This window comes from Schistocerca piceifrons, chromosome 10 (assembly GCF_021461385.2).
Source record: "Schistocerca piceifrons isolate TAMUIC-IGC-003096 chromosome 10, iqSchPice1.1, whole genome shotgun sequence".
Classification (NCBI taxonomy): Eukaryota; Metazoa; Arthropoda; class Insecta; order Orthoptera; family Acrididae; genus Schistocerca; species Schistocerca piceifrons.
The window spans coordinates 113,235,079-113,366,054 of record NC_060147.1 but is presented as its reverse complement, the minus strand read 5'-3'; the positions used below and the strand labels follow the sequence as shown (position 1 = coordinate 113,366,054).

Sequence of the window (130,976 nt, the reverse complement as noted above, 5' to 3'; positions counted from 1 at the left end):
ATGGAAAATACCAATAGGTTTCCTCCAGTGATATCTAGGCCTATTAATCTTTCATATTGTTTACAGTGTCTGGAATCCATTACTTCAGCTGAAAAACTGGCAACTTTTCAGAACAGTTATGCAGTGAGAAACTGAGATGTGGACAAAACAGGCACCCCCACTTTTCCTTATGTGGAGCAAACTGTTCAACAAAAACTGAAAAACCAGAAGCATTGAAGAAACTGAATGTCTGTTACATGGAGTCTGTGGTAAAATTAAAGAGAAGAAATCCCAGCCCAATCATATTAGAGCACCCCTCAAAGTTACAACAACAAACTGACTAATTTCATTGACCTCAGCCTTCTCAAAAATACATTTGCTAGTTCTCCAAAGTACCCGGGACAGACTAGTGTGGCTAGTTTAGAGTCTGGGCCACTGATACTGAAAAATGCTCTTCAGACAGAAATACCTTCACATTTCAAAAAAGGCTGTCTTGTGGCCCAAAACAACCACCAAACCAAGAAAACACACAAAAAATTCCATCAGTAGTAACTTCTGAGGCATGGTAAGCAAACTATACAAAAAAAGATGAAGAGAAAAAAGGAGAACAATGGAGAAAGAATAAAGAGCCAAGAAAAGAATGAAGAAAAACCATTAAGAAAGACAAGATGTGAATATAAAAGCTCTGTAAGTTCAGAAGATTGGGAGGACTGGAGACAAACTGGATGCTGTTGAATTAAATGAAAAATCAGAGGAAGAAATGTGTGAAATCACAAACTGTGAAACATTTATTGTTAAGGACTTTGTGCTGGTGATGCGTTTTGGCTGAAAGTGGAATTATGCTTTGTTTGCAAATGGATGTGTATCATAGCAACCATTTTCTGAGGTGGAAGTAATATCAATGAAATTTGTTATTGATGATGAGAACATCTTTAAAATGGATGAGGAAGACATTAGTGGAGCGAAAAGAGACTCAACTATTGTGGAGTTATTAGCACCTGTTCACTTTTTTTTGTTCAAGGTTATTTCTTAAGCCATCCAAACTACTTTATATTACACTAGTGAACCCAGCAATGCTTTCCAATTGCTAAATATGTAAGGGAATCTTGGGTATCTGTGGTAAATGTGCCAGGATGCAAATTTGGGGTACTTGTTTTGACTTCATCCAATTTGAAGGTATGGAACTCAAAATTGTAATAGATCATGCAGAATATGAATGAAAAATATCTCAAAAAGATGTTCACTGTTTTACTTCAAATTTTTACACGATACTCTAATAAACATTCAGACAGACATAAGCTACATATTTTTTCATAAACAATAATATATAGTTTTTGTTTTGAAACCAACAGAGAGAAAGAAAATGCTGTGCTGTGAAAATGTGCAGTTTACTTTCTTCTCATAGTTGATTTTAACTATGATAGCTGGGCATTTGAACTGTTAGCCAAATTATTTCTCCCATATACAGGGTGGGGCAAATAAAAGTGACCTGGAGAACAGAGTTCCAGGGTACAAAGAAACATAGCAGAGGAAAGGAAGTGCAGTAGTAACCTGACTATAGCGCATGTTAAAAGTGGCCACCATTCATCTCTCGGCACTTTTGGGCCCTGGTCAGCAAGTTGCTGAAGGCAGATCGAAGCAGGGCTGCTGGAATTGCTGCAATCTTGTCCAAAATTTTTTGCTGCAGTTCTTGAAGACTATGAGGATTGTTGTGATACACCTTAGACTTGAGGGCTCCCCACCGACAGATCAGGTGACCTGGGTGGCCAGCTAGGGCTGCAAGCAGATTGACCTCTGCTAACAACACTGTTAGGCATGAAGATTGTGTATATGTGCTCCAAGGTTTGGCTGGCTCTATGGGCAGTTGCTACATGCTGTTGGAGCTAACTGTAGGTCTTTTCCTTCTCCATTAATTCTGCCATAAATCATTTCAAAATGTTGGCAATGTAATGTGCCGAAGCCAGCATCTGATGAGAAAAGATAGGACCAATAACACAGCATGTAGGCACTGCACACCAAACCCCAACTTTCTGATGGTGCAATGGTGTTTTGTGGAAGTTAAGCAGATTCTCCACTGTCCAGAACATGTGATACTGTGAGTTGACATAAAGACTCAGGTGAAACCAGGCTTCATTAGACATAAAGAACATATCCATGTCCAAGCTGTTTGTTGTTATCTCAGTGAACAGCCACTCACAAAACTGGAGGCATTGAGGAGCATCTGATTTTAACGCATGAACAACAGACATTTTGTAGGGATGCAAGTGCAGGTCCAAGTGGACTATTTGTCTGCACGATACATGTGATGTGATGGTCTCTTGTGACAGGTGTCAGGTTGATTTGGTAGGACTCTGAAGCATTTTCTGGTGAACTACAGCAACATTGTCTTGTGGGGGCGTGTTTCAGAATATTTTTTGACTTGTTAAAAATGGATCCTGTCTGATGCTGTTTTCGGGCGAAGTATTGCATGTACTCTTTGCTGGCACTTTGACTCCGTTAGACTTCTCAGCAAACAACTGACCACACTATTTCCACGACTTTTGTCACATAGCTTTCCATAACGAACACCTGCTGCTCCACTGTGAGTACCATCATCCTCTTTGTATTGCTCCACTCACAGGGACACAGCCCCAAATATGCTCTGAACTGATGTGGATCATGTGGCGGGCATACACGGGATGTGGTTACAGGGCATACATTCACATTCAATCATATCCACTGGACAAATTGTATTTGCCCCACCCTTTATATTGTTTACATATAATTTTAGACAAAAATTGTATAAATAACAATGTGCCGTTTTGTCCTATTCCTCGCACTGGTTAACAGAAAACTTGTATATATGGGAAGGTTGTATTTATAGCTTATCTTTATATGATTATAACAATACTACACAATTTGAATAGTCTGAAACTTTGTAATGATACCCGTTTGCAGACTGAAACTATGTGAAATAATGATGTTGAAGCAACTACTGCAAGAAAGAAAAGGAAAGCACACATTTTCACAGTAAATCAGAGATAGTATTTTCTTTCTCGCTTCCAGTTATAAGAGAAAAACCTGTACATTCTTGTTTAAAACAATATATAACCTATCCCTGTCGGGATGTTTATTAGAGTATTATGTAAAAATGTGAAGTAAATTGGTCAAGAAATATTCGAGATTTTTGGAAACAACATTAAATAACTTCTTGTCTTTATATAGTGATCTAGATTAATAAAATAGTAGTTTTACTGTAAATTTCTGTGTTATACAATTTAATGAACGCTAATTAGGATTTAAAGGTTTCTATATCATTCTATGTTCAACTAACTGTCAATCTACATCTACATCTACATGGATACTCCACAAGCCACCGTAAGGTGCATGGTGGATGGTACCCTGTACCACTACTTGTCATTTCCACTCCTATTCCACTCCCAAACAGAGGGTGGGAAAAATGACTGACTGTACACATCCGCATGAGCCCTAATTCCTCATACCTTATCTTCTTGGTCCTTACCTGTGATGTATGTTGGTGGGAGCAGAATCATTCGGTAATCAGCTTCAAATGCCGGTCCTCTAAATTTTCTCAATGGTGTTTCCCAAAGAGAACGCCGTCTTCCCTCCACGGATTCCAATTTGAGTTCCCGAAGCATCTCTGTAGCACTTAAGTTTTGTTCGAACCTACTGGTAACAAGTCTAGGAGCCCTCCTCTGAATTGCTTCAATGTCTTCCTTCAATCCGACCTTCTACGGATCCCAAACACTGAAGCAGTACTCAAGAATAGATTGCACCAGTGTCCATATGCGGTCGCCATTACAGGTGAACCACTCTTTCCTAAAACTCTCCCAATAAACCGAAGTCAACCATTTGCCTTCCCTACCACACTTTTCACATGCTCATTCTACCTCGTATCACTTTGCAGTATTACAACCAGTTATGTAAATGACTTGACTGTGTTAAGTTGGACACTAGCAATACTGCATCTGAACGTTACAGGCTTGTTCTTTCAATTCATCCACATTAACTTACATTTTCCCTCATTTAGGGCTAGCTGCCATTCATCACACCAACTGGAAATTTTGTCTAATTTGTCTTGCATCTTCCGACCGTCACTCAACTTCGACACCTTACCATACACCAGGCCATCATCAGTAAACAACTGCAGACTGCTGTCCACCCTGTCTGCCAAATAATTTATGTATATAAAGAACAACAGTGGTCCTATCACACTTTTCTGGGGCACTCCTGGCGATACCCTTGTCTCTGATGAACACTCGCCATCAAGGACAACATACTGGGTTTTATTATTTAAGAAGACTTTGAGCCACTCACGTATCTGTGAACTTATTCCATACGCTCGTACCTTCGTTAACAGCCTGCAATTGGGAACCGTGTCAAATGCTTTGTGGATATCTAGAAATATGGAATCTGTGTGCTGCCCTTCTTCCACAGTTCTCAGTATATCATGTGAGAAAAGGGAAAGCTAAGTTTTGTAAGAGCAATGCTTTCTAATATTGTGATGATTTGTTGACATAAGCTTGTTATCCTTAAGAAAGTTTGTTATATTTGAACTGAGAATGTGTTCAAGGATTCTGCAGCAAACAGAAGTTAGGGATATTTGTCTGTAATTTTGCAGGTCTGTTCTTTTACCATTCTTATATATTGGAGTCACCTGCGCTTTCTTCCAGCCACTTAGAACTTTGTGCTGTGTGAGGGATTCATGATAAATGCAAGTCAGGTAAGGAGCCAATGTCATAGAGTATTCTTTGTCAACTCGAACTGGGATTCCATCCGCACCTCATGATTTATTTGTTTCCAAATCTTTACGCTGCTTCTCTACACCAAGAATGCTTATTTCTATGTTGTTCATAAGGGCGTCCCTCCAACAGTATGTTTGTACAGTTCTTCTTGTGAATGATTTTTGAAACATGAAATTTAAAACTTCAACTTTTGTTTTGCTATCTTCAACTGCCACACCAGACTGGCCAACAAGGGACCGAATGGTAGCCTTAGACCCATTAAACGATTTTACGTACGGCCAGAATTTTCTCGCGTTCTCTGCCGTATCTTTTGCTAAGGTGTGTCAGTGGTAGTTGTATACTTCGCATATAGATCTTTCCACACATGCACGTGTCACCACTAAGCTTCGCTCATTGTTGTTTGTGTGTCCCCATTTGAGCCTGGAGTGCAATAGCCCCTGCTTCCTCAGTACCTTACAAAATTCCTTATTAAACCATGGTGGGTTTTTTCCATCCTTTATCCACTTACTAGGCATGTAACTCTCCAGATGATGATTTACAATCTGCTTAAACTTTGCCCATAATTCCTCTACATCTTACTGATACCAAGTGATGCCATTTCACTGTCTAAGAAAGATGTTAATAACTGGTTATCTGCTCTGTCTAGCAGAAACACTCTCTTAGCCTTCTTGACTGATTTATTAATTTGCACAATCATAGTTGCTATAATGACATCATGATTGCTAATCCCCATTTGTATACTGACATTGTTGATAAGGTCCAGCCTAGTTGTAGCTACAAAGTCTAAGATATTTCCATTGAATGTGGGCTGCCGAGCTAGCTGCTCAAGGTAATTTTCAGGAAACGTGCTCAAAAGTATTTCGATGACTGTCTGTCTGTATCCCCCACAATGAATCCATAGACATCCCAGTCTATAGTTGGCAGGTTAAAGTCACCTCCAACTAAGGTGACTGGTACACATCAAAATCCTGAATGACAGAAACTGGTGCTACTGACTTGACTTACATGTAACATTTAATAGTCACAAACAATTTCATGAGAAAAGTTACTCAGGGTATTCAGTAAAGGGAGTCCTAGATTGTAAAACATATTTTTAAACAGTGGGTTGAGAACCATACCAAAATACATAATTCTATTTTCTATACCGACAAAGACTGTGTTTTTATGGTCTGATATCATCTACTATGTACTCTGTGCATACTTACACAATAGCAGATGCACCACCAATGTAATATAATGCAGGGTGCATGGTATGTAGATCAAACACCAATACGCACAAAATAAAATCAATGCAGAGAAAGCCTTCCATTAAGTCTGAAACCTGACAACTTACACTAACAGAAGTTGCTCCATACAATGCGCTTCTCAAACAGTTTCAAGAAACTGAGGTTCAGAGTTATACGAGCCTGTCGAATACAGTATGAGAGCACAGGCTAAAGCAGTCTTGCTTTAAAAAATAAACACTGTAGTTATGATACATACACAAATGTATCAGTAAGTAAAGGTCCATTTCATCAAGATTATACTGAAAACTGTATATGCATATCTCACGGTAAAGTCATACTGCTTTGAATAAAATACACTGTATTTATGTACACTAATGAGTGTAACAATGAGCAAATTACTATTTCATCACAATTCTTTGTTATACATAGCTACAAATAATCCATAATGATTTATCATTGCTACACTGTCTGAGAAGGAAAGCAAAGCACCCGGAAGACACGGTTGAGTGTCAGTGTAACTTTGTACATGTACACACCATCAGCAAGTACGTAAATGACAGAGTTACAATTACAATGGAAACTCTAGGTTCAAAATCATCAATAGAAGGTTTTCACATAAATGTCCTGGTGTTCTGAGAAAATCTTTTAGGATACATAAGTGCCCCAGTTTTTAATCAAGAAACAAAATGCGCGCAATAATATCTCTCATTTAATTAAATATTTGTGAAAAACAAGTTTCCTAGAAATAGAATGGTATAGAAATATATGTATAAGACTATCACATTTAGTTTAACTCACCTTATGCCTAAAGAAAGTGTAAGAGATATGTTGAAAAGAAAAGTGTAGGCATTACCTACCCCCACCTCTAACTTGCTTACCTTCTACTATATGACCCTTGAGACAAGTAAAACTAAAACCTAAGGAGATATAAAGGTGCATCACTTTAACCATTTCTTCTAACGGGCCTGCCACCATACATAAGTTAATTTTGTGAAGAATGTAAGTGATGTGCTGAGTGTTAGCAGTGCTTATCGAATAGTGTTTGTCACCTATGCACGCTTTCCCTGACAGTAAGGGACTGATGACACTGTAGTTTGATCCCTTTATAACCCAAACCAACCAACCCTAACAGTCTGCAGTCAAATGAAATCTTTAATATTAGTAATATTAGCAATATTACGTAGTTTTCGAACTAACAAATTGTTCCTAAGTACCTAGTGAGTAACTAAACATTGCAGAAACTATATCTACATGTTGCATTACAATTCACAAGATGAAGAAATACATTCTTGCTATGGGTATTTCATATGCTGCATTTTCATATGCCTATTACCGATTTCAAAATATCACAGTAAGTGGCAAGAAATGTAGGCATAAATGTAGTAATGAAATTAAGTATAAAGAATAAACATAAGTGTCCCAGTTTTTTCTCTTTGAAATCTGGTCAGCCTTCTCCTATGGGATAGTATTGTGATGCCATTTTTCTAAAGGGCAATGCTCACCTATAAGTCACGTGTCTTTACGAACTGCCTGCCTACTTCCGTGGTCAGTTAGCTCCCCCGATTTGTGCCTAACAGAAAACGTGCGGGACCAGCTCGGACGTCAACTCCACCACATTGCCTGTATCCAGGACATCGGGGACCAGTTATAGTATTTGTGGGCCAGATTGCTTCAGGAGAGGGTACAGTGGCCAGAATGTATGCAAATTCACACTGATAAATGAGCTCATACCACTACATTCTTTGTAAATTTGATTTGATATTTTCATCAGTGTAATAACACCACATACCCTCTAAACCTGTGAACCTTCGTTCTGTTTCTTCTTCCACTTCTGGGTGTTTCACTTTTTTTGGTCGTGCAATGTGTTATTTTTCCTTTCTGAAGAAAAGAGATACAAGTGTTTGATGAAAGATTAGGGGGAGAAAATTACGTGAATGGGTCTGTCCAGGTAGATTTCCAGCCTACAGCCTACTGCCTTAGCCAGCTGCACTACGTTGCTGCTCGACAGCTCATACTCTGCTACTGCATTCCACAGCCTCATAAAACCTTTAAACTAGACTTCGTGAAAATACCTGAGAAATGCATTGTACTAGATTGGCGTTTATTACATCTAAGTATGTACTATGAGAGGTGTTCAGAAGTAATGCAACACACTTTTTTTATCAGCCAATTTACATTGAAAAAATATGGGATTTGTTGTGAGACACTGTGAAATTGCAACCCCTATATTTTCGTGAAGTTCCAGTAAATGGTGGCACTACTCAGAGCTTTCCAAATGGCGTCTATAACAGAGGTGCATTTCACGCAGAGAGCTGTCACTGAGTTTCTTTTGGTGGAAGACCAGAGCATTGCAGATATTCAAAAGTGCTCGCAGCATGTCAACGCAGACCTGGCAGCGAACAAAAGCACAGTGAGTCATCGGGTGAGGCACGTGCCACCATCGCAACAAGGTCGTGGAAACCTGTCCGATTTCCTGTGTGCCTGTCGGCCTCACACAGCCGTGACTCCTGCAATGTTGAAACGAGCAGACACTCATTCGAAGTGATCGACAGATGACAACCGAACACCTCGCTGCTCAACTGGATGTCTCCGTCGGTAGTGCGGACACACTCGTCCACCATTTGGGTCCTCAAAGGTGTGAGCCCACTGGGTTCCTTGCCACCTAAAAAAGACTATAAACAGCAGCAAGGACTCATCTGTGCAGAATTGCTTGTACATTACAAGGCTGATCGTCATAATTTTTTTTCAAACACTGGTACAGGCAACAGAATGTGGGTTCATCACTTCGAACTGAAACAGAATGGCAATTTGTGCAGAATGGCAATTTCTGCCCCCCCCCCCCCCCCCCCCCAAATAGTTCAAATTGACAATTGACACCCTTAGCACCAAAAAAGCCATGACAACAGTTTTCTGGGACTCTGAAGGGGTCATTCTATTTCATGTCCTCCTTCCATGGCACAACAATCAACTCTTATTGTGCTACAATCAGGAAATTGAAGAAACAACTTCAGCGTGTTTGTCACCACAGAAGTGCAATCGAATTTCTCTTTCTCTTGTACAACGCAAGATCTCACACAAGTCTGCACACCTGGGAGGAGCTCACAAAACGTCATTGGACTGTTCTTCCACATCCACCCTACAGCCCAGATCTCGCACCTTCCAACTTCCATTCATTTGGTCCGAGGAAAGACACACTCCATGGGAAGCAGTGGGAGGATGACAGGGAGGTTACTGACGCACCAAGACATTGGCTCTGATGTTACCCAGTAGAGTGGTACCATGTGGGCAAACGGGCCCTCCCACTGAGGTGGTGTAAGATTTTTGCACTGAATGGAGATTATATTGTAAAATAGGTTATTGTAGCCAAAAGAGTGAGGAATAGTATGGTATTTGGAATTCTGAATTAAACCAATCTCTATATAAAAAAAAAGTTGCGTTACTTATTTAATGCCCCTCATACAATTAAAGGCTGAGTAAAATAGGTGACCATGTGCTTCCATTATTAGTAAAAATGGGAAAAGCTAATGGGCATAATACGCTGCTACTTTATAGAAAATGACTTACTTTATCAATGGCAAACTGCAGTACTGCCATCCTGTTGTGTATTTTGTGCCTCAATGAACTGATTGCAAGTTATTAACTTTTCAATAATGCAGAGGCGTTCAGTTATCAAGTTCAAAGTATAAATAGAGTCCAATAATTATGGAATGTGGTCAAATTAAGTCAGGTGATGCTGAGGGAATTAGATTAGGAAATGAGACACTTAAAGTAGTAAAGGAGTTTTGCTATTTGGGGAACAAAATAAGTGATGATGGTCGAAGTAGAGAGGATATAAAATGTAGACTGGCAATGGCAAGGAAAGTATTTCTGAAGAAGAGAAATTTGCTAACATCGAGTATAGATTTAAGTGTCAGGAAGTCGTTTATGAAAGTATTTGTATGGAGTGTAGCCATGTATGGAAGTGAAACGTGGACGATAAACTCAAGATTAGATGGGTAGATCACATAACTAATGAGGAGGTACTGAATAGAATTGGAGAGGAGTTTGTGGCACAACTTGACTAGAAGAAGGGATCGGTTGGTAGGACATGTTCTGAGGCATCATGGAATCACCAATTTAGTATTGGAGGGCAGCGTGGAGGGTAAAAATCGTAGAGGGAGACCAAGAGATGAATACACTAAGCAGATTCGGAAGGATGTAGGTTTCAGTAGGTACAGGGAGATGAAGAAGCTTGCACAGGATAGAGTAGCATGGAGAGCTGCATCAAACCAGTTTCAGGACTGAAGAACACAACAACAATTAAGTATGCTTATTCTATAAAAAAAAAAAAAAAAAAAAAAAAACTTTACACACAGTTCATCATGTTGAAATGTAAAATGATTCTGTTACTTTTCTACATAGTTGCCATGTTTTGCAAGGTTTTTTGATAATGTGACACAAATTTTTCCAAACCAGTGTTATACTAGGTCAGGTCCTGTGCTCGTAACCAGCTGTTCACTGTCGATGCCTGACGTCTGAGTTGGGGAAATGTGTCAGAATCACTTGGGGATTAATATGGAGAGCGCGGGAACACTTCCTCATCTTCCTATTCAAATCTTCCGAGCTCTGCCTGGGTCATCCGAGCTGTGCAAGGCCGAGCATCGTCACGAAGGAAGAGAACTTTGCGAGACAAAAGTCCAGGGCATTTTCTTTTGATAACAGCTCACAAATTCCTCAACACATTACAGTACCTATCTGCATTCATTATGGTGCTGCAAGGCAGGTAGTGAAGAAGCAAAATCCCTGACAGACGCAAAAGATGGTTGCCATAACTTTCCCTGACAAGGGTGTGATCTTTACCCTTTCACCAGCTTTCTTCCACAATATGCCCCAAACATTTTGTCTCCGAAATTGAATGGTAGATTCAGGTCTCGTCCCTAGAGACAAGCTGCTTGAAGAGCAGATCTTCCTCTCTCTGACATATTTCCAGAAACATTCTGACTGAATCCATTGCTTGCTTGTGCACATCACTCAGCAACAATGACATCCATCTTGCAGAGACTGTGCTGTGATAAATATGGTTCGTCAGAACCTTTGTAATGGATACACATCCAATTGTAGCCTCAAGAGGTAGCTACATTAGGATGCTGTCAACGGTAATGTGACAATCTTCCTCCATAGTATTGTGAATTTCAATAATGGCAACATCTCATGTCCCTATAGTGCCCCCCCCCCCCCCCTCCCCCACCCTGTGTGACATTCGTCATCCACATCTTCGCACCCATTCACAAAACCGTTCAAATGGTCATGCAGCCTTCCCCGTAAATCGAGGTTAACTCCTGACAGATATCGACAGCAGATAGTTGTTTTGCAGTGGGAGGAGAAAAAAGGAAAACAGAGTGCAGATCACAAATGTACATGCTTTCCAGTGGTAACTTCATGCTAGCTGGCAGCATACGGATAAGATGCTGCAGTATGCATCATAAGCAGGTATTTGTGTTCTCAAGTTCTCAAGACATACCAGTCAAAGTCGCCAGACGTTACATGACAGGGGCAAGTTCATTTTACAGAGAAATAATACAGGGGAACTTACTTATTGGACAACCCTTGTAGCTTTTGTGGCCAGTGCTGTAATTATCCTTAACACTCTTCTTATTCAGGTGTTAAATAATTACACTATTTGAAAATTATGCTTCCATAAAAATATATAATTGCAAATATTATTTTAGACAAAATATCAATACAAGTTTGTACTACAAAAGACACGACAAAACTGTTTGACAAAGCACTCTTTCTATACAAGACAATTTCTGATACGGTAAATAACTGATGGTAAAAATTTGTACTCTAGCAAATTAAACAGTTTCAGTGTTTCCGCTTGCCTCGGACAAACCTCTTAGCCTCCTTTTCCATTCTCTTCAAATCCTGCTCTTCTTCACCCTCAGATGCGGAGACATCAGAACCGGAATCGGTAGGTTCGTAATCATCTGAGCTGGCATCGTTCAAGAATGGGTCGTCATAGTCATATTCATCTTCTTCTGAATTCTCATCGGCATCTTTTGGAGCTAAAAGTGGTATAATCTATGTAGCTACTTTAGAGACAATATAATTAAATGATACTACAACCAAATTACATCTATAAAACAAGAGAACAGTTGCTGAAATATGGGAGGAGAAATAATCATGGAATTCATTGGCTTGATAACCTACTGAAAACCAATAATGCCCTTTCTATCTTACAAATATGTACTTAATTTCCTCATAAGCATTTAACACAAATACCTCATTTTGTAATCAGCAATCTGGAAATGGTAGAGAGGAGGCATGGAGTTAACAGGCAGGCACAATAAAAAATACTGCTATAAATATTCAGCTTTCAGATTTAAGTCCTTCATCACACAAAGAGAACACACACAGATTCACACAAGCACAACTCATACACACATGCTAAGTAACAATATATCCTTTCCACATTGTTATTCCACCCTAGATTTCCATTGCTTCATTTTGTTATCAAACATGTACATTTTCTTCTATTTATTACTTGTGTTCAGCTCACTGCTAAAGTGCTAAAGTCATTTTATTTCATTATAACTGATGATAATTTGTTTATTTCTGACAACAGTGCAATTTTCACTGGAAATTTGACTGTGTAGGGATTTGAAGCCTCCAGGGGAGAGAAGCTAAAGGCAGGTATTTCCTTCAAAAATTGCTATCTGTTAACAGATATATGAAATACAAAAGCCAAAACTTCAAGAGTCAAGATTGATAATTATTGTTTCAGTTACGATGACCAGTGTTGGCAAATCTAAGTTGCCATCATTGGATCTGTATAGCATGTAAACTGAAAATACAAGCATAATGAGGTCAGATATAAGGTACACATTTGCGTAACATGGACATATACAACATATCTTGTGCAAATATATTTCAACAAAACTCCATCATTTGTGCAGTACTGAAGAAAGTGATACATTAGCATCTCAAAAACACAACAAGATTTACATAAAATATTATGCATGTTGCAATGACTGCACATGCTCATATTCACACAACAGTCAAAGGTGAAGGCAAAAATGTTATGAACTATCAGCAGGTGGCATTGCAGTAGTAAACATACAGAAATACAATTGTAACATATAAAGCATAAGGAAGGAGTTACATCCAAGGAGTACACAAAAAATGCAATATACACAATTTTGTATGTAATTACATTAACCACGTAATCCAAACAAGAGTGTAACGGAACAGCAAAACTCATTTTACAGTTTTTTAATTTTTTTTAAATAAAAATACTTCATTCTTAAAATACCATATACAAATCATAGTATTGTAGATCAACAACTGTACAACACATGGTCAAGATGCTACAATAATGTGGTGGTTGAGGTCTACTCTTGGTGTAATAAACTACTAGTAAGACTAGAAATTAAGTAATGAGTAAGTCTATACAAATAATTTGCAATATAGTGATCTGTATATGGTATTTTAAGAATGCAATATTTGTTCCCTTTTATTACCTACATACAACATGTCATGTACTTTGTTCATTCTTTCTGTACTCTCATCATTTGAATGTTGATTGAACTTACCTTATGGATGTTTTGACTATATATGCAGTAGGGTAATATAGTTGAAATAAAGTAAATCAAATAGACCAACAAAATAAATATTTTCTCTCTCTATCATTAAACACAATAAATATGTTTTAGATTTTAGCCTCTTCAAAGGATCCAGCCTTTGCATTCAGAACAGCTGCACAAATTCTTGGCATTCTGTAAGAGTTTGTAGTCTTTTTGCACATATTGCAGACCAAAACCATTGTAAATTATTCCATAGATCTTCAACATTAGATGACTTCAGTTTTCTGACCTTCCTGTTGAGTTCATACCATAAAAGTTTAAAGCGATTTAAATCAGATGACTGACTTGGCCAAATCACATTCCTTGGTTTGCCATATTTCTCTTTTCTACTGACACACCTTTTGCACAATTTAGAAGCATGTTTGAGATGATTGCTCTTCTGCAGAGCAAACCTACAATGAATATAAGCCTCCTGCCAGATGGAAGTGCACTGTTGATCAGTATCCTGTGATATCCCTCCTTCTTCTGGCACTGATGACCTTGCTGTTTGGTCCCCATCCCCCAAGCAGACATCCTTTCTTCTTTAATGTTCCATTAATTCTCAATTGATCACCAACTTTATCACCCATGAAACACCACCACACCGCAACCGGCAATCCATCGTGCTTCACTGTTGCCGTTACACACTGACCCTTCATATGTTCTCCACAAAGTTGACACTCTAACATTTACGTGGCTTCCAAACACTTCAAACACAAGATTCATCTGTGAATAACATTTTGGACCATTACTGCACACTTCAGTTTTTATATTGCTGTGTCCATAGCCATTTTTTCACTTTGTTTGTGTAATAAAGGTTTTTTGGCCGCTATGCACCTCTTTAAACCTTGTTCATGAACACGGCATTGCATGTTGAGACAGAGATTGCACCAGCTCACATACTATTTACTTCCTCATGAGTTTCAGGTGCAGTACACGTCCTCTGACATTTACTCAGTACACATATGAACCTATCTTCCTCGTATGGTGTTACTCAGGTTCTCCCAGATCACAAAACACTTGCATTGGCACCAGTTTCCTCGAACTACTGCAATAGATACACCACTTTAGACGTGACTATGCAAACTTTTGTTGCTATTATCCCACTAGAATAACATTTGCGATGCAGGACTACAATTACTGCAAGTTTTCCAATTCCAATCTCCTGCTTCTGTCCTGTTAGGAGGTAATATGGTATGAACCTGATCAGGTATACAAACACACTGCTAGACAATCACAATATACTGCAAACTGATGCGAACCGATTGCTACACAGACAGTCAAAAGTAATAGACCTATTCAAATGCAACCATCTTATGTAAAGGCATGTCAGTGTTGTCATGGATACTCATCAACACACTTCTATGTGAAAAACCAGTCAAATGCACAACAGAGGTGGTTAGTCTTTACATCTTTATACTTACTTTATTATCAGACAGGGGATATGATAGAATATTCAGACCTAAATCTGCTTTAATTGCAGATCCATAGTTGTGATGGGTGATCAAATGGCTTGGCTCTAAGCACTATGGGACTTAACATCTGAGGTCATCAGTCCCTGATAGGTGATCAAAAACTTTTGACCAGTAGTGTATATTGCATTGTTTTGTGTACTCCGTGGATGTAACTTCTTCCTTATGCTTTATATGTTATGATTGTATTTCTGTATGTTTACTACTGCCATGCCACCTGCTGGTAATTCATAGAATCTTTCTCTTTGACTTGTGATTCTGTCAACTTTCAACTGTTATGTGAATATCAGCTTGTGTAATTGGTATAATGTGCATGATATTTTATGTAAATGTTATTGTATTACTGACCTGCTGATGTATCACTTTCTTCATGTTCCTGGAATGATGTGATACATCTTGACACTACATATTACACATATGATGGACATTTATTCAGCTGTATTTGCATAAAGTAAGTTCTATATACCCATCTTGTGTAAATTTATGCCCCAGCCTATCAATCCAACCTGATTATGCTTGTATTTTTGACCTGTATGTTTTACAGACCCAATGATGGCAACTTAGATTTGCCAAACTAGGTCATCAAAAATTAAATTGCAGGGTGTTGCAACATGAGCATACGGGTTTTAAGGCTTTGTAGCACATATTACATTCACCTCACAATTATAAATAACACACCAAATGAAAGAGAAACACAAACAGTTTTTCTTACAATTATTCAGCGTGAACACTAATGACACATAGTGTCGATAGGTGAGTTGTTCCAAAATCTTGATCTACGTGTCAGGAGTAACTGTTGCAATAACACTGTTTCTAAAGCAGGATAGATCAGCTGGTATCGGAGGCACATACACACGATCACATCAGATCACGTGTGAATGTGGAGGTAACACATAAAATGCTGTGTCAACTGGGCCCCTTGCACCCAATCCACTGGTCGCATACAATGTCGTTTAACCAGTCGCATACTGAGTTATGTCAGTGAGGCGGTGCACCATCTTGCTCCCAAATAAAGATGTGTTGTTCAGCTTTTTCCTATTGAGGCATGGGCCATAGCTGTAGCACATCAAAATAAGAAACACCAGTTACAGTTGATTAACCAAAAAAGAAAGGTCCATAAACTATCTGCAGGGATATTTCTTGGGGCTAAGTGTGAAAGACTCGCACTCGTTCAACATGTTTTTCAGTCACTCTTTGTCATTCCATACTCTTCCCATTGCACACAGGTATACAAAGAAAACTGTTCGAGTTGCTCTTTCACTTGGTGTATTATTTACAATTGTAAGTTGAACGTAATAAATGCTACAATGCCTTAAAACCAGTATGTTCATTTTGAAACACCCTGTATAATTAGTGATCTTGGCTGTTGAAGTATGTACTTCTGCATTTCATATTACTCTAGATCGTCCCCATACTTGAGTGATTTCAAGCATATATAAGATAGCATAAGGATAGGACATTAAATAACAGAAATTTTACTAGAACTCTTGTACAAAGATGCTTAAGCAAGTGATTGTTACTCTGCTTTACAGTGTGTTTTTTCCATCTGTACATGAGGTTGAGGATACCAGAAAAGGGGGGACGAGGTGCAGAAAAGTGTGACACAGGTCACATCTACCTTTTCACAGCTTTCATGAGCTTAAAAAACCATCCAACAACACAAATATTCTTTAAAAAAGATCCAAGCAAATGACAATCTGATGGCACCAGTTCTCAGCTCTGCAACTGGTATTTTAACACCTTAAGTTTCAAATAAAGAGGTGCATTCTTCTTATACAGAGCTGTGTGGCAGTCTGTGTTGTCACAAAGCAGTAAAATTCTATTTGAGATAAGTGCCAAGTGCTTCGTTCATACAACAAGTTTGAGCTTCCTTCTGAATGTGTCACTGCAACAAGCATTATCCCATTTCAACTGCCTTATTTTCTGGTTCAAAACGGTGCACTCTCTCATTTCTACTGAAGAAAAGCACCAACATGTAACAGCTGAACTGCTCCCAAGACACTGCCTGTTGCACAGGATCATAAGGCAGCACACACTCGGTGGCCCATCCACTGTTTCACTGTCTCAGTTTGCAGACATACTGCTTCTCCAATGTTCATTGCTGACCTTGTGCATGCCATGAATGACAGTAGTAGGCAGTCATATGCAGTTTAGCACAACTCTACTTACACTGTGTATATGTGTGGTGTCCATTCTGTCTGTCAGACATTACTTTGTGTTTCACAAAATACTACCGAGAAAATGTAAAGAATCAGCATTTGAAGCTGACTGCAGAATGATTCTTCTGCTGTCAATGTACATTTCATGTAAGGACCATGAAATTAAGATAAGAGAAATTAGGGCTCATACAGAGGTATGTCAACAGCTGTTTTTCCCTCGCTCTATTTGCGAGTGGAACAGGAAAGGAAGTGACTAGTAGTGGTACAAGGTACCCTTCTCCATGTACCTCAAGGTGGCTTGTGGAGTGAGTGAGTATGTATGTATGTATGTATGTACGTAGATGTAGGTGCAGATTATTGTAAAATTTGTAAACTACAAAGAGCCAAAACAAAGATAAAAGTAAATCTTCCAGTTTTTATTCCCCCCCCCCCCCCCCCCCCCCCCCCAGCTGCAAAATTTTTGTAAGTGGTTGAACCTCAAAGTCTTAAAAGAAGTTTCTAGTGTGATCAGAATGAAAGCAATTTCAAGCAACTGTGTGCTATTGTATTTTTATAACAACCTAGACTACAGCACAAGTGAAACATTTGCGAAACTCCAGCAATCACATGAAGATTAAGGTTCATACAGTTCCAGTTTTCAGATGCTTGGATGTATTTTCATATGTTTATGAACCAGTAAGAAACAAAACTCACAGAAGATGATAATCAAAATCAAAAGAAAGGAATATTAGAGTTTAACACCTACTGATGATGAGGTCATTATGACAGAGCATGATCTCTGACTGGGGAAGGAAATTGGCCATGCCCTTACTGAGGAACTGTGCTGACATTCCTTCAGTGTTAAAGGGAAGTTGCAGAGGACCTAAAACTGGATGGTCAGATGAGTCCAGTGTCTTACTGCTATTCAACATCATTTGGTATCAACACCCAGGACTTATCAATACACTGACAGAGGCAACAATCTTATACTGCCTAACAGCAAAAATGATGGGAAGAAGAAGGTGAAAGAAGATTAGGGTCTAAGGCCAACAGTGAGTGTGCAAAGGCCCAAGGACAGATTCAGTCAAGTAAGTTATGGAGAAAGAAATCAGCCGTGGCCTATTATAACGGTCCGTCCTAATGTTTGCCACATTGGTTTATAGATACCACAAGAAACCTCAGCCTATACAGTTGGACTCCACTGACATCCTACACCACCATCCCAACCATTGCCTTTCATCTTACCATATAGTGGAGATGCTGAGTCGCAGATAGGCACAACAAAAAGACTCTCACAATTATAGCTTTCGGCCATTAAGGTCTTCTTCAACAAAACACAAACACACACACACACACACACACACACACACACACACACACACACAACTGCCAGTCATTTGTGTGAGTTGCATGTGTGTGTGTGTGTGTGTGTGTGTGTGTGTGTGTGAGAGATCGTTAAAGTAAAAGAAGGCCTTAATGGTCGAAAGCTATAATTGTGAGAGTCTTTTTGTTGTGCCTATCTGCGACTCAGTAACTTTTCTTCTCATAATATTGTTACATTCCATCCTGGCTTTTCCATTGTTTGATCTTTGTCTAATGTCTCTTGGTCAAAATCATTGCAGAACAGATCAATTTAACTAACACTGCCACATGTAAATGAATTACAAATGAGAAAAGATTGTGCAAAATTGGTTGCAAAACACATATCTCAGAGACTGAATGACTAATGTGGAAGTGGTTCTCTTTTTTTTGGAGACAATTCAAACATGAACCTCACTGCTCTCTCAGGTTATCTCAATGCAGTCAATTAATAGAGCACTTTCGCGTGTTCTGTCAAGCTTTTGATATCATTTCGATTACTGACCCAGCCATCAGAACAGAATCACACAGTTAATTAATCACGCCCAGAAAACATGAGAAATCACATGAGATGTTCCACAATGCACCCAAATTGGACAATCTCCACCCAAAAGGTCAACTTCTCAGTGTGCTGAACTCGTCTTTTTAATATCTGAAGAAGACGACTGGGTCAGCCATCAAAATGGAATCAATGATTCAGCTGAACACCCAAAAGCAGACATTTCGTGAACCTTGTTTCCGTAACATGTAATTACTGGTAATAAAAGTGACATTTTCAAAAAGGAGATCCTTTAATAAATTTCTGAGGATGAGAAACATCTCCATGCTGCATCAGTGCCCTTTATTCTCCAGAACTTGTCCTCGAATCTTCCTTCTATTCCACAGACTGAAAGAGCAGCATTTTGAGAAAATAGAGAACAGTATAGGAGTGTAACCAACCATCAGAAAGGTAGCCCACGGTCCGAGTACCACCACTGCAATGAAGTGTGGTTTTCCAATGGCACTGCTTTAAAGGCTCTAGTATGAATTTATGGCACAGCTGGTCAACATCTTGCTTACATTCTGGGTTCCATAGTGGAGTAAAAGACTCCTGTACAAAGTCAGTCACATTAATTGTGATTCCACGGATTTACTGAGCAACTGGATGCAGCTAAGGGAGTGCTCACTGTGATAGACATTGCTGACAAGAAGGAAAGATTTGTCACCAGAGTGTATCACAAGTTGATGAGCCAAGCTCTCTAAACAAGCACAACAAATTTAAAAGTAATTTAAAAGACACACTGACACAGTCTAATTACACACTGCTTGGAACTACTCAGCTCTTCTGTCTTCAAGCACACACTATACCATAAGGCCTAAATAGGGTTCTCCTCACATTTCACAGCAGTTCAGAGTTGCAGTGGCTGTACTTCTACATGGGTACATGGCAATGCCATTGTTTTCACAGTGGCGGTGGACTTAAATTCATAATAGTTCAGCTAATTTCCATGAAATAATTTATACGTTATATACATGAATCTTCTTCTTGAATCATTCTGTCTACTAGTCAAAATCATATAAAAATTCTTACAGTAGTTCCTGAGATTAGGCTGTAAATACGAAATGTGTCTGGAGAGTAAGTACTGTTTTGGTCTATCGCCACCACAGCACTAATGTTCCAGTTCCCACACATTTGCACTCCTCTCTCTGGCTCACTGTCTTTCCACTGATGCCATTACAGTCAGATTGCACTGTGTTAGAATTAATTCACGACTGTTCAAAATGTTTAAGACAATCTCTGCGTCTACCGAGTGTGAAATGTTTTCTTAATACGGTTTTTGAACACACAGAAATTCATTGTCAGCTTGTAGAAATTTGTGGTGAAAATATAATGACTAACGGAACTGTGAGAAAGTGGGTGAGACAATTCAATTCAATGATGGATGAATGAATGTTCTTAACGAAACACGTAGCGAGTGGTCTTCTGTTGTCAGTGATGGTTTGGTTGAGAAAGTGAATCAGAAAATTTGTGAAAACAGGCGGTTCTCAGCAACAATGCTTTGCAATGAGTTTCCAAAAATTTCAAAAACTGTTTTGCATAAAATTGTCACATATCACAAATTTTCACAAAATGTTTACCTGTTGGATTCCAAAAATGCTTACAGATGTCCACAAAACAAAGCAACTTAACAGTGCTTTGGCATTTCTTACCCGATATAGTCCTGAGGGAGATGAATTGTTAAACAGAATTGTGACCGGTGATGAAACTGTGTTTGTCATGTCGCTCCACAATCAAAGTAACAGTCAATGGAGTGGAGGCACTGGCAATCCCTCCCTCCAAATAATAATAATAATAATAATAATAATAATAATAATAATAAACCCCGTGGAGGCCTGGGAAAAGAATAGGCCTCTGGTATGTTCTGCCAGTCGTAATAGGCAATGAAAAGAACAAACCACTAATAGGGCTAACCCCCCTTTTAGTGTGATTAGTTGGTTCAGGACAGAACTAATGAAGCCTCGGACAAGCGCTGTCATGGTCGGGGACGACACTTGAACCCTATGCCCGTCCACAATGGTAATGACACTGCTAGCCACACGGAAAATGATTTAAATCCAAATAGAGGTGTTTTGCAGGATATGCTTCCTGCAACCACTCTAGAAGGAAAACAAAGACAGAGGATGAGATGGTCAGATGAAGTTAACCAACACCTCATGTTCTGTTATTACCAAGCAACAAACTTAGGAACCAACACAACTGGATACAGATCACAAGTATACACAAAATTTATTACCAGATACCCAGAATTAAAATTTTTAACAGAACAATGACTAGCTAATCAGATCCATGTAATAATAAAAAATAACAGAATACCCCAGTCAGAATTAGAGAATATCAAACAACAAGTACAACAAATACTGAAACAAAATAATGAGAAATCAGAAGAAGAAGAAGAAGAAGAAGAAAATACAATAATGGACTCAAACATCCCAGAGCAAACAAACAAAGAACACCACACGTCAATTAAACAATCAGAGGAAAACGTAACCTTAAGACGGCCACCAGAACAAGCACAAATAGAACATGAAGTGACACACATGTTACATATAAAAGAAAAATTTCAGCTAACATATATAGAATACAAAGACACAAATATAGACATTAGACCATTCTTGCATAGACCACCAAATAACCCACAAGTCGAAACAACAATAACAACTATCAACACAATCATACACAACAAAATAAATGAAAATACAACTATGGATGGCTTATATAGGAGCACTCACTACACTAAATATACACACTAGGCAGAGATAAGAACAAACCAACACACAGAAGAAACCCACAAAACCAGCATGGCAACACAGGCTACAGACCAGAATAGAGAAACTGAGAAAAGACATTGGACAGCTAACACAATTTATAAGAAATGAAATGAAATATCAGACAAAAAACAAAAAAGGTTAGGTAAAATCTCACAACAAGAAGCGATAGAGCAATTAGATGAAAAGAAGCAGAAATTACAAGCATTGGCCAAACGACTTAGAAGATACAAAAAAAGTGAAAATAGAAGGAAACAAAACCAAACATTCAACACAAACCAAAAGAAATTTTATCAGACAATAGATAACACACACATTAAAATAGACAACCCACCAAACATAACAGACATGGAACACTTCTGGAGCAACATATGGTCAAACCCGGTGCAACATAACAGGCATGCACGGTGGATACAAGCAGAAAGAGACACATACAAGATGATACCACAAATGCCTAAAGTGATAATTTTGCAACATGAAGTCATCCGAGCAATTAATTCTACGCACAACTGGAAAGCCCTTGGACAAGATAAAATAGCAAATTTCTGGCTAAAGAAGTTCACCTCAACACATTCACATCTAACTAAATTATTTAACAACAAAGATGATGAGACTTACCAAACAAAAGCGCTGGCAGGTCGATAGACACACAAAAAACACAAATATACACACAAAATTCAAGCTTTCGCAACAAACGGTTGCTTCATCAGGAAAGAGGGAAGGAGAGGGAAAGACGAAAGGATGTGGGTTTTAAGGGATAGGGTAAGGAGTCATTCCAATCCCGGGAGCGGAAAGACTTACCTTAGGGGGAAAAAAGGACAGGTATACACTCGCACACACACACATATCCATCCGCACATCATGTGTGGATGGATATGTGTGTGTGCGAGTGTATACCTGTCCTTTTTTCCCCCTAAGGTAAGTCTTTCTACTCCCGGGATTGGAATGACTCCTTACCCTCTCCCTTAAAACCCACATCCTTTCGTCTTTCCCTCTCCTTCCCTCTTTCCTGATGAAGCAACCGTTTGTTACGAAAGCTTGAATTTTGTGTGTATGTTTGTGTTTGTTTGTGTGTCTATCGACCTGCCAGCGCTTTTGTTTGGTAAGTCTCATCATCTTTGTTTTTAGATATATTTTTCCCACATGGAATGTTTCCCTCTATTAAATTATTTAACAGTTACATTGCAGACCCATACACTTTCTCTGATATACTCACACATGGAATAACTTATCTGAAACCTGAAGATCAAGCAGACACAGCAAACCCAGCAAAATATCACCCCATAACATGCCTACCAACAATATACAAAATTTAACTTCAGTCATTACACAGAAATTAATGACACATACAACACAGAACAAAATCATAAATGAAGAACAAAAAGGCTGTTGCAAAGGAGCACGAGGATGTAAAGAGCAACTGATAATAGATGTAGAGGTGACATATCAAGCTAAAACTAAACAAAGGTCCCTACACTACGCATACATTGATTACTGAAAAGCTTTCGATAGTGTACCCCACTCATGGTTACTACAAATATTGGAAATATACAAAGTAGATCCTAAATTGATACAGTTCCTAAACATAGTAATGAAAAATTGGAAAGCCACACTTAAGATCCAAACAAATTCAAATAATATCACATCACAGCCAATACAGATTAAGCGTGGTATATACCAAGGAGACTCATTAAGTCCTTTCTGGTTCTGCCTTGCTCTGAACCCACTATCCAACATGCTAAATAATACAAATTATGGATACAATATTACTGGAACATACCAACACAAAATCACACATTTGCTATACATGGATGATCTAAAACTACTGGTGGCAACAAATCAACAACTCAACCAATTACTAAAGATAACAGAAGTATTCAGCAATGATATAAATATGGCTTTTGGAACAGACAAATGTAAGAAAAATAGCATAGTCAAGGGAAAACACACTACACAAGAAGATTACATATTGGATAACCACAGCGATTGCATAGAAGCGATGGAAAAAACAGATGCCAATAAATATCTAGGATACAGACAAAAAATAGGAATAGATAATACAAATATTAAAGAAGAACTAAAAGAAAAATATAGACAAAGACTAACAAAAATACTGAAAACAGAATTGACAGCAAGAAACAAGAAAAAAGCTATAAATACCTATGCTATACCAATATTGACGTACTCATGTGGAGTAGTGAAATGGAGTAACACAGACCTAGAAGCACTCAATACACTTACACGATCACAATGCCACAAATATAGAATACATCACATACATTCAGCAACAGAAAGATTCACATTAAGCAGAAAGGAAGGAGGAAGGGGATTTATCGACATAAAAAACCTACATTATGGATAGGTAGACAATTAAAGAAAATTCTTTATAGAACGAGCAGAAACTAGCAAAATACACAAAGCAATCACTCATATAAATACATCGGCTACACCATTGGAATTTCGTAACCACTTCTACAACCGTTTAGATCACATAACATCAACAGACATGAAGAAAGTAAATTGGAAAAAGAAAACACTACATGGCAATCACCCGTATCATCTAACACAGCCACACATCGATCAAGACGCATCCAACACATGGCTAAGAAAAGGCAATACATACAGTGTGACAGAAGGATTCATGATTGCAATACAGGATCAAACAATAAACACCAGATATTACAGCAAGCATATTATTAAAGATCCCAATACTACAACAGATAAATGCAGACTTTGCAAACAACAAATAGAAACAGTAGATCACATCACAAGCGGATGTACAATACTAGCAAATACAGAATACCCCAGAAGACACGACAATGTAGCAAAAATAATACATCAACAACTTGCCATACAACATAAACTAATAAAACAACATGTTCCCACATACAAGTAGGCACCACAAAATGTACTGGAGAATGATGAATACAAATTATACTGGAACAGAACCATTATAACAGATAAAACACCACATAACAAACCTGACATCATACTCACCAATAAAAAGAAGAAATTAACACAACTAATCGAAATATCCATACCCAATACAACAAATATACATAAGAAAACAGGAGAAAAAATTGAAAAATACATCCAACTGGCTGAGGAAGTCAAAGACATGTGGCATCAGGATAAAGTTGACATCATACCAATTATACTATCAACTACAGGAGTCATACCACACAATATCCACCAGTACATCAACGCAATACAGCTACATCCAAACGTATATATACAACTACAGAAATCTGTAATTATTGATACATGTTCAATTACCCGAAAGTTCCTAAATGCAGTGTAACATATATCGTATAGTTAAAAGGAAGTCACGCCTGATGAAGGTCCGCGTCACTTTCAATTTTTAACCAGACATAACGTCTGAGACAGGAAAGAATAATAATAATAATTTCAAAATAACATTGTCAGCACAAAAAATCATGTACACTGTGGTCTGTGACACGCTGGGGGTTCTGTTTAGAGTTCCTTCCCAGAGGTGAAGCGTCAATATGGTACAATACTGTGAAACACTGATGAAACTTTAGCACATAATTCAAAACAAAAGGCGTGGAATGCTCAGTCAAGGCACTTTGTTGCTTCATGACAACAGAAGGCCCCATTTTGCAGAGGATCACTCAAAATCATATTCAACAATTCGGTTGGGAGCAGTTTGAGCACTTCCTGTACAGCCCCAATCTTGCACTTTCTGACTCCCACTTTTTCTTGAACTTGAAGTGTGATTTTGGAAGAAGGTTCTCTGACAGTGATAATGGAATTCATCAGTGGCTGCCTTAACTAATGACTACTTCCTACAAAGAGGGCATAGCAAAGTTGGTTTCCCAATATGACAAATGTCTGAACAATGGTGGTAGCTACATAGAAAAATACTTTAATAAATGCTCTTTCTTGTAAAAATAACTTTTGGTTTGGAAAAAAATGCTTTTTATGGCCTTTTCCAAAACAGTTCTTACTTTTCATACAAGCCTTGCTCAAACAGAAGCAAGCAGGGAACGAGAGAGAGAGAGAGAGAGAGAGAGAGAGAGAGAGAGAGAGACATTAGAGTGTAGAGCGGGAAATTTGAAAGTAAGCTATAGGACTCACCGCCTTTCTTCACCCTCTGCCTCTTCTTTGGTGGCTTCTTTGTATGCTTGTAGGTCTGTCTGTGGAGTGGATTTTTTGTGTAGCATTCTGTTCCATAACGACATTCTGGCCGGTCATCTTTATAATCAGGATCGCCAGGGTGGCTGAACTCGGCGAAATGCTGAGGGTTTTTCCTAAAGAATGATACAGATCTCTCAGTCTCCTAAGATGACGGAAAACTTATAAACAGCCTGCAAGAAGATACAGTTCTAGGTTTCAAACTGCATGCTAACAACAACAAAATTGACAAAATTAACACACACACACACACACACACATACACACACACACACACACACATAGATATGTTACAAGCTCACAGGACAAACTATTAGTCTCCCTTAATAGTGCGTGTCCAGGTCTTCTGGCCCGACCATTCTCTTCAGGTGGTGTGAGTTTTGCTGTTACGTGCACTTGCTACCTGGATTTCAATCAGAGTGTGAACTGTTGTTGGTCTCACACAATTACTTATAGCTGAGTTCATATTGTGCACAAAATGGAAATAATGACTCGGCAGAACCCACGGAAGCACACTATTAACCAATTGTGCCGAGAATACGTGAGAGATCGTATTAGTTACGCTGTAAAAGAGCACAATGGTCGCTTTGAAGTGCTGTAGAACTGGTACCAGGGGGGTTGTGTGACCCTCCATCAGATACAGTGTCTGCAATAAAAGTATCGGGAACAAAATTTTCCTGACGTGACTGTAAGTCACACTGTGCACGCACCACGGATGCTCGATGGTGGGAGGGGGCTGAGGTGGACCTTCAACTTGCCCGAAGTGCCAGTCACCCGTCAGCGTTCGTTTGGCGAGATTGTGTTTTTTAGTGGAACTCTGTCGAGTGACTCGTTGCACGTGCAAAATGCAGAGAATGGTCAAACAGCGGTACGCCATCAAATTTTGTCTCGGACTGGGAAAACCGGGTACGGGGACGTTAGTCGTGATCCACTAAGTGTTCGATGACGAATGTGTGTCACAAACTGCAGTTTTTAAGTGACACAAGCTTTTCAAAGGGGGCTGAAAAGTGTGGAGAGTGAGCCCTACACTGAACTGCTGCTGATGTTAAGAACCAATGACAACGTGCAATGCACGTACGAAGTGTCGAATTCAGACTGTCTGTTACATTTACACGTGTCTGCAGATGCAACTGGCATTGATAAGATGACACTGCACATCATTACGAGTGACGATTTGGCAATGCACAATATATGCACTAAACCTATACTGAGGATATTGACGAGCAACTGAAAGCAGAGGCGAGTGTCTGCTGGTGAAGATCTTCTGCAACATGTTGAAGAAGACTACAGCTTTTTTGGCACCGTCATCATCGGAGACAAAACTTGGATATTCGAATACAATCCAGAAACAATGTGCCTAAGTTCTGAGTGGTACACTGCAGAGTCACCTTGTCCAAAAATGCCTAAATGAGCAAACCCACAGTGAAAGCCATCCTCCTCGTTTTCTTCAACATCGAGATGTGGTCGACTACGAATTTATACCCGAATATTGCTTTTTATCTGGAAGTGCTAAGAAGACTGAAGAGAAGGGTCAATCAAGTGAGGCCAGCTATTGCTGGAAATCGGACATTACGACACGAGAATGCACCCAGCCTCACCTGCTCCGAGATCACCGATTACCTGATGATAAACGGCAGTCTCAATTTGACACCAGCAGGCTGTTTCCTATTGCAAAAAGTGAAATCCTCTTTCAAAGGATTCTACCGTGGGACTGTAAGTGCTGTCATAAAAGCTTGCACATATACCCTTAAGGTCCTTCCTGAATCCATCTACCACAGACTCTTCTCACTGGTTTCAGACCCGACAGCAATTATTGATATTGGTGAATGTGGTATTCAGTGGGCCAAACAATGACACAGAAACTAGGACAACAGATAACTGGAGGCACACAGCACAGTCTGACAAATCACAGTTTTGCACCTTCTAAAATGATGTACGCCGCCGAGTAGAAATGTAGCTGAATGTGGTCGCACAAAACTAATCTATCAATGCCCCTTGCAATTGCAGATTACAATACCTGAATCGTGTATTTTGATTACTCGTAGGAGATAACTTTTATTTTCATGCATGAGGTGTGCTTTTTAAGTAAGTACCATTTTGACATAAAAATGAAACAAGTAGACTTTTGCTAGCAATTTTATTTTTACATGAGAGCCTGTACTTTAATCTACTTTTCTACATAATTCTGATCAATATTTAGTGTGTTCACGTTTGTTAGTAGTGTATGAAGTGCATCCTCTGGTTGAGAATCCTGCCAACTATGAAATACGTGCTGTGATTTGTTTTCTTAGTGCTAAAGGCTTAAAGTGGCTGAAATTCATCAGATCAGTGGTGAATGTGGAGAAAACATTATGAGTGATGAGATGGTATGGATATGAGTGAGAGCTTTTAAAAATGTCTGTATAAATCAGCACAATGAGGAACAAACTGGGTGACCTTCAATCATTACTGACAATTTGGTGCACAAAGTTGATGAAAAAGTGAGAGATATCAAATGCTTTATGGTTTCGATGATACGTGATGAGCTTTTTCAAGTGTCTAGAAGCGCACTTAATTCAATTGTTGCCACATCAGGCAGCAGATTTCTACAAGGATGGCATTCAAAAGTTGGTTTTATGCTACAATAAGTGCCTTAATATTGGTGGAAATTGTGTTGACAAGTAGATTACAGTACAGGCTTTCAAGCAAAAATAAAATTACTGAGAAAACTCTACTTGTTTTATTTTTATTTCAAAGTGGTTCTTACTTAAAAGGCATGCCTCATACATATGTATACTTCACAGTAGAATGCCTATACTCATAAAAATTGTAATTAAACTATTTAGTGATGCAAATGATGAAATATTCATGAAAGCATCCAACTGCAAAATGTCTCTGTCAGAACATGAATAAACTGGAGACTCAATATATAATGACCTTTGTGAATAAAAATGTTTGGTCCAGTAAAAAGTACTCATTGTAAAATAGCAGAGAATATGTTGGCAATGTTTCGTTTGTAGTGAAATTACTGTAATTTATATTTTTATACCTGTCATTATTGTACTTAATTTTATGTAATCAAGCATCACAACATCAATGCATACACGAAATTATCATCCTGCAAAGAACTTTGGAAACTGTCAATGATTTCATCATCTCAAAATTCATTAATTATTGATACTGTAATTTTTTTGATGTCTAATTCCATTGGGAATCATGTGCACAAGGTCCAAATAGTTTGCACTGAAGATGGTCATCCAGTGGCCGAATTTGATCTGTAAAATAAAGGATTTCAATATTTATGACCAATGCTGCCACTTACCCAAAATACTTACTGTAATTGTATCTTCATGAAAAATATGAAATAAAAAATATAAACATTTGTAAAGCATTACTTTAATATTATTTAAGAGATGCAGTCGATGCCACATCAGTGGCAGTATCAGTTCAGTTTCCAGAGGTGAAGTCTGTAATGTTTGGCTGAGTAAATTGTCTCAGAAAATATAACTACTCTCAGAATTCCAAGTCTTGTGACCAGCCTGATTCTTTCAGTAGATACGATCGTACAGCAGCACAAAGAATCTGTGCACATTGAGAATTCTACAGCATAGTAAATGAGTAACAGCCACATGTGTGCAAGATGAAATCCAGTCACAAAGTTAAGTGTGCCAATTGTGGTTGTTTTTTAAGAGTGCACAGACAGCCCAATGAGGTGATTAACCTGGAGTGTGCAAAGAGTGTATTTTGGGCTGGAGGTGATTCTGTGATGTTTTGGATGTTTTGCCTGGAGGTGGTTCTGAGATGTTTTGGGAATATTTTTCCTGGAAGTGGTTCCATTATGTTTTGGAGATGCTTTTCATGCCCTGACTCGGACCTACTCATTCAGATCACCATTAACAGAGATGTTTATTCAGCATTCTCAACGGCCACATCTTGACTTTTATTCTACATCTTCATTACAAGTATGTTGTAGACACTCCTGTTTTCCTAGATCACAACAGCAATGTTCACAGGCTTGCACGCACGCACCCACACTCGCACTCACACTCTCTCTCTCTCTCTCTCTCTCTCTCTCTCTCTCTCTCTCTCTCTTAGTTAAATCTACGTCTGTATCTACATCTACACTCTGAAAAACCACTGTGAAGTCCACATTAGAGAGTAAGTCCCATTGTACCAGTTATTTTGGCTTCTTCCCATTCCATTCCAGTATTAAGCATAGGAAAAATGATTGTCTAAATGCCTCTTTGTGTGCTGTAATTAATCTAATCTTTTTCTCATGATCCTGGTGTGAATGAGTGTAGGGGTTACAGTATATTCCTACAGTCATCATAGAAAGCTGGTTAGAAGGGCTATCTTGGCTCCAAATTCAGTATAAAATCTGAAATGGATTCCATTGGGCTCTGGAGCTTTGTTCAGTTTTAACGATTTCAGCTATTTCTCCACACCACCGACACTAAAACTTACTTCATTCGTCTTTTCACTGGTTTGAAGATTAAGCTGGGGCAATTCTACTAGGTTTTCCCTTGTAAAAGAACATTTGAAAAAAGGAGTTAAGCATTTCAGCTTTCACTGTGTTACCTTCAGTTCCAGTTCCTGCCTCATTCACTAAGGACTGGACCCTATCTTTGGTGCCATTAACAGCCTTTACATATGAGCAGAATTTCTTTGGGTATTGTGACAGATCACTTGACAATATTATGCTACAGTAGTCATTGAAGGCATCACGCAGCCAAAAGTGGTTCGTTCACCATCTCTCTATCTATAGCCCTATGCTTTGTTATACACCTATTCTGCAGTGATATCTCTTTAGAACTTTCTTCCCAGTGACTGTATACCATGGAGTGTCCCTCACTGAGACTCGGTCACCCTATTGCACCTTGACTGGGTCTGTGAATCAATTGACCTGAAACCTATAGAAAATATCTGGGACAGTGGGTGAAACATAGCAAATCAATATACTCACGATCTGGTAGTTCTACTGGATCTAATCATTAATGAGGGGCTTTAGCTGATGATGGCATACCCAAAGATAATTGTGGATTCTCTTCCTCACCAAACTGAGGCCACTACTCTGTCTAGATCGAATGTTACATGGTATTAGTGTCATGTCTCTCAGTATTTACGAATATTTTGCCTGGTGAGCTTAAAGAGAGTGTAAATGATAACAGTTTCAATGTATCACAGTGGTGTATGAGACAAACAATTTGATATGGGACATTTGTGGCCTATCGAGCTGGGAAACAGTCTCAAATTGATTTTATGTATATAGACTGAAGTTGCGAGTGAAAATTTGTACTGAGACCAGGAATCAAACCCTGGTCTCCTGCTTACTAGGCAGGTGCGCTAGCCACTAAGTCACCTCAGCGCAGTGGTCACACAATTGCATGGATTACACTGGCGTGCTCCCTCCTTGATCTAAATTCTCATTGCCGTCCCAGTCTACTTTAAATTCCCCCTTCAGTCTATATGCATAAAATCATATCTATATGAGACCAGTAAAGTTTCTGTAGTTGTGTCATTTCATTTGTATAAGTCTTAAATTGGCCTACACAATTTGTCTAAGCTATAGCACATGGGCACTATACTAGATTTTCAATATTCTCTTGCTCTCTTACACTATCAGCTTTGTTAGCTGTTTTATTAACATTGTTAACTTAAACTTTCTTGTGAAGGTAATAAAAGAAAAAAAGGCTTTTGTAAATGTTGTGCACAATCTAATTAATATAATGGAAGGAAACATTCCACGTGAGAAAAATTATATATAAAAACAAAGATGAGGTGACTTACCGAACAAAAGCGCTGGCAGGTCGATAGACACACAAACAAACACAAACATACACACAAAATTCAAGCTTTCGCAACAAACTGTTGCCTCATCAGGAAAGAGGGAAGGAGAGGGGAAGACGAAAGGAAGTGGGTTTTAAGGGAGAGGGTAAGGAGTCATTCCAATCCCGGGAGCGGAAAGACTTACCTTAGGGGGAAAAAAGGACAGGTATACACTCGCACACACGCACATATCCATCCACACATACAGACACAAGCAGACATATTTAAAGACAAAGAGTTTGGGCAGAGATGTCAGTTGGGGCAGAAGTGTAGAGGCAAAGAAGTTGTTGAAAGACAGGTGAGGTATGAGTGGCGGCAACTTGAAATTAGCGGAGATTGAGGCCTGGCGGATGACGAGAAGAGAGGATATACTGAAGGGCCTGGCGGATGACGAGAAGAGAGGATATACTGAAGGGCAAGTTCCCATCTCCGGAGTTCGGATAGGTTGGTGTTGGTGGGAAGTATCCAGATAACCCGGACGGTGTAACACTGTGCCAAGATGTGCTGGCTGTGCACCAAGGCATGTTTAGCCACAGGGTGATCCTCATTACCAACAAACACTGTCTGCCTGTGTCCATTCAAACTGTCCATTCGCATGAATGGACACAGGCAGACAGTGTTTGTTGGTAATGAGGATCACCCTGTGGCTAAACATGCCTTGGTGCACAGCCAGCACATCTTGGCACAGTGTTACACCGTCCGGGTTATCTGGATACTTCCCACCAACACCAACCTATCCGAACTCCGGAGATGGGAACTTGCCCTTCAGTATATCCTCTCTTCTCGTCATCCGCCAGGCCTCAATCTCCGCTAATTTCAAGTTGCCGCCACTCATACCTCACCTGTCTTTCAACAACTTCTTTGCCTCTACACTTCTGCCCCGACTGACATCTCTGCCCAAACTCTTCGTCTTTAAATATGTCTGCTTGTGTCTGAATGTGTGGATGGATATGTGCGTGTGTGCGAGTGTATACCTGTCCTTTTTTCCCCCTAAGGTAAGTCTTTCCGCTCCCGGGATTGGAATGACTCCTTACCCTCTCCCTTAAAACTCACTTCCTTTCGTCTTTCCCTCTCCTTCCCTCTTTCCTGATGAGGCAACAGTTTGTTGCGAAAGCTTGAATTTTGTGTGTATGTTTGTGTTTGTTTGTGTGTCTATCGACCTGCCAGCGCTTTTGTTCGGTAAGTCACCTCATCTTTGTTTTTATATATAATTTTTCGCACAATCTAATTATTTTTACTACTCAGTTTAATCTTAACCCTTACAGGCAAAGTAGTCTCACAGTAAGAAGGCCAGACAAATAGACTGATTTTACTGTTAATTCTATGCTGTTAAAATTCACAGTGTTTTGAGATAAATTTTGAACAAATGCCAATTTCATATTTTGTAAGTGCATGAACAAGGGGATATTTAATACATAAAAAATTAGCAAACAATCTCATGTGGCACACGTGCACTCTAGCTTCATCAGTTTTTGTAAACCCATTTGAAGCTTTTTCTCGGCTCAATACTCCTACATCAATTTGTTCATCTCAACTTCACAGACACCGCTGTGGTATGTTGCAAACAGTTATTGTTTATTTCTGGTATTCACACTTACTATAGGGATATACTTGCTGATCACCTGGAACAATTTCACATCAAATAGAAAGAAACAAAATCTTCCCAAGGTATACCTATCTCTGCCTTCCCAACTCAATGCCTAGTGATGCTAGCCACGTTTTAATCTTAGGGTTTCTCTAGATAGCAAACAGTATAGCCTAGAAGCCGAAATAGTTCTCTTTGCTGATGATACAAGTTCTAAAGTCAGGCCTAATGGAGAAACTTCAGCACATGAAAAGATTATAAGATGGATATCAACAAAAGCAAACAAGAGTAATGGAATGTAGTCAGAATAAATCAGGTAATGAGATATTAAAGATATTAGATGAGTTTTGCTATCTGGGACAGTCAAAGGAAAACGAGACAGAGGAAAAAATTGGCCAGGTGCAAGTAGGACTTGCACTCTGAATGTTCTGTAGAAACTTGATCATGTATATAGACACCCGACCCATTTTGGAAATTTAGAATCTCAATGATTATTGCCTGTTATCCGATACCGAAAAGATATCAGTCCCAGGAATTACAAGGCTTTTGAGAATGTTTGAAGTTTGAAGTTGGATAACAAATGACAAAAAACAAATTTTTTGATGTCATGTAATTACAAATTAACAACATTCAGATTTTTTTCCTTTACTTGTACAGTGGAACTTCACTTCTCCCAAATTTTATGATTCTAGATCAAAGGGAGTATCCTATAGCTTTTACTGAGTAAGTGTGGGAGTATCAAAATATATGACAGAAATGGCAATATCTTTTGATTGCATTGACTTTGATGCTCAAATCATTTAGACCAGCAAGAGACTATAGACTTTAGTATGTGACACAAATTTTAACTTGATTCGGCTGCCTGTTCCTAAGGAAATAAGTTTTTAACAGTCAGTCAGTCAGACAGACAGACAGACAGACAGACAACAAAGTGACCCTATAACGGTTCTGTTTTTACCGATTAATGTTTCAAACCCTAAAAAGAAAGTAAACTTTTAATATTTCAAAAGTAACTGCCATAACTGTTAACACATTTATCCCACTGTGACACCAAATAATCAATACCTTCATGCAAAAATGTTTGCTGTTGCATATGGAATCACGATTGTCCTTAGGTGTGCATCTTTTCATCCAAAACAAATTGACAACCACAAATGTTGTTCTTCAGGGCTCCAAAAATAAGGAAATTGCTTGGGAAGAGGTCGAGACTGTAAGGAGGCTGTGTAAGAGCTTCCCAGCACAACTCCTGAAGCGTAGTCTAAATGACCTCGGCAACACGTGGGCCTACCAGGTGGGAAGCACTTACACATCATACAGTCCCAATCTCTCCCCATTTGATTTCCACATTTTGGAGCCATGAAGAAAGACATTTGTTGTTGCCAGTTTGCTTCAGACAAAGAGTGTATGCCTGGGTACAATTGTGGTTCTATGGACAACCACAAGCATCTTTCCATGAAGGCACTGATCATCTTGTCTCACAGCAGGATAAGTAAATTAACATTTATGGTGATTATTTTTGAAATAACAAACAGTTTACTTACTTTTTTCCCATGTGTCTCATTTTCATATGACTGCCCCTTACAAGTCATGATAGCAACAGAAGAGGAGATATAAAATGCAGACTGGCAATAGCAAGAACCAAATTTGGCAAAAGACAAATTTGCTGTTGTCAAATGTAAAATAAGTATTGCAAATTCAATTCAGAAGGTATCTGTCAGACGTGCAGTCCTGTATGGAAATGAAAGGTAGATGATAAATTGATAGCAGTTCAGTTTTCGGGGAAAATTTAAGTGTACATTGAAAGGATAGGCAAATGTGAAATGTATTTGTTGCAGTAGACAAGAAACTCAAATGCACAGAGGTAGAAGCTTAAGCTGCATGTGAGATTGTTTGGGTATGACTTAGTACCAGAGATGGGCATAAAATTATATCGGATCCTTCTATCGCCCACCAGACTCATCTCTTGACATAGCCGAAAACTTTAGAAGAAACCTCAGTTCTCTTGCATGTAAGTTCCCGAATCATACTGTGATCATTGGTGGAGATGTTAATTATCCGACAATTACTTGGGAAAATTGCAGTTTTGTTAGTGGTGGGTGTGATAGGATATGCTGTGAAACTTTACTAAATGCATTCTCTGAAAACTACCTAGAGCAGATAGTTACGAACCTCACTCATGATGGAAATATATTGGATCTAATGGCTACAAATAGACCTGACCTCTTTGAGGATGTCCACAGTGGAACTGGTATCAGTGACCATGACTCGATTGTTGCAACAATGATTGCCAAAGTACAAAGGACAACTATAACAAGCAGAAAGATATATATGTTCAGTAAACTAGATAAAAACTTATTAGTGTCGTATCTCAATGAGGAACTTGAAACTTTCAGCACATGGCAGGAGCATGTAGAGGAACTCTGGCTGAAGTTTAAAAGAATAGTTGACCATGCACTGGATAGAAATGTACCCAGTAGAGCAGTTCATAATGGGTGGGACCTCCATAGTTTACAGTAACTGTAAAGAAACTTCTAAAGAAACAGAGATCACTGCATAATAGGTGTAATACAAAGTGTGGGGCTGCAGATAGAGAGAAGCTGAATGAAACGCATTTGGCTGTCAGAGAGCAATGTGTGATGTCTTCAACAACTGCCATAGCAGAATATTGTCAAGTGATCTTTCACAGTAGCCAATGAAATATGTTAAGGCTCTTAGTGGCACTAAAGTTAGGGTCCAGTCCATAGTGAATGAGACAGGAACTGAAACTGAGGGTAGCGCAGCAAAAGATGAAATGCTTAACTACATTTTCAAATGTTTCTTTACAAAGAAAAACTCAGGACAATTGCCTCAGTTTATTTCTCAAACCACTAAAAAGACGAATGAAATGAGGTTTAGTGTCAGTGGTGTTCAGAAACAGCTGAAATCATTAAAACTGAACAAAGCTCCAGGGCCTGAAGGAATCCATGTCAGATTTTATACCGAATTTGCAGCTGCATTAGCTCCTCTTCTAACTATAGTTTACTGTAGATCCCTCGAACAAAAAATGTGCCCAGTTCCTGGAAAAAGGCACTGGTCACACCTATCTGCAAGATGGGTAGTAGAGGTAATCCACAAAACTACCATCCAATATCCTTGAGATTGATTTGTTGTAGAATCTTAGAACATATTCTAAGCTCAAAAAAAACGAGGTATCTTGAACCGAATTGCTTCCTCAATGCTAACCAGCACAGATTTCGAAAATATCGATCTTGTGAAAACCAACTTGCACTTTTCTCACATGGCATACTGAAAGCTTTGGATCAAGGCAATCAGGCAGATGCTGCATTTCATGATTTCTGAAATGTTTGACTCAGCATCACACTTACACTTACTGTCAAAAGTATGATCACATAGGGTATCAACTGAAATTTGTGACTGGACTGAGGATCTCTTAGTAGGGAGGACACAACATGTTATCTTGGATGGAGAGTCGTCGTTACATGTAGAAAAACCTTCGGGTGTGCCACAGGAAAGTGTACTGGAACCCTTGCTGTTCATTTTGTACATTAATGACCTAGCAGACAACATTAATAGTAAAATCAGGCTTTTTGCAGATGATGCAGTTATCTATAATGAAGTACTATTTGAAAGAAGATCCATAGGTATTCAGTCAGATCTTGGTACGATTTCAACATGGTACAGAGATAGGCAACTTGCTTTAAATGTTCAGAAATGAAAATTTTGCACTCCACAAAATGAAAAAGAAAATGTAGTATCCTATGACTGGAATATCAATGAGTCACTGTTGGAATCAGCCAAACAAATATCTCGATGTAATGCTTTGTAGGGACATGAAATAGAATTATCACACAGGTTCAGTTACGGGTAAAGCAGGTGGTAGACTTAGGTTTATTGGTAGATTACTGGGGAAGTGCAATCAATCTACACAGGAGATTGCCTACAAATCACTTGTGGGACCAGTTCTAGAGTATTGCTCAATTGTGTGGACTAACAGGGAATACAGAACGCATACAGAGAAGGCGAATGGTCACAGTTTTGTTTTATCCATTGGAGAGTGTGGCAGATCCTGAAGGAACAGAAATGGCAGATTCTTGAAAACAGATGTAAACTAATCTGAGAAAGTCTATTAACAAAATTTCAAAGAACCAGATTTAAATGATTACGCTAGGGACATACTATAACTCCCTATGTATCGCTCACTCAGGGATCGTGAGGATAAGATTAGGATAATTAGTGCACGCACAGAAGCATTCAAACAATCATTCTACCCATGCTCCATACCTGAAAGGAACAGGAAGAAATCATAATAACTGGTACAATTGGACATACCCTCTGCCACGCATCTCACGGTGATTTGCAGACTATAGATGTAGGTGCAGGTGTAGATGTAGATAAACACTTCGGATGAGAAGAGAACAGAAGTTTTCAAAATTAGGTGCTACTAGAGGAGAATGCTTAAGCTTAAGTCACGCATATAGTAAGCAAGGACAAAGAAATTTGTGGCACAACTTGACTAAATGAAGGGGGTAATTGATTGGACACATCCTGAGGCCTCAAGGAATCATCAGTTTGGCAACTGAGGGGGCGGGAGGGGGGGGGGAGGGGGAGGGGGAGGGGGAGGGAGGGACGGGGAGAGAGAGAGAGAGAGAGAGAGAGAGAGAGAGAGAGAGAGAGAGACAGTTTGGGGGGGGGGGGGGTTGAGGAGGGGGGGGGGGGCGGAGAGAGGTAAACATTGAGGAGGAAAACCAAGGCATGAATACAATAAGCAGTTTCAAAAGCTTGTAGGTTACAGTAGCTATTCCTTAATGTAGAGGTTTAGCACAGGATAGACTAGAGTGGAGAGTTGCATTAACCCAGTCTTTGGGCTCACAATCAAAAGAACAACAATAGCACCTGGAAAATAAAAATATTGTGGAATTAGGATATCCCTGGCACTCCCGAGGATAGGGATTATGGTAAGGGTAGGTGAGGGAATTAGGTGACACGCACGCAACACTCTGCCAACGCCTGGAGATACTTCAACCAAATGTGGTGCACATATCGCCTACCATCAAGGAAAAAATATTGTGGGTGTAAACACGATCCTATTACTGTCAGCAGGCCTCTCGGTGGGAGGGGAACAACACATAGGTTGGGATAAACAAGGTATTTGCTCATTCTGGGTGATCAGCTGATTTAAGCCAAAAGTGTGATTTATTATTCAATGCAAACCTGTAACAAGCACTCCCGTATTTGCAGGGGACTCGAACTGAGGTTTGGACAGGCGAAGGGTCACGAATGTAGTTGGAAGTGGCACCCTGCCCGTCTCCACTTTGCTGCTTCTCTTCTGTGCCTCCACTCACTCGTTCCAAATCCTTCACTGGCCTCGGTGACAGCTGCCTCTGTATAGGCTCCTCTTCCGACGGCTTCTCCGTGGCCGGCCCTTCGGAATCGTCATCGTCGCTCATCTGGTGGATGGCCGAGGTGGGTGCCACATCCTCATGAGCCCCCGTGTCCGCCACCCCGCTGTCCCTATCGACACTGGCATCGGTGTCCCGTGCCGGGCTCCTCTCTTCCGCCACCGCCACTCCACGCACCTTCTCGGTCCCCGATTCTTCACCGGAGAGCTCTTCTATCCTCCGCTTGGCCCGCTCGGTTGCCGCTAACAACCACTTTGGCACATACTTGCTAGCAGACATGGGAGATGCATCACTAGGGCCATTCTTCGTGTTGTCACTCAGTACATCTGGATCTGTCAATTCACCACTCAGGTCCGCAGTACTACTAACACCGGCAAGCGCCACAGACATTTTTCCACCGGGATCATCAGCTGCAGGTGTAACTGTAATGGTACACAACGATTCTTCATTTACAGATGGCACACCCGTTTCTTCTACTTTAAATGACTTCTCCTCAGTGTTGGCACCATTATTTATATTGTCACTACTAGAAGTGCCTTCTTCAGATGGGGAACCATTAGGTGAACTAACTTTTACACAGTAGCAGTAGCTGTCTGGTAGAAAGGAAAATCTGTCGCCTATCTTCAGCTCCACAGAAGAAGATTTCGTTATCACTTTCTCATCGTTGTAATAACATGGATTGAGGCTTGTCTGAAAAATAAAATCATGAAAAATTGCAACATCACAAGTTATCATATTTGCCAAATAAAAAAGGCATTAACATAGTGTTTAAATAAGACAAACTGGATTATGCAGTGCTTTACTCACAGAAGTAAGTTCGATTTTTCCATCCTCTGAAACTTTAATCTGGGCATGTGTTCGGGACACTCTTTTATCAGTGCACTGCAAATAAAAGTAACAAATAAAACACTGACCATACAATTAAGACTTCACAGTTGGTGTTTACATCCTCATTAATACTGGTTTTTTGATGGATTAGTCTGTGGTCTAAGGCACAGGGACTCTTCAATCATTATCGTATTAGGATGCATAGAGGGGTCACAGAAATTCTTAAACACAAAAGAACCTTAACAGAAAAGAAGAAATGTAATTAGGAAAGTTGTGTACCTAAATGCTAAACAAAGCAACAGCATCTGCCGGGCTCTTTTCTTCTGCCATCTCCACTTCACGCACCTTCTCAGTCCCCGATCTTCACCAGAGAACTGTCTATACAAACACTATAATACCACATCTCAACAACTGTGAGGTTAAAAGTAGACAGTTTGACAGTTTCAGAGAGCTGAGTAAGTTTACATTGAATCAACGACAACCTACATTTCCAAAATCACAGAAGGAGATGAAATTGCAAGCAAAACAATATGCCTTAGACCACAGTTCAGTCCTCAGAATCCTAACATCACCAAGGGTGAATGAAACAGACTCAGACTGACCCAGTAAAACATTTAATCAATACTGCACTGCTTGATAGTTGCTGAGGAACAACTAACACTTGCTAAAAACAAGCGACAATTGCTCAGAAAACCTCACCAATAATAGTAAAAGGAAAAGCTGAGGGCAAATGAATAAATTGCAGCAAAGGCTGTGCACGAATGCTTTATATGCATTCTACAGTTCAAGTATGATGTTTGACGAAGGCTGTTGTGGAACCAATTAGTGCAACATTTCCTGTTGTAAGGTAACATCTCTGCAAGACATTAGTTAAGCACTTAAGATTGTGGATGAGCAGCTGGACGGCTTGAAGCCGATAAAAATGTCGTTAGTCTGGCCACAGTAATGGGTGGTTCCAGAAGCATTATCTCCAATTAAAAAAGGCCACTGAATGTGAAAATGCTATGAGAATGCATGCTGGTGGTCGTAGATGGATCAACTTAGTGCACGAGGATCGATACATAGCGAAAAGAATACATGGCGAAAAGGATCACACATCTCACTCCTAGGCAGATTGCTGCAGACCTGCCAACTGGTACTTCATGGCGATTAAATCAGGCTGGTTTGTACACTTGGAAGCTCTGTTAAATGCAACCCGCTTCAACCACAACACCACCGAGAAAGAGTTTATTGGCATCTAGAGCATGTTGGTTGGGGTTAGCATCAGTGGTCCAGAGTGATGTTCTCTTATGATTCCTGCTTACTGTGGCATGTGATTCTCACCACCAGTTAATGTAGAGAGAGAGAGAGAGAGAGAGAGAGAGAGAGAGAGAGAGAGAGAGAGAGAATGCATTACACACTACAGACTGTTGATGAATGTCACTGGTATGGCCTAACCATTGTGGTGTGGGTAGGCATTATGTGCAATGGTTGAATACAGCTGCATATCTTTGCGTGAGATACCGTTACAGCATGGGAGTACTGTAGGGAGATAATTATGGATCATGCTCATTTGTTTAGCGGTATGGTAGGTCGTAACTTTCTGTTTATGGATGAGAATTCCCATCCACATGGGACTGCTGAGGTCTCGGATGCAGTGGATAGTGAAGATATTGAATTGTATGGGATGGCCTGCATACTCCCCAATCCTAAACCCTATATAGCATGTCTCGGATGCTCTTAGCAGATAAATTTCTCAACGAGAACCGTGCAAGAACTGAAAATCACCTCAAGAGAGAAGTGGGAAAATATCCCCCAAGGGCTCCTCAACAGTTTGATAACCATCATGAATAACAGGTGCAAAATGTGGATTAGCGTCACAGGAGGACATATTCATTACTGATAGTCTGAGATTGATCTTTATGTCGAGTTTTCTTTATAAATATATCACTCCATCTCTATTACATATGTACTCTGTTCCATGTCATCCATAAATGCCTGTGATTATTCCTATTCAGCAAAGGCCCTGTTCCTTGACAACTGTCAAGCAGTGTATGACATTAAATATGCTCGGACAAAATTTAATATTGTGTTAGTAGAACTAGCAGGAGCAGAAGCAGCAGCTGCATCGCAATTAAAAACATAACCAACTAACTGCAGGAAATATGTAATATAGGCAACAAAAACAATCTAATAAAGTGTCATTTTAAGTGTCCTCACTTTAGATAGGAGAATAAATAGGACATGGAAAAGATAAATGAAACATGCTACTTCTGTTGCTCTGTGTCAATTATCCAACTTCATAGACCGTGTGTTTTCCATTTGTTCAACTGCCCAATCTTTTAATTTAAAAACAAACACCAGTAATGGACTAGGCCCTAAACCTGTTCCGACTAGCCGACTGTTGCCTACGAGGCAGTATGGTAAGTGATCTACTGATTAAGAGACACATGATCAGCATGTCACCAATCTCTCCAGCCATTATTGCCAGTAGACGAATCCTGCTGGTGCTGTTACTTCTTTATTCAAGCATCTCCTCTTCTGGCATCATGAGCGAAACCCGTTATCTCAGAAAAATCCGAGGAGGTGCCTTCTTATTTAAAGAGTTTCAAATTATGCCATTTGCATCCCTTGTGTGTTATTAATCTTCTCATTTAAACAGCTTCCCATTAATTATGCACAAGGGATTATACACTGAGGTGAAAATGTGCGATAGTGGTGGGCACATATACAGACGACAGTAGTACCACATCCACAAGGTATAAAAGGGCAGTGCATGGCAGAACTGTCATTTATACTTAGGTGATTCACATGAGAAGGTTTCCAGTCTGATTATGGCTGCACGTTGGGAATTAACAGACTTTGAACGTAGAAAGGTAGTTGGAGTTAGACAGAGGGGATGTTCCATTTCATAAATCATAAGGAATTCAATATCCTGAATCTACAGGGTCAAGAGTGTGCCAAGACTACCACATTTCAGGCATTAACTCTCACTACGGACAATGTAGTGGTCGACGGCCTTCATGTAACAACTGAGAGCAGCAGCGTTTGTGTAGAGTCGTCAGTCCTAACATATAAGAAACACTGAGTTAAATAACAACAGAAATTATTGTGGGATGTATCCATTATGGCAGTGCAGCAAAATTTGGTGCTAACGGGCTACGGCATCAGATAACTGACACTAGCACCTTTGCTAACAGCACCACATCACCTGCAGCACCGCTCCTGGGCTCGTGACCACATTGATTGGACCCTAGATGACTGGAATACCTAGGCTTGGTCAGATGAATCTCAATTTCAATTGTGTTTGCAGACTCCAGGAAGCCATAGACCCAGGTTGTTAACAGGGCACTGTGCAAACTGGTGATGGCTCCTCAATAGTGTGGGTGTTTATGTGCAATGGACTGGGTCCTCTGGTCCAACTGAACCAATCACTGACTGGAAATTGTTATTTTTGACCCCTTGAGGCCATTTGCAGCCATTCGTGGACTTCACGTTTCCAATCAATGAAAGAATTTTTACGGATGACAATGCACCAGCTCGCTGGGCCTCAGTTGTTCTTGACTGGTTTGAAGAACATTCTGGACAATTCGAATGAATGATTCAGTCACCCATATTGTTCGATATGAGCCACATTGAACATTCGTGAGATATAACTTAGAGGTCAGTTCGTGTATAAAATCTGGCACCTGCAACACTTTTGCGATTATAGGTGGCTGTAAAGGCAAGATGGCTCAATATTTCTGCAGGAAACTTCGAACGACTTGTTGAGCCCATGCCACGTTGAGTTGCTGCATGACAACTGGGAAAAGGAGGTCCGACATGATATTAAGAGATATGCCATGACTTTTGCAACCTCCACCACTTGAATTTATACAAAGAAAGAAAGAACAACAGAAAGAAAGAACAAGTAAAAAATTAAATCCCTGTATTGGATCTTTTGTTGTGCATTACTGTGAGCATGTTTCATAACTTTTCAGCACATTAAACCAGACTGGGACTCAAACCCAAAACCCTGCCTTTTTCTAGCAAATCCTTTTACCATCTGAGATATCCAAGCATGACACACAACCTGCCCTCATAGCTTTAGCTCCTCCAGTGCCTGTCTCTAACTTGCCAAACTTCACAGAAGTTTTCCTGCATACCAAGCCCGACTAGTGCTCCTCGAAGAAAGGATGCTGTGGAGACACCGCTTAGTCATGGCCTGGGGGACTGTTTTCTGGATGAAATTATCACTGTGAATTGGAATTTCTGCTGTATGGAAACTGCCTGCTGGACCAGGACTCAAACCTGAAACTTCACCTTATGTGGGCAATACTCTTATCAACAGGCATGCCTAGCAATCAACCTCCACAGCTTCAGTTCTGCCAAAACTTGTCTTCCATTTTGTGAACCTTCCCAAATGTCCTATCTAAGAATGGGTCATTAAAGAAACAGAGCATTATGTCAGACTGGTCAATGATGAGGATGGAAATGTCTTTTCACAGTCCCCATTCCAGATTCACATAAGGTGCTTTAAAAGACAATATTTATGAAACTGACAGAAAATGTAAATTTTCACTTTATATTTTATCAGAAGAACACACTGACAGTAAGTTTCTAAAGTTTCAATGATGAAATCACATCCAAAGTGCCTGAAAAATAATTAAATATGTGGCATGACCTACCTGCCACGTCCACTTGTTGAAGAAACACTTCAATACCAGCTTGATAAACAACAGTTCTGTTGATAATATTGGCTTCCAAATTGTTTCCTGGATGTTGTCAAGCCAACTTACAGGTTTCTGATTGATCCTGAACTTCTAAAAAAAGTGTGTTAATGGCAAAACCCAGAATCAAAATAAGTCTCCAAATTCACTCATATGAAAACTCTACCCTGAAACCACAGTGTTTAATGATTGAAACATAGGGAGGATGAAAGTATTAGAGAGAATGGGCTTTAACATAAGAAACTTCAGTCAAGACATCTTGAGAAAAATAAATTTACAGCATCTTCCTGATGCTGAAAAGTCAGTTGAAGATGTGGTAAAGAAAAGAATGTAGAAAAACAAGAAACCAGAATAGAAGCCTTGAAGAGAAAGCGGACCCTGAGTACAAATCTGGGACCTTCTGATGAGGTGACATAAGAAAAAAAAAACATTAAGTCGAACCTCAATTTCATTTCCACAAAATTATATTACTTTTGAATGCATTACGGGAACAGCAGTGATCAATGTCTTGTAAATAATTACTATTAAAAACAGTCTTGATCACGATTTATTTTATAAGGTGACCGGTTTCGACCACTACTGTGGTCATCTTCAGACCATTGAGTGGAAACCCCTTTCTGTTGGAGAATCACAACTGTTGTGATTCTCCAACAGAAAAGGGTTCCCACTCAATGGTCTGAAGATGACCACAGTAGTGGTCGAAACCGGTCACCTTATAAAATAAATCGTGATCAAGACTGTTTTTAATAGTAATTATCCACAAAATTATGTTTTTTTAAAGTTTATGCACTTTTTTCTCAGAATCTATCATGGCTAGAATTATGAAGTTTTGTACACTCATTTCTATAAACCCAATAAATGTTGTCTCAAGAGCAAATTTTGAAATCCCAAGTGTAAGCTGAGATATGGGGCAAAGCACTTGGAATTTTGCATGAGTTTTATATTATACTTACAGAATTATAATCAGATAAATTATTAAACTTCTCCATTTGATACATTTAAAAAAACCTCATGAGAGAAGATAATGTAAATGCATTAAACAGAGAAAATTTTGTAGAAATCTCTTGAATAGTTTCTGAGAAAAAGGTACATAAATCATTTTTTTGAAAATAAATTTTTTAGATCCCATAAAAAAGTTAAATACATGTAATTCAAGAAACTTAACAGTAAATGTGTTCATTTCATGTAAAGTATGGTACAAAATTTCATTGCTGTATCTACAAAATTTTGATTTGGTGCATCTTTTAAATAGTGTGTTTTTCATGAATGTCCCCCATTAAGGAGATCCCAGAAAACTCTATTTAGGATACCCATACACGGACTCAAACCTCACTCTACCCTTATGTGCACACAGTGACTTAGCTGTTAAGCCCCCTTGCTCAGTTAGCTATACAAGGAATATCTGGAAGTAAGAATGACAGGCCACTGCTTACCTTCTGCAGGCAAAATTCCAAGTACTGCCCATGGACACAATCAGATTCAGAGCAAACAAAATTAGGAAAAAAAGACTCAATTAATTTCTTTAATTACATGTTCTTAACCACAGTAAACTTCTTCAAAGCTGAAATACTTTTACCACCACCGAGAGTGTGAATTTTGTAAAATGAATGTTTCTTGTGAGCTATCAGCTGATTTTGGTAGATGACCATTGATCATCAAGTACTTCAACAATGAACATCACTTCACAGCCATTGGAATAGCACAGAAGTATACAAAAAACTTGCCACCAAAGGCAGAGAATCACATGCTTTACACTTCATCAGTAGTTCTGATTAAGTGCCAAGTTGGAGTGACTAGTATGCTTGCTCCAAACTGCTTAAGTAACAGAACCCACTATGTTGTCCTTGACGGAGAATGTTCATCTGAGACAAGTGTATTGACAGGAGGGTGCCAGGGAAGTGTAATAGGACCACTGTTGTTTCTGTTGTTTTATATAGTAAAATGATATGGCAGACAGGACAGGGTGGGCAGCAATCTGTGGTTGTTTGCTGATGATGCCATGGTGTATGGTAAGGTGTCGAGGCTGAGTGACATAAGGAAGATACAAGACAACTTAGACAAAATTTCCAGATTGTGTGGTGAATGGCAGCTAAACCTTAATGTGGAAAAATGTAAATTGATGCAGATGAGTAGGAAGAACAAACCTGTAATGTTTGGATACAGTATCACTAGTGTCCTGCTTGAAACAGTCAAGTCATTCAAACATACACGAGTGTTAACGCTGAAAGCGATATGAGATGGAATGAGCATGTGAGAACTGTAGTAGGGAAGGCAAATAGTCACCTTCAATTTATTGGGAGAATTTTAGGAAAGAGTAAAGGAGACTGCAAATAGGACACTGGTGCAACCTATTCTTGAGTACTGCTCAAGTGTTTGGGATCCGTACCAAGTCAGATTAAAGGACAACATCAAAACAGTTCAGAGGCTGGCTGCTAAATTTGTTACCAGTAGTTTCGAACAATATTTAAGTGTTATGGAAATGCCTCGAGAACTCAAATGGGAATCCCTGGAGGGAAGGCGATGTTCTTTTTGAGAAACACTGTTGACAAAATTTAGAGGAAAGGTATTTGAAGCTGACTGCCATATGATTCTACTGCCGCCAACATAGATAGTGTGTAAGGACCACAAAGATAAGATACAAGAAATTAAAGCTCATACAGAGGCATACAGGCAGTCACTTTTCCCTCACTCTATTTGCAAATGGAACAGGGAAGGAAATGACTAATAGTGGTACAGGGTACCCTCTGCCATGCACTGTACGGTGGCTTGCGGAGTATCGATGTAGATGTAGATTTCTGGTATTACCAAAGGAGGCAATGTGAAAATGAATTAGGCAGTCATTTACTGAAAGACAACGGTTGGACATTGCACTGTGGATTCAAATATAATAGGTGTTTCATACGTAACACAACTTTTGAAATCTGTCACTCCTGTTCTAATAAGTTGGTAGCATTGAACATTGCACAATTTTAATTTGTTTTCTTTGTGGTTAGTAATGGAGTGCTCCACCATGGAACAGCATGTTGTCATAGTGAAAATCTAGTACAAATGTGATGAATGTTGTGCAGATCACTCACAAACTCCACGGAAAGTTTGCTCATTTTAATGCACCAAATACATTGACTGTGACAGACTCATTGCTAAATTTGAGGAAATCAGTTTGATTGTAGACATTAAATACTCGATGCATCCTCATGTTAAACATTCTGTGGAAAAATTGTTCATCATAAATGATTATTTTACTGAGTGTCTGGTGAAACACGTTACCCAAATTCACAACCACTGGGTGTTTCCAGAACCAGGATGAAACAAATTCTGAAAGAAGATGTATGCCTTTGAGCCCATGTAATCAAACTGACACAAAGAAATGAAGCCAAACAATGACAAAAAGCACTGAGCATTTGCCCACTGGATGCTTGTGAAACAAAGAGCAGACAACAATTTCATAGGGAAAATAATGTTCTCATATGTTGCACTTTGTAAACGAGCAAAATTTCAGAATTTGGGGCAAGAACATCCTCCAATAATTATGGAGGAGTGATTACATCCACAATGGGAGACTGTGTCATGTGGCATTTGGATGGAGGGTGTAATTGGGCCATACTTCTTCGAAGATGGCACCAGACAGTGGACTGCAAACAATACTGCGATATGTTATGATAATTTTTATTTCTGAGCTGGATCGTGTGAATGCTGTGGAGGTTTAATTTCAACAAGACGGTGCGATCTGTCACATATTGTCTGCAAATATGACTCATTATGGGAGAAGCTCCATGACTGGGTGATGTTTTTGCATTGGTGACATGATCTGGCCACCTAGATCTTGTAATTTGACATTGTATGATTTCTTTTTGTGGGGAGATTTGAAATCTTGTGTGTACACCAACAGACCATCATCACTTCCAGAGCTCAAGGCCATGATTCAGAGTGTAATTTCAGAACCAGATGTGCAAGTATGCTGAAAAGTTACCAAAAATTCCTTGAAAGAACAAAAGTAAGCCAGAAAAGTCATGGAGAGCATTTGAATATCATACTTCATATACAGGGTGTCCCATTTATCTTGACCACCCTACATAACTGCTGGTCCAGATGCAAATTACAAAATGTTTCAAGCAGATGTTCTTTAGCCATCAGGGGGACATCTATCAGCACGATTGCCTTTGTTGTAGCTTTGTTTTTTACAAAGATATGAACAGAGGTATGACTTTTTTAAATGGCACCCTGTATTTTTTATTCAGTAATTCATTTCCTCTCCTAAAGATCTATTCAAAAATGTATCATAGCGTACCATTCACTGAAACACAACGTTATTAATTACATAACACAACATTGACTTTGAGCCTGGGATCACAAACTCGTCCACTTGCTGGAGTTGTCAGAAAACATTTGAAAATCGAGTAAAAACATAACACAAAACTGACTTTGACTCTCCTATACCATTGCCCAGGAGTAGAACATTCAAAGGTGCTCAAAGTGGTGACCCTGGACACTGATACACTGGTGCACTCATTGAATGAAAGAATTATTTACTGTTTCCAGTGTTGTCTACTGAAGATAATTACAAGCAAGCACGATAAGTTCCTGTGTGTCCTCTGGAGTTGTTGGAATATTGTGATAGGCAATGTCTTTAATGCAGCCCCAAAGAAAAAAGTCAAGAGGATTTAAATCAGGAGACCTATCAGGCCAAGTAACTGTCCCTCCTCGACCAATCCATGTGGCAGCATACCTTCGGTTCAGAACACGACATGCACACAAGGCATTACGTGCTGGACATCCATCGTGTTGATACCACATAAGCATTCTGGTCCTTAGAAGCACTTCATCCAGAAGAGGAGAAAGAATTCGTCTGAGGAAGTTTGCATATGCTGTGCCATTTAGACTACTATTGATGAAATAAGGGCCAATAATTGTAGTACCAAGCATCCCACACCAGACGTTAACTCTTCATTGACAGTTATGTTCCACCCGTCTAAGCCATCGTGGGTTATCACTGGACCAATAATGCATGTTCCTTGTATTCGCCTGTCCTTTGTTTGAGAAGGAACATTCATCGGTAAATAGAACAGGTTGGCAAGGATTTGCTGCTGTGCCCACTGACAGAACTGTACACGATTCTGGAATCATTCCCATGCAATTCTTGATGTAGGTGGACATGGTAAGCATGGAACTGGTGACATGTAATTATACGATATACACTGGTTTTAGGAATGCCAATCTCGTGTTCAAGCTGTTGTGTGCTCACATGTGGATTCATAGCAATGGAAGTGAGAATAGTAACTTCAGCAGCTTCGTCTGCGCGACTGCTACGACGATTGCGTTGTCATGGGTTGAAACTTCCCATTTCTTGAAGTGTAGCTACAAGATGAGAAAACATCAGTTGGGAAGGAGAGTTCTTGCCAGGATATCGCTCTCTGTACAGTTCTGCCACCTGCATAGCATTTTGCCTACCTTCAACAACAACAACAACAACAACAACAACAATAAAAGAAATGTTATGTCTATGTAGTTTGTAGAAAGGACAGCCTTTACTGTATGCCTACTCTACACAACAATATTTAAAAGGACTAAACTACTGTACTAAATGTACCCGTACATAAGAAAACAGTATTGCAATTACTGTTCTGCTAACTTACATTCTCCATAGATAAGTAGCATTTCTACCTTCTCTTCGTTGGTGTACATTCTACTCGCACAACTCTTCAACTGACGACGGTTGACAGAATGATGGGTGTGCATTCTACTTATGTTTACATTTGTCCTCTCTCAACATCAGCAAGTGGATGTGTTCCATTATCCCAAGTATCTTCACTAAGCGCTGGGATCGTCAATGTCAGTGTTGTGTTATGTAATTAATAACATAGTGTTTCACTGAATGGTACACTGTGATACATTTTTGAATAGGTCTTTAGGAGAGGAAATGAATTACTGAACAAAAATCCAGTGTGTCATTTAAAAAAGTCACACCATTGTTCATATCTTTGTAAAAAAAGCTACAACAAAAGCAGTCATGCCGTTTGATGTCCCCCCTGATGGCAAAAGAACATTTGCTTGAAACATTTTGTAATTTGCATCTAGACAAACAGTTATTTAGGGTGGTCCAGATAAATAGGACACCCTGTATAATCAGGTGTAATAAAATTCTTAATTTCATCAGTAATGACAAACTGCCTATTGGCTTCTGTCTCGGGTTCTTCGGCCGATGTTCATCTAATGAATTTTCTGACGTTTCGCCAGCACGAGTGGATGGCATTGTCAAAGCTTCACCCTCCATTGCCGGTGGTGAACTGGAGCCGAGCTCGCGGCCGCAGACTATATGTACCTAGCGCGCCAACGTCCGAGGGCTTCTCTGCGGTCATTTCCGATGCGGTTCTCCTCTTGCTACCTGTGACGGTCGTTCGCTGCAGTACGGGAAGCCAGGATCCGTTTACCTTTAAGGCTTTCCTCTTTCTCGTTGAAACTGTTTGCATGTTTTTGTATTTCTACAGCTCTTCTAAACAAGTGCATGTGATTGTGCTTCTCTACAGCCAGACACGGAAGTTCAGGCTGTAGAGAAGCACTATCACATGCACTTGTTTAGAAGAGCTGTAGAAATACAAAAACACGCAAGCAGTTTCAACAACAGTTTCTCTACAGCCAGACACGGAAGTTCTGGCTGTAGAGAAGCACTAACACATGCACTTGTTTAGAGAAGCTGTAGAAATACAGAAACACACGAACAGTTTCAACAAGAAAGAGGAAAGCCTTAAGGTAAACGGATCCTGGCTTCCCGTAGTGCAGCGAACGACCGTCGCAGGTAGCAAGAGGAGAACCGCACCGGAAATGACCGCGGAGAAGCCCTCGGGTGTTGGCGCGCCAGGTACATATAGTCTGCGGCCGCGAGCTCAGCTCCAGTTCACCACCGGCAATGGAGGGTGAAGCTTTGACAATGCCAGCCACTCGTGCTGGCGAAACGTCAGAAAAATCATTAGATGAATGTCGGCCGAAGAACCCGAGACAGAAGCCAATAGGCAGTTTGTCAACAAGTGGCCACGAAAGCCTTAACAATTTTGTTTCATCAGTAATATTAGGAAAAGGATATACTGCTACTCACAGCAAAGGTGACCCATTGAATTGCAGACATGCACCATGAAGAGACTGTTAACGTTATAGTGGTCATGTGTGCAAGAGGTGAGCTCGCTTGTGTGAATATGTGTGTGTTTGTCTTCTCTGCTGAAGAAGGCTTTGGCCAAAAGCTATAATGTGTAACAGTCTTTTTGTCGTGCCTGTCCGCAGCTCAACAGATCATCTTGTCGAAGATAGCAACCTATTCTTTTACTAATATTGTTGATATTCCAACCTGGAGTTTTCATTCTTTACTTTATGTCTGACACAATTACACTGCTCTCACAAAAATGTTGTATTTCACAACATTAAACACTGGCTGCATCCTCCTGTTAAGACATTCTGCAGAAAACTTTGTCGTGATAATCAAAAACAGTTTTTAGAAAAGGTATTGTTATTCAAGTCTTATTTTATTTCCATCCCACAGTATCCACCTACAACTTTTGCACACAGCCATCAAACAAATGTGGTGATAACCATCTTCACAGCAAATGGAAATCATTACCTCTTCTCGAAATATTGATGACCTGCTAACTTCTTCGGTAATGGGAGAGATGTACGGCACTCAGTGGCAAACCATGGCTGTAGGAGATGATGAGGATACTCTTTACATTTAAATGACTCTGTATCTCCTTTACCCTCTTCCCCTCTCACTTTCTACAACCTACCATTGTAGTTTAAACCTTTGTCGAGTTTTCGAACCTGTTTCGAATCATTCCATATCACTCATTATCTTGAAAGATCCCACTCAGGTATTAGTTCCTTATATTCAGGAGGTACTCTAATTCATCTTCAGAGGGTCAAGTAATTTCCTTGGAGATTTTAAAATCTACAAAATTTTTGTGATCACAATCGGATTTTCTTCACCTTTCGTAGTAGATTACTAGCCCAAAGAAATCAAGAAGACCAGCAACTATATATGACATCATAATTGCAGCATTACAATAGAACTTCTCTTCCAGATGTACCTCATGCTAAACAGGAACATACATGAAGGCAAGGAAGTGATTTACTCAGAGAAATTTCACACTGACTGATAAAATTGTCTGTTGACAAAAAGCTTCTACTGCTGCTCTACTTCTGTCAATGACCAGGTCATTAGAAATGGCGTACAAGTGTAGGAAGGAAATCCTCTGTGTCCTTTAGAAAGGAACTGTCCTAGCACTGAGCTTGACTAATTAGGAGACACGTAACTCCAGGTCAGCAGATGGGGTTGGAACTGCCATCTTGTTAGTGACTAGAGCCAAGATTTTATGTAATGACATATTCTTTTCCTTTACATTTGCTATAAGAAAAAGTAAGATGTCGACAAATTACACTGAAAGGCCTCTCATTCCAAAGTTTTAAAGTACGTATTTTTACATATTTTGAGGTATAATAAGTATTTCACACTATACTGCATAATTTTACATGTTTTAATATTATTTCAGAATTATTATACATTTTTGTAAGTCCCATACATTTTTTTACATAGCAAGAAAGGCAAAAATTAAGATTCACTGTTGTGTTCCTCATACTATCGTCAATCCCATTACACTCAAAGCTAAATTCAACAAGTTCGATGCAGACAACAGTGACTTGTTTTAAACACTTTCTTTTGTTGTTCTCAAATGCCTCACAATATGGGACAGTCAGTTGCCTTTATGTTAACCATGGTACCAGTTGCATCTTCATTGTCAATAACGCTAAAAGCACTGATTTATGCTAAAAGTGTTTAGCCACTGATGGTAACATTGTCCTCTGTCAAGCATGAGAAACATATAGGCTGTACAATGAGGTCTCACACTGAACAACATTTATGAAGCAATACACCCCCCCCATGAACCATGGACCTTGCCATTGGTGGGGAGGCATGCGTGCCTCAGCGATACAGATAGCTGTACCGTAGGTACAACCACAACGGAGGGGTATCTGTTGAGAGGCCAGACAAACGTGTGGTTCCTGAAGAGGGGCAGCAGCCTTTTCAGTAGTTGCAAGGGCAACAGTCTGGATGATTGACTGATCTGGCCTTGTAACAATAACCAAAACGGCCTTGCTGTGCTGGTACTGCGAACGGCTGAAAGCAAGGGGAAACTACGGCCGTAATTTTTCCCGAGGGCATGCAGCTTTACTGTATGATTAAATGATGATGGCGTCCTCTTGGGTAAAATATTCCGGAGGTAAAATAGTCCCCCACTCGGATCTCCGGGCGGGGACTACTCAAGAGGATGTAGTTACCAGGAGAAAGAAAACTGGCGTTCTACGGATCGGAGCGTGGAATGTCAGGTCCCTTAATCGGGCACGTAGGTTAGAAAATTTGAAAGGGAAATGGATAGGTTAAAGTTAGACATAGTGGGAATTAGTGAAGTTCGGTGGCAGGAGGAACAAGACTTCTGGTCAGGTGACTACAGGGTTATAAACACAAAGTCAAATAGGGGTAATGCAGGAGTAGGTTTAATAATGAATAGGAAAATAGAAACGCGGGTAAGCTACTACAAACAGCTTAGTGAACGCATTATTGTGGCCGAGATAGATACGAAGCCCACATCTACTACAGTAGTACAAGTTTATATGCCAACTAGCTCTGCAGATGACGAAGAAATTGAAGAAATGTATGATGAAATAAAAGAAATTATTCAGATAGTGAAGGGAGACGAAAATTTAATAGTCATGGGTGACTGGAATTCGAGTGTAGGAAAAGGGAGAGAAGAAAACGTAGTAGGTGAATATGGATTGGGGCTAAGAAATGAAAGAGGAAGCCGCCTGGTAGAATTTTGCACAGAGCACAACTTAATCATAGCTAACAGGAAGAACCCTGGAGATACTAAAAGGTATCAGATAGATTATATAATGGTAAGACAGAGATTTAGGAACCAGGTTTTAAATTGTAAGACATTTCCAGGGGCAGATGCGGACTCTGACCACAATCTATTGGTTATGACCTGTAGATTAAAACTGAAGAAACTGCAAAAAGGTGGGAATTTAAGGAGATGGGACCTGTATAAACTGAAAGAACCAGAGGTTGTACAGAGTTTCAGGGAGAGCGTAAGAGAACAATTGACAGGAATGGGGGAAAGAAATACAGTAGAAGAAGAATGGGTAGCTTTGAGGGATGAAGTAGTGAAGGCAGCAGAGGATCAAGTAGGTAAGAAGACGAGGGCTAGTAGAAATCCTTGGGTAACAGAAGAAATATTGAATTTAATTGATGAAAGGAGAAAATATAAAAATGCAGTAAATGAAGCAGGCAAAAAGGAATACAAACGTCTCAAAAATGAGATTGACAGGAAGTGCAAAATGGCTAAGCAGGGATGGCTAGAGGACAAATGTAAGGATGTAGAGGCTTATCTCACTAGGGGTAAGATAGATACTGCCTACAGGAAAATTAAAGAGACCTTTGGAGATAAGAGAACCACTTGTATGAACATCAAGAGCTCAGATGGAAACCCAGTTCTAAGCAAAGAAGGGAAAGCAGAAAGGTGGAAGGAGTATATAGAGGGTCTATACAAGGGCGATGTACTTGAGGACAATATTATAGAAATGGAAGAGGATGTAGATGAAGATGAAATGGGAGATACGATACTGCGTGAAGAGTTTGACAGAGCACTGAAAGACCTGAGTCGAAACAAGGCCCCCGGAGTAGACAACATTCCACTGGAACTACTGACGGCCTTGGGAGAGCCAGTCCTGACAAAACTCTACCATCTGGTGAGCAAGATGTATGAAACAGGCGAAATACCCTCAGACTTCAAGAAGAATATAATAATTCCAATCCCAACGAAAGCAGGTGTTGACACATGTGAGAATTACCGATCAATCAGTTTAATAAGCCACAGCTGCAAAATACTAACACGAATTCTTTACAGACGAATGGAAAAACTAGTAGAAGCCGACCTCGGGGAAGATCAGTTTGGATTCCGTACAAATACTGGAACACGTGAGGCAATACTGACCTTACGACTTATCTTAGAAGAAAGATTAAGGAAAGGCAAACCTACGTTTCTAGCATTTGTAGACTTAGAGAAAGCTTTTGACAATGTTGACTGGAATACTCTCTTTCAAATTCTAAAAGGTGGCAGGGGTAAGATACAGGGAGCGAAAGGCTATTTACAATTTGTACAGAAACCAGATGGCAGTTATAAGAGTCGAGGGACATGAAAGGGAAGCAGTGGTTGGGAAGGGAGTAAGACAGGGTTGTAGCCTCTCCCCGATGTTATTCAATCTGTATATTCAGCAAGCAGTAAAGGAAACAAAAGAAAAATTCGAAGTAGGTATTAAAATCCATGGAGAAGAAATAAAAACTTTGAGGTTCGCCGACGACATTGTAATTCTGTCAGAGACAGCAAAGGACTTGGAAGAGCAGTTGAACGGAATGGATGGTGTCTTGAAGGGAGGATATAAGATGAACATCAACAAAAGCAAAACGAGGATAATGGAATGTAGTCGAATTAAGTCGGGTGATGTTGAGGGTATTAGATTAGGAAATGAGACACTTAAAGTAGTAAAGGAGTTTTGCTATTTGGGGAGCAAAATAACTGATGATGGTCGAAGTAGAGAGGATATAAAATGTAGACTGGCAATGGCAAGGAAAGCGTTTCTGAAGAAGAGAAATTTGTTAACATCGAGAATAGATTTAAGTGTCAGGAAGTCATTTCTGAAAGTGTTTGTATGGAGTGTAGCCATGTATGGAAGTGAAACATGGATGGTAAATAGTTTGGACAAGAAGAGAATAGAAGTTTTCGAAATGTGGTGCTACAGAAGAATACTGAAGATTAGATGGGTAGATCACATAACTAATGAGGAGGTACTGAATAGGATTGGGGAGAAGAGAAGTTTGTGGCACAACTTGACCAGAAGAAGGGATCGGTTGGTAGGACATGTTCTGAGGCATCAAGGGATCACCAATTTAGTATTGGAGGGCAGCGTGGAGGGTAAAAATCGTAGGGGGAGACCAAGAGATGAATACACTAAGCAGATTCAGAAGGATGTAGGTTGCAGTAGGTACTGGGAGATGATGAAGCTTGCACAGGATAGAGTAGCATGGAGAGCTGCATCAAACCAGTCTCAGGACTGAAGACCACAACAACAACAACACATATTAGGAATAAATATCTGATTTCTTCAAAGAAATACATTCTAGTTGCATAGATGCACAGACAGCATACATCTTCTAATAATGAATTTGCATTGGTTGCAGTGAACATACCAAGGAACAAGCTTCAGGTACTCGAATTCAAACATTTCTTACAGAAATATTGCAACTGCAACAATCACGACGACACCACTCTCAGGAAGAATTGCCTGATTTATTGTTACATTAACATATCAGAAGAAATTGTGGCTGTCATTGGCAAATCACCTACATCGATTTCTACTTATGAGAGAACAGATTCTGTAGGCCATTTCACCACCAGTTGGATTCAGAGGCTACATCTAAACCCATTTAAACAATGGAAAATCCAGGCCGGAATAATGACGATATTACGAAAAGGATAGATCGCTACTTGCCATATAGAGGAGAAACTGAGTTGCAAACAGGAAGAACAAAAAGACTGCTACACATGTGAGCTTTTGGCCAAAATGCCTTCTTCTAAAGTAGATAACACAAACCCATTCGTGCAAGCACAACTTACACACAAGTGACCATCGTCTCTGGCCACGAGGCTGACTGTGAACAACTGCACCTGATGGGAGAATTAATCTGGATGGGGGTGGAGAATAAGGAGGAGACTAATGTGGGGAGGAGGAGGGTTAGCAGAGTATGGTATAGTATAGGGCTACTTGTGAAAGCATGCAGAGACAGAGTAAAGCTACTAGGCACAGACAGGAGGTTTTGGGCAGGATAGGGGAGGGGAGAGTGAAGGGGGGAAGGGGTGGAGTAGTGCTGAAGTGGGAACAGGGAAGCGGTTAAGCAGGCGAAGGGCAGGGACTAGCGAAGGTTGAGACTGGGTGGGGGGGATGTGGACATATTTCTGGGAGAGTTCCCATCCGTGAAATTCAAAACAGCTGGTGTTGGTAGGATGGACCCAGATGGCACAGTTTGTGAAACAATCATTGAAATGAAGTACGCCATGTTGGGCAGCATGTTCGACAACTATTTGGTCCAGCTGTCTCTCTCCCGCAGTTTGTCAGTGGTTCATTCTTGTGGACAGACATTTTGGCTGTCATGCCCACACAGGAAGCAGCATGGAAGTTGCAGCTTAGTTTGTAGATCCCAGGAGTGCTTTCACAGGTACCCCTACCTCTGACTGGAGTGGAGTAGCAGGTGGTGGTGGTGGTGGTGGTGGTGGTGGTGGTGGGAGGATGTATGGGACAGGACTTGCATCTAGATCTATTACAGGGATATGAGCCATGAGGCAAGGGGTTGGGAGCAGGGGTGGAGTAGGGATGGCCAAGGATATTGCATAGGTTTGGTGAGTGGTGGCAAATCACTGTGGAAGGGGTGGGAAGGATAGAGGGTAGTATATTTCTTATTTCAGGCTTTGACAAGAGGTAGCAGAAACCCTGGTGAAGAATGTGATTCATTTGTTCCAGCCTTGGGCAGTGCTGAGTCACAAGGAGAGTGATCCATTGTGGCCAAACGGTGGGAATATGGGAGGTAGTATGTGACTGGAGAGACAAGGTAGAGGAGATCTGTTTCTGTACAAGATTGGGAGGGCAATTTCGATCCATGGAGGCCTCAGTGAGACCCTAGGCATATTTGGAGATGGCTGCACACCACTACAGATGCAATGGGTATGGGTGGGCAGGCTGCTTGGAAGGGGTGTCTTAGTATGAAATGGGTGACAGGTATATTTGGAGAGGGCTGCTCGTCACTACAGATGCAATCGCTATGGGTGGGTAGGCTCCTTAGAAGGGGATTCTTAGTATACAGTGGGTGGCAGCTGTTGAAGTGGAGATATTGGTGGTGGTTGGTACTACTGATACAGCCAGAGGCACTGATACAGCCATCTTTGAGGTGGAGGTGTACATCAAGGAAGGTAGCTGGTTCGGTTGAGGAGGACCAGGTAAAGTGAATAAGGAAAAGATCTTGAGGTTCTGGAGAAATGTGGATGGTGTGTCCTCACCCTTGGTCCCGATCACAAAGAGATCACAAGAGTGACTCTGGGGCTGGTGATGGCTTTGGGATTCTGGGTAGTTAGGAAGGATTAATCCAAATGACCCATGAATAGCTTGGCATAGGACGGTGCCATGCAGGTGCCCATTGCTGTACTACAGATCTGTTTGTATATTATGCCTCCAGAGGTGTAGTAATTGTAGGTGAGAATGCAGGTGGCCTTGGTGACCAAGAAGGGGGTTGTAGATTTGGAATCAGTCAGCCATTGGGAAAGGCAGTGTTCAATCACAGCAAAGCCATTGGCATTAGTGATGTTAGTGTAGAGGAGGGTGGCATCAGTAGTGATGAGCAGGGCACTGTGTGGAACAGGAACGGGAACTGTGGAGAGTTGATGAAGGAAATGGTTGGTGTCTTTGATATAGGACAACAGGTTATGGTTGATAGGCTCAAAGTGTTGGCCCGCGAGAGCAGAGATTGTCTCCCTCTTGTTGGGGACATCCTGAGTGGATGGGTTTATGGACTTTAGGATGCATGTAGCAAGTGGGAGTGCCAGGAGTGGTAGGGGTGAGGAGAGAGAAAGACTCAGGAGACAGGTTCTGCGATGCACCTACAGATTTGAGGAGAGACTGGAGATCCTGTTGGATTTGTGGAAATAACCCCATCCTTCCTAATCACCCAGAATCTCAAAACCTTCATCTGATTCTGGTTCATTGATGATATCTTCACGATTTAGATTGAGGGTGAGGACACCCTACCAAGATTCCCTCAGAAAGTCAACACCTTCTCCCCCATTTGTTTCACCTGGTCCTCCTCAATCGAATAAGCCACCTTCCTCAATGTTGACCTCCACCTCAAAGATGGCTATGTCAGTACCTCCGTCCATTCAAACCTACCAACCACCAGCAATATCTTCACTTTGACAGATGCCACCCACTCCATGCCAAAAAGTCCCTTCCATATGCCCTATCTAAGCATGGCTGTTGGAACTATAGTGATGAGCAGTCCAGCTTCAAATATACAAAGGGCTTCATTGATGCCTTCACAGACCATAATTACCTTCCCAACCTTGAACAGAAACAAATCTCCCATGCCTTAACTCTCCAGTCTCCTATCACCTCCCAGAGTACCACTGTTGGGCCATGAAGGAGCAGTCCCCTGTGACTCAGTACCACACAGGACTGGAGCAACTGAACCACATTCTGCATCTGGTTGTTGAATACCTCTCCTTGGGCCCTGAAATGAGGAATATCCCACCCATTATCCTTCCCACCCCTCCCACAGTGGTATTCTACTGCCCAGTGAACCTATGCAATAGCATTGTGCATTGTTACTACACCCCCACTCCCAAGCCCTTGCCTCGTGGCTCGTATCCTTGTAATAGGCCAAGATGCAAGACCTGTCCCATACATCCACTCCCACCATCTATTCCACTTTAGTCACAGCATCACCTATCCCATCAAAGGCAGAGCTATCTATAAAAGCAGCCACATGCTCTACTAACTAAGCTGCAATCAATGTGCTGTGTTCTATGTGGGCATGACAACCTTCAAGCTGTCTGTCCTCATGAATGGCCACTGACAAACTATGGCCAAGAGACAGTTGGACCATCCAGTTGCTGAGCATGCTGCCCAACACAATGTGCTTCACTTCGTCCCTATCCATCACCCACCTACCCCCTTCCCTGCTCCCACTCCAGCACTACACAGTCCTCTATTCCACCAATGCAGCCACAGTCTTTCTATTTCTCTCCTTTTCCACTGCACCACCTCCCCCTCCAGCCCTCTGTGTAACCTTCTGACTGCACTTAGCTGCCCCCCTAGCCTGCTATCCCTTGGCCTACCCGCCTCGCCCTCCTCCTTACTCCCACCACCCAGATTGCTTCTCCAATCATGTGCATGTGCTCGCAGCCTGGCCTCTGTGGCCAGAGACAGTGGTCATGTGCATGTGGCTTGTGCTTGCATGAACTGTGTGTGTTGCCTACTGTAAAAGAAGGCCTTTCGGCCAAAAGCTCATATGTCTAGAAGCCCTTCTGTTGTGCCTATTTGCAACTTGGTATCTCTTGTATTCGTTGAGTAGCAATCTATGTTTCATAATACTGTGACCGTTTCATCCTGGATTTTCTATTGTTTAATGTACACTATCAGATTTTTTAAGAGTAACTTTTTCTATGATGTAAAGCTTATTTCCTGTAATGCCAGCTGTAGGCAGGTAGTTGAATTTCTGTGATACTCTTACACAGCACACATTTCAAATTGTGAGACACTACTTGGTCATGAAATGAAATTTTCATAAGTAACCTGCTTCGTGGCTAAATTAAAACTTTTTTTAGCACCTTTTGAGTGAATTGTAGTCTGCACTGGCTTTTCCATCAACAGGATTTATAGAGTTGTTCAATCAAGGAAAAGGAGGATTTCGTTACTCATAAAAACAGCCCAGTGATATGAGATGGCAGACAGGGAGCAGACTCTTCTGGTAGTCACTTTGTACAAGAATGAGACAAAAGCCTACGCGCAAAAATGGTATATGGTATGTTTGCTGTCTGTGTGCTGCAGAAATCTGAATCATGAAGGAAATGAAAAATGTATGGTGCCTGCATGTGAAAAGACAATTCTGTTAAGTTAGAGAGGTATAACAAAAATGAAAAAATGAGAAATGGCATTGTTAACAGAAAAAAACTGTGAGGAATTCCTACAAGAGAAGACTGAGGACAAAAGACTAAAATGCTTTGGGCATGTGAAGATAATGGATGAGAAGAGGATTGCATGAGATGGAGGGGAAGAATCTGAGGGGAAGGCCAAGAGCCAAGTGGCTAAAAGGAATGGAAAGAAGCATTTGAAAGCGAGATGCAGATTGGGTCAGAGTAGCACCAGAGAAGCAGTGGGAAGGTCAGAGAAGATGGAGAGGCTTGTGTTCCAAGCATACCCTCACAGTGGTGGGACACTGTATGACGCAATCATGATGATGATGATGATGATGATGATGATGACTGCTCGAACTTTGTAAAGGCTCTTGAGATAAAGAAACCGTCTTCACCAGCAATCCTGCCATGACTCCACTCCAGAAGAGTGCCCAACAATGCCCACATAAATCTTTAAATCAATACCAAAAACTCTCACCTTAATGCATACATATCCACCCCCCCCCCCCCTCCCCCCTCCAGTCCGTTGAACTCCACAGTCATGCTGTAATGTTCCATTCTATAAATAATTTAAGCACACTGTTAAGAGTGAAGGTTTTAATAAATAATTAAGTTATCTTTTAAATGCTTATCCTCACCGTCAACTAGTCTTTTGAACAAGGATGTTTCCCAGATCGATTAAAATATGCTGAAAGTTGTATTCCATTCTCATAACAGATTCTTTTTACAAAAACTTTTTCGGTTGAATGAAGCTTATAAAAAGGCAGCAATTGGAGCAAGTTAAATGAAATACAGCTGAAAAATGAGAGTTCAGAAAACGCAAAATGGCTAAGTTGGGTTGGTTAGAGGATAAACATAAGGCCATAGAAATATGTGTGACTAGGAGAATGATGGATTGATGGATGCTACCTATAGGAAGGTTAAAGAGCCCTTCAAAGAAAAGAGAAGCACTGTAAATTTCAAGAGCTCTGGTGGCAAAGTGATACTTAGCAAAGAAGAGAAGGCTGAAAAGTGGAAGAAATATACAGAAGGGCTGTACGCAGGAGATAAACTTGAAGGCAACAATGAGTGATAAACAGTTCAGCCAGTAAAATGTGTGATAAACAGTTCAGAAAGGATAGAACAGACGCATTAAAATGTGGTGCTGAATATTAGAGAGGTAGATTGAATAACTAACGAGGAGGTACTGAAATGAACTGTGAAAAATACAATTATGGTACAATTTTACCAAAAGAAGCAATCAGTTTAAAGGAGGCATTAAGTATGGAAAGGGGGGGGGGGGGCGATAAATCTAGACAAGAATAAGGTAAACAGCTTCAAATGGATGTAGGTTGCAGTAGTTCTACAGAGATGGAGAGGCTTGCAAAGGATACACTACCATGGAGAGCTGCTTCAAACCATCCCTAGAACTGAACACTACAACAACAATAATCAAACTCACATGTATAAAACAGCCTCTAATGTCTGTTGTTGTTGTTGTTGTTGTTGTGGTCTTCAGTCCTGAGACTGGTTTGATGCAACTCTCCATGCCACTCTATCCTGTGCAAGCTTCTTCATCTCTCAGTAACTACTGCAACCTACATCCTTCTGAATATGCTTAGTGTGTTTATGTGTTATACATTTTCCATTAAGTAAGTAAGTGAGAAAAAGTTTAGAAAGGGTTTGAAATTATGTGCAAACATTGCTGGAAGTCGCTAAGTGTTCTCATTCTTAAATACTGGATGAATGAAGGCTGTATATTTGCATGAATCAGTTACAATGCCTCAAGACAAACACACAGTTTCTAACTGCAACACTTGACTTAGTGTGCTCAACATAAGATTATACCTCTTAACAAGTAGATTATGAAAGCATCTTAAATTTTTAAATTCTGTCACTAATAACACAAAATATTGAAGACTGAATTTTTGTTTCTCCTAAGGTGCAACTGACACCATGTTCAGGGACAGCAGTTCAGTAATATACACCGACAAAAAAAAAAAATTGCAACACCAGGGAGGAGTTGTGTGACATAAACAAAAGTTGCTAGGCATGTTTCTACATCTGAAAGATGATGTCTTTTCAAACTTTTCACCAGTTGCACGAGAGTGGCACTATTAGCACCACTATGTGGATGCAAATCAGGTGTGCTTTAAATACACAGTGTAATGGTTGTGAGCATTAGTTACATTCGAGGTTAGATGTGGTGAGTTGATGTTAGTCAATAATGCCTTTAAAGCAGTGAAGATGCTATTATCAATACCTCACTGAGTTTGAACAAGGTCACGTAATGGGGCTATGAAAAGCTGGATGTTCCTTCTGCAGTATTGTAGAAAGGCTCGGTAGGAATGTAGTCACTGTAGGCGATTGCCAGCAGCAGTGGACACGAGAATGTACGGTCGCAAACAGACCGGGCTTCGGACAGCCGTGTGGCATTACTGAGAGGGAAGACCACTGTGTTTGGTGTATGGCTCTGCTGCATAGTACTGCATCTGCAGCATCAATATGAGCAGCAGTTGGCACCACAGTGGCACAACGAACTGTTACAAATTGATTAATTCGAGGACAGTTCTGAGCCAGAAGCCCCACAGTGTGCATTCCATTGTATCTAAAACACCACCATTGAAACTTCAGTGGTGTCAAGCAAGAGACTGGAGGGCAGGATGGAGGCCTGTTATGTTTTCCAATGAAATCTGCTTATGCCTCAGTGCCAGTGATGGCCATGTGCTAGTTTGGAGAGAGGCCAGTTGAGGGCCTGCAACCAACCTGTCTGCAGCTGGACATACTGGACCTGCACCTGGAATTACGGTATGGGGTGGGATGTCGTATGATAGCAGCAGCACTCTCACAGTTATCACACACACCTTGACTGCAGATTTGTATATTAATCTGGTGATTCGACCTGCTGTGCTGCCGTTCATGAACAGTATTTCAGGGGGTGTTTTCCAACAGGATAACACTTGCCCACACACACTGTAACCCCACATACTCTGTACAGTGTGTCAACTTGTTGCCTTGGCCAGATCACCAGATCTGTCTAGCACATACGGGACATCATCGGACAACAACTCCTGCGTCATCCACAAACAAGTGCTCATCAAGTGCAACAGGCGTGGAACGCCATCCCACAAATTGACATCTGGCACCTGTACAATACAATATATGCATGTTTGCATGCTTGCATTCAACATCCTGGCAGTTACCCCTTTTATTAATGTAGGCTACTAGCATTTCACAATTGCAACAACTTACCTCGCACTTACATTTACCCGTGATCTTGCAATGTCAATCACCGCAATATGTTTCCAAAATTTCATTACTCTACATTAATTATTTTTTGGTGTTATGATTTTTGTCCCGTCAGCGTAGATAGATAATTACAGGCCCACCAAGGGATTAGTACTTTATATGCATAATGCTCCTCACAGATACATACATTGATAATGTGGTTTTCCCAAAGTGCATGGGAGTGAAATATTGCTTCCTTCTTACAGTCTGATATCACTGTATTTTTCACATGGCAATTTTGGAGTAATCCATGTAACTTCACTTTTGTCTTTTAAACTTATCAGCATTATGGTCTATCTTTTACGTCCGAAGATGGCAAAAACCGTCAATTTCTTATTGAAATTATGTGTGATTGTTCTGGAAAATACACTATTTTTAGAAACTTAAAGATTTAATTTCTTTTGCCTGAACATTATTGATGTTTAAGTGGAGTCACTGATAATTACATTAGGCCTAACTGCATTTTGTAGTGAACCTTTCCTTCATTTGTACTCAGAATTCTGACATTCAGCACGCTTGGAGCTGCTCACAATTTTCTGTCTCCAGGACACCTCATCTGCTTGTTGGCTAATCTCTTCTGTCAATGTCTTTAAATGGGAGATATCTCTGTTGAAGATTGTCTTCAAGAGTGACTTCTTGTACCTGGAAGTCTTCTTCAGTGCTTATAAAGTAAGGCTTTATGGTTGTGAATAAAATTCTTCTCAACCCACTGTGGTGTCAAAATTTTAATATAAGACTATACCTCTTAATGAGTAGATCATAACAGCAGTTAAATTTGGTCAATAATTATGTAAAATATTTACATGTTATTGCTATTATGTAACTTTTATTTATTCAAGGTAATCATAAAATTACCCCACCCTTATATGTGATTTCATGTGTTTTGCTGTAAATATTTTTTCTGGGTCACCGTTCATAAATGTCATTCTTTTAACTGACTTTAATACTCATCTAATAATTTTCTACCCTTTTTTCCTCCAGTTCTTAGTTGGCATTGAGGAATATATTTAAACTGCATACACAGCTACTGACCTAAAATAGTTTAAAAGTGATTTATTTTGATGTTTGAAGAAAGCTCCAACTCCCAGTGTCCAGCATACACTTACTGTTATTGTATTCCATCTGAAATTTTTTTTCACACAGTGAGCAGCAATTGTTTTAGTATCAGTAGTAGTAGTAGTAGTAGTAGTAGTAGTAGTAGTAGTCTCATCCATCCGTAGATCTCTTTTACAAGTATTTTGGTATTACAAGTTAAAAACAATAAAAATAAAGTAATTCACATACAGACATTTACATACTTAAAGGTCTAGTATAACAATGTCGGAGCAGGTAGCCAGCCATGGTCATATAGTAGGAACCATCCTGACATTTGGCTGAAGTAATTTAGGGAAATCACAGAAAACCTAAGTCAGGATAGCTGAATGAAGATTACAAGGCCATTCTGTTTAAAATAGTGCTGCCCCTGTTGTGACCCGCCGATCTTTGAAAGTGCCGCCGCGCAGTTACGCGTGTCCTCTACATGCGGCGCTGTCTGCCAGCCACGCAGCAGCAGCGCCACCTAAGCGGCCAGCCAGCCAGCGGCCACTAGACTTGGACTCGGTTATGATTTGACTGTTAAAGTGTACACACGTCTTACTCTGTTTACTTGTTCTGTGACTTTCATGTATTGTGTCTTCCTTGAAATATATTTGTTCACCTTGAAGTTATAACAATTGGCGACGAGGTAGTGATTTTTCTTTTCCATCATTGACCCACATGTTTCCATAGCTACTTTAGAGCAACTATTGCAAGGTCTCATAGAACAGCAAACGTTTCTCACAAATGCGATTCACGATTTCGTTGCGGCATCAAATGCGAGGCGTCTCTCGCCGTTGTCTCTACCTACTTTTCCTCCTCACGACAAGATGGTGGAAGACTGGTCTGATTACAAAAAACATCTTCGACAGCACTTCTTGGCATTTCATGTCGTGGACGAACAAACATGTAAGTCTCTGTTCCTTTCATGGATTTCACCTCAAATGTATCGGTTGTTGTCGCAATTGGCTCCTTTCAAAGAAGCTGCGTCTTTGTCCTTTGCTGAAATGTGCTCACTTCTGTCCGTATATTTTCAAAAGCATATGCATGTGGTAGCCTCTCGTGTTGCCTTTTATCGTTGTCAAAAACAACCGAATCAATCCTATCGCACTTGGGCTGCTGAACTTCATGGCCTCAGTAGAAAGTGTCAATTTGTTACTGAAGTTCACAAAGAATCCTACGCCGATTCCATGGTACGGGATGCTATTATCCGATCGGCGTCCGACAAAGAAGTTAGGCAACGTGACCTTCAGTTGGCAAATCCAACTCTGGATGAAGTTCTATCCATCGCTCAGTCTTTTGAAATTTCTCGCGCTGCTGGAGCGCAAATAGAGGCATGGGGCGACGTCGGGGAAATACAACCTTTGTGCGATGTTGACAAAGCGTGTGGTGTGTCCCACCGGCCGACGTGGCCGCAGTACGGTCCCAAGCACAGCCTCAGCCTAACCGTAAACAAACCTCTAAGAAACTGCAGCAAAACCCACAGCAACTACCTTCATGTCCGTGGTGTTTTACGAAACATTCACTAGATAATTGTTCGCCTGGCCGCGGTGGTCTAGCGGTTCTAGGCACTCAGTCCGGAGCCGCACGACTGCTACGGTCGCAGGTTCGAATCCTGCCTCGGGCATGGATGTGTGTGATGTCCTTAGGTTAGTTAGGTTTAAGTAGTTCTAAGTTCTAGGGGACTGATGACCATAGATGTTAAGTCCCATAGTGCTCAGAGCCATTTAGATAATTGTCCACAATGTTGGGCCTTGTGTCACAAATGATAGAAAAAAGGGTCATGTGTCATCTGTTTGCAAATCCGACCGCATACGTGATGTTCATGAACATGACGCTGATTCTGATCCTGTGTTGTCTGTCAATTGTACTTCTTCCCTTTCAGGGAAGTTATTCCTCACTGTCAAAATACTTGGTCAAGATGTTCGCATGCAGGTGGATACTGGTTCTGCTGCCACTATCATCAATTCTCAGAAGTATCTTCAGTTGGGTTCTCCAATCCTGTCACCTGTCACTATGCAATTACGGACTTACAATAAACAGAAGATTTTTCTCTTGGGACAGTTTGATGCTGGGGTATCTTACAAATCTGTCATTTGCACTGTTCCCATATTTGTGGTCGACCGTAGTAATGTGGAAAATCTTTTTGGTTTCGATGCCTTTCGCATTTTTGGGTTCTCCATAGATGACTCTGTCAATATCGTCTCTGATGCTATTCCTTGTCGACAACATTTTCATCCCTTTTTTCTCCTGGGTTAGGCTGTGCAAACGACTTTGAAGCTCATATCGCGCTCAAACTCACTGCTCGGCCTAAGTTTTTTCGGGCTCGGCCCATTCCTGTAGCCCTTCGGGATCAGGTCAAGTGGGAGCTGGATTGTCTCACTGCTTCAGGGTTCTTGCTTCCTGTCACTTCCAGTGAGTGGTCCTCTCCTGTCGTTGTCATTGCTAAGCCAAATGGTGATATTCGTCTCTGTGGCGATTTCAAAGCGACTGTAAATGCTCAATGCCTCATCGACACTTACCCTATGCCTCGACCTGAAGAATTGTTCACTAAACTTGATGGAGGCAAGTATTTTTCTAAACTTGACCTGTCAGAAGCTTATCATCAACTTCCTCTCGACGCTGCTTCCCGGCAGTTTCTGGTCCTTAACACGCCTTTCGGCCTCTATCAATACCAACGATTGCCATTCGGGGTTGCCAGCGCCCCTGCTCTCTTTCAGCGATTCTTGGAACAATTATTGCTCACTGTACCTGAGTGTATAAATTACCAGGAAGACATTGTTGTCACTGGCTCCACCACTGACGGACATCTTCAAAATCTCCGCATACTTTTTCATGTCTTACAGACTGCCAGTCTTAAGTGTAATCTTCAGAAATCAAAATTTTTTCAGCCATCCATCACGTACTTGGGGTTTCAACTCTCTCGGGATGGTATTCATCCGCTTCAGCAAACAGTCGCTGCGACCGACGCCCTTCCTCGCCCTACATATGTTAAGGAACTGCAGGCCTTCTTGGGGAAAATAGCATACTGTCACAGGTTTTTACCGTCTGCTGCTTCGGTGGCTCAGCCGTTGCATCGCCTGTTGCACAGAAACGTGCCTTTTCACTGGTCCGCGTCATGCGATGCGGCTTCCCAGCAATTGAAGACTATGCTGAAACAGGCCCCATGCCTGGCTGCTTATCGACTTGGCCAACATCTTGTTCTTGCCACGGACGCCTCTCAATACAGGGTCAGTGCAGTCTTCGCGCACCGTTTTTCTGATGGTTTTGAACAACCCATTGCTTATGCCTCCAAAACGCTCACGGATGCCCAACAAAAGTATTCTCAAATTGAAAAAGAAGTTTGGCCACTATTTGTGCTCTTCATAAGTTTGGTGTTTTTCTCTATGGATCCAAATTTCATCTTTTTACGGATCACAAACCACTTGTTTCCTTCATCAACGTCACTTCCCAACAAGGCTGCACACCGCCTCCAGCATTGGGCTCTTTTCTTGTCTCGTTTCAATTATGAGATTCATTTCTGGCCGATGGCTCAACATGTGAATGCTGATGCACTGTCTCGCCTTCCCATGAGTCCTTATCTGGCACTCGATAGGGACGAACTTTTGTGTTTCCACCTGGATGTTGCCGAGCAGTGGGTTGTGGACGGGTTCCCCATCACCGGGAACCGGCTGGCGGCTGCTACGGGTTCTGACCCTACCCTCTCCAGGGTTTTACGCTGTATTCAGAAGAGTTAGCCAGATCGTATGTCCACTAAGACTTCTGATCCGTTATGGAACTACTATGCTTTGTGTTACCGCCTCACGGCTAGGGACAGTGTTATCCTCCTTTCCACCAAAAATGCTTCGTCGCGTGTTGTGGTACCTGCGTCTTTGCGTGCTTTGGTCTTGCGCCTCCTTCACCAAGTGCACTGCGGTGCGTCTCGCACAAAATCTCTGGTGCGCTGTTATGTGTACTGGCCCGGCATCGGCTCTGAAATTGCACACATGGTCGCTGCCTGCGGCCCTTGAACGTCACAGGCCGCCGCCCCGAAGTCATCTTTGTCACCGTGGCCTTCGCCTGAGAAGCCCTGGGAGCGTATTCATGCTGGCTTCGCAGGACCTTTTTTAGGTACTTATTGGCTTCTCATTATTGACGCCTACTCTAACTTTCCTTTCATTGACCATTGCACGTCACCTACCAACATGGCAACCACCAATGCTCTAGCTCACATTTTCTCTTTGGAAGGCCTTCCCTCTACTCTTGTTACTGATAATGGTCTGCAATTTTGCTGATTTTTGTGACCATCATGATGTCATGCATGTCACGGCCCCTCCGTCCCATCCACAGTCAAATGGTGAGGCTGAACGACTGGTCCGCACATTTAAAGCTCAGATGAGGAAACTCCTGACTTCTTCTGCTGCTGATGATGCGCTTCTCCAATTTCTGGCTTCTTACTGTTTCACCCCCATGGGCGACCACAGCCCGGCTGAGCTCTTACACGGCCGACAGCCCCGCACGCTACTTCATTTTCTGCGGCCTTCCACCTCACGGCCGCGGGTGCCTTCGTTTGGCCGATTCACTGCCGACGAACTTGTATGGGTACAGGAATATGCCAGGTCACCAAAATGGAGTCCTGGCCGCATCTTACGACACCGTGGCCGATGCCTGTATGAAATCTAGAGGGACATGAGTGTTGCAGTGCGTCATTCGAACCAGCTTTGGCCTCGTGTGCCAGCAACGCCTGTTCCGGAGCCACTACGTCACCTTCGGCTCTACCAGACGCTCGGGATACTAGAATCTCTCATTAATCACAACGCAGTCCTCTCACCATCATATCGGTGCCAGCACAAGAACTGACTCCACCAGGAGACGTGCCCATGAAGGAACCAGATGACCATCATCTGTCGGAGCAACTCTACTCGCCTCCTCCTCCTGCGGACGTGGACACATCGCCCATGTCTCCTGTTATAACAACTCGACTTGCCGCAACGGGCAGATTGGTGCATGGGGCCCCAGCAGATTTGACCACCATGTCTCCTGTCATCTCGACCCGTTATCATCGGGGACACTTTCGTCCATACAGGAAGCCTCCTCCTCGAGACTTTACGGCTAGTCAAACAACACCTATGGACGTTAGCAATCTACAGGCCACCTCCATCAAGACCTGTGCAAAAAATTAAAAGGGGGGAAAAGTGTTGAGACTCGCCGATCTTTCAAAGTGCCGCCGCGCAGTTACGCGCGTCATCTACATGTGGCGCTGTCTGCCAGCCATGCAGCAGCAGCGCCAACTAAGCAGCCAGCCAGCGGCCGCTAGACTCTGACTCAGCTATGATTTGACTGTTAAAGTGTACACACGTCTTACTCTGTTTACTTGATCTGTGACTTTCATGTATTGCGTCTTCCTTGAAATATATTTGTTCACCTTGAAGTTATAACAGCCCCATTTGGTTTACTGCAAGCATACAATACTGTTTTGCAAATAAGTTATTTAATAATTTAAAAGGCTAATGCTACACTATTCATCCACTTCTTATACCCAATCACAGCACACATCATATTTGCTACACACACATTGTTTCATAACACAACACACACTATCAGTGTACCACATCTTCCCAGTTCCTTGGCTGAAAAAGCCTGTCAGCTACCCCATCTAACAAGTGAGAGCTTGAACTCAGAAACAGCATAAGGTGTTAGTATTATACGTTGCATAGCTTTGGCAGTAAGTTTTCCCAAAAAAGAAAAAAAGATGGAAAAATACAGTGTAAAAGTGTTATGTGGAATGATAGATGTTTTATTATTATTATTATTATTATTATTATTGTTATTATGAGTAGTAGTAGTAGTAGTAGTAGTAGTAGTTGTAGCAATACTAGTAGTGGTAATTATTATTATTATTATTATTATTATTATTTATTTATTTATTACCAACCTCTGCTCTGTGTTATCTAAGTAATCCTTACTGTATAGAATTTGCTGCGTAACAGATACTTTTTTACTGCCTTTTTAATTAGGTTTCTTTCAACAATTTTTTAAATCTATTTCGGTAATTTATTCCTTGGCAGAAAATGCTGTTTTGATTTTTATGTTTAGTCTTTCTTAATAAATGTAAGTTCAGTCCAGGTCTTGTACCATGATCATGGACAGAGCTGTTTGTGCAGTAATTAACTATCAGTTTTATTTTTGATGTGTACAACTGATGGGTAAATGCACTCACTCACACATTGCAGTTTAAATCTCCAGTGTTCTGAACAGATCTTTACAATGAGCTCAATTACAATTCTATGTTATTATCCTTATTGCCCTTTTCTGCAGTTTTGAAGATTGTGTTCATATTTTGTGCATTTGTTCACCAGAAAAAAATGCCATAGCTAAGAGTGAGTGTACAGATAAACAGTATGTAACTAAAAGACACTGGCTGTTCTACACCGATGACAGGACTCCAAGGGCATAATATGCTGCTGATATTCTGTTTGCAGGTATCTACGTGTGTTCACACCACTTCAGCTGCAAATAAATATTCATTCCTAGAAATTCTGCATTTGTTACACAGTCTATAGAGGTGCCATCTACATTTAACATTTAATTTAACAATTTCATTTTCCCCTCTTCAAACCGATATTCATGGCATTACTTTCCTTTATGTTCAATGTCACTTTATCACTTACTGACCAACTGTAAACTTCTTTGAGGGTTTTATTTGCTTTCTCTGCAAGGACCTCCCCCCCCCCCCCCCACCCCTCTCTCTCTCTCTCTCTCTCTCTCTCTCTCTCTCTCTCACTCACTCCCCCTCCCCCCCCCCCCCCCGGGTGATTAGAATACTGCTGTCATTAGCAAAGAGAATTTATTGCACATGCCTAACACTACTGTGAAGGTGATGCACATCAGGAATAGTACTGAAAATGAAATGATCGTATGGCATTTATTGGGCGGGATATCCCCTCTGGGTCTTTTTAGTCGATGCCACATCGGTGACTTGCATGTCAATGATGATAAAAATGATGATGAAGGACACACAGCACCCAGTCCCCTGCTGGAAATCAAACCCAGGCCCCCTTGCATGGCAGGTGGTAACCACCGTGCTATGGATGCGGACAGGAACAGTACTAGTCATAATAAACTGCCCCGAGGAACAGCCATTTTAATGTGTTTTGGTTCTGATAAGTGGTTTAGTAAAAGTTTGGACTTATTTGAGGTATGTGTTCCCTCTACTCTTTGTAGCCTACCTGCTAGGTATGATAGAAACCAGTCATTAGCTATTACTTCTATTTCTTCTAGCTTATTTAGTAGAGCATGTTACAGTCAACAGTTATCAAAAGCCACAGAATGCAAAGCCTGATCACTTTCTGCACTATCAACAGTCATTTATTCATTCATCCATCCATTCATTTAAACATTGTGTTGTGCAAAAATGGAGGTGAAAGATAGCCTTAGGCGATGTGGTGTGATTCAAGTTATACGACAGGCACAAGCATACACACTGCTGCATCATGATAAGCATTCCTGAAACTTTAGTAATTTTTCACAACACTATTAGCTATCTGTTAGCAAAAAAAAAGTTTAAATCTGTTTAAAATGAGCATTAGTGTCACTGGAAATTTACACCCAGAGCTCCAAATATTCTGATAAAAGTACAGCAGTGGCTTTGCTCTCCTTTTGAATAAACTGTCTTGGCTGATAGTAAAGGAGTTTTGCTATTTGGGGAGCAAAATAACTGATGATGGTCGAAGTAGAGAGGATATAAAATGTAGACTGGCAATGGCAAGGAAAGCGTGTGTGTGTGTGTGTGTGTGTGTGTGTGCGCAGCTAACACACAGTTTGCCTGTACTGCTCCTCGTGAACATGACTAACTGAAACATACGGGCACCTTTTTGGATGCATTTTTCCTTAAAGAAATTAGCACCAATTAAAATTACACTGAAGCACCAAAGGAACTGGTATAGGCATGAGTATTCAAACACAGAGATATGTAAGCAGGCACAATACGGTACTGCAGTCGGCAATACCTGTATAAGACAACAAGTGTCTGGCACAGTTGTTAGATCAATTACTGCTGCTATAATGGCAGGTTATCAAGATTAAAGTGAGTTTCAACAAGGTGTTATAGTCGGCGAACGAGCAATGGGACACAGCATCTCTGAAGTGCTGATGAAGTGGGGATTTTCCCGAACGACCATTTTACAAGTATACCGTGAACATCAGGAATCTGATAAAACATCAAATCTTCGACATTGCTGTGACTGGAAAAATTTCCTGCAAGAACAAGGAGAACGGCGACTGAAGAGAATCATTCAAAGTGATACAAGTGCAGCCCTTCTGCCAATTGCTGCAGATTTCAATGCTGGACCTTCAACAAGTGTCAGTGTGCGAGCCATTCAACGAATCATCATCAATATGGGCTTCCGAAGGTGAGGCCCACACGTGTACCCTTGATGAGTGCACAACACAAAGCTTCACGCCTTGCCTGGGCCTGTCAACACCAACATTGGACTGTTGATGGTCAGATGAGTCTCGTTTCATAATGTATTGAGCAGATAGACGTGTATGGGTATGGAAACAATAACATGAATCTATGGACCCTGCATGGTAGCAGGGGACTGTTCAAGGTGGTGGAGGCTCTGTAATGGTGTGGAGCGATATGGCACCCCAGATATGTCTAGATACGACTCTGACAGGTGATATGTGTGGTGTCACCGCCAGACACCACACTTGCTAGGTGGTAGCTTTTAAATCGGCCGCGGTCCACTAGTATACGTCGGACCCGCGTGTCGTCACTGTCAGTAATTGCAGACCGAGCGCCACCACACGGCAGGTCTAGATAGACTTACTAGCACTCGCCCCAGTTGTACAGCCAACTTTGCAAGGAAAGGTTCACTGACAACTACGCTCTCATTTGCCGAGACGATAGTTAGCGTAGCCTTCAGCTACATCATTTGCTACGACCTAGCAAGGCGCCGTATTCAATTGATATTTATTATGTGAAGCATGTATCATCAAGAGAGATGTTCTACAATTGTGGATTAAAGTTAAGTATTACATCATCTACGTACTTTATTTGCAATTCTCAAGATATTGTCCTGTTCCAGACCTCACGGCAGTCTGCGTGTAATTAAACGCGTGCATTTCGGCCTCCTCTAGCAACACAGTGTTGGCACTTCTGCCAACACTACAATATGTACGTAAGCATCCTGTCCATTGTGCATTTCAGTGGGCTTGTGCAATTCCAGCAGGACAACGTGAAACCCCACATGTCCCGAATTACTACAGAGTGGTTCCAGGAACACTCTTTTGAGTTTAAACACTTTTGCAGGCTACCAAACTCCCCAGACAGGAACATTACTGAGCATATCTGGGATGCATTACAACATGCAGTTCAGAAGGGATCTCCAGCCCCTCATACTCTTATGGATTTATGGACAGCCCTGCAGGATTCATAGTGTCAAATTCTCTCCAGCACTACTTCAGACATTATTCTAGTCCATGCCACATCATGTTGAGGCGGTTCTTTATGTTCACAGGGGCCCTACTGATATTAGACAGGTGTACCAGTTTCTTTGGCTCTCCAGTGTAGCATATCAACCTACACATAGACATCAGTTTACTGGTTAATTCATTACTGAAATGAAACATAATATCTGTTTGACACTAAACTAAAATCATTTGATAATTAGCCTATACTGAGTGAATGAATGAATAATGCTAAGTACTTTCTTAAACATCTAACTACTGTGTACAAAACAAATGTGACAATCTTAAAGTTACTTAACACTTTCAAAATTTCTTAGATTTGTATACAAACAGAATTATTGTGTTTCTCAATATAATGCTACAAATCACTATGCCATCTGATAGCACCACAATCAAATATGAAGTCAATCCTAAAAGTCTCTCCTGAGAAGATGAGGTACTGGCAGAAGTAAAACTGTGGGGACAGGTCATGAGTTGTGTGTTCTTGGATAGCTCAGTTGGTAGAGTGCTTGCTTGCAGAAGATAAAAGGTCCCGAGTTAGAGTCCTGGTTGAGCAAATAGTTTTGATCTACCAAGAAGTTTCACCACTAACTTTATACTTAATGTTCCCATGGAACCACATGTGCACAGATTACCACTGTAAAGCTGCCATCTGTTGAGTATAGTGCCTTCTGTCAGTTATTTCTCCACATGTGAAGTACAGGCCTATGTGTAACAGTGATATTGCACACACGCCCTCTGCCGTATTATGGGCCTGCGAATTTACAATCCTGTGGCCAAGATAATAAAATTAACTATCTCTAGATATCTAATCGGGTGTACAATGTTTGTCTTTCTGAAGATACACCTTACCAAGTTGAAAGCAGTAATCACAATTAAGAAGGTCTTTTGCCTAATGTATTTCATCAGGTTCTTTAATAATTGAGTCTCAGAAAGCTCTCATCATGGCCAGTATTTCTGTAGCTGAATAATCCAAAGAATGCCCTGTGGAGATACGGTGCTCATCTATGTCTTACCTACTGGCCTGCAAAAGGCAAATGTGGTGAGCACATTCCATGTACCTTTTGTGCACTGTGTGCACAGTTTAATCAACGTAAGCTTTACCATACTGATGTGGTGTCCTGTAGACACCAACCTTCTGCAAATCCAAATCATTCTTTAGTGTCGAGAACACAGTTCTTTGTTGGTGGCTGGAAGATTATTTTAACATAATTTTTCTTTACGATTTTACCTAATTCAGACAAAATATTGCCCACATTTGAGAGGAACGCTCTGGGCTTCAAGAGGCCTGTGTCTTCTTTATCTTGTGACTTGTATGTTTACTCCTGATTGAAGCTGTGCTAATATGATGTGAAGAATATCTCTTTTCTTTCAATACAAATTGTAGGTTTTCCAGCTCCTTTGCAAGGCTGTCTCTATCATATAAAATATGTACTGGGTGTCTACTGTCCAAAGGACAGCCATAAATTGGAAAACTGTGGTGGCAACTAGATGCCTGCACATACAGATCTGTATATATGGGACCTTGGTAAACAAAACACCCTAATGACCGATCAGCTTTGTGACTGAGTAAGACATATAGAAATCGTAGATGGCCACCTTTTTCCATTCCCACTGTACATTGTATATTCTTGTGGATTGAATTTAGATGATATAAAAATTGTAAAATAATCCCTGGAAAGCCATGTACATGGAACTGTTAAATGGTACCGAATGTCTAAATAGTACTGCTGGGTATATAGAGCTTCCAGACAATCTCTATTATGTGATGTCCACAAAGCAAAACCTGTTTAATTGCTGCCTTCAACAAGTTGTATCCTGAATCCTCACTGAAAGTGGCTAAGGAACTGAACTGCATTCTAGATCCACACAGAGTGGCAAAGTCTTTCCCACACAACTGGTGACAGCAATAATACGACAGCTGCTTGCGTATGCACAGTTCTTATGAGGTTTAAGGAGGGGATTAAGGCAGCTGTCTTACTGTGCACCAGGAAATTATCCAGTTACCCATATAAACTTAATATTAGCAATCCCACAAGGTTCCCCAACACGTTGCAATGAATTTTCTTGCAACCTCGTGCCATGTGATGTGCCACAGGCAAAGCTGACTGCACCTTCCACATGGAGAAGGGACAATTACATACTTCATTTGATGTTAATGTATTATGACATTTTTTGGAAACCGAGTGCCACCACTTTAGGTACCAATATCAGTTCTGCAAACAGAAATCTTGTGAAATTCAGCTCGCTATACATCTACATCCACATTTTGCAAGCCACCTTACAGGGTGTAATAGGGAGTACATTGTCACCACTGGCACTTCCCCCTTTTCTTGTTCGTCATGTACAGTTTGCAGGAAGAACGATTCCCAGTAAGTCTCCATGTGAATTCAAATCTGCCTAATTTTATTTTCGTGCTCTTTTCACAAGCTATATATACAAGGAAGCAATATACTGATTGAATCTTCTAGCAATGTACACTCTTGAAACTTTAATTGTAGACAATACTGGAGTTTACTGAGCATCTTACGGCTTTCACACTTACTAAATGAACCTATAATAAAACACATTGCTCTTCTTGGGATCTTTTCTATTTCCTCTATCTGGTACTGATCACACAACTGATGAGCAATATTCAAGTATTGGTCAAATGAGTGCTTTGTAAGCTACTTTCTTTGTTGATGGGCCACATTTCCTGAGAGTTCTTCCAATGAATCTCAGTCAGGCATCTGCATTACTCATGATTCATTTTATGTGGTTGTTCCACTTCAAATTGCTCCATATGCATAATCTCAGATATTTTCTGGAAGTAACTGCTTCCAGTAATTGTTCTGCAATTGTGCAATCATACAATAAAGCGTCTTTCTGTATATATATTCATAATTGTTACATTTTATAAAATGGAGAATCAATTGCCACTCCCTGCACCACGTGTCAATGCTCTGCAGGTCTTCCTGCATTTCACTACAAATTTTCTAGCATTGCCACTTCTCTGTATACAACAACATCATGCACAAAAAGCCTCATGGAACTTCTGACAGTATCTACTAGTTCATTCATATGTATCGCATAATGTAACAGTTCTATAACACACTCTTGGAGCCATGCCACTTTTAGGTCAGAAGATTTTCCTCTGTGTGGAATGACTACTATGTTTTATTTGCTACAAAATCTTCTATGCACTCACACAGCTGGCCTAATAGTGACTATACACTTGTATTTTGTTCATTAGGTGGCACTGCGGAACTGTACTGAATGCCTTCCTGCAGTCAAGGACCACACGTACACCTGGCCACCTGTATCCACTGCTTTCTGCGTCTCATGGACAGACAGAGCAAGAGAGCTGGGTTTCACATGATCACTGTTTATGATCATTGTTTTTGGAACACACATTGATTCCTAAAGGAGAGATTTTCAGTCTCTAGAAATGTCATAATATGTGGGCATAAAACATGTTCTGAAATTCTACAACAGAACGACGTAACAGATACAGACCTATAGTTTTGCAAGTGTGTCTGATGGCCATTCTTGAAAATGGGTATGAGCCCCCCCGCCCCCCTTCCCGAATCATTAGGAATGCTTCATTCCTGTAAGTGTAAGACACTTACAGTAAGCGGCTGTTAAAGTGGGGTGCACGTAAGAAGATAGCAACACAATGGGTTCTCTCTCTCTCTCTCTCTCTCTCTCTCTCTCTCTCTCTCTCTCTCTCTCTCTCTCTCTCCCCCCCTCCCCCCCCCCCCCTGTCCCATGCCTCACACTCCACACTCCAGCTGCTGCCAACCCTGGCAACTGGCAACACAAGGGTGAGCACTACAACGACCAAGTCAATGTTTCTGCTTCTGACTCTGCCTAGCAGAATTTATATGCTTGGAAAAACTATTGCTATCATTTCTTAATGTAAAACTCATAGCGTTTGTTTTACATGACCCATAATTAACACTATAGTGGTTAAGTAACGTTGCTATACCTAAACTATACATTAAGAGGACAAAAGTCATGGGACACTAATATGCACAGATACAGATGGCAGTAATATCACATACAGAACACATAAAAGGATGGTACATTGGTGGAGCTGTTATTTGTACTCAGGTGATTCATGTGAAAATGTTTCCAATGTGATTATGGCCGCACGACAGAAATTAACAGCTTTGAACACAGAATAGTAGTTTCAGCTCAACACATGGGACATCCTATTTTGGAAATCAGTTGGGAATCCAATTTCGAGATCAGTGTACAAAGAGTGCGCCGAGAATATCAAATTTCTTGCATTACCTCTCATTATGGACAAAGCAGTGGCCAATTGCCCTCAATAAATGAGCAAGAGCAGCAGTGTCAGCAAATATCTGTCAGTGGTAATAGATGAGTAACACTGCATGAAATAACCACTGAAATCAATGTGCGATGTATCCGTTATGACGATGCAGTGAAATCTGGCATTAATGCACTATGGCAGCAGACAACCGACGCGCGTGCCTCTGCTAACAGCACGCCATCGCCTGCAGCATCTCTGCTGGTCTCGTGACCATATCGGTTGAACTCTAGACAATTGCAAAACCGTGGCATGATCATAAGAGTCCCAGTTTCTATCGGTTATAGCTGATGGCAGTGTTCGAGTGTTGTGGCGCAACACCATACGAAGCAATGGATCCAAGTTGTCAACAAGGCACTGTGCAAGTTGGGGTTGGCTCCATAACGTTGTGGGTTGTGTTTACAGTGAATGGACTGGATACTCTGGTCCAAGTGAACTGATCATTGAATGGAAATAGTCACTTGCGGCTAATTGGAGACCATTTTCAGCCATTCATGGATTTTAAATCCCCAAACAACAGTAGACTTTTTATGGATGGCAATGCTCTATGTAACCAGCCACACCTGTTCGTGATCAGTTTGAAGAACATTCTGGACCATATGAGAGAATGGTCTGGCCACCCATGTCAAGCGACATGAATCCCATTGAACATTTATGGGACATAATTGAGAGGTTAGTTCATGCACAAAATCCTGCACCAGCAACACTTTTGCAACTGTGGATGGCTGTAGAGGCAGCAAGACTCAATATTTCTGCAGTGGACTTCCAACAATTTGTTGAGTCCACACCATGTCAAGTTGCTACAGTGCACTGGGCAAAAGGAGGTCCAACACGATATTAGGAGGCATCTCATGACTTTTGTCCTCTCATTGTAAAAGAGTGAGGAATTACTGCACTCCCTTTCTTTTGCCATTTTTCTCTGAAGTGTTTGAAAGCATTGCAGCAAAACAGATTGAAAAATTTCTTATTATAATGATATAATTTTAAAAACCAGTTTGTATTAAAACAAGGAAAAAGCCTGTAAAGCTACCAATGCCCCTCATTAGATAAGAGCAGAAAGATCACAAGAATATTCTGTGGTCTGATCAAAGCATTTGAGCCAGAGAACCAATCCTTAATTCTACAAAAATTACAGATGCATGGAATCTGAGACACTGCTATACAATGGTTCAACTATTACTAAACAGATAGGAAACAGAGTAATTCTAACTTCAAATTCGAGCAGTTACTCCTCTAATTGGAAATTGATAGTGGATACCTACCTGTTTACAAATCACTTGCATGATTCTTACTGAAATACTGTTCAGGTGTGTTGGGCGATACCAAACAGAGCCAACGTGGGATACTGAATGTATACAGAGAATGTTAGTATGAATGGTCACAGGTTTGTTTTCCCACTGAAAAGTGTCACAGAGATTCTAAAGGAACTAAACTGGCAGAAGCTTGACAACAGATGCAAATTATCCCAAGAAAGTTTCAAAAACCAGCTTTAAACAAAGAATCTAGGAACACACTTCAATCCCCTATGTATTGCTCCCATAAGGATCATGAGGGCAAGATTATACTCAGTACAGTGTGCACAGAGGCACTTAAATAATCATTCTTCCTGTGATTTATGCGTAAATGGAATGGGAAGAAGCCCTAGTAACTGGCACAGTGAGAAGTAGCCTCTGGCTTTCAGAGTACGACTGTAGATGTAGATGGCTCAGACAATGATAATTAAGTTTAAATATGTAAATGGGACATATTCGGAAATCCTCTAATCATTTATAAAGATGGTTATACCCACATTTAGTCTTCTGCCCCTTGAAGAAATTATAGTTTGCCAACAATGGGTGTCCGAGTCTAAAATGGATCTCTTTCTTGCAGACAGAGGCATTGTGCTAACTATAAGAGTGTAAGGAGATCGACATGCATCACGAATGACTGAATGTAAAATCATCATCTTCTTCTTATTTCTCTTGTGTCTTTGCTCTGCATTGGCACAGGGTTGGCAATGTTGTTATTAAAATATTTGGTATGGTTAATTTAAGGGGTGGCCGGATGCCCTTGCTGTCACCACTCCGTTACTCCCCGCCCCCTCCCCCACCTCCGGTACAATATGTGTGTACCCCAACTATCTGCATGTAGTGTTATTCATGTGAAAATAAGAGAAAATTTTCTAAATGTCGCAAATTGTGTAACTGAGATGGGATCTGGTAACAGCCTGTTATTCAGTTCATCAGACGTGGGAAACCACCTAAAAACCACATCCAAGCTCGCTGGCACACCGATCCTCCTCGTTAATCTGCTGGCAGATTTGATCCGAGGCTGGTGCACTTTCCCATCCCAGAAGCGGTATTTTTACACACACGGCTATTTGGTTGGGCTACACTCAGAGTCAACAACAAAAATTACCCTGTTGGCATTTTTTGTGATCTTGCCAAGGCCTCTGGCTGTGTTGACCAGAAAATTCTGCTACAAAAACTGAGGTAGTTCAAAACGGTTCAAATGGCTCTGAGCACTATGGGATTAACTTCTAAGGCCATCAGTCCCCTAGAACTTAGAACTAGTTAAACCTAACTAACCTAAGGACATCACACACATCCATGCCCGAGGCAGGATTCGAACCTGCAACCGTAGTGGTCGCGCGGTTTCCCACTGTAGTGCCTAGAACTGCTCGGCCACCCCGTCCGGCAACTGAGGTGGTATGGCATTAAAGATCTTCCCATTGCATGGATGGAGTCATATCTTAAATATTAAATATAGTGCACAGAATGTTTCGGTGCTTGGCCCGGTCCTGTTCTTGATCTACATAAATCATTTACTGGGAGCATGGGAGGAGTCTGCAAAAACCGAAATGTTTGCCGATGACACAAGTGTTATCAACAAGGGGTCCAACCCACCATCTTCTGTGGCACTGCAGCTAAAGAGGGTGTCGCATACTCAATATTTATTGCACGATAATATTGTGTCAATATATGAGGTGCATTCAATAAGTACAGCAACACATTTACATTGGAAAAAAAAGGCAGAATTGGTTGCGAGACATTGTAGAATATTCTCACTTTAGCTCCTATACTTTCTTGAAGTGCTAACAGGTGACGGCACTATACACAGTCTTCAAATGGTTCAAATGGCTCTAAGCACTATGGGACTTAACATCTGACGTCTTCAGTCCTCTAGACTTAGAACTACTTAAACCTAAGGATATCACACACATCCATGCCCAAGGCAGGATTCGAATCTGCGACTGTAGCAGCAGCACGGTTCTGGACTTAAGTGCCTAGAACCGCTCGGCCACAGCGGCCGGCCCGCAGTCTTCAAAATGGTGTCTGTGATGGAGGCATGTTCCCAGCAGGTAGCTGTCATTGAGTCCCTTTCAGCAGAAAACCAGAGTTTCAAAGATATTCGCAAGTGCCTGCAGAATACCTACAGAGACCTGGCAGTGAACAAAGCATGGTGAACCATTGGGAAAGGCCTCTGCCATCATTGCAACAAGGTTGCACAATCCTATCCAATTTCCTCTGTGCTGGCCAGCCACACACATCTGTGACTCCTGCACTGTCAGAGTCTGCAGACACCCTCATTTGAGGCTGCCTTCGCAGCGAATGTGTCATCGCTTGACAATGTGGAACTTGCATGTATTGTAACTGCTGTTGCTATGTGCTTGCTTCAAACACCTCACTGCACAACTGTACGATGCTGTTGGCAGTACTGACACACATCCACCAGTCGGCGTACTCAAAAGTGTCCCTTGTCACCTAACAGAAGACCATAAAGAGCAAAGAAGGACAATCTGTCCAGGATTCCTTGCATGTTACGAGACTGATGATGACAACTGTTTGCTGAACATCATCACAGGCAATGAAACATGGGTTCATCACTTCCACTTCGAACCTGAAACAAAACAGCGATCCACGGAGTGGCACCCACACCACCTCCCTTCCAAAGTTCCAAGTCACACCTTCAGCTGGCAATAGTCTTCTGGGACTCTGAAGGTGTTATTCTGCTTGATGTCCTCCCTCATGGTGCAAGTGTACAGTGCTACCCTCGGGACATTGAAGAAATGACTTCAGCATGTTTGTCACCACAAAAATGGAAACGAATTTTTCCTTCTCCACAGCAACACAAGGCCTCGCGCCATTCTACACACCTGAGAGGAGTTCGCAAAAATCCTCATGCACCATACACCCCGTATCTTGAACCTTCCAACTTCAATCTGTTTGGCCCAATGAAGGAGGCACTTCCACAGGATGCAGTTCATGGATGATGCGGAGGTTATTTATCCAGCAAGATATTGGCTCCAGCCAACCAGTAAAGTGATAGCAGGCATACAAGCCCTCTGAGTAATGTGGTGTAAGGCCATTGCATTGAACAGAGATTACACTGAAAAATAGGATTTGTAGCCAAAAGAGTGAGGAATAATATGGCAATGGGAATCCTGAATAAAACAAAGCTGCCTTCAGACACAAGTGTGTTGCATTATTTATTGACTATACATCATATTTTGCCAAAAGTCCTGAGGCCAAGAATGGCAGAATATTATTGCACAATATTTATGCATGGGATGGGTCAGAACTCTGCCTTCGCAGCAAATGTGTCATCGCTTGACGGTGTGGAACTTGCGTGTATTGCAATTGCTGTTGCTATGTGCTTGCAAAAAGAAAAACAAGAGGAAGTGGTGGTGGTTAAAAAAAGTGGCCTGGAAAGCACTCTACACACAGCCATAATAAAATGCAAAGAGAAAATGCAGCAGATAAGGGTGACTATGGGAATTTTTTTAAGGATGAATGAGGAATCTTTCAACAAACTGAAGAATGGTACTGTTCACATACTAGTTGGATTTAACTTTCTGCAATGCTGGAAGTGATCTATGAACATGAAAAGATTAAGATACTTCATTGTAGAGGATACACAGGTAGTGCTGTTATGTATTTCTGCAACAAATAATTCAAGCTTTGAAAATGAACAAATAAGTATTTGCATTGTTATCTCCCAGCACTTAAAAACACTTTTGTCGAATATTTCTACAGCTAGTTACTGAATATGTATTAAATATGTAATCAAACAACTCCCCTGAATGTACATCAACAGATGATTCCTTTGTCTTTCCGTACTCACATTCATACAACATTGCAAAATCAGTTGTTTACATGTTTGCAAATCACGAAGTCTCAGCAGGGACAGGCGTGTATGGTGGAATACAACCCTTACATGGTACAATATACTGAGCGAGCACCAATATTTTTAAAGCTCTGCTGTCTCCTTGAACGTACTGTGAAAACAGTCAAAACTGCTCTCACACAGTCAATATTAATGCATAATACTCATAATTGTGCAATGAATATTGAGTGTGTGAAGCTACCTTAACCAGACCTCAACTAATGCTCCTTACATAAGAACTTTCTCGTACTTCATCTTGTTACAGACACTGGCATTCTTGCAATACCATACAGTGCTTCCACAAGTACAAAAGTCATGCTTTTTCAGAAGTACATTTGACTCATTTCATGATTAAAAGTGCATTCTGAGAAGCTACATGTATTCTGCTACTGCTATTTCCATTTCTTAGATAACTTATCTTCAAGGAGATTTCCAAACCATACATCTTTTTTGGGTCAAGTGTTAATATGCCCAACAGGCCAATCTGAACCTCTCTGACTATTTTACTGGAAATAAATTGACACTGGCCATTTTGCCTCCTAGCAGTAGCTGGGATAAACAAGTTGACTTAGGCAAAGCCTCATTACACTTGAATGTGTTTAATGCAACAGAGATGCATCAAGCACACAGGATGTCACCCACTAAATGACTCCAGAGCACACTTCCAGACTGAAGTTCACCTTACATAGATTTGTACCATCCATGCATTTGGATCATCACTGTCTGACAAACAATTATCTACTGGTAAATTCATCACACTCATCCACGACAATGTCAATGTTTGCATCAACTACAGTAGTACCATCTAAAGTGTCCCCTCCTTCCCAACCCAAGTTTGACCCTAAATTACTAATATCTCTACAGGCCCCCCTTCATTGAACACTTTTTGCTACATACATATTTGTTTGCTCTGACTCCAATGTTGGACAATGCCTGGTACAATGTTCTCATTACTTTCTTTTTTTTTTTGTCTGCTGTCACAGGTGTACAATACTGATACATGCATTCTGAGTACATTAATGCCTGTATTGTTAGCCACAGGGTTTACATCACAAGTATACTTCTGGCACTGGCCTCTTTTGTTTGGCTGGAGCTTAAGTGGGAGCCACTGGCAGCAAAGACTTGTCCGCAGAGGGAGTTGGTGGACAGCCAGTTCGTGAGTGACACAGAGAGACAGTAGGCAGAGGACCAATGGGCATCGGTAGAGCGTCATAGGTGGGGGTGCACCCGGGTGGAAGTGGTGACTTCGGAGTGTGTAGTGGCTGTTGCAAAGCTTCACGGGAGCTGTGCGTTGTGTGGCAGAACTGGGCTTTGTTGGGGCAATATGTGTCATCACAGGGAATAGCTTGCAGCATTCAGTCCATGTGAGCTGCTCTGCTAATTGTTATCCTTCTCGGTGAGTCTCGTTATTTTAAAGGTTCTGTTTGGAAGTTGTTCAGTTTTCACTATTAATGGTTACTGTCAAAGCTCTCCTATCCGCAACATACTGAGCTCCTACACCATGTCAGCATAGTTGTTATTTAACTTGGCTCAGTTGTGCCTGTCTTCTTAGGCCTCTCCAGCACCTCACATTCTATGAAACTTCCAGCTTGCTAATTGGTCACTAGTACCATAATTCTGGAAGTTCTTCACCTGACCTGAAAGGAGGATCTAGAAGATAAAGTCTCAACATATCAGGGTAGGTCAGTGTTCTATCTTTCCCTTACATTGCTGTTTTCAGTGAATGTGTTTCATAGCAGTTTTTGGTTCTACAGGGGTAGATGCAGCAAACTATGTTAAAGAGACCTCTCTCCAGCAGTTTGTGTTTACATAGGAAGCCAACAATATTTCCATCATTTTAACATGGAGAAATCATTGTTAATAGTAATAAGAACAATAAATATACATTTCACATGGTGGATAGGAAAGAAATTTCAGATTTTAGCGGATGGTGGTTGGATTTCTACCTACAGCCTTGCCACAGTGGTAACACCAGTTCCCGTCAGATCACTGAAGTTAAGTGTTGTCGGGCTTGGCTAGCATTTGGATGGGTCAACTGCCCAGGTCTGCCAAATTATGTTGGCAAGTGGGGTGCACTCAGCCCTTGTGAGGCCAATTGAGGAGCTACTTCATTGATAAGTAGCAATCTGTAGAACGCCAGTGTTATTTCTCCTGATAACGATGTTCTCCTGAGTAGTCCCTGCCCTGATATCCAAATGGGGGACTATTTTACCTCTGAAATATCTTACACAAGAGGATGTCATCATCACATAACCACACAGTAGAGCTGCATGCCCTCAGGAAAAATTATGGCTGTAGTTTCCCCCTGATTTCAGCCTTTCACAGTACCAGCAAAGCACAGCTGTTTTGGTTGATGTTACAAGGCCAGGTAAGTCAATCATTCAGACTATTGGTCCTGCAACTACTGAAAAGGCTGCTGTCCCTCTTCAGGAACAAGATGTTTGTCTGACCTCTCAACATATACCTCCTCGGTTGTGGTTGCACCTATGGTACAGTTATCTGCACTGCCTCCCCACCAACGGCAAGGTCCACGGTTCGTGGGGGGTGGGAGTATCATCATAGTGCCCAGAAATGAGGAATGTCCTACCAACAATCAACCCATCCCTCTTAATGCGGTATTCCATCACCCATTCAACCAATCTGACATCCTGGTCCATCCATATGCCACACCCACTCCCAACATCGTGCCACATGTGTCACATCCCTGTGGAAGACTCAGGTGCAAAACCCATCTAATTTACACAGCTGTCGCATCCTGCTAAACACCTATAACGGGTGTATTCTATACCATCAGAGGCAGGATCAGCTGCGAAAGCGGCCACGGCACATACCAGCTCTACTCCAATTTCTAAGCAGCATTTGATGTGTGTATGACCACCAACCAGCTGTCCACCAGAATGAATGGCCACCACTAAATTGTGGCCCAGAGCAGTGTTGACCACCTAGTGGCAGAACAGTCTACTGACCACAGCATGCTCAATTTCAATGGCTGTGTCACACCTCATTCCTTCTAGACCCTTACCCCAGCACTAGCTTTTCTGAACTACGGGAGGAATTATCTTTGCAACACATCCTTTGTTCCAGTGGCCTCAATAACTGCTAGCCCCTGCTCTGCACCCAATTCCACCCTGTCCCAGTACTCTACCTTCTCTCATCCTGCACCCACACCCTCTTCTGCCTCCTCTTTCTACATTCTGTCACCCACTCACCGACATCATTGCCATCATGTGCTGCGCTACCTCACCGACTCTGGAGCCCATGTGTTGCATATCTATCCTGCGCAGCTCCTGCTCCCCTGCCCCCCTCCCCCACGTTCCAGCCATCCCTCCCCAACCCTCCCTCCTGCTCCTCACCTTCTTTCTCACCTCCCTACGACCCCTCACCACAAGTCAAGTTGCAGAACTACAATCCCAAAATTGTGTATTCAGCAGGCACAAGGTAGCTGTACAGGTATGCAGTGTGTCTGATGGGAGGGGGGGGGGGGGGAGGAGGCATGCTATTTTTCAGCATTTAAAGATGCAATTTACAGTAGGTGTTCACAGTGGCGGGTGCTGTGTAAGAGCACAAGAGGACGTGAACACCCTAACTTTTGACACCTTGTGAATTCATTGCTTATTTTTGTTTGAATACTGTGAACATAGCATAGATGCTAGAATCTGAAAGAAGCAGCACTTACATCTACTGTGCTACTGCCTCTCTAGACTCCGTGAAACTTGGCATCAGGGTCTCATGCACATCTTCAGTTGTGCACATTTTAAGGAGCTTTTGCGCACGTGCAACTCGTGGGACGTAATTGCCTTATGCACCAAATACATGTAGATATCACAAACAATGTGCATAATTCACGATGAGCACAGCTACCCCTTGCCACTAAGCTAGAAGTTTCCATCAGTGCCACTAGGTGGTAGCACACTGCAGCAGAGTTTTATTCCTGTTCACTTGACATAAACTCTGCTAGATGATAGCACACTCCTCAGATAAGCTGATTCTCTCACTATATACTACGGTAAAATCACATTGGACTTCAGTATATGTTAAAATTGTACTGACAGTAAACCTATTTTGTAGATTTCTAAATGAGTTACAGTATACTAAGTTATGAATTTTATGATACAGTAATCCATTTGAGGTGCTGAGAATCATAACGGCCTAAAGCACATCACCGTCGATTGAAGCATTGCATTTATTCATTCTTCTGGACTCTGTTGATCTTATGGTGCATCAGCTTTATCTGTGCTGTAGTCCCACACAGAACATATGAAACTTCACAAAAAGCTGTATCACTGGTTTCTGGTACGCTCTTAAAAGTGGAATTGACAGCGTTGTTCTTTAGGTCCTTATGGATCTCAGCACCTCATCTGCATTCTAGTCAAGTACCATGTTGATAGACATTGCTACTTGAGTTTAATCATTTCCACAAACGGCACTTTGTGTTTAGAGTTGGTTATTTACTGTGTGGGAATTGGCTTTCATGTGCAGTGTAAACATGAAATATGTTGCATCTATTTTAAATGCTTACAGAAAAGTAAAGCTGTGAGGAGGGGTTGTGAGTCATGCTTGGGTAGCTCAGTCAGTAGAGCACTTGCCCGTGAAATGCAAAGGACCTGAGTTCGAGTCTTGGTCCAACACACAACTTTAATGTGCCAGGGAGTTTCGTATCAGCATGTACATCATTGCAGAATCAAAATCTCATTCTGCAAACAGAAAAGGTAAATCACCAGGAAAAGTTAGCCGCAAAGGAACTAGGGCCTCCGAGAACTGATTCCTTGATTGAGAGAGTGATGAAATCAAATAAGTGTGCCTACAAGCGAACATTTAACAAGGAAATGTACAGTCAGCACAAGTTGTTGTGTGAGTGCAGCGTAAGAATATCAGATTTTCAGGCCAAAAGTAAATTCATGAACTAATACATCTGTTAGGGATCTTGTACATTTGTCCCAAAGACTGGAAAAGCACAAAAATTCGCACAAACACAAAAATGCAAAGTGGAGAGCTGTGAAAGTTTACATGTTATTTCATAACTGCCCTACACTGTACTCAATTATGTACAAAACAACAAAATTCCACGACAATAATTCTTTCTTTTGTCAGACAAGTTATGAATCTTTATTATTATCACCACCACCACCGTTATTATTACTGGCAGTGGTTGTAGTTGTATAAACTTGTTGATAAGCATAACTGTTGTACAGCAGACGCTATTAATTTCAGACATTCAAATTTAACTGAATCTAAAAATTTGTATGAATGTGTACCCACAAGCCACCACTGGGCATTCGATAAGTAATGTGACACATTTCTTTTTTGAAAGCAGGTTTGTTTTATTCAGGCTTCCAATACACCATATCCCCCCCCCCCCCTCTTCTTGCTAAGAAACCCTATTTTTCAACATAATCTCCATATGCAATGTGGTGGCTTTACTGGTAGGGCTGCATGCCCACATGGTATTGCTCTACTGGTCAACGCTCAAGCCAACATCTTGTTGCATCAGTAACCGCCCCACCATCCACATACTTCTTCCCACAGAGTGCATTCTTCACTGGACCAAACAGATGAAAGTCAGAAGGTGCGAGATCCGGGCTGTAGGGTGGATGAGGAAGAATGATCCAATGAAGTTCCATTAGCTCCTCTCCGATGTGCAGAATTGTGTGAGGTCTTGCATTGTCATGGAGAAGGAAAAGTTAGTCTGAATTTTTGTGGCAATGAAATGCTTACGTCATTTATTCAATCTCCTGAGCGTAGCGCTGTACACTTCAGGGTTGATCTTTGTGCTGTGACAGAAGACATCAAACGGAATAACCCCTTCAGATCCCCAGAAGACCATTGCCATTACTTTACCAGGTGAGGGTTCATCCTTTAACTTTTTCTTCAGAGGAGAGATGATGTAGCTGCCACTGAAGGGATTGCCATTTTGTTTCCGGTTCAAGATGTTTGACAAAAAACTGTCACAATTAGCCTCGTAATGCACAAGCAATTCCACATCTATGGCCCCTAATCACTCTTTGTGGTCTTCTGTTAGGCAGCCAAGAATCTAGCAGATGCATATCTTTGACTACCCCAACTGGTGGAGAAGTGTGTTAGCAGTACCAACAGAGAAATCCACATGCGTAGCATGGTGTTTGATTATGACTCATCAATCTTGCATGAAATTATAGGGGCTAAAGCGACAATATTCCTTGACATCTCACAACAAATTCTTCATTTTTTCAACCAAAATCAGCTGAGAAAAAAAGGGTTGCATCTCTCATTGAACGTTTCTCATGTGTGTTTCTCAAAACCTAGCCTACGTTAATATGGGGTCTGTCAAGACAGTACCCACCCCCTCCCCACCCCCCACCTCTCTCTCTCTCTCTCTCTCTCTCTCTCTCTCTCTCTCTCACACACACACACACACACACACACAAAACTTCAATTCCTCTCAACTGCTTTCTAGGGAAATACAGCAATGAAGGGTATATGGAATGGGGCACAATTGTATATGAGGGGCTTAGGGATGTTCTACATGCCTGTTCTGAAGAAGAATGTAACTCCAGAAGCTGATCTACAGTACTGAACACCTCACCTGTTGGGCTATTTGCTGCCCAATTCCTCACTGAATGGTGAGCAGTTCTCTTCTTTCACTCGACACTGATTTTTCCATATTACCATTCACAGTAGCACCTACTTTTAAAATCGGTAAATTTTCAGCACTTTTTTTTAACTGATTCATTTTCATTTTATTGTCCGTGTCCATAAAACAATCACTTTGACATTTTGTCTAAAACTTCAGTATGTGCACTTGTCAGGCGAAGGAACAATACAATTAGCGCTAAGCAAAGGGTGGTAAAAAGACTACTCAGTCACAAAGGATTTGAACTGGAATCACAGGCATCATGAATCAGATGTATAAAGGGAATATATACAATAATTACCTTATTCCATTTAACAGATGGAAAGAGAGTAGCTCGAACAACAAATTTTGCTGAATACAAAAGTTCCTGATACAACAGAGAGCTAAAAATACAAAGAGAAAAGAAACTAAGAAATTCCCCAGCATGCTGATGCATAAAAATGAAAGATGAACATGTGAGCTACCTATGACACAACAGCATTCCACTGATAGTTAAGAATGAAGATTATTAACTGAATCAAATGCAAAGCAAACATACTATTACAAGGAATGAATATAAGCACGTATTCAGTCCTTAATATGGCAGCTCAGTCTGTACTGCATTATTCCATAAACTCACCAAAAAGATAATGGAAGTATTACACAAATGAGAAAACAGTGTGTAATGTAATTATAAGACATGACGGGACATGCAGGATAAGAAAATAATTCAATTAGTAAACCAGACATCACCTTTCCCTCTGTTGTGTAACGATGTTGTTGTGTGTAACATTTCATTTGTGCATGTACAGAACAGAATACTGACAATATTTATTCTGCATGTCTTAGTATTTTGGAATGTAGGTAGTGATGACTGACTTATCTAAAGCATATCCCAAGGTATGGGTAGGTTTGGAGATGACTGTTATATTTTGAATTGGCAAAGCCAAAAAATACGAAAACTTAGTTGTGGTGACATTCTAACCTGGATCATAACCTTGCATGTAGGTTGCGCAAAGAATGCAATGACACATGCATATCCATAATTGTTATAGAACATATTTTATACATATATATTGCATTTCAATGAGTGATTTATGTTTGCCATTTTACGATGATTGCAAGTCAAACCAGATGAGTAGTATTGGTAAATCCAATGTACCCTACACCACAGGCACCTTCTGTAATGCTCAACCTGTACATGAATATCAAACACGCTTGTGTGTTCTGGGCATTGAAAAGAAAGAAAGGTACCTGGATACAAACAGAAAAGCAGTAAAACTTTACAAAGGGCCATCAGAGAAATCTAAGACTGTGGAACAGCTAAACTGTGAATCAATGTTCATATGACTTTTTTAAAATTAAATCGTAGGGATAGCGAGCTGGATCGGTCAAGGTAAGTGATCAGTTTTTACTATTACCAAAAGTAATAATACATTTGCTCTTAATCATACAAGCATAGGCATTGCCAACATCTGTGCATGGGTGGCTCATTGTATACTTTAGCCATAATATTAATTCAAGTGTTCACTTGCAATAGAGCTAGAAATGCGAGTAGTAACATATACTTCATCAATAATTAAAAAGAGATCAACTTTCTAAAATTCCTTACTCTGTGAACCGGGGGGGGGGGGGGGGGGGGGGCGGGAAATCAGCTTGTGTTTGTAAAACATGGGTGGGAATAAACTAAATGGGAACACAACTAACAATTTAGTACAATGGATAAGAAAATCAAATCTCTGAGTTACACTTTCCCCATCACAGAATATGTTTAAAATGGTCAGGGATAGCACCATGAAACATTTTGAGAGTATGTAAATTAAAGGTCTAATTTTTTTGTGCCATATTTAAATTATGAACAAGGTATATTTCATTTCAGTGCGGACTGTCAACAAGCTACCGAGTCGCAGTGTTTACAAATATCCACTAAAATAGGAGTAGGGTAAATTTTAAGTAGTGAGTTCCACAAAGGACTCAATCCTTCAGTTTAAATCTTTATTTAACCACAAACGTACATACTGTATAAACTTACTCATCTTTTCCTTAAAACTCAAACACTTAACCAAAACAAACAAAACAATTGGAGCTGCGAGCACCATAGTCAATAAACGCACATTACATATTACAAAGCGTAGGCTCAGAAGTGTAAACGTACTGGCGAACTACATATATCAGCCAGCTCTGAGAGTTAGTGTTGTCGTAACATGTGTATTTACAAGTATATTTTGGGAGCTAAATGTCAATATATCTGCTCTTATTTATCGGCACTCACTTGCATCACTGGTCCGCGACCGATTATAGTCTCACCAACCGGAATATCAACTTCATGTTTCGCGTCTCCATCTAACCGCACGAGTGTAATCTTGCTCATTATACGAAATTATTATTAAAATGTAATTGGATTTAATCAAACAGAAGACGAAAGGAAGTAAAAGCATAACAAATTTTCTTTTGCGCCTGAATAAAACCAGTTACCATGACAACCAAAGATCACATACATGATACGTGTTACACTGTTACTGAAAGTCTGGTTTCCTTTCTGTGAAATTATTCGTAATTTCAATAGTTTCAATTTAATTACTTAAAATTTGAGGCTTCACCATTGATTTTGATACATTTTTCATTTTGATTTATAGGGTTAATCATCTTACCTACTCGTTCTACAATCACTCAGAAAAAATTTCCATATCCTTTCACTATCAATTAAGAATTTACCAATTAACATAAAAACAGCAAAACTGAATGAGTATTATTGTGACTGACATCGCAATAACAATTTTGCTAGTTCGACACGTTGTGGAACAGTAGTAAGCAAAACATGTACATAGAATTAGTAGGAGCATAAAATTTCAGAGTTACTTTTTTACTAGATGTTCACTTAATGATTAATTTTCCTTTTTACTTGGCTGCGAAAGACATTTTTGTCCTCCCTTGCGCAGGAGTGTCTCCCGACAGTACGCACAAATGGAATATCTCTGAATGTAAGCTCTGAGATGCCTTCAACAACTTTGGCATACACATCTCTTTCCTGTTGATCGTAGAGGATTCGGAAGGTAGGAACGTTTGTAATGATTATTGTATCGGGTTGTATATTCACAATCTGTTGACCAGTGTCGATTTTCTTAACTATTATTAATTTAATGTGTGTTTGTTAACAGTTCCGTATGCTACTGTAATAGTTTAAAGAAATTAGTACCCTAAATATGTATCTTTAGATTACGGAGATCATGGCTGCAACGTGTTCACACAAATTTTATAACCCTCTTATATTTTAGTCAAGCGTTGCTTATATTAATGATCATTTTATTATACCATTTTCTTGGTTTTAATATTAATCGCTTTATTACAGATTGGTACCCCATTCCATAATCGGCCATGGGGGCCTATAAGTATATTCAGGAATTGTATAGAAAGAAGCAGAGTGATGTTATGAAATTTTTGCTTCGTATAAGATGTTGGCAATACAGACAGCTGACGAAAATGCATAGGGCTCCTAGACCCTCACGACCAGATAAAGCTCGAAGATTAGGGTACAGAGCCAAACAAGGTTTGTTGACTACTTTGTGTGTTAACCTACAATTACCAGTGATGATGATTTGTACATGCACCACGCTTACCTTGTGTGTGGGGATATACTGTACCACTGATAGTTTCCGATAGATTTTGTAAACTGATACATGTGAACATCGAGATACTAACGTCTTCATATTTCAGGATTTGTCATCTACCGCATTCGTGTTCGACGAGGTGGTCGTAAGCGCCCTGTACCAAAGGGTGCTACTTACGGAAAGCCTAAAAGCCATGGAGTTAATCAGCTGAAGCCCACACGTAACTTGCAGTCCATTGCTGAGGTCAGTTTCCGAAAATCTGCTAAATACAACTGCTTTGAAATTCAATTTGTGATATTTGTAATTTGACTACGCCGTGAAAAATTGTCTTTGGAGTTAGTTTCTTCTACTTTTCTGCAAAAGACCCCGGAAGGAGCGATGTATATGATGAAACATCTAGTGGACTGAGAGCTATGATTGAGTGATCTTCCTTGGATGTCTGATACTCCATAAACCATTCATATATTCGGTTTTTATCTTTCGAATTTGACTAATTGTATGAAATACTTCCTGCAGGAACGAGTTGGAAGGCGTTGTGGTGGTCTGCGAGTGCTTAACTCTTACTGGGTTGCACAGGATTCCACATACAAGTATTATGAAGTAATACTGGTGGATCCGGCTCACAAGGTTAGTTTTCTTACCTTTCAAGCAGTGTTTTCTTGAACATAGTTTGTCTACAAAATGTTTATTATTTGTGTAATAGGATTTCTATAATTGCTTCTGTGACCTATGTTTTGTTATTGAGGAGAGTATTGAAATGCAAATTGCTGTGGTAGAATCTTCTGTTGATGTATGTCACATTGTCTAGGATACACCCAGGCCATTTCCTTGTAGCTTTAGTTATTAACTTGTCGTCTGACCTTGGTTGTAGAACAGAACTTGTATCACTCATCTATAATGAGTTGACTGTTACATCAATGTTACTGAATAGACATGATATTTGAACACATTCCTTGGATTTTGTGACTATTAACAAACTGTTGCGAAACTTGTGTGTGTTGCATGAAGCCAATTTGAAACTGCAACATAACAAAAGGGTTGATGCCCTGACTTTTCCTTGGGTGTTGACTTGACACACAGATTTACATTGTGTATCATGCTTGTTCCATGTAAACTGTCAGTTATTACATGCTTATTGGCTAGGTGAAGTTGTTTGTTTTACTCTGAAATTTTTGTGCAGGTTCTTTTTAAGAGATCTGGCCTGCTGACATTGTTTCTCCTTTTCAATATTTGGGTATCTTTGAGAAAGAACATGAATGCTATCTAGGTGAACGGCTGATCGTTGCAATTGAGTTCAACATTGAATTAATTGGACAAATTTGCTACCCAGAAATAGGCCTAAGCAGTTTAGTATACTGTAAATATATTTTACTCTACATAAGCCAAGAAGTCTCTCCCGATTGATAGCTCATTGAATTTTGGGATTCCCGGCTCCACATCTCGTGCAGATTCCTGCTGGAAACCAATCTCGTAGGGTCATTGCATTTGTTTTTACTTTCTTTTGTGGGGTATGTTGTTCTGTCCAATAACATTCCTTACATTCACTTTGATCTGTACATAAACTGATAGTGGCTCTGTAAACCAGTATTTTTTTTACTACTGGCAGTGGCATTGGACAAAAGTATTTTTTCATGTGCAGAACTTTAACTATGTGTTTCAGAATGAATATAAGTGGTTGAGATAATACTGATCCATAGAGTAGCCCCAAGTCTAGATTATGTTGTAAGGTGAGAATTTGGTTGAAGAGTGGAAGCCAACAAATGTAAATGCAAGTAATGGTTGTGGTGACAGATTGTCCTGTAGTACAGCCTATTGACATCCACACCATAATGAAAGGCACTTTCCCATACTTAAAGTATCTTCCATCATAAAAGTAAAACTGCAGGGTACACACAATATACACATATTGTAAATACTGTATGAAAAATGCAAGGGGATCTATTATGTAACTTTCACCCATACAAGTGGTAATTGTTTTCAGCTGCTGCAATTGTCTTTGTTGGACTTGCCTTTCAACAGCTAATACTTGTGCGAAAACCATACACAGAACAGTGAAAGTGTTTTTGTACAGAAAATAGTAAATATGAATACTTGTAGCTGTAGGTGCCTAAGTGTGTGTCAGTTGTAAAGCTGTTTGTAAAGTTCTAGTCATTTGAGTTACAGAGTATGTGAATATGTTCATGGCAAATGAGTGGAATAATTGTCATGAAAAGCACACAAATTGTAAATAGTACTATCAAAGACTCCCACTTGTTGTCTTTTATGTATTGAAGCAGCATTTTATTGATTAGTTGCAACATTTAGAGAATGTGTTGGCAGAACAAATCAGTGCAGTGTAAGAGTTGTAACATGTAATTAACATCAGCAGGTGAGTGCTGAAGATCAGTGTAGTGAGTTTTTTCAGAAATATATTGGGACATGCAACAAAGCAGCTGCACAAGTAGTTATTGGGGTTTGAAGAGGTGGGGAAATGTTGCTAACTGTGGTCATACCCACGTTTTCTTCTAAATGTGCTCACACTGTAAATCAGCATATTTGAAAATGCTTAATCTGGTTAAGAATGAAAGTTGACAAGGCATAAATTAGCTAGATGTTAACTGAAAGTGGTTGTAATTTTAATGTATTGGTATCTGACTTCCTGCCACTGTTGCACAATAACCTGTACTGCAAAATATGTCTTGGCTAAACCTTGAATACACTGTATCCATTGAAATAGTAGACTTTTATATTATGTAATTATAAATACGTTATTCCGAATTATGGCATATTAGCTTAAGTGACAATGAACTTTTTCTTCTTGTTCAGAGGGGCAGTGAAACCATATTATTTGCTGTCACAAATATTTGGCTATTGTTCTATGAATACGTCACACTTTCTGGGTGTGCCATTTTTCCGAATATCTTGTGATTTTGGTGTGCGGGTAGGATGGAACCTGAATACAGTACGAATTGTCACAAAACACTTTGTTGTGGTGACACTGATCTGTAGCATAGTCTAAGGTCTAGGTTAAGTAAGGTTAACAATTTGGTTGCAAATTGGTGAAGCCTAGAAATGTGAGAGCAAAAGACCTGATTGTGGTGACAGGCTTACCTATATCACAGTAGTGAAAGTGTAACCTTGCTTTTCAGGAACAATAGACATTTTCTCAAGTACATTGAAATTCTGTAAGATGTTGCTATAGGACACAGCCTCAATTGATAGAATTACATATTTCCTGTTTCATGAAACTATTAATTTTTAAGCAAATATAGCTTGTTGCGGCTAGTTCGTAGCATGCTCACATTGATTGTTGCAGAAGGGCCACATGTGATATTGTTCCACCAGAGTTGATACTGTATCGATAACTGATGTATTATGAAATTTGAACTTCGTAAACTCTGTAAGATTTTACTGTTCACACACAGAATGTGGAGAGAATTAAGGAGGTTATTTCGTGGGTTACCTAGCTGAGTGTACGCTGAGGTTGAAAAGTCATACCACCTCCTAATAAGTCAGACCACCTTTTGCCCAATATAGATAGTTCAGAAACTCGATGTGATGCAGGCTCAACATGTCATTGGGAATCCCTTGCAGAAATACTGAGCGATGCTACCTTTGTGGCCATCTACACTGAGCGATGCTACCTTTGTGGCCATCTACACTGAGCGATGCTACCTTTGTGGCCATCTACACTGAGCGATGCTACCTTTGTGGCCATCTACACTGAGCGATGCTACCTTTGTGGCCATCTACACTGAGCGATGCTACCTTTGTGGCCATCTACACTGAGCGATGCCACCTTTGTGGCCATCTACACTGAGCGATGCCACCTTTGTGGCCATCTACACTGAGCCATGCCACCTTTGTGGCCATCTATAATTGCGAAAGTGTTGCTGGTACAGGATTTTGTGCATAAACTGATCTCCCAATTATGTCCTGTAAATGTTTGATGGATAGCCATCATTGGCCTGAATTGTCCAAAATGTTCTTCAAACCAGCCACAAATAGTTGTGGCCCAATGACATGTTTGGAAACATGAAGTCGATGAATGGCTGCAAGTGCTCTTAGTAACTGTACGTAACCATTTCCAGTCAGTGATGGGATCACTTGGACCAGAGGACCCAGCCTGTTCCATGTAAACACAGTCCACACCATTATGAAGCCACCACCAGTGTGCAGAGTGCGTTATCTGCAAATAGGGTCCATGGTGTCTGTGCTGCACTTAAATTGTATCCTCAGGTCTTACCAATTGAAATTGGGATTCAATTGACCAGGCCAATTCTGCAGTCTAAGGCCCAAGCAATGTAGTGATGATACCAGCAGAGGCACTACAGGCGATATTGTGCATTTAGCAAAGGCATGTGTTGTCTGCTGTCATAGCCCATTAACACAAAGTTCTGCAACACAGTCCTAACATATATACTCGTCACACATCCCACTTCATTTGTGTGGTTATTTCAGTAAGTGTTGCTTGTCTAAGTGCAAACAGCTCTAAGCAAATGTGACTGCTCTCGGTCATTGCGTTCAGGCCATCGGCCACTGCATTGTCTGTGGTGAGAGGTAATTTCTGAAATTTTGTATTCTCAACATGCTCTTGATGTAGTAGATCATGGAATATTGAATCCTGAAACAATTTCTGGAATGAAATACCCCATGTGTCCGGCTCCAACTACCATTCCATGTTCAAAGTCTGTTAATTTCCATTGTGCAGCCATAATCATGTCGGAAACCTTTTCATGTGAATCACCTGGGTACAAATGACAGTTCTGCCAATGCATTGCACTTATACCTCGTGTACACTATTGTTACACCATGAATTTTGTCACCTCAGTGTATGTTCTGTTGAGGATATTGCTTGACACAGACATTACACCTTTTTCTTTTTTTCCCCCCATTGAAGTGAGTAAACTTCGTCTGGCAGAACTGTAGTGCAGTAATTCTTTCAAAAATGCTGCAAGCATCCGTTTTGAGGAAACCAGCACGTCCACTTTCCTCAACACTAAAGTTGTGGTATGGCATCAGTTTATTTGGTTCTGTGCACTTTGTAAATTACTTTAGGACATACATTTTGTTCCTGTTTCATGCTAAATATTTTTTATCATTTGTGTATAAGCGCATTGAAAATATGGATAATGTGAATGGCTGATAAGTCACATACAGTGTGTGCTCGGATTCTGTGGTGTGATTGGTTGATGATCATGTCTTGCTCTGTGATCCTCACAAAAGCACAGCACAATTTTGGGTTCAGTTCCTGAAGCTATTGTGCCTTATTTGCTGCATTCGTATTTATGCTCGCGTATTTCAAACGTAGGCAGTTTCAGTGGTCCATCGCATTAGTGATATATCCATTTTTTGTTCTTCAGTTCGTTATGCTCAAGTGCCAGGTGATAGTGGTATGTAAAGATAGTACATGTAGTGTTCATACTGCCATTAGGATACCTTTAGTTGTTTGATACGGCATTGTATGCCAAAGGCAAGGTTGCAGATTTAAAGTCTCTGTTGTTAGCAATAGTTTAATCTGTAAGGCAGTATCAAAGTAGCACACTCATAGTGGCAAAGTGACAGATTTATTTTGGAATTGGTTGTTTTATTCCTGTGGGTTTCTTAAATTAGGCAGTATAACATTTGATGTTCCTTTTAATTTGGAGGAGGTGGTTGTATTTTTACCTGTGACACTGAATCACTTCTCCCTTATGGTTTAGCAATACGCTTAACAAGTTAACAAAAACTTCTATACACTTGGAAATACTTTTCTTCATGAGAGGAGAGGAGAGGAGGGGGAGCAGGCAGTAGCAGTCAAAAGTATACAATGCATTCTTTTGCTGATTCATTGATTCACAGAACTTAGGTATTCATTTCTGCATGCCTTTATATTTTTGCAGGATGTTTTGCCTGACGTGCACCAGAGTTTTAAGTTTCATTTGCATTCCCTGATGCAATGAACTGATTTTTTTTTTTCAAGATCAGTACTAGTCACTACATGTTTGAGGTGTAGTTTGTGATCCAGAACAATACTGGAACTGTTAGTTATCTTATAAGATTACTTCTATGGCAAATTTTTTGTTGCAGTGGCAGTTGACATCAGTTTGTGTGTCAGCATTAATATATATGAACTTCATAGTATAATATTGCAGCTGTTTAAGATTGTGTAAGGGAATTAAACACTTGGAAAAAATTTTGGTCTGTTTCTTGCAGGCAATTCGCCGAGATGCTAAGATAAACTGGATATGCAAACCAGTGATGAAGCATCGGGAGCTGCGCGGACTTACCTCTGCTGGTCGCAAGTCTCGTGGCCTCGGCAAGGGTCATCGCTACAGCCAGACCAAGGGAGGATCCAGGCGAGCCAACTGGCTCAGGAGAAACTCTCTGCAACTCAGAAGGAAACGTTGATTGTGTTTTGTTGGTGGAAAGCAATAAAGTTCTTTTTGTGGTCTTCTACTTTTCAGACTTCTCCCTCTTATTCATAATCCATTTCCCATGCTATGAGTTACTTTTGCCCTTTTGTACATTCAAAATTCTAAAACTTTTGAATGCTGATAGAATATTAATGCTTGCTGCCAAGAAATACAGTGACCACAGATGCGCAATAAACAGCAATCAGTAATATCAAAAGACCACCATGGAATTACCTTTGTTGTGAATAGGTTTTTAAGCAATCTATCCAGAAGTTGACTCACATTACAGTTGATAAATTGTAATAATGATCATTTTAGCTATTAGTTATTTTGGGTTCACTTTTGATTGAAAGTGGTGGGCGGACAGATGTAAGAGGAAATAAGGTAGTTTACAGGGCGCAGTAGTAATGGGATTTCTTCATCAATCCTCAAGGGGAATTGTCAAAATCACTCGAAACATCGTGAGAAAGGTGGAACTGTATTGCTCTCTTCTGGCTCAACTTTAAATGGACACTTTCGGGTTCCTGGAATATTTAAGTTATTTAGACTCGAAGAAATCACAGAACTCAACTCATCTTGAATGGTATTAAGAAACATGCCTGTATTTTCCATTAATAGGCTAATTCAGTTGCAGAGGAAATATTGATGTGTTTTTTCTTCTAAACTTCGTATTCAAATTTTCTAATGCCAAGTGAAACATTGCAGTGATTAAAAACATTGTCTCTAGGAAATAGCTTATTTGGCTATTGATGAAAGCAATATATATTTGTTGAAGATAGTTTACAGATTTCACTTGTATTGACACAGCTGGAGTATGAGACTCATTTTATCGGGGAAATAATGGGCAATGTGACATTCATATACAGGTAGCAAATAATGTGTGAATGTGAAAAATTACAAAGTTATGCTAAGAATATTGCCACAAATTGTGTGGTCACTGTACATTCCAAAGTGGTTAGGGACAAACGTGTTTTTAGGTCATAATTACAGATTTTCACTGTACATTTACTCAATTCTAGCACAAGAATTTGACCAATGAAAACATAAAAAGAAAGTCCCAGATGTTTACCTGTGCTCCTAAAATGGATGGCTGCTTAAAATTTAGAGGCTATTTTTCATTTCGTATGTAAAATAATTATTACATTTGCAATATGTGACACAAATTCTTATGACACTCAGGTCTCCTAATCAAATTTGAAAATAAAAATGTCTGGATATATTTTACTGTTGGTGTACTGAAGGTAGAGAGGAAGTGGTTACTGGATACAAAGGGAACAAATCTTAATACATTAATACCATCATTTAATGACACCAAGTTTTGTCCGTGACATACCTAGAAACAAAATTCACAACCACAGAAGATTAATAATGTCCCATTATTATACCTGCACTAGTAATTTACAGAGATTAGCTATTAGTTGATGCCTGACTGCCTTGCATCTTTGTCATCAGTACTCTATTAGTATTAAACTGAGTAAAGCTCTCTTGTTGCTATCTGCGTCCCACACAGCAAGTATCACTTGGCATTATAATGCACAGTCCAGTCACATCAGTATTACTACATGTCCAAAGTCTGATAAATGATCTTTTTCAGCTTGGAAATTCAGGATGAGTCAGTGAGGTTCTGGGAGGTACCAACAGGGATTTGGAACCGTGCCGACTCCAGTGCAGTGGACAGCTGCACTAGGCTTCTTACTGTTAGTTGGGGATTTATGGCGTGAACAGCCCAACCGAGGTGGTCACCACAGTTTCTTGATTGGGCTTAAATCCAGCAAGTTTGATGGCGAAGGGAGTACTGTAAACTCATATTGGTGCCTTTTGAACCAAACATGTATACAGTGAGCTGTGACATGCTGCATTGACCTGCTGGTAGATGCCATTTCTCTGAGGAAAAATACGTTGCATGCAGGGGTGGACATGGTTCGCAAGGATAGACACAAAATTGTGTAGGTCCATTATGCCCTCAAGAATGAAAAGATCGCCAAGGGAATTCCACAGAAATATTCCCAGACATAGTGCTCCCTCCTTCACTCTGGACCATCATTGCTGCAGGGCTGTACATGTCAAGTCATCTGCCTATTGGAGCATAAAATGTGATTCATCTAAAAAGGACACCTGTCACCACTCAGTGGATGTCCAATTCCAGTATTGGTGTGCAAATACCAGCATTCGTCAGCATGGGTGCATGAACCAGGTGGCTGCTACAGAGGTTCGTATTCAGCAACATTCAATGAACAGTGGTTGAAGAGATACTGTTGGTAGCCGCTCGGTTCATCTGGGCGGTCACTTGCTCAACAGTAGTGTGCCTATTTGCCCATATATCTCCACAGCTGTTATTCAACCCTGTCATCTACAGCCCATGGTGCACCACAGTTACCTCAGTGGCGGTTTTGGATGGTGCCATATTGCAATGCATAATATACTTTAACCATGGCAGCATGTGAAACGAACATAGCCATTTTGGAAATGCCTGAAAGGCAATGATTGTGCTCTTTTGGATGTCAGATCAGTCACTCCTGCTTCCATGTTATGACTGCACTGGTTTCCGCATCCCCTGACATGCGTTAGATACCATCCACTGCAAGTGCTGACATCTGTGTGGGGCTGTTGCACATTGATATCGACAATGGCCACATTAATGTAACTGAAGTGTGTAGATGCAGCTTCATAGTAGCTGGATGTGAGGGATCTGTAATGTCATTAAATTTTCTGATGTGGCAAATGAGGGAGTTTTGCTGCTGTGTGATGGCAACTTTCAACTGAAGGCATTCCCTTAAGAGTTATCTGGGCTGGGCAGCAGGATGTAATGACTACACATTGGAAACCACATATTACTGGTGTTCACATTAAGACAGTTCTAATTGCTACCACCACCAACACTGTTTTCTCCACTTATTAATTTACTTCAAAACTGATTGTGCGACTATGAGGTTGTGCTGGAAAGTAGTGCCTCTTGAATTTTTTATGTGAAAACTCTTACCTCTTTTTAAATAAAACAAGTGTTCTGAACACTTTACATCTTTTTTGTTATGTCTACACATTTGCAGCACTCTGCCACTGGAGGACTACCGTATTTACTCGAATCTAAGCCGTACCTGAAAAATGAGACTCGAAATAAAGGAAAAAAAAATTTCCCGAATCTAAGCCGCACGTGAAATTTGAGACTCGAAATTCAATGGGGGAGAAAAGTTTGAGGCCGCACCTCCAAATCGAAACAAAGTTGGTCCATTGTAATATGAGACACGGTTTAGGTCGAATGAATGACGACACAGCTACAGTAGTTTGGTTCGAGTCGTAAGCTTAGCAGTTAAGCTTTACCAGGTAGCCATTGCTATGCGTCAGGTGCTCTGTCCGTATTTATATGGGTACCCTTCCTTTTTCACGTGCTTCATCTGATTTGAATCGATTGCTTATTTTGCTTTGATCTGATAAGTGCTATTTTCTTTGTTATAGGTGTTTGTCACTCTAAGTTGAAAATGCATTACTGAACTCGTGTCATGCATTGTTTGTCGCATTCTGATAGTGAGTGTTTACGGCCTGTCGCCGCTCACGGCATGGCTTGCTTTTGTGTGCGCTACCGCCGCCTACAATTAAAAAAAAAAAGGAATCGTCTCATTAGCGAAACAATGGCAAGAGACTGCTATTTGTTGTTACTTACACTGCTGCTTTCTTTGACAATGATCAACAAGAACCAAATAATAGACTGCGTATGATAGAACATGTTCTGAACGAGGGTTAGGCGAAAATTTTTCTCCGTTTGAAAATCTTTGTGGCCGCTTCTTTAGTACATCAAATTATGCACAGAAATTAGAGCCGTCTTAGATTTAAAAATCTAGTCAGTTGCCGTGCTTCATTTCTGACTGTATCACTATTAGGCATAAGAATAATACGAATATAAACATGACACGATACGTATATTCTTCTGCGTTTGCTGTTGTCTCGCTCTCGTTTCGTAGTTTATTAGGCAGACAGGATTTAAACGAGATAGCAGCAAACACGAAAGAATACATGGCAAAATGTTTATATTTGTATTATTCTTATGGTGAAGAGAATAATGCATGTGATTCACATTTCATCAGGTTCCTATTAGCAACCATCTCTTCTCACAGGTAGGAAAAAATTCAGAACGTAGAGTTGACCATATTGACAAACATCCCAAACAGTCTTGCCAGTCTGATTTTCGTAGTACTTTGAAATTCTGCTACTTTTGAAGATGAGCAATATGGAATTTGTATTTACTTCGTTGGATGATGTATGAAAATGCAGTGGTTGAAACTCGGGGCGGAGGAAAAAAAGCTCGTCTTCCACCTTTTTTTTTATTTTTTTTATTACTGACACAGAGGCTTTGGCACCAGTATTTATCTTTGTGCCTACAAAGCATGCCTGTGTAGTGCTACATGTATTCGACGGCAGAAGTTAGTTGTGGTGGCACCTATCGACATTTTTCAGAACTTCCGCTTACTTTGCACTCGATTCTAAGACGCAGGCGGTTTTTTGGATTACAAAAACCGGAAAAAGTGCGGCTTAGATTCGAGTAAATACAGTAATTGTAGCATTAACATGGAAGTGTGTAATGTAAATGCAAGTGTGTGAGAAACAGCACTCTATTACAGAGTTTAAAAGTTGAGTTTGTCCATGCATGGAGCACCCTCTCGTTCAGCATGACAATGCCATAACACACATTAGCACTGTGAGATCTGCAACTGTCTGATGCCTTTGATTTGCTATCATCAATCATCCTCCATACAATCCCAACTTTGCCCATCTAATTTTCATGTTTTTCCAAAATTTAAAGAACACCCCCGAAGTGATGAAGTGGTGCAAGCAGAAGTGAGGTTGTGACTCTGTCAACAAGGTTAATGATCCTACAGTGATGGTATCAACAAACTGGTCTCTCATTGCGAGAAATATATTAGCCACCAGTGTGACTATGCTGGGAAATAAATATGTAGACACGATGCTTAAAGATATTTGAAAGAGTTTGAGAGATTTCACATAAAAACACAGAGGCATTACTTTTCAGCACGTCCTCAGATTTTGTTTCATCCACTATTGGATACAGCCCTTCTTCTAGACTCGACGTACAGTTGTTTCCAGCTTAACTACACCATGCTGCTTCTGAATATTTTTCCATGTCATCTACCCACCTCTAATCAGGTCATTGTGTCTTTTATTACTTCTTGCAAAAGAGCAAAAAAGTTTCTTACTCCATTTACCATCTGTTCATTGGGCTGTATGTCCTATCCATCTTCATTTCTTTGTCATTACTATCACAAAAATGTCTTCCACTGTATTTTGTTCCCCAGTCAGTGTGTTTTTGTGTGTCTCATATTAATTCCTGTCATGCGTCTAGTATTTGAATGGTGTACACATTGGAGGTATATGCCTCACTGCTGGAAGTCAAAACTGATAACACACATGATCGTAAAATTTTGTATTCAGAAACATAAGACGTTCAATTTTGAAACTGTTGTTAGTTTGTCAAAAGCATGACAAGTCATGTTTGCTCATGTGTTTGCTTTCTTGCTGTTATCCAGTCATCTTCAACTGCCTCAAATTAAAAATGATTACCTAATTAATTTGCATATTTTCTTTTGTTTGTATTTGTTAGACATTTTAGGCATAAGTCACATTTGTTCTGTTAAATTGTTTCCTTCATTATTGAAGTTCAACAGGAACAAATGGAAACACTGCAGTCTCGTCAGCACGATGACAGTGATTGAGGTATGTTCCTTAAACATGTAATCCTTTGTTTACCCAGTTTCAGGGTCTGAAAACTTCCTCTTGAACTGCTGAGAACTGTGATGGTGACATAGCATCCTGTAGCCCAACTTCTTTTAATTTTGTATTTCCTGCAGTCCTGACTACGCATAATGGAAACTATAGTATTGGCAGATGTATGATTAAGTATACTTAGGTGGGTTGTGGCAATGCCTCGGTTACTTGCCCCCTCCCCCCCCCCCCACTTGTTTCCAACGCTTCCCCACACTAATAATAAATGCAGGTTGGACTGCCGCACCCTGTAATTAATATTTCTGTATGATGGGTTAATGTAAACACAAGAGTAGCCATTGCAATATGAAATTCTGGCACATTAATAACCTGTGTAACTGCCAGAATGTTGAATCCAAGCATGGAAATGTACATGCATCGTGTTATGAAGGTACTGGATGTCAGTTTGTGGGGTGGATTTCCATGTCTGTTGCACTTAGTCACTCAATTCAGGGACAGTTAATGCTCCCTGTGGCTGATACTGGTGTTGTCCGATATCTGCTCGATTGAAGACAGATCTGGGGTCAGGGGAATGCATGCTACACCGTATGTGGCTCGGAGTTGTCCTTGAAGTAACCAATTTGAAACAATTCATTGCACCACTCTGGTGCCAACTGCTGCTCAGATTGCTGCTGCAGACACTGTATGAGCTGCCAGGACCGTATGCTGATTACGCTAGTTTTTTTCTTGGTAGTGCCAGATGGTCATCCACAGCCCACCCTTCTTGCAACCTTACATTCTCGTGACCAGTGCTGCCAGCATTCATTTACAGTGGGTACATTCTAGCCAAATCTTTCTTCGGTGTTGCCGAAGGAACATCCAGCTTCTTGTAGCCCTATTACACGACCTTGTTCAAACTCAGGGAAGTGTTGATAATGACACCTTTGTCACCTTAAAGGCATTCTTGATTTACATCGTCATAGTGGCATTATTAGCACCACTCATGCAACTGGTGCAAAATGTGAATGGACATCATATTTCAGATGTAGAAACATGCTTACCATCTTTCATTAATGTTGCACAGCTCTTTCTTGGTGTTGCCATTTTTTCCCTTCATTGTATATCATAGACAAATGTGATTTTACACTTTTTGTGGGAAATCGAGCTACATTCGCAAGAACATGATTTTATCCACCATGCTATCAAAACACATTAAAAATATTAAATTTAGCACTGCTCTGTTGTGATGTCCCTATAACTGTCATACACAGCAAATATCGCCTGGCAGCATACTAGCTGCACGTATGTACTAACTAGACACCACCTGTAAAGTCATGAAATTTGTCTGAGGGTGTAAATAAGGGAGTTGTGTTTCCATGTGGTGGCAACTTGCAACTCAAATAATCCCATTTCAAGTTATCTGGGCTTCGCTTTACAAAGCAGCATACGTAGTTAGACTTCGTACCACAAGAAATCAACATGAAATGAGGATACAATCAATGATTTTTCATAAAAAGTAACCATTTTCTACACAGAAAATAAAGAGACTTCTTTTCAAAAGGGAATATAAACAGCATTGTTAGACAATGCAAATGATCAACACTTGTACAGTGATAAGAAACATTGTCATGAAGCTAGGATAAAAGTTCGTCTTAACACTTTTTAAGGCTAAAATCACTATTGGGTATCACTTAACACAAAACAGCCACTCTGCCCTCCATTATTTTAACTGCAGTTATACTTGGTGTCTTGATACAAATTTTGCCTTTGATATGGAATATCAGACCTTCGAAGATGTCTTTCAAAGCTCCAAATACATTCTATGGGGAAAATGTGTAGACCTTCTGGATCATGTTATTCAGTGTGCTTTGTGAAACGTTCATACCTCAATGTTTTATAAAGAATTCAAGAGAACAGATGTTGAAAATTTTTTAGACAAAATATATGAAGAAAAAGTATGAGGACTGCATGTTAAAAAACTGACTGAATATCAGACTCTCTAGCAGAAAAGATTACAAAGACAGTAGATCAGTGTAAATGCCAAGCCTTAATGGTTCTGTGAAGTTTCTGTAATGTTTGTGACAACGAAAGTGAAATTATATTTGCTGGTTTTCTTATTTAGTGCATTCTCCATTTGAGTTTCACTATACAAGTGTGGTTTGAGAGGTCTGGTAAATTTCCATGAATGACTGGAATATTTTTCCTGCACTTCATTGTTGGTAAGCTCGATTATTCCAAGGAGCATACAGTCATTGTTGACAGCTGGCTGAATTGGTCAGTGTGTTGACTGCAAATGAAATTGGAGAAAACCGACTTTCATGCTGTTATCAAACACTTTCAATCAAAGGATTCAACTGCCACACAAATCGAAACAGAATTGGTTGAAGTTGAAGTGGGCTCTGCATCATCATTGAAGACCATTTACTTTTGGATTAACGAATTTAGAACTGGTTGGTCATGCACTGAAGATGAAGCGTACTCCGGCTGTCCTGTTTTGGTCACCACTAAGGGAACCGTTGACAAAATCCATGCTATGGTAATGCAAGACCACCGAATAAAAATTTGTGAGGTTGCTGAGACTGTAGGCATGTCAACTGAGTGCATGCATAATATTGTGCGCGGAGAAGAAGCTGTGTGTGAGGTGGGTGCTGCAATTGCTCTCAGTCAACCAAAACCATATCTAGCACATCATCTCAACACAATGTCTGGTGATGCTTGATCACACTCCACAAGACTTTTTGCATTGATTTGTGACTTGATTAAATGTGGATCTGCCGTTACACACCAGAGTCAAAACAGTGAACAAAGGCTGGTGAAAATGCACCAGAGGAGGCAAAGACGACTTTGCCAGCTGGTAAGATGATGGTCACTGTTTATTAGGGTTCCCAATGTATAATCCTCACAGATTATTTGCAAAAGGGCAGAACGGTAACTTGATCCTACCATGCTTCATTGTACAAGTGTTTGAAACTTGCTTTGGGTTAAGAAAGACCAAGTTTGACAGGCAAAAAAGTGCTCTTTTATGAGGATAATGCACCACTCTACAGGTTAGCGATAATTGCAAATTTTTATGAATTGGGCCCCAATCCACCCTATTCACCAGACTTAGCTCCAAGTGATTTATTCCTGTTACCTAACTTGAAACTTTGGCTTTCTGGGAAGAAATTTTCATCAACTGAGGAAGTGATAGTTGCAGTCAACGAGTATTTAGCAGAGTTAGACACAACCTATTTTTCTACTGAGATGAAAAAGCTGGAGGGTCACTAAATGGACTATGTTGAGAAGTAAGATGAGTTATTTACTAAATAAACAACTTTTTTTTTTTTTTTTTTTTTTTTTTTTTTTTTTTTTTTTTTTTTTTTTTTTTTTATTACCAGACTTAACAAACCAACCTCAGGCAGGGTGAACCAGAACTCTGTTGGCAAAAATTCTAAGGTTGTTTAAGGATATTCTCTGAGAATTTTGGTATAAGGGGACCAGTGGTCTCTGGTGGATTGTTACAGAGTAATGATGAAACCAAGTTTTATTCAGTTTGTCACCCCAGTTAATTTTATTTATGGAATAGTCTGTAATATGAACCACAGAATAATGCAACAAGTATCAGACAGATGCAAAAGTAATGTAATGACGTTGCCATCGATGGGGAGAACATCTCAGCATAGTGCTGTGCCATTCTTCCATTGCATTTGGTGAATTCAAACATGAGGTGTATTTTGGTAACCTCTTATCAGTAAACTTATCTGTACTGTGTAGTAATCACTGCTAACTAACAATTAACTCATTCGGAAAAAAAAGTGCCAGAACTGAGCAGTATTGGGAGTGAAGAGTAAAGTGGCTGTTACTGTTGCCAACAACAAGTGTTTTCAAACAAGGTACACATTGCTGACATTTGAATACAATACAAAATTTCATGAGGGTAAGAAATCAAAAGCAGAGCGATTATACTTTAAGGAGCCATTAGAGATCACGGGTGCCTTGTTTCAAAATATCGGAAAATATGTCTGAACAACCCCAGAATTTTTACCAGTATAGTTCTGGTTCACCCATTCTCTTGAAGGTGCTCAATTTAGTTCGTAAAAATTCCAGTATTTCATTTTAGTTTCATTCTATTACCAGAGTTGAGATTGGAAGCACTCACTTTTCATCAACTCTTCCTTGGAATTCTTAAGAATACCAAGCTACAAATGTTACTACTGTATTGGTTTTTATAAATGAGTACCAATTTTTTTAGGACATTCACAATTGTAAAAGAAACATTTTGTATACAGACAAGTGTATTTTTGATTAAACTAACAACAGTCCTAAGGAATAAATAGTTAATAGTGATTCCTGTTTCTTAGTTGTTTTTTTTTTAGTTATTAGTCATCTGACTGGTTTGATGCAGCCCACTGTGAATTCCTCTGCTGTGCCAACCATTTCATCTCAGAGTAGCCGTTACAGCCTACATTCTCAATTATTTGCTGGATGTATTCCAATCTCTCTCTTCCTCTGCAGTTTTCACCCTCTACAACTCCCTCTAGTGTCATGGAAGTTATTATGTGACATATTTATGTCCTATCACTCTGTCCCCTATTCTTGTCAGTGTTTTCCTCATGTTTATTTCCTCACTGACTCTGCAGAGCACTTCCTCATTCCTTATCTTATCAGTCCATTTAATTTTCAGCATTCATCTGCAGCGCCACATTGAAATGCTATGAGTGTCTTCTGTTCCAGTTTTCCCACAGTCGGTGTTCCACTACCAATTAAGGCCTATGTTTGATGCTAGTAGAATGCTCTTGGCCAGGAATGCCCTTTTTGCAAGTGCTAGTCTGCTTTTAAATCATCCTTGCTCCATTCATCATAGGTTAGTTTCCTGCCTAGGTAGCAGAATTCCTCAACTTTGTTTACTTCATGATTCCCAATTCTGATATCAGGTTTTGCACTGTTCTCATTTTTGCTACTTCTCAATCCATACATATTCTGTACCATTAGACTGTTCATTCCCTTCAACATATCTCGTAATTCTGTTTCACTTTCATAGAGGATAACAATGTCATCAGTGAATTTTAATCACACTCTTAAACCTTACTTTTATTTCCATCGTTGCTTCTTTAATGTATAGACCGAATAGTAGGGGCGAGAGGCTACAACTCTGTCTTACACCGTTTTTAATCTGAACACTTCATTCTTGGTCTTCGGTCTTTTTGTTCCCCATTAGTTCCTGTACAGATTGCATCTTACCCATCTTTGCTTCAGAATTTTGAGCATCATGCACTATTTTAAATTGTTGAACACTTTTTCCATGTCAATAAATCCTAAGAACATGTCTCGATTTTTCTTCAGCCTTGCTTCTGTTCAGCCACAATGTCAGAACTGGCTCTCTCATGCCTTTACCTTCCCTAAAGCCAAACTGATCATTGTCTCATGGATCCTCAATTTTCTTTTCCATTCTTCTGTACATTATTCTTGTCAGCAACTTGGCTGCATGGGCTGTTAAGTTGATTGTGCAATAATTCTCGGACTTGTCGGCTCTGGCAGTCATCAGATTTGTGTGGATGATGCTTTTCTGAAAGTCTGATGGTATACTACCAGTCTCATACGTCTACACACCAACACTAAAAGTCATTTTGTTGCCACTTCCGCGAGTGATTTAAGAAATTCTGATGGAATTTTATTTACCCCTCTGCCTTATTTGATCTTTAGTTGTTCAAAAGTCTTTTAAATTCTGGTTCTAATGTTGGAGTCCCTGTTTCTTCCCTGTCAAATCCTGTTTCTCCTTACATCACGTCATCGGACAAATCCTACTTGCTTAAAAGCAAGGGTAGTAGCATTAAGAGTATGATGGGAATTCCATTGTTAAATGCAGAGGACAGAGCAGATAGGTGAATGCCTCTATGAGGAGGATTTGTCTGATGATCTGATAGAAGAAGGCTGTTTTGACTCTCCTGTATGCTGAGTCGGTCCTTCGGACCATCAATGCTTTTTCTATTTCTTCACATATCTCATGCGGCCATTTCACCTTAGCTTCTCTCCACTTCCTATTTATTTCATTCCTAACAGACTTTTATTTCTGTATTCCTGAATTTCCCTTGTACAATTTTGAACTTCTTTCGTCAATAAATTGAAGTGTTTCTCCTTTTACCCACGGTTTCTTCACAACTACCTTCTTTGTACCCATATTTTTCTTTCCAACTTCTGTGACTTAATGTTAGAGATGTTCATTCCTCATCATCTGAGCTGCCTACTGAGCTATTCATTACAGCAGTATCTAAAGCAGAGGTTCCCAAACTGGGGGGCGCGCCCCCCTGATGTTGCAAGGGGGGCGCGGGTGGAGTTAGTGGTATAAACCTAATATTTCTCTTTAATATCGATATTTTAATAAAAATGAATGTGCAGGTATTAATGATAGATTATGCTGCTAAATGCAATCGTTTGGCGTCCCACTTCCCGCAATCCTATCTCAATAACCTATCCTAGAACATACAGCTTTTGAAGATCACGTTTAGAATGTCACACACAGAAACTCTCAAAATTACGAAGGTGATATGCGTTAATTCTAATATATCAGATTTGTAAACAACTTACTTCTGACAATTGGAAAACAGAAAAGTCAGGTATTAACTATTCCATGCATTTGTACACATGAACTGAACGTAATCATGTTATAACTTTTGGCCATAGTAGGTTATGTTCATCAGAGTAATAATCACTTATACCGCGTAACTGCAAAAATGCCGTTTTATTACCCTGTCAACCCGCGGATACCCATGTGATGCGATTACAGTGACTTTAATAGACTGTATACGCTTCAAATGAACTGGCGGGTTCGTAATTTGGACGCCAGGGTTATGCCCTTTGTCACCAGAAAAATGTGCACGACGTGAATGCGAAACTAGTACAAGTGTTCGTTCTGAGCAGAGTACTTCATACAGAAGTACGTTGGCTCTCAAAAGGAAATTATTTGAACTTCAAGATGAAGTGATGCAGTTTTTGGAAAATAACAACTGAATTGTATGTGGAATTTAGAAAGCCATGTGTTCATGTTGCATTGGCTTATCTGTCAGATATTTTTGAATCTTTAAACACATTCAATTTGAAATTACAAGGTGGAGAGTCAAACATAATTTTTCGCCGGGATGCCATCAAAGCGTTTACTGATAAGTTGCAACTATGAAAACGTAAAATTTTAGCCTGCAATTATTCCTGCTTTCCCAGATTGTTTGGAATCCTGGAAGAAGCCCGATTTCAAAACGATTTTAAGGATACTGATACTAAGAGTAAAATATGAAACCATTTGCAGCACCTCACTGATGAATTCAAACGATACTTCCTTAACAGTTGTGATGATAAAATTTATTATAGGTTAGCGACGGAGCCATTTCACTTTGACATGGATGTGTTGCCAGACAGACTACAAGAGGAAGTCTTAGAAATTAAAAATGATTCTGCAGCGAAGTATGACTTTGAGAATATGGATAAGCCTTTATTTTGGGTGAAATATCTCACGGTGTATCCCAGCACAGCAGAACAAGCACTGAAACTGTATTTACCATTTTCAAGCACTTATTTGCGTGAAAGAGCATTTTCAGCGGTGGTGGCGATAAAAAATAAGCTTAAAAGCAAACTCAGCATTGCCAATGATTTACGTTGCACAGTTTCTACTATTCAGCCAAGAATTCAAAATCTTGTAAAAAATATGCAAGCTCATCCTTCACATTGATTTATTTGTTTGTTTCTTGCCATATGTGTGTGGAAATAATATTTTTATAATAAATACGTCACATTATATGAGAACTTGTTATTTTCCTCCTAACTATCCTTACATGTAGGTAATACTGTAAAATTATAAAAAACTATTTCGAAGAAACAATATAAAATAAACATAGTGAATCTGATTTGAATATAAATACTGCGTGTGATCCTTATGGATTCTGATGTTACGTGTGGTATGTTGTTTCAACTAATAATAGTATTTCTTCTGGATGAAGACACAGCGAAAGTTTATCCTAGATATGGCAAGCGAAGAGTAGTCCCAAAATCGTACACGGGTGAAGAAATGGTGTGCAGCAAGGGAATGTAATCAAGGTAAGGAAGTTGTTTTATTCATATTTTTTAAAATTCTGTGTAGTCTGCACGATTATTGCGTAAAAATATTTTTTTTAATTTTTGTCTGGTACTGGGAACTGGGCCTTTGAGGCCGTTCGGTAACTGTCGTCGTTGACATAAATGCCAACCAATGTGCAATGACAATGGGGAGCACTGTAGGCGTACAAATCAGTGATGGTAAACAAGGAAAAATATTTGCGACCTTTGCAGATTAGTGGATGCGGGCTATTATTTTAAGTTGAGCGGCTTATAATCACAAGACTAGACTGATGACGTAATAACTGCGACTCGATACATTAACAGCCCACCATGTTACATGACGTCACCATCACAAATTTTTCAATAGTTTCTTGATAATTAATAAAAATCTCTATATTTTTTTAAGTGGGGGGGGGGGGGGCGGAAGTTTTATTTTCGACAGAAGGGGGGCGTGACAAACAAAAGTTTGGGAACCTCTGATCTAAAGCCTCAGAAAACTTGTAGTATATTCCTTCATTCATTAGTATTTCTGCATCCCACTCCTTTGTGCACTGATTCTTCCTGACCAGTTTCTTAGACTTCAACCTACCCTTCACCCATACTAAATTTTGATCAAGGTCTATATCAGCTCCTGGGTAGGCCTTACAATCCAATATTTAATTTTGGAATCTCTGCCTGACCATGATGTAATCTGACTGGAATCTTCCATTTCTCCTGGCCTACTCCAAGTACACCTCCTCCTCTTGTGATACTTGAACAGAGTATTCACTATTCCTAGCTGAAATTTGTTGCAGGATTCATTTAGTGTCATCCATACTACCAAGCCCATGTTATCCTGTAACACTTTCTTCTACTCCTTCGCCTGCAACTGCATTCCAATCCCCCCTGACTGTTAGATTTTCATCCCCCTTATGCACTGAATTGCCCATTCAATATCCTCATAGTCTTTCTCTTCATCTTCTGCTTGCGATGTTGGCATGTATATCTGAACTATTGTTGTCACTATTGGTTTGCTGTCGATTCTGATGAGAACAAATCTATGACTGAACTGTTCACAGTAACCCATTTTCCTATTCGTAACGAATCCTACTCCTGGTATACAATTTTCTGCTGCTCTTGATACTACCCTATACTCACCTGACCAGAAGTCCTTGTCTTCTTTTCATTTCACTTCACTGACTCTTACTATATCCAGATTGAGCCTTTGCATTTCCCTTTTCAGATTTTCTAGGTTTCCTACCATGCTAAAACTTGGGACATTTCATGCCCTGTCTAGTAGTATGTTATCCTTTCGTTGATTATTCAGTCTTTTTCTCATGGCCACCTCCCAGTTAGTAGTCAGTCCCCCAGAGTTCTGAATAGGGGACTAGTCTGGAATCTTTTGCCGATGGAAAGATCATCATGACACTTTTTCAGTTACAGGTGGCATGTCCTGTGGATACAAATTATGTGTCTTCAATGCAGTGGTTTCTATTGCCTTCTGTATCCTCATGCCGTTGACCATTGCTGATGCTTCTGCCATTTATGGGCAGTTTCCCACCCCAAGGAGAAGATAGTGCCCTGAACCTCTTTCCGCTCTTCTGCCCTCTTTGACAAGGCAATTGGCGGAATGTGGGTGACCTCTCACGCCAGAAGTGTTTGGCTACCATTGCTGATGATTTTTATTCATAATTGAAGCAGTGGTGGGGTTGGATCCGGCACTGAGGATGTTTTGATTATTAGTCAAAGATGCTACCCCTAGACCAAGGTTTGCCAGATTAGAACCAAATTTAGAGGTCAAGGAATTTCCACATCACTTCAGTACTCATTAACAGGTAAAGCAGTTACCATTTTCTTATGTGGAGGGAGTTTGTTGCAGATAACCAAAGGTTGTTTTGACTTTTCTATATGCTGAATGAGTTCTTTCAACAATCATTTATTTTTCGATTTCATGCAGCCATTTCATCTTAGCTACCTTGGATTTTCTGTTTGTTTTACTGGCTTTTACTTTTGTATTCCTGAATTTCCCGAACATTCCTGTACTTCCTTGTTTTGTCAATCAACTGAAGTATATCTTCTGTTACCCATGGTTTCTTTGCAGTTACCTTTCTCGACCTACTTTTTCTTTCCAACTTCTGTGATTGCCTTTTTTAGATACGTCCGTTGCTCGTGAACTGAACTGCCTACTAAGCTATTCACTATCACAGTATCTATAGCCTCAGAGAACTTGTGTATCTCTCCATTTGTTAGTACTTTCGTACTCCATTTCTTTGTGCATTGATTCCTGGCTAGTCTCTTACACTTCCAACAACTCTGTCATTATTAAATTGTGATCACAGTCCATATCTACCCCGGGGTACACTTTAAATTGCAATATCTGATTTTGGAATCTCTGTGTGACCATAAATCCTTGTCTTCTTCCCATTTCACTTCACTGACCCCAACTATATCTAGGTTAAACTTTTGTACTTCCCTTTTCAGATTTACTAGCTTCCCTTCCACATTCCGACTTCTGACATTCCACGCCCTCCTGATATTCCATACTCCACTGACATTCCATGCCCCAACTGGTAGAACGTTATCCCTCTGCTGGTTATTCAAACTTATTCTCAAGGCCAACTCCCCTTTGGCAGTGCCCTCCTGGAGATCTGAATGAGAGACTAGTCCAGAATATTTCACCAATGGATAGGTAGGTCATCATGACAATTTTGAATTACAGGCAACATGTCCTATGGATACACATTTAATGCAGTTGTTTCCACTGCATTCTCATGCCGTTGATCATAGCTGATTCTGCTACCTTTTAGGAGCAGTTTCCCACTCAAAGGGCAAGAGAGTCTGAACGCGTTTCCACTCCTCTGCCCTTTTTGACAAGGCTGTTGGCCGAATGAAGATGACTTCTTTTGCCAAAACTCTTTGGCTGTCATTGCTGATGAACTTTATTCAAAATTTAAGCAGTGGAGGGATTTGAACCTTGGACAAAGAATGTTTCGATTACTAGTCAAAGACGCTACCTCTAGACCGTGGGTTTGTCGGGTTAGGACCAATAAAAGCTCAGTGCCAAAAATCCTAATAAATAGTAGATAAGAAGATATCAGCTATTACTTACAAATAAACTTTTAAAATACTGCAGTTCTCTGTGTATGGCTAATATGTCCAGACATGGCATGATATATTGCCAGTGGTAGTCAATAATTCTTATTATAGAGCTAAAGGAATTTCCACAGGTGGATTCCCCCCCCCCCCCAATAATTTAATAAAATTATTAATTGTATTATGCTTTGTAAAAATCACAAAATTATGTTGGAATTTTTAATTTTCCTTGTTTGACAATAGTTACCTTTTAAAATACATTCAGTAATGAGTTAAAACAAATAATTATTGCAGTAGTAAGCAGGCTAACTGAAAACGAGTCTTGTGAATCATGATAGTGTTGTGGTGCTGCAGGCACACTTAGAATTTGTCACGGTGTGCAAACCTTCAGGTAAAGTCTGGCGCCGGCGGGCCAGTGCTGCGGCTGCGGTGACATCAAAAGGACTAGAGCAGAAACGCCTGGAACCCTCTGCCTAGCATCGCCTTGATGCTTCGAGACGTTACGACGTTGCGGCTGTATAAAGCCCACCCTGCTGTCACAGTCATTCAGTGTGGATAGTTTCGTTCAGTGCATGCTGCAGACGTGTTTAGTGTTCCAACTTTAATGTCTAGTGGACTATTTTATATGATTATATTTTATTTCTTTACGTTAGTCTCTTTGTATATTGTGAATTAAGTTTGCAATGGATAAATTTGTTACCAAAAAGGCGCTCTTGGAAGTTGATGATACTGCAAGTCAGTCTCCAACTATTATTGTGTCGTCAATTGCTTCATTGTCTTGAGGCTACAACCTTTCACAGCCAAAACCTGGGCAATCCAGTAAGGGTAGATCATTTCAGAAGTCTTGGTTGATCAAATGCAGAGTGCATTCCATAAGTAATGCAACCAATTTTTTCTGATACAATGGTACACCACAGCGTATTGTAACTGGCTGGGCTAACTTGAGGTGGGTATTAGCTTCAAAACACTCTTTGTCTCATTTGGCTGCGAGCTGCCGAAGAGTCAGGATGTGCATTTCTGTCAACCCCGTTTTGAGTTTATGCAACAGGGCACAATGGATCATTCTGTAGAGCAACAGTATGCTATCAAATTTTGAGTTAAACTTGGGAAGTCCGCCACTGAAACGTTTCCATTACTTCAGCATACCTTTGGGACTGATTGCTTGTCCAAATCTCAAGTTTTCTGATGGCACAAGACGTTCATGGAGGGCTGAGAGGAGATCACCGACGAACCTCGCAGTGGACGGCTATCAACTGCACGAGTCGACGAAAATGTGACACGTGTGCACAATTGTTTGAACTCTGACAGATGGCTGAGCCTTCAATTGATAGCACAAACTCCAAACATGTCAAAAACAACTTTTTTCCGCATTGTGATCGAATATTTGAACATGAGAGAGGTATGTGCCAAACTCGTCCCAAAAGTGTTGACCGACGAACACAAGCCGAGAAAGGATTCTCACTTTTTAAACTCAGTTATCAATGGTGATGAGTCATGGATTTCTGAGTACGACCTTGAGACAAAAAGGCAGAGTTCAGAGTGGCACACCCCATCGTCATCCCGTCCCAAGGAGGCACGCATGAGCAAGTCCAGGATCAAAACCATGCTTATTGTCTTCTTTGACGTCAGAGAGGTTGTCCACCAAGAATTCGTACCTACCGGGACTACAGTGAACTTCAGATTTTTACTTGGAAGTGCTCAAAAGACTGAAAAGGAGGGTTTCACACTGCCGAAGCGACATCAAGGACACGTGGAAAGTTCACCATGACAATGCGCCGAGTCACAGCGCCTTCACTGTTAACGACTTCCTGGCCAGGACCAAGGCCCCATTGGTTCCCCAGCCTCCCTGCAGTCCTGACTTGGTTCCCACTGTCTTTTCTTTGTTTCCTCGATTAAAAAGAGTCATGAAAGGAAAACATTGGTACAGGATTGAAAGCATCCAGGCGCATGTTACATCAGCTCTAAAGGACATTCCGGAAAAGGCATTCCAAGATGCCTTCCAGGCATGGAAACACCACCTTGCGAAGTGTATTGATGCAAGAGGGTGCTGTTTTGAAAATTTTTGATTATTTGTATGAATATATTCAATAAATGATTTTTTACGAATTTGGTCACATTACTTATGGAACGCACCTTGTATACATGGCTAGAATATGAAACATCTACCGAAAAAGTTTTTTGCAAAACCTGCAAAGAGGCAGATGCCAAAAATCTATTACAATTTTCTTCAAAAAAAGAAGATGCATTTCTTCCATAGGGTTTTCTAATTGGGGAAAGGCTTTGGAAAAATTCCATCTTCATAAAAATACATTTACGCATAAAGAAGGTGTTTTGAAACTAAATTCTATCAATAACCGTAGTGTGGTCTCCCAATTGAATGAACAGTTAGATAGTGATATGAAGAATGGCTGTTTAGCTCTTGAGACAAATTTTGCTACTGTGCAATTTCTATGTCGACAAGGACTAGCAATTACAGGGCACGAAGATAAAAACTCAAATTTTTTTTCATTTGTTGGAACTCTGAAAGAATGACATACCTGAGTTTAAGGATTGGTTAGGGCATTTGGGGTATAAGTGGATGTCCCACAATATTCAAAATGAGATCATTGATCTACTAGGAAAGCCTGTGTTGAGAAAGGTATTGGCTATAATCAAGAAGACTGAACATTTTTCTGTTATGGTTGACGAAACAAGTGATTCCTTGAATCATGAACAAGTGTCATTTTGTATTTGTACTGTCGATGATTCCTTAATCATCAACAAAGACTTTATTGGTTTATGTGAGAACCCCAACGCTGAATCACAAACACTGTTTAGTATTTTAAAGACGTTTTTGCTTGTCTTGATTTGTCAATGGATAACTTAAGAGGACAGTGCTATGATGGTGCCTCGAATGTGAGAGGTAAGTTCAAAGGACTAAAAAAGTTTCAGATATACAACCAAAAGCTCGTTAAGTGCACCGCACTGCTCACAGTTTAAACTTGGCAGTTGTAGACAGTCTCCGCCATCTTACATCTATGAGGAATATTATGGCTTTAGCCAAGGACTTAATAAACACTGTAAGGGAATCCAACAAAAGGATGGAACTTTTCAGAAGCATACGCTGTTAGAGTGCCAACGATCAAGCTGGTCTACGACCCCTTTGCCTGACTCAATGGACTATGCGAGCTTCTAGTATCTTGAGAATATTGAAAAACTTTGAAGTACTTCTAGAGTTTTTTGAAACTTTTTCTGCATAGGGCAAAACAGAGGTGGGTTACAAATGTGCAGGCTATCTTGAGTCAATGTTTCAATTCAAGACTTATTTCTTTTTACGTCTTTATTGCCATGCAATGAACCAAGTAAAAATCAATGTCCTCATCTAACTGTTGCTAATCTGGAATATATATATATATATATACAGAAGTGAAACAAACTGGGAAAAATCAACTAATTTTTTAAAAAATGACCTAAACATTGAGAGACTGCGCTTACACTTGAATATGTTAGCTGATAGTGCTAATAGAAAACACTGGTCTTAAAAAACACGCGTGATGTAAGAAAGTACATTACACAAAAGCCTGAAATTGGAGAAATGTTATGTGAAGTAGTGAAGTGCATTAAGATTATACAAGTAGTTCCAGCCATGACAGCAACAGCAGAACAGTCATTTAGTGCCCTTAGACATCTCCAATCAGCAATGGGACAGAAATGATTGAACAACTTGGCTGTTCTTCATGCCTACCAAGATGTTTTGGATGAATTGGATATCTGACCAGTCATCAACGACTTCATATTCAGAAATCCAGTCAGACGGTCAACATTTGCACCTTTCTAAAGACACTCCAGCCTTTATAACGGCATTTAGAGCAATATTAAAAATCTTTATATAATAGAGAATTAAATACATACCGTACATAAAGTTAAATTTTCATTTTCGAAATATTAGTACTAGTTTATTACTGAATTAGTTATTTTCAAATACTTAAATGTTTTTAGGGTGTAAGACCCAATTAAAACCCGCTATTTACATACTTTTTGACTGAAAGTGTTAGGCATACTGTATTAACTTTATTAAAGCATTAACTTTGAGATACTGTTTTTATTTAATGAACCCTGAGCCTTGTTCAAAGTAAGATTAAATTAACTATTTGACTTATTAATGAAAGTGCTATTACTGTGGAACAGCAATATTTTATGTTGTATTCTTTTAATGATAGTTTAAGATTTATTTAAATATATTTCAGTCTTTTCAGAGCTATATATTAATTGCTCTGAAATAGTCTGTAAGCATGATTATTACTGTAAATTAAATTAGCTTTTTACAAAAATGCTATGCGTGTTTATGTTTTGTTTCTTCTTTCAAATCAAAAAATGTGTCAGACTTGAGTTCCCTGGAGTGTCGAGTTATTGAGAGTCCAGTTTTCGGTGTTCTAATGTTGATCATATGACTCTAAAATGTTTAAAAAACTTTAAAACTCACTATTTTTCATCCAACATTTAGAAAATTTCCTGGGGCAAGACTCCCGGTATGACCCCCCCCCCTCTTCCCCCAAAATATTTTTTATAAGTTGGCACCTCTGTCCTCTCCTAATGTGGAGGGAGTTTGTTGCAAATGGCCAACAACGTGTTGTAGTTGCACAACACGTGTGAAACACAACTGTCACAATTTCTCGAGGTAATAGAACAATGTTTCATAATTGTATTACATTAATTATATGAGACTGTTACACAGTTCCTGAGGAGAAGGAACAGCTCAACAGCAATGTTAATTTACAGAAAAAAATATTTATTTGCTTTTTTATTTACTGTATTTTTTGCATGGAGCCACCAACTGATGACTTTTGCAAATGTTGTATCAATTTTTTTACAAGTTTCATACAAACATGATTAAATATATGCCAACATGATACAGGTGTATGTAAACGTGGTAAGACAACAGAATTTACAAGTTTTGTACAGTCAGAGAGGACATACATTTTATATATGCATAAGTAATAACATATATATGGTACAAATACCAGTGTAATTATTAAAGACAATAGATATGGATATTACATCACAATTATTACAAATGTTCAGATTTTACATAGCAAAATATATGGAGATTTCAATTCAGTTTAATGTTAATGTTCACCCGAAGAGTATAAGCACGTATCGATCAAGACTGATTTCAGTTTCACTTTGAATAAGTTCCCTTTCTGACACCTTATAGAACTCAATAGCTTGTTATACTATATCTGGCCATTAATGCATGGACTATGGTGTTTTGTTTTTAGTTTAGTTCTTTGTCTGTAGTAGCATTCTTTCTTTCTTTTATTATAGGCATGCATATCAGGGCACTTGGTTGATTTGTTTTATGTGCCACAAAACATGTAATAAATTTTTAATGATACAGTAAGAAGATGGTGGGGCATTTATTATGGACAAAGATTTCTCTAAAAGAGACACTGTACTTTGTTCTGTGAATAATTTTGTCTGAAACAAGAGACACCACACCTTCATAAAATTGATTCACCTTGATGGGCAATGAATCCACCCTCTTCAGTGCATATGCTCCATTACATCTGACCTCCTGTGGGAATGTCCAAGTAGTGAGTGTGGATGACAGTGCATTGCCCTCTTGGAATCTGCAGCTTGGTTTTGGTTCTCAAAAACCACGTTTTTGTGGCATTTCTCGATAGTGGATAAACATTTTTGAAAATGAAAAATTGACACTTCTATATAAATGCCTAGAGAATATATTGTTAAAATTTGAGCAATTTTTTGTGAGGTATTTAGATATCTGCCAATAATGGTGAAAAAAATGGTGGTTGTTTGTTGTTGCTTTAGAGCACAAAACAGTTGAGGTCATAAGTGCCTTTAAAAAGAATGTGGAAAACACTTTTTTTGGGTTGTCTCAGGAGCCACCCATGAACCAAATTACATGGTGTTTCCATAAGCCCTTTAAGGTGCACCATAGACCACATCTAATGCAAACAGAACCAACCAATTTGCTCCATGTGGCCAAGTTGGAGAATGTGAGTAATATTAAAAAACTGACCATGTACTGTAGAACAGCTACAGTAAGATTATCCTTCCATTGGGTATACAAGTCTCCACTAGCCCAAGGGCTGTCCAAAGTAGTTGACCCAACCTTTCTATTAGCATTAGAACCAGAGGTACGAGCCCCAGAAAAATCCTGTTTTTATGCACGGCGTTTTGCAATGTATTAGTAGAGACTGTGTGGAATATGGTGGACAATGCAGTTTCTTCGGAAGGAGGGCTGACAGTGTTTGCCACCTTTCGCCCGGTTGGCGATGTGCTGCATTGACAGAGTTAAGGCATGCACCCTGCAATCATTCTCAAATGATTTTACAGAAAGTGTTTGAAAAAAAATCATTTTTGTGTTATTTATAGCTTTATATGACAGATTCATGATGACATGCCCATCATTACGTTAACAGTCATAGTTGTCGTGATATTTCCATGTAAGTAAGGCACTGTGTGAAATTCAAAAAAGTTTGCAATGGAAAATAGGGTTGCTATGATTTTGCATTTGATGCATTTTCATAATATGTTGCTATACATGAAATTTAGCTAAGATATTTAATTTTTCATTAGCCTTGAATGGAGGTCTCGTATCTGTCACCAATCTCGAGAAAATTGATCTGATGTAGCCGACTCATTTGTAACTGTCAGTGATAAAGCCAGAATGAAATATCCACAACACCTCATATTTCATAAACGGTTTGAGATATTGAAACGATATGTTGGCAAATAATAGCATGCAAAAACAATAGTATTTTGTCATACAGTTGTTATGCAGAGCTGCACCATCTACCGTTATCCCACTAATTACATATGTTTTTGATGAATGTAGTTTCTAAGGTCCCTCGACAGCTGCTGAAATGAGAAATGTTGTGGGTTTTGGAACAGCACAAGTGAATACATTACACATTTATTTTTGTACCGGGGATGTGCTTTTTCATAAGCAAATGACCTTACTTTTCCTCAGTTCCTTGCTTATAAACTTACTAAGCCATGGTTTCAGAATTCTCCCAAATTGTGTCTGCACAACATATCATGTGACACTCTGTAAACTCTGCTTTGTTTTGGCAAAAGACACCAATTTTAACATGGCAACAATAAATGTAAGTTTCACTCAAAATTTGCCACTCATGATGCCTCTCTTAAAGTTACAAACAGTTAAAAGGCCAAGCAAAAATAAAAGTTGAATTTGCTGCATTTATGATGGAATTCTTTCTACACTCTAACCAAAGCAGAGGTGACAGTAGATCCTTTTGAATGGGTGTGGAGAGGATGCACTCAACATTTACAAAAAATGTGGGCGTAAGATTCAATTTCGAATGGTACCTCCCCTCCAGCACTCAGAATTTCCCCCATAGTGCCTGCCCGCAACCCCCAGCACTACCCTCTCCCCTTATGCCCCATACCATTTGGGTATCTACTGCCCACATTACTTTGTGCAGGCTCTAGCTCATGCTGTTGCATGTGTACCAATATGAACTTTTTTTCTTGTTTTCATGTAAGGAACTTGTCCCCAAAGTTTGTAAAAGTATTTTTGAAGCGCCTTGTATTCATGTACAGAGCATGGGGAGAATGATTATTTAAATGCCTCTGTGCACACCGTAATTAATCTTAATCTTGTCTCTGTGATTATCATGAGAAAGATACATTATGCGATCAAAAGTATCCAGACACCAGGCTGAAAATGACTTACAACTTCGTGGCGCCCTCCATCGGTAATGCTGGATTCAATATGGTGTTGGCCCACTCTTAGCCTTGATGACAGCTTCCACTCTCACAGGCACACATTCAACAGGTGCTGGAAGGTTTCTTGGGGAATGGCAGCCCATTTTTCACGGAGTGCTGCACTGAGGAGAGGTACTAATGTCGGTTGGTGAGGCCTGGTGTGAAGTCAGATTTTCCAAAACATCCCAAAGGTGTTCTATAGGATTCAGGTCAGGACTCTGTGCAGGCCAGTCCATTACAGGGATGTTATTGTCGTGTAACCACTCCACCACAGGCTGTGCATTATGAACAGGTGCTTGATCATGTTGAGAGATGCAATTGCCATCCCTGAATTGCTCTTCAACAGTGAGAAGCAAGAAGGTGCTTAAAACATCAATGTAGGCCTGTGCTGTGATAGTGCCATTCAAGACAACAGGGAGTGCAAGCCCCCTCCATGAAAAACACAACCAAACCATAACACCACTGCCTCCTAATTTTACTGTTGACACTACATGTGTTGGCAGATGACGTTCACCGGGCATTCACCGTACCCACACTCTGCCATCAAATCGCCACATTGTGTACTGTGATTCGTCACCCCACACAGATTTTTTTTCACTGTGTAATCGTCAAATGTTTATGCTCCTTTCACCAAGCGAGGCATCATTTGGCATTTACCAGTGTGATGTGTGGCTTATGAGCAGACACTCGACCGTGAAATCCAAGTTTTCTCACCTCCCGCCTAACGGTCATAGTACTTGCAGTGGATTCTGATGCAGTTTGGAATTCCTGTGTGATGTTCTTGACAGTTGTCTTCCTATTACACATTACAACTCTCTTCAAGTGTTGGTGGGATCTGTCAATCAACAGACGAGGTCGGTCTGTATGCTTTTATCCTGGATGTGTCCCTTCACGTTTCCACTTCACTATCACATTGGAAACAGTGGTCCTAGGGATGTTTAGGAGTGTGGAAATCTCGCGCACAGACATATGACACAAGTGACACTCAATTACCTTACCATGTTTGAAGTCTGTGAGTTCCGCAGAGTGCCCCATTCTGTTCTCTCGCGATGTCTAATGACTACTGAGGTCGCTGATATGGAATACTTGGCAGTAGGTGGCAGCACAATGCACCTAATATGAAAAACGTTTGTTTTTGGGGTTGTCTGGATACTTTTGATCACATAGTGGGTTGTGGTATATTCCTACAGTCATCACTTAATGCTGCATCTCGAAATTTTCCGACTAGGCTTTAAGAGGATACTTTACAGCTGTCTTCGAGGGTCAGCCAGTTCTATTCTTTCAGTATCTCTGTGACACTCTCCCACAGGCCAAACAAACCTGTGACCATTCGTGCTGCTCTTCTCTGCATATGTTTAATATCCCCTGTTAATCGTGTCTGGTACTGGTCCCACACAATTGAGCAATATTCTAGGATGGGTCGCACACATCTTTTGTAAGCAATCTCCTTTGCAGACTGTCTGCATTTCCCTGGTATGCTGCCAATGAACCAAAGTCTGTCACCTGCCTTATCTTCGATTACCGTTAACTGTAGCGTATGTGATTGTTCCATTTCATATCCCTACAAATTTTTATGTCCAGATATTTGCATTAGTTTGACCGATTCCAGGTGTGACTCACTGATGTAATCATAACATACTACAGTTTTGCGTTTAGTGAGGTAGAAACTTTTACATTTCCAAACATTTAAAGCAAGTTGCCAATCTTCGCATCACTTTGAAATCTTATCAGGATATGGCTGAATAGACAGTACTTCATTATCGACAACTGCAGCACCAACGAAAAGTCTGAGATTACTATTAAATATTGGGTCGTATGAATAAAACGGAGGATGTGTTTTATTCACGGAACTTCGGAGAACATTCTCATGTTAGCACTAATAAAGAGAGTCGTAGAATGTACTTCGTGGAGTACTCTCAGCACGAGTAAAAGGGTGGGGGACGTTGCACATCGCGAATAACGTTCTCCTGTTTCGTATGAACAAACCTAGCGAAGTTTCTCACAAGCGCAGAATATTCTTCGTTTTCTAAATCGATCTCTGGAGCATACGTCAAGTTGCGGAAATTCTGTTGAGTTTAAGTTTTATCATTTTTTTTTTGGGATAAAAAAACAGAATTTATGTTGCTCAGAAGGCCAAAAAAGTAACACGGTACGTAATCCTAGAAATACTGATGAGAGAAACTGTAGAAGTTTATACAGGTTCCACAATAAAAACATTATTTGGCTGGCGAACTTCCTTCCTGAAAATCACGAAAGAAGGAAGGGCGATGTTTCAAATGAACTGAAAATAAAAAAAAAACAAAATTTTTCGCTATTTAGCAAACACGTTTTCATACTGTTGCAGGAAAAGGCTTAGGAATGCGAGTTTAGACGTTCTTCAGTAGGTTTTTCACGGCATAAGTCTTATATTATATTATGTTAGAAATAAGCAGACGGATCGGAAAAATTAATAAATGTTTTATTACAGACCTAGCCACATCGTGAAGAAACCGCACGACAAAGAATGTTTCCCGCTTGTCGAAAATTCGGTAACATAGTCGGAAAACGCATTTTCGTAATTTATCCGTAATCGTCTCAATAATTTGTTGGCGCACATAAAACTGAAATCGAAACGTAGTGCAACTATTCCAGAATATACTGATGCCAGTTCCAAATTTGTATATTGAATAGTTTGCCTGTTTGAGCGACTTGAATGAAATGTGCGATTACGCGTCTGTTCTAAAACAGATGGGGAGGTACTGAGAAAGACTCATCCGTCAGAAATATGGTTCGAATTTCTCATTCATAAGAAAGAGAATATTATTTTGTTATGTGAATCTTCTCCGGAGAATGTCCTATCTTTTATTAATACGACCCATTGTCTGCAAGGTCATTTTTATCACATTCAACGTGAACAGCAATGGTCTCAACACATTTCCTTGGGTCATACCTGAAGTTACTACTACTTGTGTTAATGATTTTTGAATCAAGATAACTTGCTGCGTCATTCTTATTAGAAAATCCTCAATCGAGTCAGAAATTTCTGTTGTCTTTCGATAATAAGCGTATGTGTAATACTGACTCAAGTGCTTTTCGGAAGTCGAGACATAAGAAAAACAGCATTTTCAGTGCAAAGCGGTTTCAGTGAGGCTATTTGTCCCTAAGTCTCTGGTCCACCACTCCATTTACTGGTCTAGCTATTTGGGAATAAAGTAACTAAGGCAAATACCAATACACTGCACTGCCTTTGAGTTAAGGTTTTTTAGTGACCACATTCCAATTTCAATTCTTCATCTTTCTTTGCTCCTTCCAGTCTTCGTTCATTGTTTCGCTGTTTTTCTATTTTATTTATTTATTTACTTTTTTCAGGTGACTGTTGTTTTGTCCTTCCCCCTTGGAATCTTTTCATTTTGAAGCGGTCCTACTAAACATTATCTTTTCCAGTAGCACTTCCAGTTCGTTGTTTCTTTCCCAGTTTTTCTTAATCTCATAAATGTAGGTGGTTGTTGACTGAAGATCCATTGTTAAGCCTGTCATCGTTCATTCTGTAGATATATCCTGTTCCCCATGTTTTCTACTTAATTTACAAAATTCTTGTGTTTTTAGAGGACCTAATACACTGATGGAGAAAAAAATCGCAACACTAAAAAGTAATTACTGTAGAGTAATGAAATTCTGGAAATAAATTTGTGTAGGTAATATATTTAAGTGGTTAATGTTGTTAGGTCACTTCATAATGTACTTTGGACTTTCCTGGACATTTTGATATATAGTACATTAAAATCAGACAATTGTGAGACCTTCAAATAATATTTTGAATGTTGACATGTGACAGTCAAATTTCGCAGCTATGCATATACTGCCACAGTTGAGCAGTCATATCTTTTGGAACTACACAGTCCAGAAGTCTTTGAATTGCTTTGTTTTGTTCCTTCTGCTACGTCTCAGAAGTTGGCATTAATAATAAACAAATCAGTCCTTTGTTCCTGAAACTAGTTTTCGCTGAAAGAGTGTGATTATCAGCTATTTTTGTAGTAAGCCAACTTCTATTGCTTTTTATAAGTAAATAAAATGACTAAGCACGAAACTAACTCCAAGAAACGCAAATTTGCAGTAACAGATATGTGAGACCTGCATTTTCTTCTTACTTGATAACACTGATGAAGAGCCATGTCATGCTTTGTGTCCACCTCCACCAAACACTTGGTGTAAGCATAGGCAAGCTGAATTTCTGGCACCCTGCATGAATTTACGCATAACCATTCTCTTCCTTTGGCATTAATGGAGGCAATCAAACCTATTTACAGAGATTTGGCATATCCTGAGCTACTAAAGGAGTGTTTACATGGGAAGACCCAGAATGGGAATGAGTTTTTCAATCAGGTAATGTTGTGTGGTGCCGTGTGCCTAAAAATGTATTTGTTGGCCTGGGCTATTGTGACACTGAAAAAGACACAGACTATGGGCCTAGAGACATGAAATTTTCACAGCATGCCAAACGCGAGATTCAACACATACAGAACTAGAATAATTAAAATATCCTGAGTTGTTTTGTTTTTATGTTCATTTATTTACAAAATTCTGTCAAAAAATTGAGTATTTGAAAAAAAAGGGTAACATGCCCCACAATACAATTTTAGTAATAATTCTAGTTCAGTGCATTCAATAATTATGGAAAATTGTAAGTTGGTTTCTTAAAAAGTTTCCAAGATAATGGGTCACAAAATTCGATGATTTAACATTGGTGCCATAGGACATACAATGTCCCCTTAATGTAAATGCGAGTAAGCTGTCGAAATGTGAAATGCCAGTACACTAATAACCAGTGTAACAGGCAGAATGTTGAGTTCAAGCATGCAAACATGCACATATTTTGTAGTACAGGTGCCGCATGTCAGTTTACGGGATGGAGTTCAGTGTTTGTTGCACTTGGTCAGTCAATACATGGACGATTAATGCTGTTTGTGAATGACGCTGGAGTTGTTATCTGGAGATGTCCCATATGTGCTCGTCTGGAGATAGATCTGATGATTGAGCAGGCCAAGGCAACATGTCGGCACTCTGCAGAGCATGTTGGTTTACAACAGCGGTACATGGGCGAGCGTTATCCTGTTGGAAAATACCCCCTGGGTTGCTGATCGTGAACGGCAGCACAACATGTCGGATCACCAGATTGCGTGGAATAACCACAAGAGTGCTAGTGCTGTGATATGAAATCGCATCCCAGACAATAATTCCAAATGTAGGTCAAGTGTGTCTAGCAGGCAGACAGTTTGGTTGCAGGCCCTCAACTGGTCTCCTTCTAACCAACACAGGGGCATCACTGACATCGAGGTACAGCCAGCTACCTTCAGAAAACACAATGGACCTCCACACTGCCGTCCAATGAGCTCTCGCTTGACACGACTGAAGTTGCAAAAGACTGATTTGGGGTTAGTGGCTCGGAGCTGTCCTTGAAGTAATCAATGTGTAACAGTTTGTTGTGTCACTGTGATGCCAACTACTCTCCAAATTGCTGCTGCATCTGCAGAACGATGT

General features: G+C 40.2%; 2 protein-coding genes across 2 annotated transcripts; one reads left to right on the top strand and one right to left on the bottom strand.

The window, feature by feature from the left end:
- Positions 1 to 11,616: 11,616 nt before the first annotated feature.
- LOC124718844 (aprataxin and PNK-like factor) lies at positions 11,617 to 93,376 on the bottom strand. The gene is made up of 5 exons (XM_047244468.1): positions 93,168 to 93,376; positions 39,578 to 39,652; positions 38,583 to 39,460; positions 25,925 to 26,097; positions 11,617 to 11,994 (listed from the first exon to the last, which is right to left on the bottom strand). The coding sequence occupies exons 1-5, from the start codon at positions 93,264 to 93,266 to the stop codon at positions 11,795 to 11,797; spliced, it is 1,425 nt and encodes a 474-aa protein (XP_047100424.1). The 5' UTR covers positions 93,267 to 93,376; the 3' UTR covers positions 11,617 to 11,794.
- A 449-nt stretch (positions 93,377 to 93,825) lies between these two features.
- Positions 93,826 to 100,920, top strand: LOC124718843 (60S ribosomal protein L15). Its single transcript, XM_047244467.1, has 5 exons — positions 93,826 to 93,948; positions 94,245 to 94,442; positions 94,610 to 94,746; positions 95,020 to 95,130; positions 100,678 to 100,920. Exons 2-5 carry the CDS (start codon positions 94,271 to 94,273, stop codon positions 100,870 to 100,872), a joined length of 615 nt encoding a protein of 204 aa, XP_047100423.1. The 5' UTR covers positions 93,826 to 93,948; positions 94,245 to 94,270; the 3' UTR covers positions 100,873 to 100,920.
- The last annotated feature ends 30,056 nt before the right edge of the window (positions 100,921 to 130,976 follow it).

What these genes read in the sequence shown, in the direction of transcription:
- LOC124718844 (XM_047244468.1), bottom strand. Translation starts at nt 93,266, where the DNA reads ATGAGCAAGATTACACTCGTGCGGTTAGATGGAGACGCGAAACATGAA. An exon ending in GTCGCGGACCAGTGATGCAA is followed by an intron (nt 39,653 to 93,167) that starts GTGAGTGCCGAT and finishes TTTTATTTGCAG; the next exon opens with TGCACTGATAAAAGAGTGTC. An exon ending in GAAAAATCGAACTTACTTCT is followed by an intron (nt 39,461 to 39,577) that starts GTGAGTAAAGCA and finishes TTTATTTTTCAG; the next exon opens with ACAAGCCTCAATCCATGTTA.
- LOC124718843 (XM_047244467.1), top strand. Translation starts at nt 94,271, where the DNA reads ATGGGGGCCTATAAGTATATTCAGGAATTGTATAGAAAGAAGCAGAGT. An exon ending in AGGGTACAGAGCCAAACAAG is followed by an intron (nt 94,443 to 94,609) that starts GTTTGTTGACTA and finishes TTCATATTTCAG; the next exon opens with GATTTGTCATCTACCGCATT. An exon ending in ACTTGCAGTCCATTGCTGAG is followed by an intron (nt 94,747 to 95,019) that starts GTCAGTTTCCGA and finishes TACTTCCTGCAG; the next exon opens with GAACGAGTTGGAAGGCGTTG.